This window comes from Pollicipes pollicipes, unplaced genomic scaffold (genome assembly GCF_011947565.3).
Source record: "Pollicipes pollicipes isolate AB1234 unplaced genomic scaffold, Ppol_2.1 Scaffold_2555;HRSCAF=2994_pilon_pilon_pilon, whole genome shotgun sequence".
NCBI lineage: Eukaryota > Metazoa > Arthropoda > Thecostraca > Pollicipedomorpha > Pollicipedidae > Pollicipes > Pollicipes pollicipes.
Genome location: NW_023596136.1, coordinates 17,086,458 through 17,212,180, shown reverse-complemented (window position 1 = coordinate 17,212,180; position 125,723 = coordinate 17,086,458). Strand labels below are relative to the sequence as shown.

The 125,723-nt window shown below is 54.3% G+C and overlaps 9 protein-coding genes across 24 annotated transcripts in view; 4 read left to right on the top strand and 5 right to left on the bottom strand.

The window, feature by feature from the left end:
• Positions 1–2,056, bottom strand: part of LOC119098112 (uncharacterized) — a 17,545-nt gene extending 15,489 nt beyond the window's left edge. For 2 of the 8 annotated variants that reach the window (XM_037221043.1, XM_037221059.1), the window contains exons 1-2: positions 1,917–1,991; positions 1,749–1,805 (exon numbers count right to left, since the gene is read on the bottom strand). In XM_037221043.1, the coding sequence (XP_037076938.1) occupies positions 1,749–1,805; positions 1,917–1,925 (66 nt within the window). In that variant the 5' untranslated portion in view covers positions 1,926–1,991. The other 6 variants (XM_037221051.1, XM_037221086.1, XM_037221080.1 and 3 more) reach the window with 6 other exon arrangements.
• A 2,389-nt stretch (positions 2,057–4,445) lies between these two features.
• On the bottom strand, positions 4,446–9,531 carry LOC119103851 (short coiled-coil protein B). 3 transcript variants are annotated; one of them, XM_037227540.1, is made up of 4 exons: positions 9,509–9,531; positions 7,400–7,568; positions 5,750–5,836; positions 4,446–5,325 (listed from the first exon to the last, which is right to left on the bottom strand). In XM_037227540.1, exons 2-4 carry the CDS (start codon positions 7,557–7,559, stop codon positions 5,180–5,182), a joined length of 393 nt encoding a protein of 130 aa, XP_037083435.1. In that variant the 5' UTR covers positions 7,560–7,568; positions 9,509–9,531; the 3' UTR covers positions 4,446–5,179. The 3 variants fall into 3 exon arrangements, with proteins under 3 accessions (XP_037083435.1, XP_037083419.1, XP_037083427.1); XM_037227524.1 differs by lacking the exon at positions 9,509–9,531 and adding an exon at positions 9,315–9,337; XM_037227532.1 differs by lacking the exon at positions 9,509–9,531 and adding an exon at positions 9,200–9,325.
• A 47-nt stretch (positions 9,532–9,578) lies between these two features.
• On the top strand, positions 9,579–14,454 carry LOC119103820 (maleylacetoacetate isomerase). 5 transcript variants are annotated; one of them, XM_037227490.1, is made up of 7 exons: positions 9,590–9,653; positions 10,408–10,459; positions 10,839–10,903; positions 11,483–11,560; positions 11,979–12,056; positions 12,441–12,682; positions 13,749–14,454. In XM_037227490.1, the coding sequence occupies exons 1-7, from the start codon at positions 9,648–9,650 to the stop codon at positions 13,870–13,872; spliced, it is 645 nt and encodes a 214-aa protein (XP_037083385.1). In that variant the 5' UTR covers positions 9,590–9,647; the 3' UTR covers positions 13,873–14,454. The 5 variants fall into 5 exon arrangements, with proteins under 5 accessions (XP_037083406.1, XP_037083385.1, XP_037083377.1 ...); XM_037227482.1 differs by having other exon boundaries at positions 10,408–10,534; XM_037227503.1 differs by lacking the exon at positions 9,590–9,653 and adding an exon at positions 9,665–10,021.
• A 1,073-nt stretch (positions 14,455–15,527) lies between these two features.
• LOC119105568 (multidrug resistance-associated protein 7) lies at positions 15,528–43,552 on the bottom strand. The gene is made up of 27 exons (XM_037229032.1): positions 43,320–43,552; positions 40,174–41,448; positions 37,335–37,533; positions 36,676–36,802; positions 36,197–36,290; positions 35,769–35,880; positions 33,326–33,451; positions 32,585–32,733; positions 32,183–32,302; positions 31,770–31,856; positions 31,190–31,351; positions 30,272–30,389; positions 29,978–30,071; positions 29,439–29,577; positions 26,345–26,534; positions 25,664–25,899; positions 25,014–25,289; positions 24,129–24,261; positions 23,444–23,537; positions 22,929–23,045; positions 22,045–22,217; positions 20,688–20,768; positions 20,129–20,282; positions 18,790–18,981; positions 18,291–18,416; positions 17,520–17,688; positions 15,528–16,475 (listed from the first exon to the last, which is right to left on the bottom strand). Exons 2-27 carry the CDS (start codon positions 41,098–41,100, stop codon positions 16,272–16,274), a joined length of 4,599 nt encoding a protein of 1,532 aa, XP_037084927.1. The 5' UTR covers positions 41,101–41,448; positions 43,320–43,552; the 3' UTR covers positions 15,528–16,271.
• A 627-nt stretch (positions 43,553–44,179) lies between these two features.
• SrpRalpha (signal recognition particle receptor alpha) lies at positions 44,180–54,986 on the bottom strand. 3 transcript variants are annotated; one of them, XM_037227952.1, is made up of 13 exons: positions 54,770–54,986; positions 52,894–53,091; positions 52,212–52,389; positions 51,578–51,649; positions 51,222–51,354; positions 50,695–50,842; positions 49,924–50,045; positions 48,676–48,820; positions 48,332–48,523; positions 47,792–47,963; positions 47,233–47,360; positions 46,316–46,492; positions 44,180–44,682 (listed from the first exon to the last, which is right to left on the bottom strand). In XM_037227952.1, exons 1-13 carry the CDS (start codon positions 54,884–54,886, stop codon positions 44,557–44,559), a joined length of 1,908 nt encoding a protein of 635 aa, XP_037083847.1. In that variant the 5' UTR covers positions 54,887–54,986; the 3' UTR covers positions 44,180–44,556. The 3 variants fall into 3 exon arrangements, with proteins under 3 accessions (XP_037083847.1, XP_037083854.1, XP_037083861.1); XM_037227959.1 differs by having other exon boundaries at positions 51,620–51,649; positions 54,770–54,985; XM_037227966.1 differs by lacking the exon at positions 51,578–51,649 and having other exon boundaries at positions 54,770–54,985.
• A 99-nt stretch (positions 54,987–55,085) lies between these two features.
• On the top strand, positions 55,086–62,719 carry NC2alpha (negative cofactor 2 alpha). The gene is made up of 8 exons (XM_037221593.1): positions 55,086–55,290; positions 57,061–57,170; positions 57,649–57,721; positions 59,392–59,485; positions 60,593–60,820; positions 61,862–61,942; positions 62,267–62,431; positions 62,692–62,719. Exons 2-8 carry the CDS (start codon positions 57,132–57,134, stop codon positions 62,717–62,719), a joined length of 708 nt encoding a protein of 235 aa, XP_037077488.1. The 5' UTR covers positions 55,086–55,290; positions 57,061–57,131.
• A 2,234-nt stretch (positions 62,720–64,953) lies between these two features.
• Positions 64,954–87,612, top strand: GCS2alpha (glucosidase 2 subunit alpha). Its single transcript, XM_037227912.1, has 19 exons — positions 64,954–65,157; positions 66,929–67,018; positions 68,080–68,322; positions 69,775–69,951; positions 70,204–70,313; positions 75,904–76,048; positions 76,396–76,497; positions 77,176–77,428; positions 77,980–78,119; positions 78,512–78,699; positions 79,377–79,537; positions 80,756–80,923; positions 81,435–81,564; positions 82,009–82,144; positions 82,619–82,770; positions 83,255–83,403; positions 83,572–83,795; positions 84,287–84,387; positions 84,961–87,612. The coding sequence occupies exons 1-19, from the start codon at positions 65,150–65,152 to the stop codon at positions 85,065–85,067; spliced, it is 2,784 nt and encodes a 927-aa protein (XP_037083807.1). The 5' UTR covers positions 64,954–65,149; the 3' UTR covers positions 85,068–87,612.
• A 1,391-nt stretch (positions 87,613–89,003) lies between these two features.
• dare (NADPH:adrenodoxin oxidoreductase, mitochondrial) lies at positions 89,004–99,932 on the bottom strand. The gene is made up of 9 exons (XM_037220973.1): positions 99,882–99,932; positions 99,018–99,220; positions 97,525–97,743; positions 93,574–93,786; positions 92,451–92,643; positions 91,648–91,882; positions 91,122–91,213; positions 90,222–90,389; positions 89,004–89,200 (listed from the first exon to the last, which is right to left on the bottom strand). Exons 2-9 carry the CDS (start codon positions 99,195–99,197, stop codon positions 89,070–89,072), a joined length of 1,431 nt encoding a protein of 476 aa, XP_037076868.1. The 5' UTR covers positions 99,198–99,220; positions 99,882–99,932; the 3' UTR covers positions 89,004–89,069.
• Positions 99,933–100,206: 274 nt separating this feature from the next.
• wdb (serine/threonine-protein phosphatase regulatory subunit widerborst) lies at positions 100,207–121,242 on the top strand. The gene is made up of 11 exons (XM_037220984.1): positions 100,207–100,365; positions 104,230–104,461; positions 113,722–113,918; positions 114,756–114,857; positions 115,468–115,560; positions 116,194–116,384; positions 116,932–117,145; positions 118,488–118,607; positions 119,291–119,394; positions 120,152–120,277; positions 120,637–121,242. Exons 2-11 carry the CDS (start codon positions 104,320–104,322, stop codon positions 120,728–120,730), a joined length of 1,383 nt encoding a protein of 460 aa, XP_037076879.1. The 5' UTR covers positions 100,207–100,365; positions 104,230–104,319; the 3' UTR covers positions 120,731–121,242.
• Positions 121,243–125,723: the final 4,481 nt, after the last annotated feature.

Below are 125,723 nucleotides of genomic sequence, written 5' to 3'. Positions count from 1 at the left end.
GAAAAATATGTTCAAATTGGTGCATGCTTTCATGCTGAAGTTTTCAGGTCAATCATAACCACGGTGGTCACAATTCAAGAAATATGTCATCCATGACTGGCAAAACAAGCAAACAGATAATGTGGTCAATACAACAATGGACCAACAACTGCTTGTAAACAACCCCAATCAGAGGAATGCAGCAGGGCTAGCCTCAATCTCAGTGTCATGCACCAGGATACTTGTCATTAGTTAGAATGCAAACCATGACTACCACGTGAACAGGATATTTGAGCAGCCTCAACTGTCCAAAATAGGGCATCCTTTTGACCTCTTTGTGACAGTATGCATAACATTTACATTTTAAAGGTAGACAACAATATATATCAGGACTGATATAATTGTTTATGCAACACTTTCTCACAGCTGCCCCAAAATGTTATGCATGCCTCACTACTGGCAATCAGACTTTGTGGAAAAAGTTGCTGTGTTGACAGTGAGTTAATTTCTGATGTAATGACAGATACATGTGTGCACAAGAATGACAACAGCTGAGACAAGTTGCACCAATGTCCTCAGGCAGTGGCATGGGAACATCCAAAAGATTAGCACAACTAAACATCTGTCATTCCATTCCTCTCATGTGTTTCCAAAATAAATAAAATGTGGGGGCTCATCTGCTGTACTCCAACCCCTATGGCTATGCAAATGCCCTTGGGTGATGTAAAACAACTAAAAATAGGACAACAAACCTGGAATACCACATCAAAAATGTGTATATTTCAAAGTTCTAATAGCCTCATTCCTTGTGGGATAACTAGGCAAATGGAGAGATAATGTTTTGATATTTTCCCTACATGCCTTTATTGAAATGGATGCTGGTGTGAAAATATGAATGCACCTTTTTCTCCATTCTCCTGGTTATTCCATGAGAAATACAGCTATAAGTACCATGCTATTCATATGCATAATGTTCCTTGAAAATGCATGTAACAGCACACAGAATTGCAATGGCTTCAAAATGTTGCAACTAACAAGTTTAGCATGTTTAGCAAAGGTCGCATCCACAGCCTTCAGCATATTCTTCATCTATGCACCTAGGAAGTAACAATATTAATTGCAGCCAGGCAGTCAACTCAAGAGCAGATCCAGGAGGCTAACTGGGGTGGCTTGTCAAGCAGATGGCTTGTCAAGGCCCCACAGGATGGCTTGTCAAGCAAAAATCAAACATTTCTGGATTCAGCAATCCAAGGAACCATCAATAAGGTCATTTTGGTCAGGGTGTACTTTCCTACCTCATGTTACAGAAGAGCATTGTACATCAATCGTTGTTTTTAAGGCAGAACATATCATATCAATCGTAAAACAGGTCATCTATGCTCTTACCTTGGAACTTAACTAATTATGATACCGAACATCCGACCGCCGCAAACGTACAGCAACCGCGACACCGGCGCTATTACTGCGCGCGGTCACAACATTACTGCGCATCAAGCAGCGTCAAGAACCATCAAAATGTACAGGGCCAAGGTAACAAGAACCCGTGAAATTTGATCCTCGCCGCCAACACCCTTTGGGCCTTTGGGGTCCACCCTTGCCCCAGGCTGTGGATGCAAATGAAAGCTGGAAGCTTTCAGGGGTAGATTTGACTTTCATACACAATTGCTAGTCTCAGCGCAGCACCTTGCTGAAAGAGATCAAGCCACAGCCTTTCAAAGGAATTTGAGTGGTGGGTGAAATCATATGATGCCTCTCAAATATGAACTTACATGACCTACCCAAAATTGTAATTCCTCGTCAGATTCAGGCTTCTTTTTTCTTCCGTTCTGCCGAAATGAAAAAGGGATTAGATGGAAAAGGATGCTGCAAACCGGCAACGATACTTCACATGGTCATAACTGAACTGGTACAGCTGGGGTGCACATGGAAATAGCTACCTGGACCATGAGAATGTTTCTATAACAGCACCAGCTCCTAAGTCACTCAACGCACGATTGTGTTACTGCCACCCGCTCCACTCCCCTCCCCTCCAGAGAAGGGAAGTTTCAGCCTACGGTTTAAGTCAGGTTTGAGACGGCCGCCAAAGTGTTGTCCGCATTGATCAAGGTGCATTAATAGTTGCGCTGGAGCTAAACGACTGCTAACATATTCAATTTGTTCGCCGATCACCGTTGCCTGTAACTGTGTGCGAATGCCATCGATATTGAGCATTTATTTAATGGACTTTTACGTCCTAGCCCCGGCGAATCAGCCTGATGAATGTTGAATATGCCCAAAGAAACGAGTAGAATCAGTGGACAATTTTGTCGTTAAGTTTCTTAACTGGTTTTGAAGTAGCCAACGCTGATCAATAGTTGTTGATTTATATATTCGTGTGTAATGACAGCATTACACAACGTAAGCGCAAAAGGGGAGAACCAGACACTACTAAAACCATATCTTATTGAGTCTAGGTTACGAAATTGCATGATAAACTGGTATGACATCAGAAAAGCATGCATGGACCCAACATGTGCAACCATAAAAGGAAGTTGCTTCGTTGTTATAGAATCGGCGACAAAGCAACATTCTGGCATAGGTGGATCCGCATGCCTGTAAGGCTGGTAACAAGGAGAGGTTCAGCGAGAGTAGACATTAATGTCGGCTTTCATGCAGCAATGCCTTGCAAGGGAAATATGGACCTACATCGTGCATGAATATACATCGTAGGCTCATCCATTTTTCCAGAGGGGCACAGGTCGAGACATTTGATCAGAATGTGACCAAGTTAAACTGCCGCTCCACAGTTGGTAACCGCGATCTCCTTGCCCCCCCCCCCCCCGACGTCTATCGTTCCTGGACTTGCCAGACATGGCTGAAGTGTTGGACAGTCATCCGATACATTGCGGACATTTCAGCTGGAATATCAGGTACCGTGCACTCTAAATGTGAGGTTGCCACATTCATCATAATGTAGAGGCAACAGTTTTCAGTACTGTGGCGCAGACTTGGACAGCTATTTGCCAATGCTGTCCGGGTGAATTCAAGTACCTGAAGAGTATGGCCCGAAGCGTTCATAACACGGGTGTTGTCATTGGCGCTGTAAGATTTCTGTATATTTTTTAACCTTCCGCTTTTAAAGTGTTATAAGTTTTAATCATCAACGCTCTCGTCTCGTCCAGGATCCCAACCGTACATCTTTCAGGTTTGTTGGCTGCTGTTGTTAATTTACGTGTCCAGGCAGCGGCGGCCGGCCGATTTTCAGATGCAGATGTGCGAGCAGATTTTCTGGGGGCCTCAGATGTACTCGGCCCCCTCTGACCGCGGTTAGCCCCACGTACAGCAAAATACGTAGCGTGGAAGGAAGCCCTGAAAACTAAAAATATTTGGAGCAATATGTTTGTGCACATGCACATGGCCAGTCCTGACAGGGGGGGAGGGGAGGGGAGTACAGGACTTGGAAAAAGGCCCTACCTATCACCTCGGCCTCACCCTTTAAAGAGCTGTTTACTGATGGGTGTACACAGGGGCGCAGCCAGAGCCTTGGCAGGGTGGAGGCAGGGTTGACAGAGCCCCTGAAAGTGATAGGGCCCTCCAAAAGTCCGGATATCACCCATTAGCCAATGAAGACATGTTTTTCATCAATTTTTATTTTTACCTTCTATGGCTGGGACGGAAACCAGAAGTTATCGCGAGATCAAAACTGTGTGAATTTTATAATGCAAAACAATACATCATGCGTTAAACGACTGAATGAAATATATTGGCAACTGTGCCACGCCATAAACTGGATACGTTTATTTTGGGTCGTTGATTAACATTTAAAGACATACTCAACCGCCGGTAAAACTCCGGACAGACAGACAGTCCTGGAACCCATCGGTTGCAAAATATTTTGACGCCCTGTTTGATGAACGTGATCAGCTTTGCGAGAAAATGCTTCGGTGGGTGAATACATTTGCTGACCGAATGTTTACGAATTGGCTGTTACAAAAAGTCAAAAACGGCATAAGCGACTGACCATCACGCGCCCAAAACACGGACCAACAGATAATGTTGGTATGATCGTATCATTGTAGCTGTGCCAGAAAACTTCCCAAGAGGTGACGTACCCTCGAGTGCTCTTCTGCATCTATGCAGTTTCCAGGTAATGTATTTATTGTTCATATTAACAACAGTGCATGCATTCCTACTAGTGTAGTAAGTCAAGCTGTTTCAGGGGTGCTTGGGCAATCAAACGGTAAATAGGAGTTCGGGATGACACCACATCCATTAATGATCCTTTTCATATGTGCAGTGCTGAACATCCCCGCAAACAGATCGGAACCTGCTACGTCGGGCGGAGCTGATGTGCATTAAATGACGACCGGCTTAAACCGCATGCACGATGACGAGCACATTCATGCAAGCCTACGTTTCCCGAAACTTGCACAGGGCTTTTGCTGAAGGGCTTTTCACTATAGACGCCAGAGAATAAAACACATCGCGACCCACAAAGTAGCTGTATAATCAAAGATAGCTCACACACAGTGCTAGCACAAGCAGTTGCGGAATGCTATCTCAAATCACAGACGAGTCATTAGCGTAATAAATAATCGCATGATAGCACCCACCAAAAACGGCTGACACGACACAGCATCGTCACACGCAGCCGGCTGCTTGGCATCTAAAATGTCCGGCGTCTCGTAATCACGTTCTAGTTAACCTCCCCACTGGCTTCACTGGCATGAACTGGTCGGAGCAGGAAAGACGGACCATCCGCGACCTAGCGACCGAGGCGACGTCAAAAGCCCGTCCATTGCAACAGACCTCACCCACCGGCTACCCGGGTAAACCATACATTTTTACCGGACCAGTTCACCTCAACCGCTACGCCTTCCACGCCCAGGTCCAGCCCTCAAAGTGGCATCAAATTATCGTGCATCCAGCCCCAGCAGGCTTCACCATCAAGGAAAGCAGGGGGCGTGATTCCAAACGAGAGCTGCGCGCGGCTCGACGGCGATTAGAACGACTGCACGTGCCATGCGGTTGCGTGGCCGACTAGCCGTAGAGCAGGGCGTGGGTCTGCACGAACAGATGGGTCAAATGCGAGTGGGAGGGGCGCGGCTCGCCACGGGCCACCAATGGATAGCGCGCGCTGCCCAGACTGACTGTATCGCACACTGCCCATGCCGCGAGCGACGCAAATTAAAGCAAGGTGGGTCGCGGCCACGGAACCCGTTCACTTCTTCTTGACTTTGGGCGACGACGTCGACTGGAAGACGGAGGAGGCCTGCATCAGGTTCTCGATGTACTGGCCGAGCACCTGGTTCTCGGAGCGAAGCTTCAGGTTCTCCTCCTTCACGCTGTCCACGCGCTGCGATAGGTCTGTAATACAGTCATCACGTCACTCACGATGGGATGATGGTAGTCAACAGCAGAAACGACAGTGTTCAAGTTGATCAACATTTCCCAGGGGGTCCACAGTGTGGACCATGCGTGGATTCCACACATACTGGTCGCCGGTAGAAATACACCATAACTGCAGTAAAATGGTGCACAACACAAGAAGAAATTATGTACATTTCCTACCTTTATGGGCAGGTAGGGACAGAGCAGCACTGAGACAATCGCTGTGATTTAATGACATTGAAGGAAACAATGTTCAAATAATTTGTAATGGTAAGGGTCAGATAAAATGAGAATGGTTGTAATTTTAACCAAAAAACTTTATCTAAAAAGACCGTCAAACTTGGAAATAGCTACACCAACGACAGGCCATTCTCCTGAACACCAGATCTCTACCACTCACCATCCAGGGTGTTCTGCAGCTCCAGCACCTGTGATATCAGGCGGGCCTTCTCCTCCTGCTCGTCAGGACTCAGATCCGGGTCGAAGCCTGTCGATGCGTGAGAGGCAAAGCGATAAATTGAGGTGACAATCTGCGACGAAGCAAACCGCGGCCATGACTCAGATAAAAGCGGAAACTTGTTCGGACTACCGTCTGAACAATTCTTTGTGCTGCTGGAGAATTAACTGGCCGATACGTGGTGTACAAACTAACAAAGCGGACGACTTATTCCATCCACACGTCACTTAACCGCCAAATCGAGAAAGGTAGGTACCCTGTGCAAGCCATAGAAGTGGTGCATTTTGCGACATGTAATCCAGGGTGTAATAACACATCGCAAAACAGGCCTTATAGCAAGTTGGGTACATTGAACAAGCCGAAGAGGCGGTGCATATTACGACATGTGAGCGAAAGTTTCATAACCCATCGTGGAACAGGTCTTACAGTTACACATTTTCACAACAAAATAGTCGCTTGCACCGCAAGAACTTCCATTTGGACAATCAATATCAGTCTACTGTGGCTTTGCACGCGGGCTTTACTTAAACACGGGTGTGGGGACCGCTGATCACGAACACGTAACCATACTATCACTTGGGCTGTCCAACGGGTAACGTCATTTCAGTGAATATGAGAGCTGCGGGTGATAGTGACATGAAGGCGAGGTTGCTGATGACATTAAACTAACTGCCCGAGACAAGATTTCATTAAGGGCGGGTCGCTGACATAGAGCCAATAGGAGGTATAACAGGTCCGGGCGCAGTCACCAGAAGTCGAAAAAAAATTGGACCGGGTGTAAAACCGACTGAGCTGCTGCCAACAACAGACGTTTATTTCATTGCTGGTTGCAAATCACCAAATATAGCAAAATCACCGCTAGAAAAGTGGTGCAGGGCTCAGAATACCGCATTTCCCATCGATACTGCCGATCCACAATGTGCAGCGTATAGCTTGGTATGGACGGATGTAAAAACTGTGCAAAAACTGTTCTACACAACAAAATTTCACCTTTTAGTAAATATGTTTAAAACATAGTTTGATTGCATCATATGTTTGTTTAACATTAGATGGGCTATCAAAGTGGCTGTGCAGAATTCCTCTCCTGGCAGTTCTGGCACCCTGAATCTGGCACCAACTGACGTCATAAAGATGTTCCATGACACAATCAAATGATGACACATTGAGCTTACTAAACAATGAAATGTTGTGTTCTACAGCAGTTTTATGCACTTAAAAGCGAACCAATAGTTAAAGTGAGTTAATTTTATCATCTCCGATGCTTGTGTGGCTGGTAACCGAATGCTCCTTCAGAGGGAGGGGCGGGGGGGGGGGACAAGTGACAATTTATGTGGGCAAGCTGCCCTGCAGTAGCGACATCTCCCGGCTGAAAAACGGGGTTATTTGAAGGGAGGTGCTAAAGGTGGGGGCAACACACCCTCCAGAGCATTTGTCAGCTGTCCAGATTACCAAATTAGTTGTGCTGGCAACAGATGGCATGTTACAGGTTGTGAAAACTGGCAATGTTATTTCATCATCAGCAAGGGCTGCAGCGGGACTGACTAATGCTCACAAGTGACATTACCACATGACTGTCCACACAATTATACTGACTGTGAGGGCTGGCAGTGCCATTAGCCATGGCCGATGTCAGTGACTCGCAGCTGCGTCTGTGACTGCCGCTGTCAGGGCTGGGTGGTTCCTCAGGCAGCACGGCCTGCGGGTCTGCATCCGCCAAAGGTATGCTGAGGTCGTCTGAGCCTACCACTGACATGGCTGAGCTCTGAAAGTACAATGTCTCATCACATATCTTTGAAATACTTCAAAATTTGCATCGTACCTCACATACAGCTTGACTATTTCTGTGGTATCAAACCATTTACACACTTTTTAAAGACTAATACATTTGCAACTAGTGATCACAGCTCATGCAGTTGCTACCAATAAGCACCCAACTGTTCACAAGTTATGCTGCATAACTTGGATGTCATCTAACAGCCTTCCCAAAAGGCAGGATTTTTTTAAAATCTAGTGTGAGCAAATTGCACCTCTCTCCTTGGTCAGCCAGCAAAATGCATAATTTCCAAACTGCAGAAAAGCCCTAAATGTGAATCAAAGCGAGACACTGATGACCTGACACCACATGGCTGAGATCACACAATTTGATGAGAGGGAATGTACAATGACAGGAGTGAAGAAGTATAGATCAATGTGCACAGTTGGTGATATGCAATTTGAGAGCACTTTGAAATTCATTTTGGAAGTAGGCTGAGAAAAAGGGGGGCATCAAACTTGCACAAGGATGTAGTCCACTTTATTTAACCCACATCTACTTCAAATATTCATTTTGATCACATATTTGCCATTCATGTGCTAGGTATTAAATAAAAACCAGTGAGTTATCTTAAAGAACACCTGCATCATTACATACATTGACCCAGCAACTGACATACATGATTATATCCATTGAGCCAACCAGCTTCTAGCAGTGTGATATGTGGGCTACAATACAAATTATATGTGGTGAGTACTGTGATGTACCTGTCTGAGATCATTTCAGATAGCACACACATGAACAAAAGGGCTTTTAAGAGTCCCAAGACCACAACCCAGGACAGAACTATTGGAAATGGGGCTAAAAAAATGTTTTGCAGTGGGAGTGCTGCTTTATATGCATGGCAACAAAACTTTGGCTGTGAACATGCATAAATATCTGTAACCATATAATAACATGAACCTAGAAATTGGACTGTTGCAAAGAATTTACCTCACTTTGTCATGACCACAATTTGGCTCTGCTGGTAGGATTGGAATCTCATGCAACAAAGCCTGAGTCATAGCATCAATAAAAAGGATTCAAAGTATGAAATTTACTTTTATTCCCTGGTGGCAAAGAACAGTATATTTAGCTATGTGGCCTACTTGGGAATGACAAAATTAATATGCATCAGCTTAACCAGCATCTTTTGCTGACTGAATGTGAAACTTATCAGTCATTATAAACCTGCCTAAGTGTTAGCATGGCACTACCATAATATATGATATATTCTAGCTGTAAGCCTGCAGTATGCAAATTTTTAGGGGGCATTTCCATATCTCATGTCATCTGATTAATTGTAATATTATCAATTAATCTACCTGATTTAACACAAGGTGACAAACAGTACCATACCCTTTGTCTTTAAAAAAGGTCAGTAATAAATGTACTGAACAAAACTGTCACAACCAGACCATGGCAGCACATGAAAAATAATGTAGACATTAACCAATTTAGATCTACTGAGTACCAGCAAGCTGGCTGAAATACATCTTTTATGCATTCTTTAAATTGAATAGAGCATGAGCAAATTTGTGTATAAACAGTTGAGAAAAATTGCATAGAACAGTTGGCTTTGAAGTCTACACTGGACAAACCTCGATAAGCAATGCTACGGCTTCCCAAAGGGTGGTGCTTCTGTTATCACCCTCCAGCTACGACACGCAAATTCTAATTTCAGCTCTACAAAAAGACTGTCTACGCGAACCGTACCATGCCGACGCCCAAAACGCCCGGAGAAGTGGGCGATCTTGGCTAATTTTTGTTTTAGTATTAATTGCAGACCTTTTTCAGATATGAGACGTTAAAATCGCAATCCTAAACTCAATTAACAGTTTTTTTCTTCAAATTTATAGCATGCAGGTCACCTCAAGAACAGAGAATCAAAGGTAGATAGCCGTACTTACTTTTTCCCGCTAGGTTCCAGGCATTCGTCAATTTTATCATCAATATGTGACAAATATAACGCAGGTAGTATAACTTCCGTCTGAACTGCGATGACCGTGTTTGGTGCTAACTCACCGCATTTAGCATTTATCAACAGCAATGGTGGTGGGTTTCCCGAGGCGTTGGGGTGGACGCTGGAATTAGTGGTATATGACAGTATATGGACCGACTGATGATAAAAGAGTATGATTTTCCGAAACTGTCCTTGGAGTAACGCAACACCCAGTTTCCAAGCAAATTGTCATCGGAACATAGTTTTGGGGGGCATGGAAGTGGGCGGCGGTTACTTAGAGAATATCCCCCCCCCCCCGCTTTGGATCTGCTGTCCGCCACTGCATCCGACTTCTTATTTCTTGCATTAACATCATTCGATGGCATCGAAAATTATATACTGAACGTGTTTGCCTCCCATAATCCTAAGGCATACCACGATGTGGAGCTCAGTCTGCGAAAAACTCAGCTGCTGATGCCAGGTGACACCCATGAAGCTTACCCATACCTTTGCGGAGCCAAGTGCTTGTGTGCACCAATGTTAGGTTTGGTTGAGGTTTGCAGAACTTTCAGCTTGTGTTGGTGTGTTGGTGTGTTGGTGTGGTCTTCCACTAAAATTATGGTCACAACACCATGCTTCCCTGAAACATTGGCTGTCCTTGTGCTGCAATTGGCAATGACCATGCACGAAACTTTGATTGTTCAGATTTATAGTGTATATGCTCTGAATTGGTTGTGATGTAGCTGCTACATATGACATGTTCAGTGTAATGTGCATTGTTTGTGATAGGGTATGAAAGTAGCTCTTCCAGTCTGCTGTCATATAGCTGTCATCTCTTGAACTTCAGAGTAAACCATCTTTTTTCAGATGATCCTGTACTCTTATTTCCGAAGCTCTTGCTCATGGAGAGTGAGATTGGGTATGCTTTTTTTAAAAATCAAGACAACTTTAATGACCATGCCATTAGGGTCATGCAACACACTCAGCTGCTCAGGTTATATGTTGTCTATGTCTGACCATGGAAGGAAGGGCAGGCATAGTGTGGAAGCAAACCTCTTTGTTTGGGTTTTCTAGATGCACTGTCATTAACACATGCATGCTAATCTCTACACTGAGGGATTACTTACATGAAATGGGCATTGCGATGTCACAGCATTTACTTTCTGTCTGTTACACAATAGGCCTGCTTTGTATTACATAGTATTGCATGCTTTTGGGTAGCCAGCAACTATATATTGTCACATGATTGATAGATACAAGTAGCAATAAATAGGGGAGTAACTGCTGCTATTTTTCAGTGTTGGCTCTGAAGGATATCCAGTATGAATATCAACCAGTTAATCTACTTTCTGGAGATCAGTTGGTAAGAAGGATTTTTTATGTTGGGGTTTATATGATTTGTTAGTCATGTTAAGCAGACAAATAGTTGTCTTCTGTAGATGAAGTATGGATGCATAGGAAAACAGCTGAACTATCATTCCTGTCCATTATGTGCTGTGCTCACATTATGTTTAGAGCACAGTTGCTGTACTTGCCCACATGATCTCTGGCCTGCCCCTGTTCTTAGGATGTTCATCAAATAAGCATTGTTAGGACCTCTGTGCTTAGAGGGCAAACATATTGGTTGGAGAGCAAAAAGTATGTCAGGCCAGAAGAACTACTGACTGCTTTTCCATGCATATCACGAAGTCCCCTGGATTCAATAGGCTTCATTGTGAGGTTGGAGAGAGGGGTTACATCTCTGCCAACTAGCCCATGATGGTGGCTATGGTTCATGACAACCACACCATCCCATTTGCTTTGTGCCCAGTGTGGCACATTCTGTTGGACCTGTGAGCATATTATGGTTGTAGTGATATGAGGATGACTACCTCACTTATCAGTGACCTCCAACTGTATGCAACTTTCACTGGCCACTGCAACAGTTTGTTCTTCTTAACAGGCAGATGAATATGGAAGTGTCAATCCCATGAACCAGGTGCCCTCCTTGGAAGTGGATGGCAAAGTTATGACTCAGTCAGTAAGTCAAATGAGCTGAATACTAATTTATATAAGCCCTGAATGGATAAGTTTAACATATGCATAGTCTTCTGATCTGTATTTGATGGAGGCTGACACAACACTGTCACAGTAGATGATATAAGGATGTTTTCCCTATAGGATGTTGTTCCTATCCTTCTGATAGGGACTTATCTAGAGGTATGATCATTTTCACTAGTGCGAATAAATTTGCATTCTCACACTTCTCTGCAAGGAATTGTAATTGTTCAGGATTTTCAAGTATGAAATGGTAGGTTAAGTGCCCAGAAAGGTGTTTATGAAAACTTGATTATGCAATTAACTATTCAGTACATGTGTTATTTCTCAGGTGACATCCCATTCTTGAACATGCCCATTATGTATGTTTGTCCCCCATTATTTATCCCCTGTACCTACAGATGAGTATAATGGAGTTCCTTGAGGAAACATACCCCAAGCCGAGTCTGCTGCCTGATGACCCATTCCAGCGAGCCAAGGTAGTATGCAGACTGGCAGCAAGTGCTGCAAGCAAATCTCATGGGCTGTGTTAAGGACCGAGACAGCAGACATGGGTGGACAGTGATCACTCAAAAACTGTAGAGCAGTTACCTCATGTTATATACGTGGCATATTATACGCGGTGTGGCGCTGTTCGGCAAAGCTGGTGGGAAACTGCTGTGATACACACGGTGATTTCTGACCAATGTCTTCAGCGATAATTCATTTTGGAACACTGCTTTCGTTTTCGTTTTCGTCTGGTGTTTTTTGCGTGCCACTGACAGCCGAAACCTCAGACTGGCTAGATACCGGCCTGTGGGCCACCTGCCCCGCTCCGCATGTGCCGTGTCTGGCCCACCCCGTGACCCCCTCCCCCTCTCCAGGTGCGGGAGATCTGCGAGCTGATCGGCTCGGGGATCCAGCCTGTGCAGAACCTGGCCGTGCTGAAGCGCGTGGCGGCGCTGGCCGGCGACGAGGCGCGGCGCCGCTGGGGCCGCGAGGCGATCGAGCGCGGCTTCGGCGCCCTGGAGCCGATACTGGCTGCCTCGGCCGGCACCTGCTGCGTGGGCGACACGGCCACGCTGGCCGACTGCTGCCTAGTGCCACAGGTCTTCAATGCCAGCAGGTGGGTCTCGGCCGGCGGCGCCCGTTGGCTTGCGCGCTCGCAGGGCCGGGCCGGGCCGTGCTGAGCGATAGGTGGAGGCGGCGTGCCGGAGCGTACTTTGGAAGTGCGCGTGGTCACGCACTCAATGTTGCGTGCGGACTGCCTGTTTGGTATCTCGTCACGAAGATTGGTGCAAAGTCACTATGGTCAAATGGCCGTATTCTGGTCAGTGGACGCTGCATGATAGTGGTGCAGCTGTTTCGCGCCTGTCTCAGTCATTCCTAGTGCGTAGAATATCCCGATTAGGACATGGTTTGTCCTGGCTTTAGCAATTACCGTATCTGTGTCATGCGTGACTTGCCCTGTAAGGCACTCGCTTGTCGCCAGGGCTGGCGGCCCTCCGGCGTACAGATGTACGTACGGGGCCTGAAATTTGATGGTGGTGTCGGCAGAACACCTGTGGCCGGGGAAGGGGCGTATCAGTGTCATCCTCTTCCTGTCACGTGATCTGTTTTTGTTTGCCGGGATCGCGAAGCTTGAGCATGCCTTTACATAGATTTACTGTATAAATTTGTTCTGGTATTTCCAACTTAATTTATATAATGAAGCGTTGCATTATGGGTGAGTTGCACTGTTTTATTTGCGATTGTAGAACACCTGCTGCCGTTTTGTTTTCGTTTTTATCCACAACTTTGGTGTTATCAATGGACTTGGCTTGAAATTGGTGTAGAACTCGACTTTCGGGTGCTGATATGTTTGAGTCGGGGCGTTTTTCATTCGTTCTTTTCGGGCACACGTTTGTGGCTTTTTATTTTGCTGCGAACTTAATCTTGCCGAGGAGCAACTGCGGCTGCTACACTGCTGTACATATGTGTGTAACCCTCTGAGTGCGTCACCAGCTGTTGACCATGTCCCAGTTTAGGTGGACACGCCCTAGTGCACGATTGCTTGGATTTGTTTTCCGTGTTTATCAAATAAGCCTGACCACCTGGCTGCACCGTGTTAGCAACGTTGTCACCCACAGCTGGGACATGGAGAAGAAAAACATCACGCATGCCGCAGTTGTGCCCAACGCTGTGTCGCGCAGGTTCCAGGTGGACATGTCCCAGTTTCCGACCATCAGTCGGGTGCACGGTCACCTGGAGACGCTGGAGCCGTTCCAGGCGGCCCACTTCTCCCGTCAGCCGGACTGTCCGCCTGAGCTCCGCTGAAGCGGCCTGCAGCAGGCGGCCCACTGGACCCGGCCCAGTCGTGCCCAAGTGTCGCGGGGGGGGGGGGGGAGCGGCGGCCCCGGGATCGGCAGGGTGTCGAACCCCCCCAGGACGCGCGCTGGGTACATGGGTACGGTGATTGCATTCCGTCCACAGTAAGAGTGCCAAAACTAGTGTACGCGCGGGCAGAAACGAAGCATTTCAGTACAATTTGCCAGCTGCAGTGATTTGTGCCATATCCGCCTGTTTGGAGGGGTCGACATATTTTTTTAGTGAATCCGCATTTGCCAGTTTTGTGTCGTCCTTGTGCAGGCCTTGGCGTGAATGCCAACGCGATGTTTTCCGGTCGTTGTTCGCATCAGGCATTTGTGCATGTATGTGTGGAACAGTCATTACTGTCGGGTTGAGATTCCAAACCTCCTCCAACCAAGCCTAGGGAGTGAGTAACGTGCAATAGCGGAAGAGAGCGATCAGGTATGCGGCCTACGAGCAGATTAGTTTTGGATAGGAACACAACCGAAGAGATTTGATACTTATGCAACCTGCGTACCGCGGCAATAAACTAACGTGTGGCGGCGGTCAGCTGGCGTTATGTTTTCGTGATGCTTCCCATAGCGGAACGAGACCAGACTCAAGACATGATACCGAAAACCGAAACAGCCTCGTGGCTGCGGTAGTGCCCATGGCGTTAATAGTGAACACTGGCGTGGCACGGCACGCGCAGCCCTATTACGCTCGCCACATATACTGGCCCCTAGTTGTTTTCCGCAGAAGGGTTCGGCCGCATCAAAAATTGGTTTTCAACAAGATCTGGCGTTGACAAGACGTAAAATCGGAGCATTGTCCACAGAAGTGTGCCAGTACACGACAACACTACTAAATTTGACTGCCAGCTTCACTGTTCGTTCACTGCCCCCGGCCAGCTCGCGAGCAGCTGCCGTGAACAGCTGGCAACTACCGGTGGGACAACCGAGGTCCCCTGTCATTTGACGGGACTGTCCGTGTACACGCTGTCGATTGACACGACTGTCGGTGTACATGCTGGGGATTGACGGAACTCAAGTACATGGTGCGGATTGACGGAACTGTCCGTGTACATGCTGCTGATTGACTGAACTCTCGGAGTACATGCTGTTCACTGACGGGACCGCCTAAGCGCACACTTTCGACTGATGGGCTGTCAGAGTACACGCTGTCCACTTAGTGGCCTGTTGGAGTATACACCGTCCAATGACGGGACTGGCAGGGTACACGTTGCCCACTGACGGGACCATCGAGGTCTGCACTGTCCGCCAACTCGCGGCGAGTCCGCGACCCCCGCCTGATCGGTTGAGTGACCCGAGGCGAGCGACCTAGACGAGTGACCCGATAGGAGTCGTTGCGCGTGGCCCACACGCGACTATGGTCTATCAGGGCACACGGAGGGGAAGGGGGGGGGGGGGGACGGCAATGCGGCTACAGGCGCCTTTCAAGGTCTCCCGCGTGTCTACAGCCTGTCCGCGCTATCTTGGCGTCCGCGAGTGGCGATGGCACCGCTCATGGCTGCTGCGGCTCAAGCGTCGTCGAGTGATCGAGATGTCCGGCCATGGACTTGGCGCGATGCGAGCGTGGGGTCACCGTGCGCCCACGCGGTCTACGTCCCCACAGGCGGAAGCTCACATACTAGTGTATTTCTTATAACATATTCTGCTCAGTCATGATCGCATGTCTTTACATCTGCATTGGAACACGTGACATTGCCAGCACCGTACACTTTGCATGAAGTGTCGCTTTCCACCGCATGCAAATGTGACACTAGCTTAATGTTGAGCACGTGGGAGAGGTGAAACGGTAAGATTAACTGATCAAAGCCCTCAGATTACACGTAAAGGCATCAATGCCGGGAGACCAAGATTCGCAGATATCTCAGCTAGCGCAGGGTATATATAAATGCAAGAATAAAGAAGGCAGGTAACATAAAAAAGAAATGAGGGTTACGTTCTTGCGTCATCAAACCCGTTTCGTATAAAAATACCGTGGTGCCTACCACGCCCACACGAGTGCCCTTTAAACATGCATCCATGGCCACTGCGCGATGTCGCAGCTACCACGCCGGAGTGTATTGATCTCTCATACCACATCTGGCGGCGGGCGCTTCACAATATTTCCCTGAGGAAACACGTCGCCCTCTATTTGGTAACAGAGAAAGCGCTGCGTGCCACCCCAGTGGCGTCCTTCATCAACGGTGAGTGATCTGGCAATACGTTCTGTCCGACCTCCACTGCTTGCTGAAACCTGCTGCTCTTCAACGCCACCGGACCCTGCCGGTACACATTCCCGCCAGCGTCCCCTGCTGCTGTTGCTGCTGCTCAGCTCTAACGCTTCGGCAGCTTCTCAGCCCTGATCAGCTCTGCTGCTGCTCACTCCTCCTCCTGCTGCTGCTGCTGCTGCCGAAACAGCGCGCTGAAGGCGGAGCCGGGGTCGGTCAGCAGGTCGGACGGCGTCCCCATCTCCACCAGCTCTCCGTCAGCCATCACCAGCACCTGGTCACACCACCGCACAGCCGACACCCGGTGTCCAATGCTGATCACCGTCTTCGTCCGGAAGCTGTCCTGCACCGTCGCCTGCCGGTCACGGACGCTAGTCAGTGCTGGTCAGGCCGTGCTCAGGGTGTCAGTCAGGCGGTCAGGGCGGGTTCAAGATGTGTCAGTCGGGCGTTCAGGACGAATACGAGGTCGGTCCGTCGGGCGGTCGGGACAGCTTCAGAGCCGGTTGGTCGGGCGATCAGGACGGGTTTAAGGTCGGTCGGCTAGCGATCAGGACGGGTTCAACGTCGGTCAGTCGGGCGGTCAGGACGGGTTCAAGGTCGGTCGGCTGGCGGTCAGGACGTGTTCGGGGTTGGTCAGTCGGGCGGTTAGGACCCGTTCAGGATCGGTCAGTCGGGCGGTCAGGACCGGTTCAGGATCTGCCAGTCGGGCGGTTAGGACGGGTTCACGGTCGGTCAGTCGGGCGGTCAGGACCGGTTCAGGATCGGCCAGTCGGGCGGTTAGGACGGATTTAAGGTCGGTCAGTCGGGCGGTCAGGACTGGTTCACGGTCGGTCAGTCGGTTGGCGATCAGAACGGGTTCAAGGTCGGTCGGCTGACGGACGTGCGACAGGTGCGCTATAGCGGTGAGTGCTGTCCGCGAGGAGGACGGGCCGGCCGTCATCCACTTGGGTCACCCAATCCCGTTGATGATCGCCACCAATCACGTTCACGTGTGCTTCACAACGACCACATTACACGAATGGCAAAGGAAGACGGGAGCGCCTGATAAGCGAATACGTGGGACAGGACAAAGATAATGAGACTGAGCTTTTGGGCTGCTGGCGAGGTAAAAGCTTTGTGCATACAAGCTAATACCCAAAACAAAATCAGGAAGCCATGAAAGGTTATCAAGGTTAGGTTTCAATAACGCTCCCTTCAATTTGCCAACAGCAGATCTGCTTCGCAACTTTGTTCATGCACATTTAAGAACGTCTTTGTTCCTCTGCTGACACAGGGCGCGACTTCAGTGCAGTTGCCCGGACCCTCCTGCGCCGACGTAACAGCGGCTCGCCGAAGCACCCCACCACCTCCGTCAGCTGTACACCGGCCGCGGCCCGAGAGGCGCTCGCTCGCGACGAACCTGTATCAGCCGGTCCGTGTCCGGGTCCAGGCTGGCCGTGGCCTCGTCCAGGCAGACCACCTGCGACTGACGCAGCAGGGCGCGCGCTAGACACAGCAGCTGACGCTGCCCCTGCGACAGCTGGCGGCCCTGCTCGCTCAGCTGCATGTCCAGCGAGTCGATCACGGGCCTGTGGGGCAGCACACGCCGAGCCGGTCAGACGGCGACCGGACCAGACCATGACCGGTCCGACCCGAGCTGACATCACGGGGGAATGCGGCCCGCCCCGAGCTGACATCACGGGTGAATACGGCCCGCCCCGAGCTGACATCACGGGGGAATGCGGCCCGCCCCGAGCTGACATCATGGGTGAATACGGCCCGACCCGAACTGACACCCGGCGAAGGGGCGGGCCGTGCTGAGGCGACACCTAGTCGGGGACCTCACCTCAGGCAACCCTCTGTGAGACTGAGAGGGCTGGGCTGCCCAGATGCAGCGCCCTGACACGAAGGTCACGAAGGAAAAGCACAAAGGAAAAGCAACACACCGAGGGAGGAGGCTGACATGAGGTGACACCTGTGAGGGGAATATCTGACCTGAGGTGATACCTGTGTGGGGGAGGGTCTTCCCTAAGGTGACGCCTCTGTAGGTGAGAGTCTGACCTGAGGTGGCTCCTGTGTGGGGGGTGGGTCTGACCTGAGGTGACATCTGTGTGGGGAGGGTCTGCAATTGGGCGACACCCGTGGGGGAGGGACTGGCCTGAGGTGACACCTGTGTGGGTGACGGTCTGACCTGAGGTGGCACTCTGTGAGCGCGGCCCAGAGCACCGTGTCCGAACAGAGGCCGCTGGGGTCCAGGTTCTGCCGCACGCTACCGCTGTACAGGAACGGCTGCTGCGGGATCACCGAGAGACCTTGCCTGCGGCGCCGAGCAACGTCACGTGGTCAGGTCAGAGCCGCCAGCTGACGGGCCCGACACGTCATATCGGCCCGGTTCAGCGGGCATAACACAATGGATGGCAGTAATAGCAAGGCAGCGAGCCCCAGGTGGGAGGATAACATACCTTCTTTTGAACACCCTATGTATCATGAAAATCAACTTAACAGCGATCTGCATACACAAGCACCAGAGAGGGAGGTTTCTGTCCAAATATACGGCTCCAAAGCTGAGCTCACGAGAGATCTCAAGCAACACACCAGCGGGCAGACTCTGACCAGAAATCAGCTTGGCTGGCCCAGAGAGTCTGCCACAGTCAGCTTGAGGTTGGCAGACTAACGGGTGTGACGGTTACCTGAGCCGCTGCAGGCTGACGTGTGTGATGTTCAGGTCGTCCAACAAGATGGCGCCGTCGCAGAGCGGGTGCATCCTAAACAGGGCGGCCAGCAGCGAGGACTTGCCGGAGCCGGTTCGACCCACCACGCCCAGACTTTGGCCCGGCTCGACCGTGAACGAGACGTGGCAGAGCGCCGGCCGCAGCGACCCCCTGGCGGACACGCAGACCAGCTGAGGGGGGGGGGGGGAGAAGGGGGAGAGAACGGGCCACGGACTGGATAATATAAACAGCGAGTGCGAATAATCGGCGGGCATGGAATACGTAGCGCGTTACGGGGGTACCGGGGTATGAACAAAGTCACGGATGGACCGGGGTAGGATCGAGTCATGGAGGAGCCGATGCATGGACCGAATCACAGAGGGACTGGGGTATGGGCCGAGTCACGGACGGACAGGGTATGCACCGAGTCACGTAGAGACCGGGGTATGGACCGAGTTGTGGAGGGATCTGGGTGTGGACCGAGTCATGGAGGGAGTGGCACCCGGAACACGTGTGTGTGTGGGGGGGGGGGGGGGGGCACCCGGAGCAGCACGACATGGAGGGAGAGTGGGATCCCGGTGGTTTACCTCGCGCAGCCGCGCCTTCTACAGGAGGAACATCCACAGGATCACGGAGAGAGGGTTATGACTAACTGGCGCAAAGACCGCCGCGCGCTGGATGACCGGGTCACCAGCCCATGATGCAAACAAATATAACCAAGGGGCTTGAAAGCCGGTTGTGTCACAGGGTCGTCGTTGTCGTCGTCGTCTGATTGTCGTCGTAAAATGTCGTCGTGTCGTGTCGTACTGTCGTGCCGTGTCGTAAAATGTCGTCGACACGCCTAATTACAACAAGAAACATCAGGGACGTCCAAACCTTGCTTTTCCATGCCATCAACGACAGTGACGAAGACGATGTTTTTCAAACTGAATGTGAGAAAGCAGACCAATAAGCACGTCAGCTACACACCAAACCATCCCGCAATGTGACCCCACACCACCACGGAGGTAGCCGCCCTCACACCTAGTAGCCGCCCACACACCAGGCCCGTCGCCCCACACCACCACGGAGGTAGTCGCCCTCACACCTAGAAGCCGCCCACACACCAGGCCCGTCGCCCCACACCACCACGGAGGTAGCCGCCCTCACACCTAGAGGCCGCCCATACACCACGCCCGTCGGTCACAATGTGCCCCCACACCACCACGGAGGTAGCCACCCTCACACCAGGCCCGTCGGCACATTCGTCCCCGCCACTCTCCCCAGGTTGGCGCCCGATGCTCAAGGCCGTCGCCGCCAGCGATGGTCCGGCGCTCACCTGTAGCGCAGTGTGACGTCGACGAATGTGATGCGACCGCGCTCCGGCCAGTCGGCCGGCGGCGTGTTCAGCGCCGCTGCCGCCGCTGCCACATCCTCCTCGCCCCCGGCCGTGATGTAGTGGTGCACGCGCTCCATGCTCACCATCTCCTTCTCTGATGGCCGCGGGCGAGGCGATGGGAGGGGGAGGGGGCGATGACGGATGGGACGGGCGAACGTGCGAAAGACGGTCTATAAGCGGACAAGCTTGAACCGATTCCGATCGACTGAGACCGAATCTCCCTTGTGTCCCGTCTTTTTCTAAGGGCGATCTTCTCGTTAGACGCCGGGTTTTATCGATCGTCTGATTGAAAAGCGTGACAATACGCCTGGTGATATGCTGCTCGACTGCCGATCACTCATGCCTAGCTAGCGATAGGACGCCATCCGTGGGAACTGACGCTTACACGCTCGAACAAGACGGGCGTAGTGTCATCACGGCTAAGTTATTCCAGACAGCTTCGATGTATGGGTGCGGCGTCAACAGACCGGCCTACAGTCAGCTGTTCATCGGTGCTCACCGGTCTCAGTGAAGGAGCCCACCAGTCCGCTGAGGAAGCCGGTCACACTGAGAGCGCAGGAGATGGCCAAACCCACCAGACCTGTGACGGGGACGGGACTCAGAGGGGACTGCGGAAGCCGGTCACACTGAGAGCGCAGGAGATGGCCAGACCCACCAGACCTGTGAAGGGGCTCGGAGGGGGCAGCGGAAGCCGGTCACACTGAGAGCGCAGGAGGTGGCCAGACCCACCAGACCTGTGACGGGGCTCGGAGGGGGCTGCGGGAGCCGGTCACACTGAGAGCGCAGGAGGTGGCCAGACCCACCAGACCTGTGACGGGGCTCGGAGGGGGCTGCGGGAGCCGGTCACACTGAGAGCGCAGGAGGTGGCCAGACCCACCAGACCTGTGACGGGGCTCGGAGGGGGCTGCGGGAGCCGGTCACACTGAGAGCGCAGGAGGTGGCCAGACCCACCAGACCTGTGAAGGGGCTCGGAGGGGGCTGCGGGAGCCGGTCACACTGAGAGCGCAGGAGATGGCCAGACCCACCAGACCTGTGAAGGGGCTCGGAGGGGGCTGCGGGAGCCGGTCACACTGGGAGCGCAGGAGATGGCCAGACCCACCAGACCTGTGAAGGGGCTCGGAGGGGGCTGCGGGAGCCGGTCACACTGAGAGCGCAGGAGGTGGCCAGACCCACCAGACCTGTGACGGGGCTCGGAGGGGGCTGCGGGAGCCGGTCACACTGAGAGCGCAGGAGGTGGCCAGACCCACCAGACCTGTGAAGGGGCTCGGAGGGGGCTGCGGGAGCCGGTCACACTGGGAGCGCAGGAGATGGCCAGACCCACCAGACCTGTGAAGGGGCTCGGAGGGGGCTGCGGGAGCCGGTCACACTGAGAGCGCAGGAGGTGGCCAGACCCACCAGACCTGTGACGGGGCTCGGAGGGGGGCTGAGAATTGGAGTCTGAGGAGCCTACAATTACTGCACGCAGGACCAGACTGGGACACACAGCGAATGGGATTCGGAAGCAGCGTCCAGGACAACGGTTTTTTATATTTGTTTTTAGGGAAACGCGATCTATGTCATCACGCCTCTTTTTTGGAACGCCAGTGACTGGATTGGCCATATATTTAGTCTTCACGGGCCATGGCGTAACCGGAATTCGCACACGCCCGTCCCGCGTGGAATTCCGTCGTGGCTGAGCAAGAACTTGTGTTTTGTTTCGTCCGTGATGAAAGGCAGAGGACCAGAGGAGGATACCAGCAGTACTCCGTTCATATTTCCATCAAAGCCGCAAGCCGATAATCCTCCTTACCGACACTATTCATTCCCACGCCACATGCTCAATCGTCAGTCTGCCTGACCCGGCGGACGCCTCTCACCTGCGTGCACCTGCACGCCCACGTGGTGCTTGAACACGGCCAGCAGCGCCACGCCCGTCACCATGACAACGCCAATCATCTGCAGCCGGAAATTGAGCCAGGCCACCGAGGCCTGTGTGGCGAAGCGCGCCCTCTGGTTCTGCTCCAGCCGATCCGACATCTCCAGGATCATCCTGAGCAAGAGCGGCGCTGCTTTACTGATGGGGCGGTGGTTGGCAAGCGTGATACAAGCCTGATAGCGGCCGCTGGTAATCATTCGTAAGTGGTAAGGTGGCCAGGATATGCCGGATCCCGCTTCGAACGGGGAGCCCTGGATCAGCAGCCGTTGGTGGCCAGGGCACAGGCCGCCACTGCCGTCCTCAGAGAGTACAGCCAGGCCAAAGAGCTTAACACACATGTGCGCGAGCTCAGTACACGGGAACGTGAGCCAGTGAGCACCCGTGCTGTGTGCCGCACCAATTCAAGACTCCACCGGCGGCGAAAAAAAAACTGCTCGGCCTGTCTTGATCAACTTTCAGAGGTTATGATACACGCACGCAAGTGGGTCATCCAGACAGCCCAGGTTCACAAAAAGCTCAGTTCAAATTCACCATCTTCAATGCGTCTTTTCAACATCATGAAGGCGCCTGACAAAGAACACAATGGGGTCAAAAACTGGGAATCCGACATTTCGATAGGAGTCGGATACTGTCATCTGACCACCTGACCACCCGACCACACAACCACCCCACTACTCGACCACCCAACCACTCGACCACCCGATCACCCAACCACCCGACCACCCAGCCACCTGACCACACGACCACCCGATCACCCAACTACTCGACCACCCAACCACTCCACCGTCCGAACACCGGACAACCGCGCTCTGGCAGCAGCCGCACCTGTCGCGTCCTCGCAGCGCTCGCACTGTGGCCAGGCCCGACAGCGTCTCCACAAAGTGCACGTACACGGGCGACAGCGACAGCGTGGAGAGCCGCTTCAGCTCCCGGGACGTGTACCTGACGACGACATACCAAATACGCGCTGCATTTGTACCGATCCACAAATTTTTGTCATCCACCAAGATGGTGAACGTCATCGTATGACAAGCGTGAATCTTTAAACGCAACATCTGTGAATAAGTCAGGAGTTATGGAATGCAAACGAAGTCCCACACTGCAACAACAATTAGGCGACGTGCACTCAGGAACACAATATCAGAACCGTAACTATCGTGCGTTATCCACGACAGATTCCCCATGATGAACTCCCTCTGATAATCGCTAAGCAAACTACAAAAGACAACACAGAAGTGATGCCGAAGTTACCGTGAAAAATGAGAAAAGTTCAAATGCCATATGCTTGAAACAACCAAACTTGAAATCCAAACCAGGTCCGATAATAAATGAGCACTTGCCTGTAGAAGTTTTGAATGTAATAGTACACGACACCCAACGGCAGCAAAAGCAGGCCGATCCATGGCAGACTTATCACAGTGACGACCGTAAACCCTGGAGGAAAAAGACAATCTAATCTTGAAACATCCGAAAAATGTTGAATGCGAGTTGCCAACACTAATACACTTTTGGAGAGCTACAGCAACATCCCGACCCTTCATTCACAAACGATAGCTTAGAAATGACAACCTTGTTGACATTTCTCATTCGCTTATGTCTTTCAAGATATATAAAGCTAATTAAGAAATTATAAATGCTTAGGGACATAACAAAATGCTTGCCTAAATACAAATTCACTCGAGGAGCTTTATACGCCATCATTTCAGTCAGCGGTGGAAAAATCCTGTTGTCGCCCACACTTCGGGCGACAGGAATCGTTAAGTTATGTACAATCCTTCCAACCTAAAAACGAGTTGGCACTACATTGGGCGTTTGACCGTCTAACGGTAAGGTTCAATTAACTGTCGAGAATAGGTTCCATTGACACGTCACATCCTTGACGATTCGAGCCCTGGTTACCTGCATCACGTACAACAATGACTTAAAAGATCCCAAGTCTTTGACAGAAAAGCAGAACGACGGTGCCGAAACCAACGGTCATCAGGCGGCTGCGCATGATCAAAACCATACTCCCGCTCGGCATACCGGTCAGGCCAGCCATCTGGGCCAGCAGGATGTTCAGGATGAACGGCAGCGAGCTGTCTATGGTGAACAGGTCCGACGAAAACCGGTTCACGATACGGCCCACAGGGTTGAACGCGAAGAACGACAGGTCGGCCTGCAACACACAGCAGTAACCGCCAACTCAGCCGTATCCGCCGGGCGTATGCCGAAGAAGGAGCTTAAATAATACGGGGAACGCTCACAGCAGCTAACCAAAAAAGTCTGACCCCATTCGTGATCTAGGAAAGCACGTCAAAATGCAAACAATCTGCAATCTAAGTGTTTCGCTGCATCCGGGAAAGGTAAACGTAAGCTGGTGGATCACTGACGACAAATGACCGTCGTCTGCCAGTACGCAGATGTTTGTTATCTGGGATTTCATGGCAGCTGCCAGAACTCAGTGGCCATTTTAGGTGATTGCGAACTGGAGCATCAGTCGGCATTTCTGACCATCGAGGTTTACAATGATCGAAACGACTTGTCGCCTTCCATAATGGACAAATTACAAATTAAAGTTGCATGCTGTCAAGACGCTTTGCACTGAGAACACTGAAGGTCATGTTTGGCCTAACGGTCTCCTGAAGAGACTTTCAGTATCATCTTTTCATTGCATATCGTCGTTTGTTTCACGCTTGTTAACCGATTCCTCGTGATATTCTGCAGGTCAATTATTGTAATCGTTAGTACATATTCATGATTCTTATTATTCAATATAAAAAGTCCTTACACTATTACCGCTTGGTGATCATTCGCTCACACCACTTTTAACACGAATAACGACGCTCACGATAGAGGCAGCCACAATCACAGCCACCACTCTGCATCAGCATCAGCGCCCCGCAAACACGTGACATCCCGCCAACGTACCTGGAGCACGGCCTGCAGCAGGTGGTCGTGCACGACGCGCGCGGCGCGCACGCCGCCGTACGCAAACAGGAACGACCTGAGCAGGGCCAGCGAGGCGTTGAGCGCCGCGATGCCGCCGTACACCTGGAAGAAGCGGCGCTGGTGGCCGGCCGGCGCCGCCACCGGGCCCGCCTGCAGCCGCACGCCCAGCAGCGGCACCGTCAGCGTCACGTTACCCGGCGCCGACGAGCCCGTCACGAAGTAGCCTAGCCACAGGTCGGTGGCGTTACTGCTGGCCTGCGGGAGATCCCGGAGCGTCAGAGCGGACGGGCGACGGCTGGCGGCGAAGTTGCGGACTGCGGAGCCTGTGTGCGTGTCTCGGGGGAGGGGGAGTCAGTGGGGCGGGACGCCGTTGGCGGTCCTCATGCCTACAACACTCGGCGGCAACCGAGAGAGAAACACGCGCCCGTCTAGAAGCCTTCTCACTCACACGCCTCACGTCAAATGCTCATGGGCTTGAAAGACTCACTCGCATCACAAGACAAACGCCACGCCAAGCTAAGGATTATGTCTTCAGGCTGGCAGTCGCCACCAGCGTTGCCACAAGCCCTGCCCGGGCGTCGGCCAGCGGCAGCGCGCCGGCCGGCCGCCGCCCCGTGCGCCAGCCGCACCTGCATGCAGATCACTGAGGCGAGGATGAGTGGCGCCAGACAGCGTCCGACGGCGCGGTAGTAGGCGGTGTACACGGGCCAGCGCACGGCGCCCAGCACTCGCTCCTCGGCCAGCACCGTGTCCAGCGCCTCCGACTCGGCCGGCGAGTCGGGGGGCGACGCCGAGTCGTCTGAGCCGGCCACCATCGGGTCTGTCGGCGAGTCGGGCGCCTCGGCCAGCAGCTCCGCTGGAGGGCCTGTCAATCGGGGACGGGGTTTAAGGTCCGTTACGCTGTACAGCCTGGCGACTGAGGGATCAGCACGGATCACCTTCGGACTCAGGACGCCACCGCAGGGAGACGGCGCAGCGTGGGTCTCTCCGAATGTCGATCCACCCAAACAGCTCTTCCTGCCGTACTGCCCCCGTTTCTCTCCATATGTCGATCCACCCAAACAGCTCTTCCTGCCATACTGCCCCTGTTGAGCCAGCTTGGACTCTATGGTACTATCATCTACCAATGTTATTTAAGTGCCTGTGATACAGCAAGACAATTATGCCACCGGGCTGATCCAGCCAGTGACCCACCCTGCATGCTGACCCAGCCAGTGACCCACCCTGCATGCTGACCCAGCCAGTGACCCAACCTGCATGCTGACCCAGCCAATGACCCATCCTGCATGCTGACCCAGCCAGTGACCCACCCTGCATGCTGACCCAGCCGCGCTCCATGACCACCAGCCAGTCGGCGTGGCGCAGCAGGCTGGCCTGGTGGCAGCAGAGCAGCACGCTGGCGCCGCGCAGCAGGCGGCGCACGCACGCGTTCATCACGTGCCGTGCCACGCGCGGGTCCAGCGACGAGAAGATATCGTCCAGGATGTACACGCGCAGGTCCTGGCGGATGGGCGGGGGTCGTCGCGGTCACGCAGTGGTCGCACTGGTGACCTCTCGGGGCGGGGGTCGCACTGGTGACCTCTCGGGGCGGGGGTCGCACTGGTCACCTCTCGGGGCGGGGGTCGCACTGGTCACCTCTCGGGGCAGGGGTCGCACTGGTCACTTCTCGGGGCGGGGGTCGCACTGGTCACCTCTCGGGGCAGGGGTCGCACTGGTCACCCTCTCGGGGCGGGGGTCGCACTGGTCACCTCTCGGGGCGGGGGTCGCACAGGTCACCTCTCGGGGCGGGGGTCGCACTGGTCACCTCTCGGGGCGGGGGTCGCACTGGTGACCTCTCGGGGCGGGAGTCGCACTGGTGACCTCTCGGGGCGGGGGTCGCACTGGTCACCTCTCGGGGTCGCACTGGTCACCTCTCGGGGCGGGGTCGCACTGGTCACTCTCGGGGCGGGGGTCGCACTGGTACCTCTCGGGGCGGGGGTCGCACTGGTCACCTCTCGGGGCGGGGTCGCACTGGTCACTTCTCGGGGCGGGGGTCGCACTGGTCACCTCTCGGGGCGGGGGTCGCACTGGTCACCTCTCGGGGCGGGGGTCGCACTGGTCCCTCTCGGGGCGGGGGTCGCACTGGTCACCTCTCGGGGCGGGGGTCGCACTGGTCACCTCTCGGGGCGGGGGTCGCACTGGTACCTCTCGGGGCGGGGGTCGCACTGGTGACCTCTCGGGCGGGGGTCGCACTGGTCACCTCTCGGGCGGGGGTCGCACTGGTGACCTCTCGGGGCGGGGGTCGCACTGGTGACCTCTCGGGGCGGGGTCGCACTGGTCACCTCTCGGGGCGGGGGTCGCACTGGTGACCTCTCGGGGCGGGGGTCGCACAGGTCACCTCTCGGGGCGGGGGTCGCACAGGTCACCTCTCGGGGCGGGGTCAGCTGATGCAAGTCTCGCCACGACTTGAATGGATGCGAGCGAGACTCCCTCTACAAAGCACAGGGCCTAGGCCCAGATACTGCAACGGGACATTTTCGCAGGCCAGAGGCGACTCGGCCAGTGCTCTCACTATCACCTTCGCTAAATGCCTAGACGGCTGTAAACAATATTATCGCGTGCATAAGCCAAGAGAGCAACACGCGTTTCAACGGTGGCGAACCACCACACTGGAGAGGTCAGGCTGGCACCGCATCCCCAGCCTGGTGCCGCATCCCCACCTCGGTGCCGCATCCCCAGCCTGGTGCCGCATCCCCATCTCGGTGCCGCATCCCCAGCCCGGTGCCGCATCCCCAGCCCGGTGCCGCATCCCCAGCCTGGCACCGCATCCCCACCTCGGTGCCGCATCCCCAGCCCGGTGCCGCATCCCCACCCCGGTGCCGCATCCCCAGCCTGGTGCCGCATCCCCACCTCGGTGCCGCATCCCCACCCCGGTGTTGCATCCCCAGCCCGGTGCCACATCTCCAGCCTGGTGCCGCGTCCCCACCTCGGTGCCGCATTCCCACCCCGGTGCCGCATCCCCACCTCGGTGCCGCATCCCCACCTCGGTGTCGCATCCCCAGCCCGGTGCCACATCTCCAGCCTGGCGCCACATCTCCAGCCTGGTGCCGCGTCCGCACCTCGGTGCCGCATCCCCAGCCTGGTGCCGCATCCCCAGCCTGGTGCCGCATCCCCACCTCGGTGCCGCATCCCCAGCCTGGTGCCGCACCCCCAGCTCGGTGCCGCATCCCCAGCCCGGCGCCGCGTCCCCAGTCCGGTGCCACGTCCCTGGTCCGGTACCGCGTCCCCAGCCCGGTGCCGCGTCCCCAGCCCGGTGCCGCGTCCCCAGCCCGGTGCCGCGTCCCCAGTCCGGTGCCACGTCCCCAGCCCGGTGCCGCATCCCCAGCCCGGTGCCGCGTCCCCAGCCCGGTGCCGCGTCCCCAGTCCGGTGCCACGTCCCTGGTTCGGTGCCGCGTCCCCAGTCCGGTCCCACGTCCCCAGTCCGGTGCCGCATCCCCAGCCCGGTGCCGCGTCCCCAGTCCGGTGCCGCGTCCCCAGTCCGGTGCCACGTCCCTGGTCCGGTGCCACGTCCCCAGTCCGGTGCCACGTCCCCAGTCCGGTGCCACGTCCCCAGTCCGGTGCCACGTCCCCAGTCCGGTGCCACGTCCCCAGCCCGGTGCCGCGTCCCCAGCCCGGTGCCGCGTCCCCAGTCCGGTGCCACGTCCCCAGTCCGGTGCCACGTCCCCAGTCCGGTGCCACGTTCCCAGTCCGGTGCCACATCCCCAGCCCGGTGCCGCATCCCCAGTCCGGTGCCACATCCCCAGCCCGGTGCCACATCCCCAGTCCGGTGCCACGTCCCCAGCCCGGTGCCGCGTCCCCAGTCCGGTGCCACGTCCCCAGTCCGGTGCCACGTCCCTGGTCCGGTGCCACGTCCCCAGCCCGGTGCCACGTCCCCAGTCCGGTGCCACGTCCCCAGTCCGGTGCCGCGTCCCCAGCCCGGTGCCGCGTCCCCAGCCCGGTGCCACTTCCACAGTCTGGTGCCGCGTCCCCAGTCCGGTGGCGCATCCCCAGTCCGGTGCCGCATCCCCAGCCCGGTGCCGCGTCCCCAGCCCGGTGCCGCGTCCCCAGTCCGGTGCCACGTCCCCAGCCCGGTGCCGCATCCCCAGCCCGGTGCCGCGTCCCCAGCCCGGTGCCGCGTCCCCAGTCCGGTGCCACATCCCCAGCCCGGTGCCGCATCCCCAGTCCGGTGCCACGTCCCCAGCCCGGTGCCGCATCCCCAGCCCGGTGCCGCGTCCCCAGCCCGGTGCCGCATCCCTGGTTCGGTGCCGCATCCCCAGCCCGGTGCCGCATCCCCAGCCCGGTGCCACGTCCCCAGCCCGGTGCCGCGTCCCCAGCCCGGTGCCGCGTCCCCAGCCCGGTGCCGCGTCCCCAGTCCGTCACGCTCACCTGGTACACGGCGCGCGCCAGCGCCACGCGCACGCGCTGCCCGCCGCTGAGACTGGCGCCGTTCTGCGTCACCTGGGTCAGGTCGCCCGCGGGCAGCGAGTCCAGGTCAGCGGTGAGGGCGCAGGCGGCTATCACGGACCTGGGCGATCAAACGAACAGAATATCTCGGTGACATGGCACGCGTGGCGATCTGGGGATACCTCGAGCAGAACAGGCGGGACCGAGTATAAGCAGATCAAAGAAAATAATATAAGTAGCATTATGCGGTTAAAAAGATTATATAAGCTAGGGCGCTAGCACGCAAAATCGCTTCTTGCAGATATAGCGAACAGAATGTCTGCTATCGCCCTTATTTTACTGACCTGAGTACACTGAAACGCCACCTAGCATCTTGCAACATCGCGTAGAGGGGCATACCAGATATTGGCCATCGCCGTTATGTAACAACCTCTAACGATGCCGGACGCCTTTAGAATAGACGCATCAACCGCACTCAGTTACCTGGCAATGCTTTATGTACAGGTTATCAGCGCATTTACCTGTACTTCTCCACGTTGTAGGCAGAGCCGAACAGTATGTTGTCGCGCACGGTGCCTTGCTGCAGCCACGGATCCTGGGACACCAGTCCCACCCCTGCCGGCCGTGACGTCATCGGTCAGGCCGCGCCCAACCCACGGACAACACCGAAGGGAGCAGGACGTCACAACCGAGCCGTGCTCGTCTGTCACACAGGAGGGTCACCTCAGGAGCCCCCAGTCGGCAAACGCGCCAGTGTTGGGCGGCTCGACCCAGCACGCGTTGCAGGCCCAGCCAGCGGCACCAGCGCGGCGTACCTCTGTGTCTGTCGGCGAGGTGGACGAGGCCGTCCTCCTTGATCAGCTCCCCGAGCACGGCGTACACCAGACTCGACTTGCCGCAGCCGACAGGCCCCATCAGGCCCACCACCTGACCCTGCCGATGAGGGAAGGGGTAGCCGTGAGCACCGCAGCTTTCACATCAAACACGCACATCCCAAAACCCGTTTAATGTACACGCATCCTCCACGACAATGCCCGAAAACACATGGTACGCATGTGCCTCCCTTGTACATGCTAGGAGCAGTATGCAAGTCACTGCCGGTACAATAAACGATGCACTACGCGTCCCTTCGAAATGTACTGCAGGACGCGAGGCGCTCCAGTTCCATAGCCATCGATGCCGTCGCCGCGACCATCCCAGAGCGCCGGACATCCGCGCCGATCACCCCAGAGCGCCAGACATCCGCGCCGACCGCTCCGGAGCGCCGGACATCCGCACCGACCGCTCTGGAGCGCCAGACATCCGCGCCGACCGCTCCAGAGCGCCGGACATCCACACCGACCGCTCCGGAGCGCCGGACATCCGCGCCGATCACCCCAGAGCGCCAGACATCCGCGCCGACCGCTCCGGAGCGCCGGACATCCGCACCGACCGCTCCGGAGCGCCGGACATCCGCGCCGATCACCCCAGAGCGCCAGACATCCGCGCCGACCGCTCCGGAGCGCCGGACATCCGCACCGACCGCTCCGGAGCGCCGGACATCCGCGCCGACCGTTCCGGAGCGCCGGACATCCGCACCGACCGCTCCGGAGCGCCGGACATCCGCACCGACCGCTCCGGAGCGCCGGACATCCGCGCCGACCGCCAGGTCCATACGCGGGGTCGCCGCCGGCCAGGTGCTCTCTGCGCCCGCTCGGCAGGACAGGGGTGGCCGGCGCGCGCCGCTCACCCACCCGACGGACGTTGACGCTGACGTCCCAGAGCTTGATCTGCGAGCGCTGGTTTCCGCCGTACACCAAGTCCGACATGGAGGCGTCCAGGCTGGAGGACGCGGGCGACTCGGCCTCGGACGACCCCGGCGGCGGCGGTGGTGGCGCGCCCCAGTGAAAGAAGCCCTGCCGCGCGCGCGCGGGGAGTGGTGAAGCGGCGGTGGCAGACAGGCCGACTTTGGCGGGAGCTCCAGGAGGAAAGCTCCGACAGGTCAAAAGCTGGGTGCGGTCTTGACAACCGAGCCGCAGAGGGCATCGGCTGAGTGTAATAACTCAGGGCACCAGCCCACAGGCGGCGGTCAGACTTCAGCGGATGACGCGAGAAGCACATTTGTAGAAGAGCTTCCCACCCGGCCAGCAACTGATGACATGACAATATACCTATAACAAACAGCAAACCACCTTGATGGCGGCAATTTGGAACCGCGTATGATTCACCAGAGCAGACAATTTGGAACTACGAGTGATTCACCAGCGCAATGACACATTCAGAGGCGGTCGACTGCCACGTGTGGCGCGTGACCACATGCCTGCCACAGGGTACCTGCCGGATGGAGATGTCACAGTCGGCCGCGTCCGCCGGCAACTCGTCCGGTGGACAGTAGTACTGGTCTGGGTCCAGGTCCGGCAGCTGTGGACCGACGGGGACACACGCACGACCGTCAGAGGTCAGACGCACTGTGCCTCGGACGTCACTGAGGGACAACCAGGTGCTCGGATAGCGCGCTGGCTGACTCAGGTATCGGTCCGCATCGGCCGGACAGCCGGGTAATCTGAAGCGCGCGGACCGCCCGACCAATCAGCAGACTGAGAGCCGACGAACCCGCCACCGAGTCGACTACGTGTGTGAACATGCACCCCGCCCACGATACGACAGGCACCGCTCCAACAGGGCGGGCGCCGGTATCTGGGAGGCGGGTACGGTGCCGGGCGGCGCCGGGAGCAAGCCCCACTGACCGCCAGGAGCCGCTGCACGCGTCGGATGGAAACCAGCGAGTCCACCAGCCCGTTCAGCGCCCACGGGTAGGCGTTGATCGGACTCTTCAGCATGTTCAACAGCGCGATCGTGGTGAACACCTGGCAGAAGAGCCGGAACATGTTCGCGTCAGGGGGGGGGGGGAGGAGGGTCGACACACAGTCACCAGAGACAATGCCCGCACGTTGGTGCGGAGCCATCCGACGGGTCGCGGAGTTCAATCTGTACACTGAGATCCTACGTCACGCATAATGCTACGAGCCTCGTTTCGCGGGTTGGCTGCAGATGCTACTGCGGGACACCCGTATGTCAAGGAGGCAAAACCAGCGTCCCTAGCCCAGTCACAAGGTCGTGCTTTTAAAGGGCACCCTAGCCGGACCCACCGTGGCGGCCGTCAGCTGGTTCCCCAGGAGCACGTAGGTGCCAAAGGTCAGCAGGCACATAAGCACGGGCGTGGTGGCCCAGAAGAAGACGCACCAGGCGTCTAGATATTTCTGCTTCTTCAGGTAGCGCACCTCCTCGGCACGGCGCACTGCATCAGCAGAGAGCGGTGTCAGAGTGAGCCCGCGGCGCCGTGCGACCGTCAGCGTGAGCCCGCGGCGCCGTGCGACCGTCAGCGTGAGCCCGCGGCGCCGTGCGACCGTCAGCGTGAGCCAGCGGCGCCGTGCGACCGTCAGCGTGAGCCAGCGGCGCCGTGCGACCGTCAGCGTGAGCCAGCGGCGCCGTGCGACCGTCAGCGCGAGCCAGCGGTGCCGTGCGACCGTCAGCGTGAGCCAGCGGCGATGGGCGACCGTCAGCGTGAGCCCGCGGCGCCGTGCGACCGTCAGCGCGAGCCAGCGGTGCCGGGCGACCGTCAGCATAAGCCAGCGGCGCCGTGCGACCGTCAGCGTGAGCCCGCGGCGCCGTGCGACCGTCAGCGCGAGCCAGCGGTGCCGGGCGACCGTCAGCGTGAGCCAGCGGCGATGGGCGACCGTCAGCCTAAAAAGCTTGCGGCGAGCAATATAACCCACACTGACAGCGCTGGCGGTCGCTGTATAATGACGAAAGTTTGCGGCGCATTTTGACCTTAACACCGAGCTGTGAGGGGCTGACCATTTACATGAAGCGCGGTCGCACGTCCTTACCTCCGATGACGCCGGCGAAGAAGCTCTCCCAGCCGCTGAACTTGACGGTGCGGATGCCCTGGAGGACCTCGGAGGTCAGCTTCACCCGGTCGTCCTTATGCTCCAGCATGCCGGCGCTGTACTCACCTGTAGCACACGGGCGCCGGGATACGGGCTGGCAGCGCCGGGATGCAGGCTGGCGGCGCCAAGATACAGGCTAGCGGCGCCGGGATACAGGCTGGCGGTGCCGGGATACAGGCTAGAGGTGCCGGGATACAGGCTGGCGGCGCCAGGATACAGGCTAGCGGCGCCGGGATACAGGCTAGCGATGCCGGGATACAGGACTAGCGGCGCCGGGATACAGGCTGGTAGCGTCGGGATACAGGCTAGCGGGCCGGGATACAGGCTAACGGCGCCGGGATACAGGCTAGCGGCGCCGGGATACAGGCTGGCAGCGCCGGGATACAGGCTAGCGGTGCCGGGATGCAGGCTAACGGCTAAGGGATACAGGCTGGAGGTGCCGGGATACAGGCTGGCGGCGCCGGGATACAGGCAAGCGGTGCCGGGATACAGGCTGGAGGTGCCGGGATACAGGCCAGGATACAGGCTAGCGGCGCCGGGATACAGGATAGCGACGCCGGGATACAGGCTAGCGGCGCCGGGATACAGGCTGGCAGCGCCGGGATACAGGCTAGCGGTGCCGGGATACAGGCTAACGGCGCCGGGATACAAGCTGGAGGTGCCGGGATACAGGCTGGCGGCGCCGGGATACAGGCAAGCGGTGCCGAGATACAGGCTGGAGGTACCGGGATACAGGCTGGCGACGTCGGGATACAGGCTAACGGCGCCGAGATACAGGCTGGAGGTGCCGGGATACAGGCTAGCGGCGCCAGCATACAGGCTAGCGGTGCGGGGATACAGGCTGGAGGTGCCAGAACACGGACTGGCGGTGCCGGGATACAGGTTGGCGGCGCCGGGATACAGGCTGGCAGCGCCGGGATACAGGCTGGAGGTGCCGGAACACGGACTGGTGGCGCCGGGATGCAGGTTGGCGGTGCCGGGATACAGGCTAGCGGCGCCGAGATACAGGCTGGAGGTGCCGGGATACAGGCTGGCAGTGCCGGGATACAGGCTGGCGGTGCCGGGATACAGGCTGGAGGTGCCGGGATACAGGCTGGCGGTGCCGGGATACAGGCTGGCAGCGCCGGGATACAGGCTGGAGGTGCCGGAACACGGAATGGTGGCGCCGGGATGCAGGTTGGCGGTGCCGGGACACAGGCTAGCGGCGCCGAGATACAGGCTGGAGGTGCCGAAACACGGACTGGTGGCGCCGGGATGCAGGTTGGCGGTGCCGGGATACAGGCTAGCGGCGCCGAGATACAGGCTGGAGGTGCCGAAACACGGACTGGCGGCGCCGAGCCGTCAACGTTATCTATAACCGGTTAGGACCGAAATCCATTTGCACTTTAGCCGGACAGGTACCAAGATTTATCAAGCTTTGGTCACGCAACAAGACAACACGACAAAGGTCGCAAATTTCTGCTGGTACTTCTACCGGTCGTACTGCGTAATCGGTTGTGACTGAAAACGATACATCGCTGTTCGAGACGTAGGCGCAATGGTGGCCGAGAAAAAGAACCTAGCAACAGGAATCTGTCGGCACATTTGACCTCTCCAAGTCCGACATATCAAAACACACTTCTCAGTTTCATCGGCACTTTCGCGTTTCAGCATAAAGGCAGAACAGGTCCTAGCAGAGAGTCGCGCCACATTGTAAGACTCTTCCCACCCAGTGACAATGACTGTACCCGTCGGCAGCACGGCAAGCTCCGAAGGCAGCGGACCGAGGTACACCAGTCTAACGGAACCACGCCCAGGACCGACAAAGCCAGGCCCCGGAACGACCGCGCTAGGCCCAGGACCGACCGAGCTAGGCCCAGGACCGACCGAGCTAGGCCCGGGGCCGACCGAGCTAGGCCCAGGGCCGACCGAACTAGGCCCAGGGCCGACCCAGCCAGGCCCAGGACCGACAGAGCCAGGCCCCGGCACGACCGAGCTAGGCCCAGGACCGACCGAGCTAGGCCCAGGACCGACCGAGCTAGGTCCGGGGCCGACCGAGCTAGGCCCAGGGCCGACCCAGCCAGGCCCAGGACCGACAGAACCAGGCCCCGGAACGACCGAGCCAGGCCCCGGAACGACCGAGCCAGGCCCCGGAACGACCGAGCCAGGCCCCGGAACGACCGAGCCAGGCCCGAGGCCGACCGAGCTAGGCCCAGGGCCGGCCCAGCCAGGCCCAGGGCCGACCGAGCTAGGCCCAGGGCCGACCGAGCTAGGCCAGGGGCCGACCCAGCCAGGCCCGGGGCCGACCGGGTCAGGCCCAGGACCGACTGAGCCAGGCCCAGGACAGACTGAGCCGGACTCAGGACCGACCAAGCCAGGTCATCACCGGGCCCATCACGCCTACCCGTTTTGTTGGCGATCCACTTGTTGAGGGGCACCAGCGCCACGGCGAACGCCAGGCCCGAAAGAAAGGAGACGCCAATTTGCCAGTAGAGCAGGTACAGGGTGACGCAGAACTGCAACAGGCGCGGTGTGACGTGACGTGACGCTCGGCATGATGCGCCGGCGGGCGGCTGGGCCGCAGCGCAGTGGTAGAACCCACAAGCTGACACTGTGTGGGCGTCGCCCACATCACCTTCCTCACAACTGACGGCACTGCGCAAACTATATTGGTACACAACACCGGTTCAAAACAGACGTCGGCACCTATGGCAGGCGGCCTGCTCACAATGCTCACAACCTTCCGTACAAATGGCCGGTCTCATTGCCTTCGTGGCATTGAGATACCAGCTGATCGCATGCAGGTCGAGAAGGAAACCATCCGGCTTTTACCTGAAACGGGAGGCTCCAGAACGCGTGGAAACTGCTGCAGAGGTTGACGACACGGTCCGTGTCCACGCTCATGTATGTCATCACCTCTCCCGAACTGGAAACGGGAGCGGCGCGTGAAAACGTGCCCGGCCAGAGAGCCGAAAAAACGCGGACACGACAACACATGTCCACCAGAGAACAGGCTAAAAAGCAGCACGAGACAAAGCCTCGGTGTACTTAATATTCGACATAAACTGCAAACGCGAACTACACAACAAGGCGGAAAATTCGTCGTCATTTTTGTCATTGGGGCTTTACGACGCATTCAGCTGCTGAGGCTAAGGCGTCGACCGCCCGTCATCCTGGCAAGAAGGGCAGGAAGGGAGAATGCGCCAAATTAAAGCGATGTAGATGAAAGGCAGTGTTTTCTTCTAATAAACAAAAGCAAAGCTTCCACTTCACCCACCACCAACCGGCACCCATCGACGCCAGCTACGCACCTCATCTTGGCCAGCTGGGCGAGCGGCACGTCCAGGGTCTTCCTGTAGATGGTGGCGATGAAGGCGGCGCGCACCTTGAGGCCCACCTTGGCCAACCGGTAGTCGTACTGCGTGGTGCAGAGTACCCCTGCGGCGCGGAGCACGTATCAGCCCCGCGACACGCACGCCACCAGCACCACCGCAGCCGCCGTCACCGCCACCAGCACCGGCAGAACGAGAGGTGCATACAACGCGCGTCGGCGCAGACTGCAGCGCCTTCAAGAGCACCTCACGATCCCGAGGGAAAGGAGCGCGCGTCTGAAACAATGCACGCCATGACCGGCGGTGGGGAAGGGGGGGGGGGGGCGCCGCAGACAACGCACGGCCAGCGAAGGCCGGCGGTGGGGCGAGGCGCGCCGCTGAGACACTGCACGCGATGGCCGGTGGTGGGGAAGGGGGGGGGGGGGCGCCGCAGACAACGCACGGCCAGCGAAGGCCGGCGGTGGGGCGAGGCGCGCCGCTGAGACAATGCACGCGATGGCCGGCGGCGGGACGGGACGCGCCGCTGCCCGCTGAGACAGGCGTCCGTCGCCCATCAAAGGCGGCGTTGACGCACGGGTGATGGCGGTAGCGGGGGGGGGGAGGGGGGGGGAGGGGGGGGGGAATATCGCCTCGCTCACCGATGACGTTGGCGGCGCAGATCATGGCGGCGTAGCTGTAACCCCTGGACATGGGCTGGTGCTCGTCCTCGATGAACGCAATGATGGCGTTAAGAAGCAGTGGGCCGGCGAATGTGGAGAGGTCGGCCACGAACTTCAGCACTCCCAGCAGCAGGTACTCAACGCCGAAACAACGCATGAGCACGCCCAGCAGAGACACCTGGCGGCACGAGCGGTCAGCATACAGACAGGTGCGCATGTGGAACCACCGAGTCAAGGCGAAATACGCTGAAATAGGACAGAGAGCCAGCGGATGTCGTCGGTGTCGGGTTTCAGGCCGTGTCGACTGTCAATGGTCCTACAGCGCCCATTACTATCGTATTAGGCAGTGGAGTCGCGATTCGAACAGGTCGTTGATATACTAAAAACAATCAACCTAAAACACCCACCCGCGTTTCATGTACGGCAGGACAGGCAATCAACACGTGGTGCACAGTTAGTACCCCATAGCATCATGGGCAGCTGGGGCTGTCATCAACAAATAGCAATTGACGGCGGGTGGCATAAGTGAGAGACGGCTGCCACAGCCCGATGCGAGGTTAGGCGATCTCCAACTTGCTGCTGCTCGAATGCCAGCGGTACCGCCATAGCTTCTCCAAAAAGGACCAAAAGATTGGGTACGTGTCCTTAGCAGGCACTGGTGCGACGGGTGCGCGCGCCCCCTGCGGAGCACGTTTGGCTTCTGCGTCGGCGAGACGATTATCGGAGATTCCCACGTGACTTGAAATCCAACACGATACGACCGTTTCTCCCGCCCGCTCCAATGAGGTAAGACGCGGCGAAAGAATATCTTGAACAAGCAGGCTAGAAAGACACGAGCCACAGACAGCCAAAACTGCCCAATGAGTCAGAGTATCAAATGTAAAAAGCTTGCACCCGCCATCTGTGTAAGTTATTGTTTTTTCCGTAAAAGGAAGTTCCAGGAATGTATGTTCAAATCCGACCGATAGTGCATTTCGCTTTCGCATGTTTGTCAACAATACGTCAGCTCCCGGAAGACCAAGCTTTAGAGGTTGTGGAGCCCGCGGGAAGCCAATAACGTACGCACACGAGATGGCAGCGGAAAAGGTGGAGATAGCAGCAAGGATTCAATACTGGTTTTCATCATTGTCAAATCCTGTTACATTATAAGACGGAGCGCTGGTCTGGGACTCATAACAAATACATTGTAGCAGCGCAATTGGGAATTCGTCTCAACTTTCGATATTAAAAATCACTTTTGACCTTGAGCATTTATGAGGCCTGCCCATTCGTACCACATATTTCACGGGCTGCATTTCATGCTGCGAGACTGGTTGCTTGTGGCAGGCTGGTTGTGGCAGGCTGGTTGTGGCTGGCTGGTTGTGGCAGGCTGGTTGTGGCTGGCCGGTTGCTACACCATTGTAAGCTGCTGATATCTGAGATGCTCGCCCGAGTTATGAACTCCGTTCTCTGAGAACCCTAGCAAACATCACTTCTGGATATGACCTGACCAGTCTCGTCCCAGTGTTACCAAACCCTCCGAGATGAGAAGGGGTGGGAGAGGGAGCGTTTCTTGCCTTCTTTGTTCTTTCCTGCATTCTGCATGGTAACGCTATAGTTTAACGCTAAGCTTGGCCACAGTTTGGATCTGCAGCTTCCGCCTGGTCGACTTCCTCTCCCTGCGATATTTCAAAATGTATTCAGCATGATGAGATCTTCTGTGAGATTAGTTGCTAAATTCACTTACCGCTAAGCCTATGCAGCTCCCATCCCACATACACCTCTGGCCCTTGCAGCCCCATCCCAGACACCTCTGGCCTGTGCAGTCCCATCCCACCGCCATCTCTGGCCTATGCAGCCCCATGCCACAGACATCTTTGGCATATGCAGCCCCATCCCACAGACATCTTTGGCATATGCAGCCCCATCCCACAGACATCTCTGGCCTGTGCATCCCCACCCCACATACATCTTTGGCATATGCAGCCCCATCCAAGACACCTCTGGTCTATGCAGTTCCATCCCACAGGCTCCTCTGGCAGCCCCATCCCACGGACACCTCTGGCCTCTTGGACGTCGCTGATGTCTCCCTTGTCTGGCCTCGGTTCGCTGACTCCGGCTGGCTATCCCCCATCACCCACCTGGATGTATCTTGTCACGTTCCCTGCCTATGTGTGCAAGCGTTGCAACAGTAAGGTAACACCATTGCTGTAATGCGCTGCCATGCTTCTCTCCAAGCCACGCTACATTTGCTGCACATTTTGACCAGCGTTCATCGATGACGAGCGCCTCACTGAGCTGGCTACTGCGTCTTGAGCGCCTGGCGTTCACAGTTGTCGCAGTGAGTGCAGCTGTTCACAGCTGTCAGTGACCAACCTCACCCACTCGCCACAGGGCAACAAGGACCCACAGCTTAGCTTTCCAACCGATGAGCCAAAGGTGAGCGGGGGAGGAGGGGAGGGAGCGGGTGGTGGTGCTCTGTGGGTGCCAAAGTGGTGGTGGTTATGTTACAGTGGTTGTAACATTCGACGATCGCTGTCATTTAAGGGTCACACAAGGTTTAAAGCGGCAAAGCCCCCTGCTCCCAAGAAGTGACGACCGTGCTTCTAAATCAAGCGATATGCACAGTTCTCATGGATTTTATCATCGCATGACACGCATGCTTCCTAATTCCACGTAACAAATACTGCCTGTAATGCCATATGAGGTGTAAAGCATGCAATGCTCGGCACCGTGCGCGCGACTCGGCGTGATGCGTGCGCCCCCGTTTGACCGTATGTACAGCATCTCTGCCGCACGCATCACATCGGCTGCCGAGCCCAGGTGACCCAGACCGCACCTGCGAGGTCGGCGGCGGCGCCTCCAGCAGTGTGTCGGCGTCGACGCGCGCCTGGAGCGCGGCCGCCCGCCGTCGCAGGCACGCCGTGAACTTGGCGTCCACGCGGTCGGTGCTGAGCGCGCGCGGCAGCTGGTGCAGGTCGGCGATGGTGTGCAGCTGCCGGCGGCGGCCGCGTCGCATCAGCGGCTGCGTCCACCAGAAGGTCAGCAGCGAGAAGCAGGAGGCGCCGTGCTCGGCGGCGCCCAACTGCCGCCCGGCCGGCGAGGACGGTCGCACCAGCAGCGGTTCGCGCTCAACCTCGATCGCACCGGCCGGCCCACCCGGCAGCAGCGTCAGCAGCCGCGCCAGGCCCACGGCAAGGTACGTCGCGTCGCAGCAGAGCTGCGCCAGCGGCAACGCGCCACCCACGCGTCGGTACGCCAGCACGCTGCCGGCCAGGTGGACGGCGCCCAGCGCCAGTAGCAGCGCGGCAGGCGCCAGCAGCGCCGGCGGACCGCGCGTGCCGCACAGCAGCCGGGAGCGTGCCGCGCCCGAGACCAGCGCAGCCACCATCCAGGCGGCGGCCAGCAGAAGCGGCGAGAGCGCGGCGGCCGCCCACCAGCGCTCGGTCAGCGCTGCGAACGCCGCGAGCCGCACCAGTGAGATGGCTGCCAGCAGCAGCGACAGCCAGAGCCGGGCGGTGAGGAGGCGGTGCGCCGCCGGCGGCCGCTCCACGCCATCCGGCAGCCGCAGCGCACGGTCCAGACAGAGCGCAGCCGCCACCAGGTACAGCGCGCACACGGGCACGTCGACGGCCAGCGCCTGGCAGCAGGGCGAGAGGAAGGCGCCGGCGTCGTCCAGCGGCTGGAAGGCCGGCGTGCCGCACAGACGCCGCCAGGTCGGCGAGGCGTCGTCCGCCGCCGCGTCGCCACTAAACTCAGAAGACATGCTCGCGCTGGCAGTGTATTTGTCTATTAAACACTTCTCATCCGCGGCAAGCGCCGCCAGAGAAGCCGGCCGTCGAGCAGCGAGCAGCACAGCCCGGCACCAGCGTTAGCACTCGCGCACCTCAGTCCCAGCGCTTCTGGTAGCGCAGCAGCATGCGCTGGCTGGCAACGCGCACGATGGTCGGCGTGATGAGGCTGGTACGCGACAGTTGCGCCACGAAGCGCACCTCGCGCAGCAGTGCGACACGGTAGGCACGCACACAGATGCTGAGGAGGAGGCGCTGCTGGGCCGACATGGACACCTTATTGGCGCGCCCATCAGTCCGCCGCATGGCGACAAGGCTCTGGCCTGTGAACATGGAGCTGGTGTCACCATGATGTATTTGGCTCACCAGTGGCAGGCTGACCTGGGAGGGTGAGCACACCATGTAAACACTCCCTGAATGAAGTATTACACAAAGATGTTGAAGAGACAGGGCTTCTCAGAAAGATGCTTAATATATAAAGACTAGAAAGAAAAATAGACACTAATTGTTCTTATTTGGCCTTAGAGGCATAGCAACAGCTGTGGTCCTTTTGCACATGGACACTTGGCATATGACACATGGTGCAACCAGAGCGGAGATGAGAATGAAACACATTACAAGTGCATTGCAATTACAAGTACAGGGCACACACAACAGCATTATTGCATTGTTGATACATGTGATGTTTCAACTACATGTCAACTTTGCATGCATGTTTTGCACTCCAGAGTCACAAAGTGATGACAGGTGCTTGCCTACCACATAGTCAATAGTTACCACATCTCACTTATTTTCACAGAACTTACAAATGTTCTGAAATAAAGCTTGTCCCTGTATGTTACCTCATTATGCATGTTGATTTACCATGATATTACATCAACCCACATCAAAATACAGCTCCTGACACAACAAAATATGACCAGCCTGGTTGCATAGAAGCAAGCATAGAGTTTTCCAGATGTTTTCAGCAAGTGATGGATGGCATTGCTATCTCACAAAGGATTTATTATTGTTCAGGATCTTTTCAAGTAGTCATCCTTCTAAGAAGACCAAAAATCCAAACTGTGAGCATCCTTTATGCAGCACACAGCAAACACAATCAGCCAGCATGAACATAATTGCTTCAATTCAAATAATATAATCAACAGGATGTATTTAGTACCAACTCAAGAAGAAATGAAACCATCATTATAAATGTCATAGTTTTGGGTATTAATACTCACAATGTTAGACTGATAGATAGCTTGTCATTTTCACAAAACATTATTTAATAGCATTAAGATTTTGGCAAGAAACTGGTGATCTGACCAATACATACAGACTGAATATGAACACCAGCATGAACTGCTGAAAGAAGACTACACATAATTTTCACAGAGCTTAAGATTATTATCAAACAATGCATGTTTTTATGGGGAAACCCATCATGTATGTAAATTTAACCATATCTAACTAGATCAAAATGAAGCTCCTGACACAGCAAAATGTGACCAGCCTGGTTCCATTGAAGGTAGTGTGTAGCTTTCCATATATTTTCAGCAAGGGATGGGTGGTGCTCCCATCTCACAATGAACCTATAATGAGACACCCAGGCAGGTGTTCCTGGTTTATTTACTTCCTTGGTATGGCAATTATCATTCAGCTCAAGTGCCTCTTTGTTATATGCACCCAGTTAACAACACAACAAATAGCAAAAGCACCAGCTTCAATGTAGCATAATAAATCAAACATATATCAAAATGAACAAACCACACAAGTCAAGTAAATATGCATATATATATATATATATATATATATATATATGGATATATAAATTTTAGTCCCGGTGTGCAAGAGTGCAAAGGTAAAAACTTGTGCCTGCTGTTGCAGACTTACCATGACGAAACAACGAATGATACACCATGTTGCTGCCATTGCCATATAGAATGGAGAATGGTGAAAAGATGAAACAGTAACTGATTACATAGCACAAGAGCACTCCTCCTTACCAAGGTATGCAATTTTCAATTAATGCAATATCTCGTGCTCTTTTTATCAAACTTGCCCTGGGTGCTTCCAAACATCAATGAATATGGCAGGTATCTGGGGAATCTAGCAAGTTACCTAGCCAACCTACATAGCTAAACGCATATTGCGTTGCATATGCCCGTGGGGCGTGGAGGCACGCAGAGCTGAGACCACATTAAGTACTCACCCCACTCAATAAGTAAGATAGAAGCACAGAAAATCCATTAACACACCAGAACCTCGTAGAAAATCAAACAGATGGACACGGACTGCAGCAATGCAGACGAAGCATATCGCGCAACCAAGCCCGTGCGTTTAAGCAGTTGCGGGACATTCGGAATTGCCTGGGACAGTCAACAAAAAGGAAAGACGCTACGAAATTCCCAATAGCCATGGACTACCATCTTCGCGGTTCCTCTAGCCATGCCAGCCATGCCGCCTACATGCAGCTGACTGACATCGGTATCGACCGATGATCTCGGGTTTTATCTGGTTGCAGTTGCAGCCACATCCACATTTGGGTAATGCTCGACACAAAAACTCACATTGAAAGCGCGTATTGTGGCCTTCCTAGCAATTTTTATCTCCCCACAATGCCGGACAAATATGTATCGTAAGCATTTCGTACAGAACTCCTTACAGAACAAACGACCAACGCCCTCACCCAGGGACATAATAGCATGAAAATGAATACATCAGTGCTTGAAGGACTACGTAGTCGGCATCGCCCACCGCAGTCCATTTCGCAGACAGCCGGACGAATATTGGCATCCCGATGACGCCACACCGTGTTCTTTGGCCATTCTGGGTTTACGACAGATAGCTGGAACCAAAAAACATCTGCGGCTGAGGCATTAGTTGTACAGTAAGTCCTCCACCACACATCATAGGCCTGTGCACTGAGATAAGCCATATCCCATATCCCATAAGTCAAGCCATATCCCAAATGCAGTTGCGATCATGGGGGGGGGGGGGGGGGGGTTGATCGCTGGCGTGAATGGCAGACCGCTGACGACTCGGAGCAAATTCCACTGTATGAAAAGCACATTTCCATTGTTTACTTTATTGACGATTGTCCCTTCACCGCCAAAACAGACACCTGCCGCCAAATAAAAATATGGGGCGGCCATCTCCATGCCCAAGCTAAAATCGACACAGCATAACGGTGTGCCAGACGCCGGGCGATGCTACAGGAAAAATATGCCGCAGTCCGTTTCCCAACACACGCCATGTGGGATCGCACATCCGGACCGCTCACCGCTCACCCCATCAACGGTCCCGAGTATGGCGTCGCAACCGGAAAAACAAAAATAGACAATTTCAGCACTGAAGCTCGCCTCCGCGAAGGCGGCTTCCAAGCAGAGAAGAATGTACGCGGGGAGGACGGCAGACAAGCAGCTGGCAGCGGGCCGAGTTATGGACAGCTACTTCATCAGAGCGGAGACGACGGCCCGGGCGTTCAGGTTGCGCAGGTCCGTGTACGTCTGGCCGCAGCCCACGAACACGATCGGCTGGCCCGTGACGTACGTCATCGAGATGGCCGCACCCACCTGAAACCAGCACGCTGACGTCAGAGCCTGTCAGACCACAACGGTTCTCACTTGCCTTGCTAACTGCTGTGGGCCAAAACACGTACCGTTCTCAACCGATGGCTTGGACACCGCGTAACCGAAAACGGTAGCAAACGACCAGTGCGGCCCAGCACATTTGCGTGGTAGTCGTCATTACATCAGACAGGCGCCACGTGCGTCGTGTGATGGGCGAGGCGAAAGAAGATGTGACATCAGTTGCTATTGTATAGATGTATTTATCGTGTCTGTATATGGTACGCATGCATGTATCGTATGTGTAGGCACACGTGTATGTGTGATGCCATGTAATGTGTACCATATGCTAATCTAATGAAAACAATCATGCAGATGATGTTATATGCCTACCTCGTGACGACAGACACCATCAGCAGTCGATGCGATTGATTTCAATCAATGGTTTTGCAGGTCCACACATCATGGGAGTTCACATCAACAGGAAGACGCACATCAAGCAGGCGTGGGCCCACTGATTCGCGCCACTACTGAATTCAAACAAAAGTGGCGAACTAAGGGTCCCATCAGAGTTGGCAATTTTGATTGACGAAATCGATTAGCTTGCAATCACTCACGGTCTATAAAATGATATAATTATCGCAAAAGCGAACATTTCGCCTGCCTGTTTGCCACATTCTGTTGTCATATGGCCTTGGTCACAACAAACGGGACGTGTTTTTTTAAACGCAACTGCTGTCAGTTTCGGCCAGAGCACCTTTGATTCGAGTTCAGTTAAGGGACGGTGACATTAGCTGTATTAAAAATGATTACTGGCGGAAATTCCTGGCGTCTGGCGAATCCCTTCCCGACACGGTACGCAGACGCAACGACCCAAACATTTCCAGTATGATCGTCCATCTTCCCCTCTTTTAATAAGTCGTATCTAGTCTTCCGTCGCTACAACGCCTGGTCGACGAGGAGGTGGACCTAATTCCGGCACGAGTCCCCCAGATTTGTCGTAATTCAAAAACTGTACTTGGTTGAATTGGGGACGCTGAATCGCGGTGATATAGCATTGTCGCAGGAGAGGAACATCCGATGCAGCCGGCATGTAAAAGCAATGTAATTTATAGGGCGTGACTATTTAACATTTGTGATTTCTGTTGCTGAAGCCCGCATGAGCCTGTGTCATCAGCGGCTGCTTAGTAATAGCGTCTAGGCAATGTGCGGACTGGCTGGACCGCTCAAGTTCAGTATTTGTATCGTAGTTCAAGCAAGACCCACTCGGCCCAATGTCTCCAAATACCTCGTTACGAAACATGTAGGTTTACGACGATGAGTTGAGACGGTAAGGCAATGAGCTGAGACGGTTAGTCACATTGAGGTTAGCAAACTATCCAGCGCCACACGAGCGACCCCGAGTTTTCGATGGAAGCAGACATTATTCCCCATGTCACCGCTATCACCTTTTTTCCAAACCGTTCGACAAAAAGGAACCGTATCGCACCAACACCCCTAATCCCACTTCGCACTAATAAGCCCCTGCCACGCGCACGCCGCCAAGACCCGACACGAGGGCCCGGGACCCTGTTCGCCAGGTGGACACCCCATCACAGCCCGCCTCCGCGCGCGTGCCACCGTCCGCCGCCCGTCCCACCTTGTCGTCGATGGTGTCGAACTTGGTCAGCACAATGCCGTCGATGGTGTGCGGTCGGTCGGATGCTGAGTGGTCGGCCAGCGCCTGGTTGAACTTGACCAGCTGGTCGACGGCCTCATTGCCGACCAGCGCCTCGCCCACGAACAGCACCAAGTCGGGTTCGTTGACCTTGATCAGCTGAAGCGAAGGTGAGCCGTGAGACAGTCGACTGGGCAGACCGATGGCACACCGTGCCGGGCGGTGACCGGCTGCGGGCGGCGGTTCAAGTGAAGGCGAGCCGTGAGACAGGCGACTGGACAGGTCGACGGCACGTCGTGCCAGGCGGTGACCGGCTGCGGGCGGAGGTTCAAGTGAGCAGCACACGGCCAGCACCTATGTGACATGCTCCACCGTAGGAACTGAGGGCACGGGCATCCATGGGCACCAGGAAAACTATCTGGCGTTTTCATCACAACAGAGTGGTCCAATGCGTGAGTAAGTAGTCCATGGTAGGCACAGATGGCCCTGCAAAACACACAGGAACGACACCGAATACACAGTTTTAACGTTCTTCATCCCTCAGCCCGCTCCACCTTGCAGCATACCTCCAAGCACGTTAGAGGCCAGCACATTCTACAATGTCGTGCACGCTTCTTCGTAAAGCCAACAGTGTACACTCAACCTCCCCCCCCCCCCCCCACACCCCCGTGCACCACCACAGGTACTCTGCACTCTGCGACGTTACGTGAGCGGTGTTCCCCCCCCCCCCCCCCCCCCCCCCACCCCCCCCCCCACCCCCCCCCCCCACCCCCCCCCCCCCCCCCCCCCCACCCCCACCCCCCCCCCCCCCCCCACCCCCCCCCCACCCCCCCCACACCCCTGCCCCACACCCCCCCCCCCCCCCCCCTCCACTGGCGCCGGCGGGCCCATCGCCAGACCTTGCCGAGGGCGCGCATGAGCGGCTCGTTGTCCTGCATGCGGCCGGCCGTGTCGATCAGCACCACGTCCACCCTGGTCTCGCGCGCGAACCCGATGGCGTCGTTGGCGATGCCGGCCGGGTCCTTGCCTGTCGGGGTGGACGCGTCAGTGGCGGACACGGCGCAGTGTGCACGCGGCACGGGCTGTGACGTGGCGTGGCCTGGGAGGACGCTGTCGGTAAAAACCAAGATTAAAAGCTGCAATGGTCACAATATGGTGGTTAAAATGGTCTTTTGGAACATAGAATAATCATACAGAAGAGTGTCAGGGAAAAGCGGCGGCCAGTCCCGTCCGCACGGCAGCCGTCTGCCTTAAGCCGGCACAAGACAGCGTCTGAGCAAAATGCTCTATACCAACCATCTTTTGCATTGACTACTCGCCCCATCAGTTACTGCTCTCATCCCTTCCCTAGGTCGCACTCCTCGCCCTCCCATCACCGCTGCACATCCCCCTTCCTCCTCCCACTCCTCCTCCATCCGGCGCCACACCAGCCACAAACATCCCTCCTCCATCACTGACCGTATCCCTTCTCGTACAGCTGCACCATCTGGCGGCCGGCGTGTTTCTCGGGCGGATGGAGAGCGTTCAGATGACGCGTGTGCGTGCGCAGCTGCTCCACGGCGCCGGCGCGGAACGTGTCGCAAGCCGCGATCAGCACGCTGAAGCCGTTCTCGATCAGCCAGAAGCAGATCTGCGGCGCGGAGGTACGCGCCGGTCACGACAGTCGCTCGGGGGCCCTCCGATCGCACCGACCGGGGCAGCAGGTCGGACGTGAGCGTGGTGAGAATGACGAGCACTCATGCCGTTGAGGTGTTGGCGAGAAGACGGAGGGGGGGGGGATTTCCGCCAACGACAGCCCAGTTGGCGCAGTGTCTGGGGTATCGTAATCCACCTCGCCGAACGCACAGTCTCCTGCCAGAGCCTCCGCTGGCACTGCCTCGGACCTCCTACACATATACACTACTAAGCTCCACCAGGCCCCCGCGCAGACGAGCGAATTCTGATCAACGGGCCACAGCCTTCGTTACACGCCGTAACCAGCGCTCAGCAGCGCCCCACCTTAGCCAGGTTGGTGCTCTTGCCGACGCCGTTGACGCCGCAGAAGGCCACGACGTACGGGTTGCCGGTCTGGCGCGCCGACATAACGTCGCGCAGGATGTCGATGCGTCGCTTTGGCGAGAGGATTTGCACCAGCGAGTCCACCAGCGTCTGTCGCACTGTCTTGGCCAGTCCCTCGAACGTGCCAAGTACCTGGACCGCGTGAGAGACGGCAGGTCCTGGTTAGGAGGTCCGAAGGTAGTCGCCATGGTAGGCTGCATGGTCAGCCATGTCACATCACGAGTTTGACCCCATCTGACCCCACCCAGCGGCCGCCGGCAACCCAGCCGCGGCGGCGGGCGCACCTTGCCCTGCAGTTTGTTGGCCACCGACTCGCACAGCTTGGCCGCGATGTCGGCCGCCACATTCTTGCCCACCAGGTGGTCTCGCAGCTGGTCCAGCACCGGCGTGACATTCTCGCGGGTGATCGTCTTGTTGCCCACCAGGTTCCTGCAGGAAAGAGGAGAACCTTGGGCTCCAGCGCTGTCAAGCGGGTGTTCAGGCCGTGCCAAATGGTGGGAAATCAGGTGCAAAAAGCCGGTAGGAGAGGCCAATGCCAGTGGGTTACCTGTCCTCGCGTGTGGGCATTGGTCAGTGCCAGGCGCCATCAGAGCATGACGTATGTAGGGCCCGCCAGTAATTAGGCCAAACTGGTGTTCTGAACAGGGGTAGGGACGAGCCATGCAAGTGGAGAATCAAACCCATAGAACGGCACGATCGCCACTGCCGTCAGGGGGACCCGGCTAAGCGACAGGGGCTTGGATGCCCAGACCAGCCCGAGTGCCGTCTGTGAGTGTCGTGAGTGAGATGTGAATACAACGTCGCCAAGCGAAGGTATACAACATGGATGCCTTATTGCTTGGCATGTGAAATGCTTGTTCTTGCCTTCGAACGCATCGCGTTCGTATTCAACTCAGAAACCGATAGACAGACAACACGATTCCGCATGGGGGCGCAAGCAGCAGAAACATCCCATCTCGCCAGACGCTTCAGTCGAGCTATCAGTACCGCCGGGAGACCCATCACAAGCAAAGGCCCGGAGCAGTGACGAAACGGAGGCGCGCCCGGGGGGTACTGCACAGGCCGCGCGGGGTCGGATCAGCAGGCTGCCTGCTCGTGACAGTGCGGGCCGGCAGCCAACACGCCACGGCTGTCGCAGCACGGGCACAGCTCAAATGAGCGCCCCTACAGACGCGACCATACGGCCTTGGGAGCGTCGAATGAAGGGACGACCGGCGTAGGAAACGGCGCGGCTGGCTGATGGTGATGATTTAGGCGCTCCAGCTGTTCAGGGATAGCGTAATTTTCGGTGACATGAACAATACATTACGTTTAGCCCAGCACACGAAAACGTGCATTATTCGTTATAAATCTGTCAAGAAAACTGTGGAAGCCCACACGTACATGCTGCATACATGATGCATGCAAGCTTGTTTTCGCTTATCCAAGGATTAGATACAATGCATCGTAACTATCACAGTTCCAACAGCATCAGGCTATACACAAGATGCACCAAAATAACCGTCATATTCACGAAGTGAAGAGTCACTCACTTGAAGACGGAGAACATGCCACCGGCCTTCTTCTGCTGCGACTGCGCGTCCGCAGCCGGCTCGTCGTCGTCGCTCTCGTCCGGCTCCATGTCCTGGATGTTTCCGGCCATGGCGCCCACCATCTGTAGCACGGCCACCACCTCACTTCCCCGCCTTTCATGGGCGCCAGGTGTCAACCGTCGCGTAGCCACTCCATTGGACACTGGAAGTCCACGTGGACGTGCAGGCGCCCCGAAGCCACAGCATCGACTAGGAACGGAGCCTGGGCCACCGACGTGGCAGCCCGCATATGTCGGGTGTCCCACTCGGACACGCCTCCGCAACGGCGCAAGACCCGAGCCCGGCGCGGCGGGTCGACGGAGAGGTGCATCCACCAACGGTCCCCACCAGCGCATGGGGCAAAAGGTGGCGCCCACCATAGCTTTCTTTTCAGAGCGTCTCTAGCGAACAGTGGCGCACATCCGTCGGCCGAGGCATATAGCGGCGCGTCCCAAAAGCCAAAAGGTGCAAACAGGCCGGAGCGACAAATGCCCCGGGGACGTAGGCAGCCAGGTGACGCCAAGGCCGCCGGCGCCACATCAGTCAGCATACAGGACGACGTACGCACAGCTTGGATCGAAACGTGCAAGCGAACGCGTAGAAACTTCCAAGTGATGCGACTTTAAGAGACTGCAATCCTCTCCGGGTGACAGCATAAACAAACCTGCCCACTCGTTTTCACCTGCCCACCTAACTAGTTTGGTTTCTACGCACGTCGCGAGCCGTACTCACGCTGGCGTCGGGCACGAATTCGGGCCGGCGCGGCACGTCGTCGCCGGCCGCCTCTGAGAAGTCCAGGCTGGCCGCGTCCTTGCTGCCGCCGGACAGCGCCCACGTGCGCGCGGCCTTACCTTTCTTGCCAGCCTGCGGCGACTTGGGTCTGCGTGCAAGAACCGCCGACGCGTGACTGGGATGTGGTGTGTGCGAAGGAGGCTGGGAGCGGCGGAAAAAGGTGTAACGAGCACGTCTTGAGCGGTCTAGCGCATATCGATTCAATGGAAGATGAGTGCAAAGTCGGTAACTCTTCCGGCTTCATGATTCGCTAGTGTTGAAAAAATCCTTTTGAAATCGGGATGGTCTGCCAATTGCCAGAAAACAATCCTCAAACAGGACAAAACGGGCACGACCAGTTATAAAACGATAGGCAAACGCACGGAAGTAATCACAATCCACATTTAAAGCCTGCCATCGACTGCAGGTCAGATTCCCCAACCCAAAAATTGTCCCATAACGGAGAACCCGCCTGTCCCGAGACGCACGTCTTCGCCTCCTTCTTCTTGCCGCTAGACATCCTCATCATCATCTTGCGCCGGTTGGCCATGATTTGATCCTCCTCCGACGCGCCAGGCGCGGCCTGCGGCTCCGGCACGGGCGTCGGCTCCTGCTCCGGCTCTGGAGGAGCGTCACCATCGCGTTACGAGCGTACCTGACGGCGAGGTCCGATCAAAACGCACTGCCCGCTTCGGTGAGCAGGCAACATCTGCTGTACCCTCGTAACGCACGGCGATGGCCAGGTCAATGTATGGAGAAGGTGTCAATATAGTTAAACCCCCGCTCACGCAACAGACAGCAGGAGGGCCAGCGCTCTGAAGACCAGCGGCCGCCGCCATCTCACCATGATCACGTCCGTTCCCGTCACCGGCGCCCCCAGCATTACCTGCACCTCCCTTTTTCTTCCTCTCCTTCCCTGTAATACACCAAACCACCTAAGTAACCACTCATAGCCAGCTCATCCCAACAGGCAGCAAAATTGTTAGATCCATGGTCCGCCCAGCTGGTGCCATCACCAGCAGTATTGCATGGAAGCACCGGCCACCAGCACCAGTCACCGCACTCAATCCGTCACCAACTCGAGGCCACAGCACCACCCACCAGGCACCAGCCCAGCATAAGCTTAACACCTGCAATGGCATGCTGATAGGATTGATGAAATACTGACTTCAACAGGCGACAGCCTCAGTTTGATAGAGGGGTGTTGCTGAGTCAGGATGAAGCAGGGAGGAAGGAAAGAGGGGCTGATAAACCAAAGGTGGCAAGTGGGCAGACAACCAATGATGGGTGTGTGGGAGAAATAGCAGCACTGCAACACATATGGTGTGATGCCTGCTACATTGCAATAAATGGACACACACTTGTGACATTGGCTGGGGCAGAAGTAACAGGGATGTATGCTAAGGCTATGTTGAGGATGGGGAGGCAGTGATGGTGAAGGGACATCAGAGGGCAATAGTCCTTGGCCACCACCACACCTGGCTGCTTGTTTTCCTTGTTGTTGCCTCCCTTCTTCTCAATCATTGACCCCACTGTCTTCTGTGACTTGAGCGACTGCTCAAAGGAGCGCATAGCACGTGGTGCAGCTGTCTTCTGCTGGCCCCAGGACTCAGCCACTGCCTGAAGCTGGCTGAAGCGTGAGTCAAACAGGAACTTCTGCAGATGAAAAAGGACAGGTGTCAAAACAAGGGCTTTAGTTTATTGGGAATAGCAACCACATTCCAATATGCAAATACATGATAGCAGTCAGCAAATTTTTAGGATGCACATGATTGGGTTGGGCAGTGATCAGAAGAGTGAACTAACATATACAAACTGGGTGCAAAATGAGCTCTGTCATTAGTGTGCCCTCAAGCCCATATCATAATCAGCAATGAGAACACACATGCATGGGACAGAAAAAAGTGAAAGCATTTACACATATGGCATGGTGGCAGACAGTGAAAATTGACAATCATTATCAAGCCCACTTCACTAACTGAAAGAAAGTCATGTGCTTCATTCAGAAAATATCCTCAAGAGAACTTAACATGCATAACATTGCTTGATACACATTTCAGTGCATACCAGTCCTATCAGTGGCATGCTATGATAGAAATGACATGAATTACCAATGAAGCCTGTGCAACAAATCAAGCTATTCCAGAAAACCTGGCTCACCTGAAAGTATTTCTTTTCCATGAGAACATTCTCAAACTTGTCACGAAACTCACGATGCACGTCATCCAGTAGTTTGTCAACATATGAAAGCTGTAATATCTTCTGAAAGCCAACAACAAACACTAGGTCGAACTCATTGTCCAACCTATGCTTCAGAGTCCAGCTCTGGTGGACAAATGATGACAGACCCGTCCTCTCCTGCCAGATACAAAATGTGATGGGTTAGAAGACTGGCACATGACTCTATGGTCAGTAACTTCAATTGAAGCAATTCAGAATTTCAATACCATACACAAATATGTCCACAATGAAGTTGGCCAAAGTATAACTTAATGAAATACCCTAAGACACACAGCTTAGTTCTATATCACTACCAGCCTGCAAGCTATCAAAGGTCTAGACAAATATGGCTAGGACAGAGTTGGGCCAGAAATAAAGCTCAGGTTTTTTTTAAACTTTGAGACATTGTCTCCTGGGATGGGATCACTCATGGTATCTTGGCCCCAAGGTAGCCAAAGCTGCTGTAGGGTGATCATTCCAGTGGAGCATTGTGTTTTGAGGGTTGCTTAGGTTAGCAGAAGCTGCCCCAAATTGACTGACAGCTGTCCAAAATGAGGCAGCTCTGCTGCCCCATTTGGGAACAGTCAGGACTCAAGCTACCTCAAACCATTATTTAATTTTTTCCATGCTTTGCAGACTGAGCCTGTCAGTCCTCTAGCCTGCTATCAGGTTAGTCTACCCTATTAAGGACCTGAGGATGTTATGATGATACACAGCCATATATGACTGGCAGGCCCTGAAATACTTAGCATTGACAAGCCCTGAGCACAGTCTTGCACTTCACTGACTAACTCACACCACTACAATATCAATATAGATGCAGTGCAGAGCTTATATGGTGCAGCTGTGGTGAGGTTTATTCTGGATAGTGAAATGGTTAGTCTCAATATATGTATTGTAACAGAGTGAATGCAAAGCCCAGTGTCACTAAACACCCAACCCACTCTTGTCAGGGTGGGTAGGTTTGAACCCCTTTGGTGCTTTTTGCTCCTGACCAGGATGGGCTGTGACCAGGGCAGAGCTTATTCAAAGTCAGATGAGGTCAGAAGGTAGGGCTCATGGTGCCAAGCATTACTGCACATTAAAATTTTACCACAAACTTCTCCCACTGAACTGAAATTTCACTAACAGATAGAAGGGCCAGGGCTCCAGACAGCAAAGCATAAAGGTTATGCAGAAATGTCTGGTATACAGCCACATCTCCCAAGTGCCAGTGACATCTCCAGCATAGCACCAACTGGTAACAATACCACTGCATATATATCATCAATTTAAGCATTGAGTTTGCTGAAGGGTTACCATCATTCTCAGCTCACAGAAATACATTCATAAGAAACTATGTACTTGCAAGGGTTATTCCAGGCAAGCATACCTTTCAAAAAAAATTCAAAAAAAACTTAAAAGCATGATGCAATTTGACCTGGCCAAATCCTGGTGTACTGGAGAGCAAAAGGTTCAGTGCATTAACATACTGCACATGTTCTGTGCAGTGGATACATTTTTTGCAAACTGGTCTGGGTTGGTGCAAAAGTCAAACTAGTGTGACTTTTGATCCACAGATGTATTCAATCAAAATGCTAACGCCGATTTCGTGACTAAAATATAAATCATGACATAGTGTGAACAATGACACCAATGATGACAATTGTCTAAGCAGTCATTCCGACTGGTCTACACTGTCTACAGCGTACATTGTTAGACACCATAGAATATGTAGCTTGTATTCTCCAGACATTCGATCTAACAAACATTAACATGCTATTATCTATACAAAGAACGCAAGATGATTGCTGACTAGCTCATCAACATTACCTACCTGCAAAAGCACACTCTTCACCAGAGCATTCACGGATGGCCCAAAAAGCTCAGTGGTGCCTTGAAAGCACCAGAGGACTATGCCTCCTTTCGTAAAGATGACAAAGAAATCTAGCATGTTTGAAAACTGCCCTCCCCTAACCACGTTTCAGCCCACTCTCCCCCGCTCTGCCCAATGACCAAACCAAATCAAAGAACGGCGTCACGCAGCCAGCTGTTTTCCACAACCACGTTCTTACGTGTTTTCTTTTTCATTTACGCACCTAGAGTAATCCTTTACCTTTACGCTAGCTGCCAAATACGATCGTCTCGTGCTTGTCCGCCACATTTGTAGCAGGCGTACCGTCTGTCTTTCTACTTGTAATCCGTCTGTGTACTTTGATATTGACGACATTGAGCACAGCCGATGAGTTCGCATTGATTTGTGGCTCGACTCATGAGTTCAATGCTAGATTTTCCACGAATGGAATTCACAAAGCGGCAGAAAATAAAAACTTACAGCATGAGTACGTGAATGTTGCAGTAAGGTGTTGGCGTCCAGCATGTGTTGTGATGGTACCGTGTGAAGGTAACGCAAAATATGCATAGTCGAGTGCATTTACGTACAAATTTGTGATCTTCCGGTTACTCGTGTGCCTACCTATTGTCGCTAGGTGTCAAACACATAAGGGGTATATGTGATGTCTTGCATCATTTTTATGTGTAGATGTAGGTTTTCTTCTTCCATATTTAGGATCGTGGAATGATTCAGTAAGGTGTAAGGAAAATAAGATCTAGGAAAGTGTAATAAAAATTAAAAGCTTAAGTCATACCTTAAGTCAGTTATAAGGGAAGTTAGAATATCACAGAGAGGGGAAAGGAAGACTGCTGTGTGAGCAGGGTCATAGCTGCCTACCTCAGCATGCCCAGCCAGAATTGTTGTAAAGTTGGGTGATCTTCATACAAATGACACTGGATGGATAAGTTGATTCTCACAGATTGTGTTTGATGCCATAATTGCTCACTTACCATTCAGTTTCTTCTAAATAAATGCCTTTTATAATGCCAGTATTGTGCTTGCAACCTATACATACTTATATAACATGTGTAACCAGAGCCATATGTAATATATGTTTGATGGGTCTGATCTGCTTAAGTAATCATGGCTGAAATCATGATCAAGTTGAATATTATAATAATCATGACTGTAAGTCTGAGACCCTGTGTTGTGCTGCACAATATCTAGTTGCATATTGATAGTGAGCTTCTGATTTCTGGAAAATTGGTGGTACAAGACAGTTCCTAACTTTGTGCTCAAGTGCATCAAATGTATGCAAACATCTAACAGAGTGTTTGTATTCTGGGTGATACACAAATCCCTTAAATATAGTTCAGTCAGGAAAGCCAGATGCGGGTTTTTGAGCACTTGGTGAGGTGGCTGGCTGCTTGTAATGAGCTTAGTTCTAGGTCATTTTAGTCCCCTATGATATACAAAAATTAGGTGAGCTAGGGATACCAATTTCACAGGTTAGTGAGGCCTGAATGTTAAATCAACAATCCTAAGTTTCTTGTGAACTCAGGGTTGCATAAGATTAGATTAAGGGCAGTGTTGAGGTTTCACCAGACCTCCTCACTGAAACAGGTTAAATGATGATCCCTTTCCAAAGCAAGATGCTGCCTGGGGTCATATCAGGTAAGTTACTATCTGACCTTAAATGTTCCAAGTGATCTAGAATGCTTTGAGATTGTTTCAATATTTTGGTTTGAAACTTGTAGTATGAATTATATTAAGCAGCGTCCTAAAAAGCAAATAGTTGACCCAGGTCATTTGAGGTGAGTGATCTCTCCTCACCCTCATGAAGTTACACAAATAATTCTCTTTGCTGCTCCCTTGTGATCATGGAGCACAGAGTGAGCATAACAAATTAACATAGCAATTTAGGTTTCTAGTGAAAATTTGGTTGGTTTTGATCTTGATCTGACTTTTGTATGTAAATCAAGGTCAGCGGAATTAGTTTTAACCCTCATTGCAATTGTATAATTACAAAGGAAAGCACCTCAAAGTCCTCTCATATCTACTGCTATACAACATTTCATGTTACCACACCACACCATTTGGAGGTTATTCCGGAGAAACTTTTGGGGTCAAATTGACCCAGCATCTAAGCACATATGAAGGCAGGTATCCCATGCCTTGTAGATCTAGTGAATGTAGGCCAAGTGGTTCCTTTGAAAGTGAATTAGTTTTTTGTCACAGCACCTGTTTAAATATGTTACTTTGTGGTCATTTTAACATCAGTACCTATGTTTCAGGTCTGCTCAGGTGCTCAGCTACCTGCTAAAGTGAAATAAATACAATTAGTTTATCAAAATATAGAGCAGATATGCCAAACAGAAAGAAGTTCAATGCTCGGTTTCCACCAGTGAGTATTCTCGTATAGTTAGAGGCCCTTCATGCTGTTTGTTGTTTTTTGTAGACTTTGCTCTTTTCTAAGTAGTGCTTGGGTTTCTCCATTGGTAAACAGTTGTATTCTGTCAGACATACAATATGTATGATCTCTTGCCTTCTGCTGTCATTAAGTGCATTTGTGAGAATGTTATTCACATAGATATGATGGTAGTAAGAGCCTCATTCCTCCGAAAGAAGAAGGAGAATGGATGTATAGATGTGTTGCTACTTTGGTAACTTGCCTTCATCAAAACAATAGCAGAAGTCTGCTATCATCTGTTATTGAGGCTTTCTGCACTTGTTTTCGGTAAAAGCATGCCGCGGAAATACCAACAGATCTATATCTCCATTCCCCTGGAGTTTTTTTGCCAAGGAATGCGGCTGTTACTACTGTCTCAATTATGTGACTTGTGTGTTTGTCTATCATGCCAAGTGCATTGCTTGAATTTCAGGCAAGGATCAAGAAGATCATGAGGACAGACAAAGAAGTTGGAAAAGTTGCGGCACCTGTCCCTGCAGTCATCTATATCCTTTTGCGTGTGACAGTGGCTTGTCAGTTAACATGAATCTCTAGTCGTCATCAGAATTAAAATTATATGGTCTTTATTTTTTTGACATAAGTGGGATGTCCTCACTAATGTGTAGCCCATTGTAGACTGAAAACAAATTAGGCAGTGGAAGTCTAGTTCAATCATGGAATGCTATTTTTATTTCCAAAGGAGAGTGACATTATCTGAGAATCTGTCCTGACCTATAACAACCTCAGTATTTTACCATTTAGCATACAATTCCCATTTACAGCCAGATAAATTGTGCAGCATTGTTTTTGGGGCATCCAGAAGGATTCATTTCACATCACCTTAAGCATGATCACAAGTGCAACACCTACTGGGATACACACATACCCTATCAGAAACCATAGGTACTGGGCTCAATTCCCCATTGTCCCCTCCCTTCCTGCTACAATAAGAAGCAGATGATGTGAATGTCTCTATGGCTACATGTGTCCTTAAGTCACAATGATGGCAGCAATGTTGCCATGCATGGCATGACCCACCACCATAATCACACAATGCAAATCCAACAGACAATTTGTTGTGGAAGACTGTAACATACCATGGACTATCAGCACATGGTCATCTTCTTTCAACTCATCACTCTTGGGCGGTTGCTGACTAGCCATCAAACAAGGGTTACATCAATGCAGTGTGTGGGACGTGGACAGACATGATTGTGTCAGATATTATCAATATCAAAAGTCCGGAACGTCTGACGCTCCATCGCCGGACCTGGAGGGTGGCAAACTGTGGGGATGCACACACTGGTCCAGCAGGGCTGCAGCCTGCAGCACCCAGTGCAGAATGTGGATAATTTGTTGCACAGGGCAGAATAGCAGAGTTCCATTTCCTCAGCTCCCACCATGCTGATCTCTCAGAACTGTAAAGGTCGTGATGGGGTATGATTCTGGATTTGTTTGTTGGTCCAGTGGAAAATGCTATGAATGTCCAAAACTTTTTTATTTTCCTGACATCTTTTGTGAGTTAATCTGAAAGACTGAGTTTGGTAACCCCCTTAACCTGCATTGGCATGAGATGCTGGAATAAACCAATCACTTTAAAGCAAAATAATGTGTGAGCTAAACAATGCACAACATATTGGCTATGTGCGGTTGGAATCATAGACATTTGGGTTTGTATTGCACGCAAATGCTGCCACTTTCCTGATTGGTAAAACCCTTCAAGGCAAAATTGGGCACACTAGCCATGAACATGGTATCCCAGGCTCATGAGTTACAATTTGTCCATAATATCTAATACGTTATGAAACTTCGCACTACTGCACTTCACTGTCGTCGGCGTGAATATTGCTCTGCTTTTTCGGCGTGCTTGCAATTTTTGGATGATTTTCCCGCCATCAAGTCTATTTTTTCAGATTTTCGTATTTTTTACTCCATATTGCAAGTTAGAAGTGCGTTTGTGATGTGGCATGCAGTAGTCATATGGTGCCACTGATTATATACCATTATTTTTGTCTACAGCCCAAAAGATGCAGAAGTCATGCAGACTGTGTTAATCCTCTCATGTCAAATGCTGTAGGATATATGATTTATGCATCTCGGTTGCAACACTTCTGTCATTCGGAGTGAGTGATTATGTCGTGATATCTGGAACATTTTGACCTTAACCCCCGTGCACCTCGAGCTTTGGAGCTGTTTGCTGAACAGCTGCTGCATCGAGCTGGTGACGTCACAATGTCACGTGGGTCGCGTACGCTCAGTCCTGCTCACTTGTGAGTATCGGGTCCTACGGAGTTCGACCGCGGGCTACGGGGTTCGAACAAGGCGGGCGACTGTTTACCCCAGTAAAGACACTGCATCGTGATATGGTTACTTCTGCACTGCACTGTGCATGAGTTCATGTCATTCCACTGATTCAGCTCTGTCATTGCCTTAGTAGCACGCATTTCATGGCTTTGGTAGCACTGTTTTTGAGATGTGACGTGGCAGCTAGGATACCCCAGCACAGCACTGGGATTGCATTGCATATCAATTCCTAATAAGCGGTGTGTCTACTTGCTGTCTTGTACTGAAAGGGCCACATTTGAGCTTGTTTGTCCTGTTTCACAACTGTTTGTGCCGCACCGTTCTTCAGCTCGGGGTAGTCGCATTCCGCTGCCACAAAATCATTTTGGTCACTGTTCTGGTGATGCCCTTGTGGCAATACAGGACTATTTTATTCTGCTTGCATTTTGCTAAGCATTTATGACTGTTTTACAGCGGTTGGTGCAATCTGTCAACGTTTGGCGTCATGGTGTATCAAATATGTGCGCATGTATCCCATGTCTTGGTATAATTGCTAGGCGTTTTCCAGGGATTGTTTAAGATGTACGAGTGCGGCAACCATGTGCTGCTCCCTGCACAGATGCTATCTCGCCTCGTTTTTGTCAGCATTGGCCTGTCGAGCAGGTCCGCAAAGCTGCATTCGCCTCGCGTCCATATTCTTGTCAGCCGTACCATCGGAAACGGGGAGCCCATCTGTAATCATGACATTTGGCATGCTTGTGGCGTCGCGGGGAACAAAAAGACGGAGAGGAACCTCCGCCATCAGTCTTCGGTGCCGCCATTGCCCTTCTTCAGTAAGATTTGTTGCTGTCTCGGAATGTGCATTCCCTTTGGACGGAGCGAGGCTCGATCGAACTGCGCGATAGGATGCGGTTTTTATGTCCGAGACATGTGGGATATTTTCAACCTGGTGGGGAATTACCGATGGCCACTACCGCTGAGTATATAAAGCATGGCAGCACCATGAGCACGACATGGTCCAGCTGAAGGGGCCAACAATCAGTAATCATACACGTCATCGGGTATGTGGACGTGGTGATGTCGGCTTCCGGCAGGAAACAATGCATTCTGTCGGAGCAGCGCTTCGACTTTCTGAAGGACCTGGTGGCGAACGTGCCGGACGCCGTGGAGTCGGAGGAGGGGCCCAGCGCAACAGCAGTCTCCTCGCAGCCGGCACCGGCCGCCGCCGCCCGGCCGGTGCCGGCTACCCCCGCCCGGCCGGTGCCGGCCACCCCCGCCCGGCCGGTGCCGGTGCCCGCGGCCGGACCTGCCGACACCCGCAGGTACCGGCCACACCCGGCTCCGTGTGCACGCTTGAACTGAGGACGGCGCCGTAAGCATCACCAGTGCGTGGTCTCGGGCTTGTTTCGGCTTTTTTGCGCCAGACAGTGCACTGCACCTCTTTAATGTTGTATTGTGCATTACTGTATTCTTCATGTCACCATAGCATTGTTCTGCTGCTCAATTTTGGGGTGAATTATTGGGTTAGTGGGTATAAATGCCTAGCCAGTAAAGCCTTGTCGGTGTCGTGAGGATTGTTCCGATCTTTTGACGCGTTGTAACGTCAACGTTTCGTCTCGGCACTTTCTGTAAGCTGCCCATAGAACTTCAGCCATGTATCTCACCCGTTAATATTTTGTTCGCCACGGCATTGATAAAGGGCGCCCTAACGTCCACCAAGTTTTGATGCCCTCGTTCATGCGGAGCACGTCACTCGGTTCGCTGGTCCGGTGTTAGCGCTCTCCGCCTCGGTTTCTTAACCGCTAGCATACAGCTGGTTCGGCTGCCGCGCCGCTGGCGTGTGCAGCAGCAGCCTGGCTTCAGACCAGACCCAAGCGTTACCTTTGACATGGGTCACAGGCACCGGCCGACGGGGTTTTCTGACGTACTAGATGCTACCAAGGGCTCAGTGCTACCGGCTTTCACCCGAGGCTCAAAGATTCAGAGGTGGCCATCACTCTCACCTCCTAGGCCAGCTTTTCCTTCACCATCCCGGGAGATGGAGTCCCTTGGTGCGTCACGGAGCAAGTTAGGTGACACCAAGCTTTCACAAGCGGCGTGAGGTGCAATGTGTCCTGCAATGCTTGCGATGTGAATATACCAAGGTTTTCTATATCGGTTGTTGTTCGCTTGATTCTCACACTGCCGCGTTGGTAACCATTTGCAAATTCCTGCCACATCCTCTTGGCTTCAAGTTGTTTTCGCTTTGTTTGGGCTGTCACCGAAACAAAGTCATGTTGAGAATTGGGATCAGTTATGCACTATCAGCGCATCTTGTTTTTCTCATCGCGTATTGACGTGCACCCCATTTGCACCATGTCCAGATCGGTCGGTCGACCGCCCAAGTACCTGAAGGTGGACATGCCGAGCTCAGCCTCGGCCAGTACCAATGGCCAGCCCCACAGGTAAACGGGGCCAGGGTAACAGACCGGCGTCCCGCCACGGTGGGCGTTAACACGCTGTTCTGATCCAGCGAACGCCTCACAGTATTTGTGGAGCCTTCAAAAGTTTTATGAACGACGATTTGCCACTGTGTTTTGTGTTGACGCAAAGAGGCTTGTGTCGTACATTTATTGGCTAGATTTATGACGCTAAAATTCTTCACGCAATATTTCATGACCACTATGATTTTTCTGCGGCTGATTTACCACGTCTGACATTCCCGTAGTTCTCTGCCCCTCTCCTGCTGCTGATCGTATCGTCCCGCTCTGACGCCCGTCCCGCCGCAGCGCGCCGCCGGGCCGGCCGCCCGTGCCTGACCTCATCCACACATCGATGCTGGGCCTGACGGGCGGCGCGGTGACGGCCGGCATGTTGGGCGACCGCTTCAGCTTCGCCGCTGGCGCGCCGTTCGGCCTCGCGGCCGGCCTGTACGGCGCGCCGGCGTCGGCTCCGCTGCCAGTGCCACCGCCGGCGCACCACGGCGCGGCGCGGCCGCCGCTGGCCGTGCGCTACGGGAGTCTGCCGGAGGGCGAGCGGCCGGACGGCGTGTGACCGCGCCGCCAGCGTCTCCGTCCGAGCTAGTCCGCCGCCGCTGGCCGTGCGCTACGGGAGTCTGCCGGAGGGCGAGCGGCCGGACGGCGTGTGACCGCGCCGCCAGCGTCTCCGTCCGAGCTAGTCCGCCGCCGCCGCAGCGGCGCGCCCCTCTCGCCAGCCGGCTGCCGGCGGGACGGATAGACTGACGGGCTGCCGTGCACGCCCGCCGAAATTCGCCCGCTGTTTCGATTTGTACAATATTTTTGAAACATTGTCCGTGAGGAATACACCGTTTCTTTGTATGTGGCGTTTGGACATCGTCGCGTTTGCAGATGTGGAGCCGATTGTTTTGTGGTGGGAGTCGTGGGCGTGCATCTGGTCCACGGAGTGCAGTCGCCGCGTTGTGTTTCAACGAAGAGATATGTGATTGAGAACTGGCAGTTGCATCGCAATGTTGCATGCTGAGTGTCTGGAACGAAAAATGTTTGACTGCGATCTTGCTGTTGTATCGCAGTGAGATGAACATTTTCCACGGCCCGAATACGAAAGCCTGATAATTGCCCGTGTGCAAGGAAGCCCTAAATTTTGTTAATACGATTTGCGTCGGGTGGGGGGGGGGGGGGGGGCGCACTGCGCCGACAATGTGGTCTCATTCTCAACAAGCTGGAATTGTATGCGTCTTTACGCTGTTCTGGGCGATCGCGGCGCTTTAGGATCGTCACGAATTTGTGTGCTGTGTGGCAACCAAGACGGGAAGTGCCAACGACGAGAACTCTCACTGTTCAGTTTGATGTGCGTGCGAAATGACAGAGCCGTGAGCGGCATGAATGATACTGCAGTACCGAAAGTGACAGTAACAACAGCGGTGAGACTTTTGAAAGGTCTCAAGGATCATGCGATTGCGCCGACCTGCCCATTTAGGTGTGCTTCAAACATAACCAGAGGACAAAATGCGAAGACCCGTCATATCTGCTCGTTTTTCAAGTTTGTGTCAGAAAAAAACGTAAAGTGATGCATGCGAGACCAGCTAGGCAACAGGAGGAGGTAGTCACGAGATGAGTCGGGTGGGGGGGGGGGGGGGGGGGGGGTGATGGCTGAAGTAAGAAATGACTCAACCTACTAACGAAATATGCCACCAGACAGGGTTCTTCTCAGACCTGACCTTCTTTTCCTCAACGTTAGGGGGCTGGAGCGCAAATTGGGAGGCTGGAAATCTCGCTGCCTCCTAACTGAGCAGCAAACTACACCCCTGGTAGAAGATCGTCCTAAACAGCGAACAAAGGCTAACAGAATGGCTGTGGGGACAGCGCATGGTGAATGGTGGTCGTGCATACGCTTGCTGCTTGTCTCCAACTGACCGGTACCGGAGGATATGAAGACGGGCCTTATCAGTGACTCAGGCCCGGGGAAAGTTAAATCACAGGTTGCGACACCGGCCAGTGCGGTGCCGAAAAACTCGAGCCATTTCTGAGAGAGCTACTGCAAAAAGTGGAGAGCTTCGGGATTTTCCCCCGGCATGGCAGCGCCGTAGGATAAAGCCGGGCGCCGTCACAGACCAGCATCGTCTCTCCCGACAGGCCAGGGGCCATCTGACAGATGAAAAATGATATCTCTTACATCGCAGAAGTGGGAGGGGGTGGGGATTATTTACAATGAACCCCTTTCACACACCAGCAATACTTATTCCAAAAAATATGTTTGTCAGGCAACGGGTTTGCACCACGCAGCGGTATGTTGTGCCCCTCGCATCACACAAAAGACCCAAACCTGCACTTTCTCCTCCGGTTTTTTGCCTTTCCGATTCTCCTGGTTTCAGCCCGGGTCTGGGCCTCTTTGCGCTGGGTAAGAACCCAGACCTGCACTTTCCCTCCCGGTTTTTTGTCTTTCCGATTCTCCTCATTTCAGCCCGTGTCTGGGCCTCTTCGCGCTGGGTAAGGAGAAGCTTGGACTCGACCCGGGAGGGTCGTTATTCGAGCTGAGAGACCCCCAAGCCCGCTGGTCCTTCCTCCCAACGTCCCCCCCCCCCCCCTCTCCCGTCCCGGTCTTGGCTACGCCACGCGTTTCGCAAGGTGTAGAGTAATTGGAGGACTGCCTTTCGGAAAAAAAACATGTGGAAGGCACCATGAATTGTCCTCAATTGCCTTCATTGATGACGTAGCTGAAGTATATTTGGCAGCACTATGCAGCCGGCTCTTTACGGAGTTTACTATAGCAATCTCAGCAAGCTCTCATTATTAGGTAGTGCACCTAGCGGCAACATTATCTATTGAATGCAATTGTATTATTTAGCATAAATAATGGTCGTAACAACAATTTTGGTAATCTAATTACTTTTTTGACTTTTTTAGCAATGAAAAATGTCTTTATAAAGGCTTAAATTTTATATGATGTGAAAATACCCGCATTGCTTGCTCTTTCAAGGATGCATAGCCTTCAAGTCAAGCCGCCGTGCAAGGGACACGCACGCTTGTCACCGAGAGCTGCGATAGGCCGGGAGGTTGCGCTGCGGCAGGTATATTTGACAGGGTATTTCAGTGATTGAGGCTTAAAGCAAGACAGATACAGTTGATCTGTGGGAAGATAAGAGAGTCACTTACAGGAATCCGTGAAACATCGCTCCATAGGTGCAGTGAGCCATGCTGCGGTAAGTGCGTCTTCATGTCCCGAGATTAGACGGGATATATTTGATCCAAGTGTCCTATGCAGCCCACTAAAATATGTTTGCTAGCGGGGTCATGGTTGGTGGAAAGCCTATGGAAGAAATTCTTAAGGATGATTACATACAATGTTACCGTCTGTGCTCTCCTGCTGCCGCATACCATGCCCTATTTCTCCAAATTGTTGCATAATGATATCAGCAAAACATCATTAGCTAGATGTCATGCATCCAATAACAGGGTGTCTTTGTGGCCAAACCATGTACAATGGATTATGGACCATGACTAGGATTTTAAAATGTTTTCTGCTGATTACCATGATTATACCACTGTGCAAATAAAGCCAAAAAATTGCCATGATCCCATCTAACCTAGCCTGGCTTAACCCTATCCCCACTCCTACCCATATCCCTACCTTTACCTCTACCTTGCCCATGTGTTGGCTTCCACAATGGGGCAGCTTCACCATGTACTAAATTGACTTGTTGAAAGCACAACTGACTTGCCTGCAGATCATCAGCCAGTATCTTTGTTTGGTGATGTGGTATACTGTGAATGCTGTGTCACTGGTATTAGATTGTTAGTAGTTTATCTTGAAGGGTAAGATGGTGCATTGTCCTCTGTTTGATGCCAGTAGATATGTTATGATCTAAAGGAGTCATATAGTTATCTTAAAATGATTGCTTTATTCTGAAAGGTAGTACAAGTCTCAATTGATATTGATGGCAATTCCAGGATGACCTGGTTTAAGCATAACAAGTTGTTATTCCAGAAAGGTTTGGTGAGCTAGGCAGATTATGGCTCATTTTCTTTCCTGTATTGGAAAGTAGCATCATGTATGATTGAATTTAAAGTACCTGGAAGAGCTCAATGTATTCTTGTTTATTTGGCTAAGTAACATTTTCTGATGCCCAACAATTCTTAGCTGTATCATCATGTACCATGCAGGTAGCTGTTAATACCAATTTTAGGTCAAAGATTCCAGGACAGTTGCCAATTACTTCACAAACTACCTTAAAATCAAATATTTTTAGTGAGTTTTATAGCTTGGTTCATTATTGTAGTTAAATTTATTAAGTATTGCCATCTTTGAACAATGCATTTATGTGTTGGATGTAGTCATAATTCTAACTAGAATATTAAGATGAATTGTTTTGTTCACTTGATGCAAATACATCAAAATACATTGTCCCTTGGAAACATAGGATAGTGTTGTCATCATGCATGAGGGAATAGCTTGGAGATCCACCTATATTATGCATCTTGTATCCTCAAGATCTGCCTCCCTTGAACATTTTAAAACATTCACTTCTACATGGTTATTTGGCCAATGGCTAATGTATGTAATAGGCTGCACTATATGGTGGATATTAGATGTGTTAAATAGAAGTTATCTTGAAAGCTATCAATATATGCCTTATGTATATTAGATTATACACATTGTTTTGGTAGCATCCATGCCCTCATGGTTTGTTGCTGTAAAGTTGTTTGTGTTTAAAATCCTTAAATGTCATATACTCACTATGACTTTGTATATACTGCTTCATCTTTTTCAATTTCATTAATTTTTATGTCCTGTTTCCCAAACACCTTCAAATACAGATATGATTATGGCAGCAACACTCAGCATATGTGTGTGTGTGCATGTGTGTGTGCGTGCATGCATGCGCGCGCGCACGCGTGCGTGCGTGCATGCATGCATGCATGCATGCAATGCATGTAATATTGCCAGTGGTGTATTGCTCTTCATTTTTCCAGGTGGATAGCCTATGTGGCACTGCTGGGATGTCTCTCAGGAGCTGTTGACAGGGGTAACTTCAAAACATGTGACCAGAGCAGTTTCTGCAAGTAAGTGATGATCCCTATATTTCAGATTGTAATGTAAGCTGCTTTTTTGTGTGTCTTTTTCTGTTAAACCAGATATTTTTATGTTTAACTATTACCATGCATTGAACCTGTGTAGTCCTTGTAGTAATTTTTATGCACATGGGTTTGCCTGCTATTCTGCTGTTTTTGGTCCTGTAATATATGGACTTCTCCATCCACACACTTCCTGGCACCCCTCCCCCCCCCAAGCTATCACATAAGGTGATAGCTGAGCTGACCTTCCAAAATCCTGTATGCCTCTTAGGTGTGCAAACATCACACATGCAATGACTGCTTTAGCACATGTTTGACACTTCATGCTGTGGCTGTATCAGGTGCTGTTGAGGGAAAAAGTGAAGGATCCTGGGTGGGGGACAGGCTGGAAATGCTCTGCAAATTACCTAAAAACCAACTCTTTGAATGGCAAATATATTGCTCGCTTTGAAAGCAATGGCCTCAGCCATACAAATGCATGTGTGGGCGCCGCTGTTGCTCAGCTACCCCAGCGGTCGTCGGCGCTGCTGTTGCTCAGCTACACCAGCGGCCGTCGGCGCCTCTATTACTCAGCTACACCAGCGGCCGTCGGCGCCGCTGTTGCTCAGCTACATCAGCGCCCGTCGGCGCCGCTGTTGCTCAGCTACACCAGCGGCCGTCGTCACCGCTGTTGCTCAGCTACACCAGCGCCCGTCGGCGCCGCTGCTGCTCAGCTACACCAGCGGTCGTCGGCGCCGCTGTTGCTCGGCTACATCAGCGCCCGTCGGCGCCGCTGCTGCTCAGCTACACCAGCGGTCGTCGGCGCCGCTGTTGCTCGGCTACACCAGCGCCCGTCGGCGCCACTGCTGCTCAGTTACACCAGCGGCCGTCGGCGCCGCTGTTGCTCGGCTACACCAGCGCCCATCGGCGCCGCTGCCGCTCAGTTACACCAGCGGCCGTCGGCGCCGCTGTTGCTCAGCTACACCAGCGCCCGTCGGCGCCGCTGCTGCTCAGCTGCACCACTGGTCGCCGGCTCCGCTGCCGATCACGGTCCGTCTCTCCCTGCGCAGGCGTAACCGGGCGCTGACCAGCGGCAGCTCGCCGTACCTTGTGGCGGCCGACTCGGTGCGCGTGTCGGGTGCCGAGGCGACGGCACGCCTGCAAGACGGGCACGCGCCGGCGGCCGTGCCGCTCCGGCTCCAGCTGACCGCGCTTCAGGACAGTTCGCTCCGGCTGAGGGTCGTCGAGGAGGCGCCGCTGCGGCCGCGCTACTCGCCTCAGTACGCGCTGCAGGGCGAGCCAAACACTCAGAGGTGAGGAGGGCCACTGGCATATGGGGGTTGGAGCATGGGTGGAACCACTGGAAGGTGAACGTGTCTTCTGGCATTTTGCCAACAGTATCATCATGTTTTGCACTCTTCGCAAAGCAGATGTCTTCTCGCGATTATTCATTCAAAAAACACTTTTTCCGTAGTCGGATTGTTCCCTCCAGCCTCTCCCCTCCATGCATTGCACTACATCTCCCCATGTCCGACTTTTCCGTCACACGGGTCTCGTTTACGCTAATGTAACGAGACCCGGACGCCCCCTGGTGTATTTCCTCCCCCATCGCAGTCTGGCGTACAGACGTTTGGGTTGTGTGTGTCATCGTCCCTGGCATGCCTGCTCCTCTGTCAATCTGACGGACACACATCTGGCTGGTGTCTGCCATCCTTGACATGTATTCTCCTCCCTGTCAGCCTGACGGGCGGATATTTAGCTAGTGTCTGTCATCCTCTGCCGTGGCTCCTCCCCCCCCCCCCCCCCCCTCTCAATCTGGAGGCGGACGTCTGGCTGGTGTGTGCCGTTCCCTGACATGTCTCCTCCCTCTCAGTCTGGAGGTGGACGTCAGACTGGTGTCTACCAGTCCCCTGATGTGTCTCCTCCCTCTCAGTCTGACGGACGGACGTCTGGCTGGTGTGTGCCATTCCCTGACATGTCTCCTCCCTCTCAGTCTGGAGGCGGACGTCTGGCTGGTGTGTGCCAGTCCCCTGACATGTCTCCTCCTCCCTCTCAGTCTGACGGACGAACGTCTGGCTGGTGTGTGCCGGTCCCCTGACATGTCTCCTCCCTCTCAGTCTGACGGACGGACGTCTGGCTGGTGTGTGCCGGTCCCCTGACATGTCTCCTCCCTCTCAGTCTGACGGACGGACGTCTGGCTGGTGTGTGCCGGTCCCCTGACATGTCTCCTTCCTCTCAGTCTGACGGACGGACGTCTGGCTGGTGTGTGCCGGTCCCCTGACTTGTCTCCTCCCTCTCAGTCTGACGGACGGACGTCTGGCTGGTGTGTGCCGGTCCCCTGACATGTCTCCTCCTCCCTATCAGTCTGGAGGCGGACGTCTGGCTGGTGTGTGCCAGTCCCCTGACATGCCTCCTCCCTCTCAGTCTGGAGGCGGACGTCTGGCTGGTGTGTGCCGGTCCCCTGACATGTCTCCTCCCTCTCAGTCTGACGGACGGACGTCTGGCTGGTGTGTGCCGGTCCCCTGACATGTCTCCTCCTCCCTCTCAGTCTGGAGGCGGACGTCTGGCTGGTGTGTGCCAGTCCCCTGACATGTCTCCTCCTCCCTCTCAGTCTGGAGGCGGACGTCTGGCTGGTGTGTGCCGGTCCCCTGACATGTCTCCTCCTCCCTCTCAGTCTGGAGGCGGACGTCTGGCTGGTGTGTGCCGGTCCCCTGACATGTCTCCTCCCCCTGTCAGTCTGACGCGCTCCCTCCTCTCTTCTTCAGTCTGACGGTGGTGGAGCAGCTAGATGACCGTCTACACCTCAAGTTTGGCGCTGACTCCGAGCTGGTCATGCTGTACAAGCCGTTTCAGCTGCAGGTGGCGCAGGCCGGCAAGACTGTGATCACCGTCAACTCGGACGGCCTCTTCAACTTCGAACACTACAGAACCAAGCCGGAACCGTGAGCTGCTAACCTGCCAGTCTGAGGGGCTATTTGGGGCCCGCATTTAATCAAATAGTACTGCGTGCATCGGGTATTGCATCCACTTGTGCTAATGTGAATGGTAGGTGACGAAAGATGATATTGATAGTCGCCAGTGTGCCAGCTGCACAGCCAGGCAGGTATTCAGCCCGGACAGACCACTGATGAGGCGTGCCCGGCCATACCGCTGCCCTATCCAACCTGAACTGACCTGAGCTCTCGCCGCCGCAGGAAGGAGGCGCCGGCGCCTGTAGACGTCGAGGCCGAGCCTGCCAATGATGGCGAGCACCAGGAGCAGGAGCACGAGCCGCCGGCCGACGAGCCGGCCGAGGACGAGTCCGGTGAGCGAATCCAGTCGCCGTCGGAACCAAGCGACCGCACGGGCAGGGCCGGCGCTGACAAACCGGCCCCGATCGCCGGTCCGGGTGGGCGATTAGTTTCACCTGACGTTTAACCTCATTCCATATCAGTTGCTACCTCCTAGATCCACCGCGACTTACACCACTGCGGAGCAGAATGTCCGGCGGACTTGTCATCACGCTGCCATCATTCACCAGCCGGCTCCTCGGGTCCCAGCTCCGGTAACGGGTGGACAGCGCAAGCTTTTCCTCTCAGGGCGTAGCGACCCTGCCGGTACGTGAGCTCCTGCTCCTTGTCCCGCCCGCTCCCTCCACATTATCCGCACTCCCACATCCGGCCATATCACCACTCCTCGTCCTCGTTTTATCGGGGTCGCTGTGCCTACCCCCCCCCCCCCCCCCGCCCACGCCCCTGGGTTGATCGGGTCCTGGTGGCTGAGGGGCGCGTCGTGCGGGTCAGTCACGGCGCGTCCCAACACTCCACTTTGGCCAGGATATCCGCGGGCGTGGGGGACCCGTGGAGCCCCACACGTGTCTAGCGGTATGTCGCTCGCGTTGCGGTTGGGTGCTCCTTGCGGGTCTCCGCTTGGGGCGCCTGGCCGCGCGCAGCGGCTTAAGGGGTCAAGGGGCGGCGGCGCTGAACCACAGTCAGGACGGGGAGGGGTCTCCCCGGTTACGCCTGGTTACTGCGGCAAAGACCAAATCCCACACACGACGTACGACCGTGCATGCCCGGCCTACGCGAAAGAAAAAGATTATATCAGTAAATGCCTCTAAAAACATCTCTTTTCATGAAGCTCGTGAACTTTACGATAGTCATCCAAAAACATCGTATGCGTCCGAAGTGAAAAATTTATTGCCACAAAGTAATGCCATCGAGGACATGACGGCAGTCCATTTCGTGGGACTTCTGAGGTCGTTCGGCCTGTCGGTTGTTCCCTCGTTCCGAACGCCCGACTCCCAGCCGGCACTCCAAGCTCCCTCTCCGCCGATCGAGCAGTCGGTAGACGCCGCACCACTGGCCTCCTCGGTGCGCGCCGGATCACCAGCGGGCGACGGTCGGACGACGGCTCAGCGTGGTCGGAGTCCCCGCGCGCCGCCGGCCGTGCCTTCGTCTGCGACTCAATTGGCCTCTTCACAACAGGCACTCCTTGCCAGTGCCTGTGAGCGTGTGACAGAGAGGCTGGAGCGTCAGGAAGCTGATAGTCGTGCCCGCGAGGCCAAGCGAGCGCGCTTGGCCGAACTGGAGCGCGCTAAGGCGGCAAGCCGTCTGTCCGGGGCAGGCAAAGAGCCCGTCCCCCAAAACAGCACTCCATCGCCACGGAGGTCGGTGGAGGCCCCCACTGGTCCCTCGAATCCCGGCAGAGGCCCACTGATGGGCCCTCCCCCGCCTCCACCCCGGACTGGGTACGCTGGCGTAAAGCGTGCCCCTTCTCCATCTGATGGAGGGAGCCCAAGGATTCGTCCTAGGGTGGGGCACGGCCCCCCGGAGTTAAGCCGTAGCTCTCAGTCTGAGGCGTCTGGGCTTACTACTGGCACAGCCGAGTTCTTTAAAGCCGGGACTTGTTTTAGGCTTTCACATCTTACCGCTTTTTTAATGCGTCCTTTTACAGGCGTTTTTACAGTTGAACTGTAGAGGAGCAAGGGCGAATGCCCTCGATCTCGAGGCTGTCGTCAGCAGGATCTCTCCTGCAGCCGTGGCGCTGCAAAAGACCAAGCTAGCCTCTGAACATTTCTTTTCCTTGAAAGGATATGCGATGTTTCGCAACGACGTGTTGACAGAATGCATTACTCACGGTGGCGTCCTCCTGGCAGTTCATTATAGCGTGCCAGCGAGGGGGCTAAGCTTGCGTTCCGCACTCCAGGTTGTGGCCGTGCGGCCTTATTTCAATCATCGTCACATCACTGTTTGTTCACCTTACCTTCCACCAGGCATCGCTTTTCGATTAGTGCACCTTATATGTTTGCTGTCTGAACTGCCTCCACCACTTCTTCTTCTAGACGATTTCAGTGCGCCACAAAGCCCAAATCATCCCCCCCCCTAGACGATTTCAGCGCGCATCACACCGCTTGGGGGTGTGACGTCACCAATGCTCGTGGGAGGCTGTGTGAGAATTTTATCCAAGGTGCTTCACTATGTATTTTAAACACAGGAACTCGCACACATTTTATAATGTCATCCGGTCAGACGTCAGCGCTAGACTTAAGCCTCTCCAGTCCCCAGCTCGTCCAACACCCCGAGTGGAGTGTCGGAGATGACCCAATGGGAATCGACCACTTCCCAGTGTGGATCCGGTTTAAGAGAGGTGGAGCGTTGGGTGTTAGGCCACAACACTGGAATTTTAGAAAGCGAACTGGTGCGAATTTGAGACTCGGCTTGAAGAATCGTTTGCAACTGAGCCTGAGAGGACGGCACCCTCTATTGAGGATTTTACTCACAGACTTTTGGAATGTGCCAGCAGCTGTATCCCACGCACATCTGGCGCTCCCCGACGTACTCCTGTTTCGTGGTGGACGGAGGAGTGTCGGATCGCCATCTGGGTGCGTAAACGTGCCTTTCGGGCTTTTGACGCCAGGAGCGGTGTAGAAAACCTGATAGCCTTTAAGACGGCGAGAGCTTTTGCTCGGCGCACTGTAGGGGAGGCGAAGCGTGCTTCCTGGCATGCTTACGTGAGTACGCTGAACCGGTTCACGCCAGCATCGCAGGTTTGGCCTCGAATTAAGCGCATATCGGGGCAGTTTTTATCCATGGCTCTTCCGGTACTATGTGTGAACGGACAGGCCATGACGCGCCCGTTGGAAGTTGCGAACGAGATTGACCGGGCGCTGGCCTACCGCAGCGAAGGTGGCAACACTAACCCACAGTTTGTGCGGCACCGAACGCAATGTGAGCAATCCGCAGTGGATTTTTCGACGAGTGAGCTATATTCCTATAATGATCCGTTCACCCTGGTCGAGCTGGAATGGGTGATTGCCAAGCTTCGCGGCGTGTCAGAAGGTCCGGACACTGCACAACGACATGCTCAAGGATTTGCCGCCTTGCGTGCTTCGTGTCCTTTTAGCGGTATTTAATGCGCTTTGGGCCAGTGGTGACTTTCCAGCCTCTTGGCGAGAAGCTACTGTCGTTCCTATTTTAAAACCGGGTAAAAGTGGACTAGGTCTTTTACACTATAGACCTATTTCTCTCACTTCATCGCTCTCTAAGTTAATGGAAAAAATGGTTAATGTCCGGTTAACTTGGTTTTTAGAACATCACTGCGTTTTTACAAACACCCAGTGTGGTTTTAGAAAGAATCGCAGCACAGCAGGCAATCTTTTAGTTCTTGACACTGCGATTCGTATGGGATTTAAAGCAAACCGACACATAGGCGCAGTGTTCTTTGACATAGAGGGCGCCTATGACACCACATGGCGTCAAGGCATTCTTCTGAAGCTATACAGGTATGGTGTACGCGGTAATATGGGCACCTTTCTTCAACACTTTCTAGCTGACCGTTGTTTCTGTGTCCGTGCTGGAAACGCGCTCTCTGAGAGGCATCTTCAAGTTAACGGTGTGCCCCAAGGCGGCCTTCTCAGCGTAGCTTTGTTCGCCGTTATGATCAACGACATCGGGATTGGGCTGCCACAGTCTGTAGGTCATGCACTTTTTGTTGATGACTTCACCATTTGGACTAGCGCAGCAAGAGCACCATCGGTGGAGCGCCAACTCCATTTAGCTGTTGACCGTGTTGAGAAGTGGGGTACCATGAACGCGTTCAGGTTTTCACGTAGCAAGACTGTAGCCATGCTTTTTGTCATAGCCGGCAATGCGGAGACCTGTATCCGTCTGCATGGGCAATGCATCCCAACTTAGCCTGTGGCTAGATACCTTGGGGTATACTTTGACCGCCGACCTACATATAAGGCACATCTTAAGACGCTACGTGAACGCTGTTTTAAATCTTTGGACGTATTAAAATGTGTTTCGCACACATCGTATGGCGGAGATCGGGGCACGCTTTTGCTGCTGTATCGGGCAATCATGCGCTCTAAGCTGGACTATGCATGTTTTATTTATGACAGCGCGTGTGAGTCCACCAAATGAATCATTGACACCATCCATCACAAGGCTATACGTGCCATCACAGGGGCGTTCCGTACATTTCCTACCCGAAGCCTCTTGGTAGAATCGCACAAGCCGCCGTTGTCAGCGAGGAGGAAAATGCTCGGCATGTGTTATGCACTTAAGCTGCGACACTTCCCGTGGCATCCCGCATATCACGCAGTCTTTCCTGCTGCCTGGCGAATGCCATGGCGAACAAACGGCCTGCTGTGCCGTTTGTTCGCCATGCACCTCGGGCGCATGCAGTGGCCGGTGGCCCCCGGATACAAGCCTTACCGCGAGAAAACGAAATTCCCATTCGAAAAGTGAAGCGATCAGGTCACCTGTGCACTCCTCCCTGGCATTTGATCTCACCCTTCACAGACACATCTCTGACCGAAATGAAAAAAAAATGTCTCGCTGCCAGATATAATGAGGTCCAGAGCGCTTGAGCATATAGCGTTATGTGAGGGTTGCACACGTACTTACACGGACGGCTCTAAAACTTCTGATGGTGTAGGCTGGGCGTTTGTGAGCGGTGGCGTCACCCGGTCGTTTTCATTGCCCCCAAACGCTTCGGTGTTCACATGAGAGCCCATAGCAATCATTAAGGCACCATGTTTCATTGAAGTTGGTGACGAACCCTTACATGTCACTTTGACGGACTCTCTGAGCAGCGTTCTGAGTGTGAAGTCTTTTTATCCATCGTGTCCCCTTATACAGGACATTTTGATACGTTTGACTCTACTAGATCAGGCCAGAAAGACAATCATGCTATGTTGGGTTCCCAGTCACGGAATCGCGGGCAACGAGTTGGCTGACGCGGCTGCCAGGCGAGCAGCGCTGGCTCCATGTGTTCGCTCTCTTTCTATTCCTGCCAGAGACTTACCCTGCAATAAAAACCTTCCTGCACAAGTGGCAGCGTTGTTGGGATCGGATGGATGGCAATAAGCTTAGAGAGATAAAACCTAAGCTGGGTCAGTGGTCCTCTTGTTTCCGCAAAATGCGGCGAGAAGAAGTGATCCTCTGCAGATTACGCATCGGGCACACGTACACAACCCTCGGCTATATGTTGGAGGGAGCCGATAAACCTATCTCATCGACGTGGTGCTGTCCTTGCCGTTCGCCACATCCTTATATCTTGCCCGCGCCTCGCGGAAGAACGCCAACGTTACTTTGGATGGCATGACCTGCCCCTTACCCTCTGTAATATGCTAGGAGATAACTCACCATTTCTGGAATCCCAACAGATCTTCTTGTTTCTCAAACACATCAACTTGGGGACCATTTATGCGGCTCATTAGATAGGTAAAACAAAACTCGTTATGGGCGCCAAATGACCACCGCAGTCGGCGCGCCCGTAAACTCCAATCACCAACCAACAATCAGCAGCCGGCTGCCGTGCGCGTACGGCATCAGTACGGCATCTCTCTCAGCCGCTAGTGCGAGCGGCCGTTCGCAGGTGCACCGGTGACCCCTTCCGCTCGGCAGGCATGTGGGAGGAGCACTTCAAAACGCACCGGGACAGCAAGCCGAACGGCCCGTCGTCGGTGGGCGTGGACGTGACGTTCCCGGGCTCGGCGCACGTCTACGGTATCCCCGAGCACGCCGATTCGTTCGCTCTCAAGGATACCAGGTCCGTCGGCTGATGGTGGGAGGGTGTGACGAGTGCCGATGAACAGGTGGGGAGATTAATGTGAGAACAGCTGCTTTGTTAGCACTCGTTTAATTTTGCCCATAGATGGTAAATTTTCGGGCTGCCTCGAACATGGTGTTATTCGGAAAGATACAGGAAGTTGCAAAGCTCCCGCCCCCGCTCTATTTGTGCACGTAAGTGTCGTTCCAGTGACCAAGTTTGTTCCATGTACCGTGAATCTGATTGCTGTTTTTCATCCTTGTTTGCTCGGTTTCATTATTGATGCTCTGTATTATGTCACATGTTTGCCGAAGAAGTCCGTATTGGACCAGTGCGCTTGGTTCCAGCTCGGGCGATCCGTATCGTCTGTACAATTTGGACGTATTCGAGTACGAGATCGGGAATCCAATGGCGCTGTACGGCTCTGTGCCCTTCGTCATCTCACAGAGGTGAGTGTGTGGGCGCACGGATGCTGCCACAATATTTAAGGTGGTAGGGACTTGAGGTGTAATGGTCACGTCCTGAAACGATCCGTATCGCGTCAGCTCAGCTCTGCAGCTAGCCAGTTCTGTTGGCGAACTATATTGACGTAATATTGGCGATCATCATCCCCGGTGATGGGCACCACCCGTCTCCAGCTCACCACCACGTGCAGACTGTCTCTTGCACCCAGCCTCTCCCTGCTGCTGTTTTCTCGACTCCCCGCCTCACCCCGCCTTAATCTGTCCCAGCTCGCTTCACCCTGCTCCACCCCCGCCCCAGCCCGACTCACCCTGCTCCACCCCCGCCCCAGCCCGACTCACCCTCCTCCACCCCCGCCCCAGCCCGACTCACCCTGCTCCACCCCCGCCCCAGCCCGACTCACCCTGCTCCACCTCTGCCCCAGGCCGTCTCACCCCGCTCCACCTCCGCCCCAGCCCGCCTCACTCTGCTCCACCCCCCGCCCTACCCCGCCTCACTCTGCTCCACCCCCGCCCTACCCCGCCTCACTCTGCTCCACCCCCCGCCCTACCCCGCCTCACACTCTCCCAGCCCGCCTCATCCCACTTCACCCCGCCTCAGCCCACCCCTGCCCTTCTTAGCCCGCTTTAGCATATCCCCGCCTGACCCCGCCGCCCCGCCGGCAGCGGCTCGCACGGCGCTGCTGGCGCCTTCTGGCACAACGCGGCCGAGACGTGGGTGGACGTACGCTCGGAGCCGGACGCGGGCCTCGTCTCTACCGTCACCAGCTACCTGGGCGGCGGCCAGGCCGAGACACGCAAGCACCTGCACTGGATGTCGGAGTCGGGCGTGCTCGACCTCTTCCTACTGCTGGGACCGACCAGCCGCGACGTCATGCGACAGTACAAGCAGCTTACGGGCGCCACGCAGCTCCCGCCGGTCAGTGGCCGTTGCCCACACTTGGCGTTTTTGGCGCTGGCAGTTGCCCACACTTGCCCACGCTCGGTAGTTTTGACTTTTGGGTGTTGGCTGCGCTCTGGTCCGTTAGACTGCACTATATCAGGTTTGCTAATTCCCAGTGTCATATTTTTTTCTCCCCCGATACGGCTGGCTAATGCGGAGTGGTGTCCTGTGCGGGTGACCTACCGATGGATTAATAACAATGCCCGTTGTGCGCCGGCCTCTGCGATGGAAAGGAGCGGGCTCTGATCGCTTGTTGTGTGCCTCGGGTCCGGTTAGGTGCGGCTGTACATCCTGTATCCTGACCTGGCGTGAGCCCATCAATGCCCTCCTGCAAGCTGCCTGCCGGCATCTCTTGGGCCATTGCGTGCGCACAGCGGGTGTGCACCATGCGACATGCCATCGGAGCGATACGCTGTGTCCCGGCCTTGCTTCGAGTGGCTCGCCACAATCGATGCGCCAGACCGCCACGCTGCGACAACGGCCGTCAGACGCGGCGTGCCGCGGACTGACCGTCCGGCCCGTTCCAGCTGTTCTCGCTGGGTTACCACCAGTGTCGCTGGAACTACAACGATCAGCGCGACGTGGCTAACGTTCACGACAGCCTGGACCACCACGACCTGCCGTTCGACACCATCTGGCTCGACATCGAGCACACGGACGGCAAGCGGTGAGCGCCGCCGCCCGGCGAGGAGCGCCCGGTGGGGAACTCTACCTGTCTAGGCTGTCGAACCGCCTGTCGAGCCTGTTGAGCATGTCGACTCGGTGGGGAACGCCGCCGGGAACAGCAGCTGACAGCTTTCGGCGACGTTTGGGAAGGTCCTATATCGTGTTCATGGCATGGCATGCTGTCGCCGGTCCGCGTTCTCCCGGCACGCTACTTCAGGTGTGGAGCGTTAATACACCATTTAGCGAGACATCGTTAGGCATTTCTAGGTTCTCGGAAGTTGAACCGGCACTTTGTCTTTAAGGTATGTAATAAAGAAGCTGGCACGACCGGGGGTGGCTGTTGTGTTTCACTGCCTCACTCTCGGCTCTTCACCTCGTGCCCTCGTTTGGCAGGTACTTCACCTGGGACAGCCACAAGTTCTCGCACCCTGACGACATGATCCGTAACATGTCCTCGCGCGGCCGCAAAATGATCACCATCATCGACCCGCACATCAAGAAAGACAGTAACTACTTCGTGCACGCTGACGCCACTAGCAACGGCTACTACGTCAAGGACAGGGACGGCAACGATTTTGACGGTCAGTGGCGATCGGGTGGAACCCGATCACGGTGGTAGAGTTTGTCGTGGTCGTAGCTTAGAGCTGTCCAGGTGTGAACCATAGGCGGTGGCGTATCTTTGAAAGTATCGTAATGATGCGGTGGAGGGTGTCACGCGCTGACGTAAACCGGCGTCGGCCGTGGAGTTCTTCGACAATGTTCTTCCGCCGCCTCCTCCGTCGATGGCGCATCTTGGCCGCGCGAGCGAAGCGTCCCTGTTGCAGGGGTTGCGCTGACTGCTTGCTGGGTAACAGAGCCGCGTTGGCCTGACCGATCTGCACTGTGTTGATGCTGCCTGGGTCACACCCTGTCCGCTGCCCGCCTTATGACGGGCTGTGGTGACCTTCACTTGCCCGTGGTGACCCAAGCTGGCCTGCACTGGCCAGCACTGCACTGGCCTGCACTGCACTGGCCTGCACTGCACTGGCCTGCACTGTACTGGCCTGCACTGCACTGGCCTGCACTGGCCAGCACTGCACTGGCCTGCACTGCACTGGCCTGCACTGGCTCTCTTCTGACCTCGTAGAATCCGCTTTGACGCGTGCCGGCGGTCGGTGACTGGTGGACTGTGGTGATGGAACCAGCATGGCGCTGGTCCGCGGTGACCCTTCACTAACCCAAAATGACCCTGCGGTGAGTCGTGACCTCTGGCCGGCAGGCTGGTGCTGGCCCGGCTCGTCGGGCTACCTGGATTTCTTCCAGCCAGCCGTGCAGGAGTACTGGGCGTCCCGTTTTCAGCTGGCGAACTACAAGGGCTCTACGCTTGACCTTTACACCTGGAACGACATGAACGAGCCCAGCGTCTTCAACGGACCCGAGGTGAGACGCCCACCTGCTCCATGGCGAGCCCAGCGTCTTCAACGGACCCGAGGTGAGGCGCCCACCTGCTGGCTCCATATGGAACACCGCCATGCGCCGTTCCGCTAGTGAATAGCTCAGTCAGCGGGATGCCGGGATGGCTCGCAACACTGGAACATTTTGCAGGTTTGCATGGGAATTCAACAAGTGTTAAGCTTTCATAGAATTACTTCTGTTTTCATCAAGTGACATACAATACCACGTTATGATATTCGCCTATAATTTTCCAATGATATCATCAAGACGCTTGAATCATAGCATTGGCGTGAACAAATAGCCCAGAAACGTTAATAAGTAACGTCCTGACCCTGACAATACTACTGACATCAACAACGTGTCATGCCACCCTCGCCGGTTCCGTGAACACCCGCCCCTGTCCGGCCGGGTGACGATGGCCACCCTCGCCGGTTCCGTGAACACCCGCCCCTGTCCGGCCGGGTGACGATGGCCACCCTCGCCGGTTCCGTGAACACCCGCCCCTGTCCGGCCGGGTGACGATGGCCACCCTCGCCGGTTCCGTGAACACCCGCCCCTGTCCGGCCGGGTGATGATGGCCACCCTCGCCGGTTCCGTGAACAATCGCCCCTGTCCGGCCGGGTGATGATGGCCACCCTCGCCGATCCCGTGAACACCCGCCCCTGTCCGGCCGGGTGATGATGGCCACCCTCGCCGGTTCCGTGAACACCCGCCCCTGTCCGGCCGGGTGACGATGGCCACCCTCGCCGGTTCCGTGAACACCCGCCCCTGCCCGGCCGGGTGATGATGGCCACCCTCGCCGGTTCCGTGAACACCCGCCCCTGTCCGGCCGGGTGACGATGGCCACCCTCGCCGGTTCCGTGAACACCCGCCCCTGTCCGGCCGGGTGACGATGGCCACCCTCGCCGGTTCCGTGAACACCCGCCCCTGTCCGGCCGGGTGACGATGGCCACCCTCGCCGGTTCCGTGAACACCCGCCCCTGTCCGGCCGGGTGATGATGGCCACCCTCGCCGGTTCCGTGAACACCCGCCCCTGTCCGGCCGGGTGATGATGGCCACCCTCGCCGGTTCCGTGAACACCCGCCCCTGTCCGGCCGGGTGATGATGGCCACCCTCGCCGGTTCCGTGAACACCCGCCCCTGTCCGGCCGGGTGATGATGGCCACCCTCGCCGGTTCCGTGAACACCCGCCCCTGTCCGCCAGGTGACGATGCACAAGGACGCGCGCCACCACGGCGGCTGGGAGCACCGCGATGTGCACAACGAGTACGGCATGCTGGTGCCAATGGTATCTGCGCGCGGCCAGATGGAGCGCTCGGGCGGCACACTGCGACCGTTCGTGCTGACGCGCGCCGCCTTCGCCGGCTCCCAGGTGCGTGGCCGGACGCCGAGGGAGAGACGCAGGCGGCCTGTGTAACCGGGCGGTAGCCGAGCATGTGTGCTGGTGGGTCGTATTTGCAGATGGGAGTGATATATCGGGGTGAGGTGACGTCACAGTGCCAAATACTCGGGATGGCAGTTTGAGTTCTGCAAAAAAGCTTGCAGCGTCTGGTTTTTCGGCATAATGAGTTCAAACGCCCGCTCCTTAATTACCGACTTTCTACATACCAGGAGGTACTGGTTAAACGACGTTATAGGAAAAACATTGGTTATATTCACAGTACTCAGCTGTATCATGTCTTCCTAGTACCATGTCAGGTTACATTATTTGTATGATGACTGACACACCTAAGTGTCTCATCCCACCATGAACGTCTGCAAAACACCTCCTCATCCGCTGTCTGCTGCGCTGGAAAAACCGCCAGGCAGTGGTGGTGCGATATCTGCCAAAGCCAGTCACGATGTCGGGGCGGCTGACGTAGCAATTGGCGCCATTCCGACAGCGTTTTGGCGCCAAGTGGACGGGTGACAACACTGCGCAGTGGTCACACCTGCAGTACACCATCCCGATGCTGTTGTCCAGCTCGGTGGCCGGCATCTCCTTCATCGGTGCCGACATCGGCGGATTCTTCGGTCAGTTGCGGCGCCCGGCTGGCGTTGGTCATGGCGCCTGGTGCTCGCTGCGTCCCCATCTCCTCGGGCATTGGCAGCCTGGCAGCCCCCTCTTCCCTCTGCCCTGGCAGGCAGCCTCCGGCCGTGTCAGTCGCGCCAGATGAAGCGGAACTTTAACCATGGCGCCGTGCCACACTTTACTGTTGTGACTGCAGTGTGCGCTAAGATTTTTGCGACGCGAGAACGGAAATGTGCAAGACTCCTGCCCCGGCACGCACCAAGAGCGCTGGTGTACCCAGCCTTCCTCTGGAAGGTCTTCAGCCCGGGTGACATCCTGCGACCTTCGTGCCATGACTCCAAGTGTCGTCTACAGGAGCCGCTGGCCGCTGCGTCTGTGGCTCCGGCGACCCGAAGGCGTGTGTCCCTGACCCGGAGGTGTTGTCCTGACCCCGCGTCGTTCCCCAGGCGACCCGGACACCGAGCTGCTGACGCGGTGGTACCAGGTGGCCGCCTTCCAGCCGTTCATGCGGGCGCATGCGCACATCGACACACGCCGCCGCGAGCCCTACCTCTTCGGAGAGGAGACGACCCGGATGATCCGGTGGGTGCTGAGCGACGCTCCTTCGCGGCGCGGCGGCTGTCTCGAGATCGGGACCGAGTGGCCCCAGACTTATGCCGTGATGCTGGATCGCCGCCATGGGCTCGAATCAGTCACTGGTGCGTCTTGTTCAGCAACTGAATTGGCGCCATGGCGTGATGTGCGTGAGAGGGCGTGGGTCGTGGAGCCCCGCGCTCGCTGCTGGAGCTGTCTGACTGGATGCAAGCGACCGTCCCTTGTAGCAGGGTCGTCACGCCACGCGGCTAGCCGGACAATCTGGCCCAGCGCCGTGTCCGGACTCGGGTCTAAACGAACTCTTTCTCTTCCCGGCTGCTTTCCTTTCTTCCTCTCTCCACTCTGCCCACTGTACCTCACGAGCTCTGCTCTTTTCTACTCCACCCCTCCTTCTCTACCCACTGTACCTCACGGGCATTGAGGCCCGGCCCGCTGTGACGGCCACCCTTCGCCCGTCCCCAGTGCGGCCCTGAAGCAGCGCTACCGTTTCCTGCCGCTCTGGTACACGCTCTTCTACGAGAACGAGCAGACGGGCATGCCGCCGATGCGGCCGCTCTTCATGGCCTTTCCGGATGATGTCAGCACGTACTCCATGGAAGACCAGTACATGGTCGGTGAGTGAGCGGCCGCCGTGCGCACGGGGTGCGCGCGCTGCGGTGAAGGCTGCGACCAGACCGCGAGTGGCCTCTGCACGGGTCAGCACAGCTGGCCCGCGCCTGCTGCGCTGAGTGCAGGGCAAACGGACACGCTTGCCGCCATCGCCGTTTAGCCGCCGGTTGGTCCCGTGTGAGCATTCTGTTTTGTTTTGTGGCGCCGGCTGCTCCAAATTTGATGCTGGGTTGTGCTTAACGGGCTGTTTCATACGGAAATGTGATGTTAGCTGAGACAAAACAGTTCATAGCGATCGTCACAGCATCTTCAATTCGCTGCCACTTCCTCCACATTGTATGAATTTTGACCCGCTGTCCGGAACTTCAGTGTCTTCACCCGTAACGCCCGTGCGGTGGTAAGCGGCTGCGCGTGATCTGGCGGTGCAGCGTGTCCCCTGTGCGTGCGGCGCGGTGCGTAATGCTAACGGCGGCGGCACCTGTGCCGCAGGGGAGGCGCTGCTGATCCACCCGCAGACGGCGCAGGGCGGCTCGTCCGTCTCCGTCTACTTCCCCGGCGCTGACACGGTGTGGTACGACATCGTGACCGCCGAGCGGTTCACGCACGGCCGTTCCACCGTCGCCACGCCCCTGGACAAGGTGAGGCCGGCAGCCGACTGCGCGTCGGCCTGTACGGACGGATGGCAACCGACGTATGCGAGCCGAAGCTGGGGGCTGGAGCCGTGTCGGTATCACGGCACGAGGTGCGTGACACGCGGGGTGCAAGCTCAGTATTCGATTGTGACTGGTGCGCCTCCGCCCCCGCAGCTGCCGGCGTACCAGCGCAGCGGCACTGTGGTGGCCACCAAGGAGCGGCCCCGACGCGCCAGTGCGCACATGGCGGCCGATCCGTTCACGCTGACTGTGGCGCTGGACGCGCGCCAGACGGCCACCGGCGCGCTGTACATCGACGACCACAGCTCGTTCCAGTACCGCGACGGCAAGCACATCTACCGGCGGCTGGCGTTCGAGAACAGCGCTCTCAAGTCTAGGTAGGTGGGCGAGCGCTCGCCTGCCCGCCCGCTGGTCGTGCCCCGTTCGTGGTGGTGGTGAGGCGGTTAGACTCGGTCTGGAGGCGTGTGGCCTGCTGTGCAAGCTGCTGTTTGCGGCGTGTCAGCTGGTGTGGCGTGCCACACACTCGGTGCGGCGAAATGATGGGTTCGCCTGATGTTGGAGCCAAATTCTGGCAGCTGTGCGAGGTCCGAGTTGATTTTTTTCTGTGGCTGTGGGGCCATAAAAGTATTCGTAATCTAGCCATCGTGCCGGTTGGACATTGTCATGTCATAACTGCCAGTATTAATGTCAGTCGCTCGATGATGTTGCAATCTGTTGCTTTTCCCAATTCCTTGTCATCCTAATAGTTGTTAGATTTTACAGCACGCTGTGATGCCGCGGGCTGTCTGGCCCCTGACGCCACGCGGGGAAGCTGTCTTCGCTGCCGTTCTGGTGCCGGCTGTTCACGGCCGCCTGCCTCGGTTTGCAGTCACATCTCTGGCGCGGGTCTGGATACGGCCAGCTGGGTGGAGCGGGTGGTGGTGCTCGGCCTGCGCACCGCGCCCACGGCCGTCCACGTCACCAGCCAAGGTGGGTTAGCCCGTCCCCGCCCTCGCCCCACCCCCGGCCCCGAGGCTGAGCGGGTCGCGGTGTCGGCTGGCCAGACTTGGTGGGGGGGGGGGGGGGAAGTGGGGGTGGGAAGAGGGCACCCACGCGCAGTCGGCTCTCTTAGTCAGTACCCCGGAGAGAAACGGCCGCGGTTGGAATGTAAATTGTGCCTCCACGCTGTGTTGAACATGAAAAATTTGTAATGTCAGTTGAGTAGCGATCGCAGGCTGTCGCCACTGCTCCTGATCTCGGGTGCTCGAAAGAGAGCGATTCACTGGGGCCAGTTCTCTTCTTGCAGATGCATCGGGAATTACTTCAATTTCGCTAACGAGGGGTTACGTTTCTCTGTTCGTGCTCGCCAACATTACGATATAAGTGAGGATTGATTAATGGCGAAAACACGTGGGCTAGCGCTCTCGGTGCGCGCGTTTTCGCACAAGTTCTCTAAGCTCTACTTTTGATTGTTTTTGCCTGTCACCGTGTCTGTTCCGTCAGGTACCTTTTCCTTACAAACTGTTTGGCCTACATCTCTTAGCGGTTTGCCTTGGATTCCAGGTCGGGACGAGGCACTGGACTTCAAATATGACAAAGATCTGCAGAAGCTGGTCATTAGGAAGCCGGCGGTGAACGCGGGTGCTGATTGGTCAATCGTCATTTCGTAATGGCGCTGATTGGTTCATCGTCATATCGCAACAAGGGCGATGGCTGATTGGTCGCCTCGCAGTGGCGTTGACTGGTCGACCGCTATCGCGAACGGCGCTGATAAGTTGATCGTCGTCCCGTGATGTGGCCGACTGGTGGTCCGTCATTGCGCGGCGGCCGCCGGCGGTAGACACGATCTGGGGGCCGGGGTTTGCGTGCGTGTGTCGGTGTGCGCGCGGCGGGTTGGTCGGCCGCCGGCCAGTGATACTCCTGTGGTTGTTATGTGCAGGGCTGGCGGGGTGGGGTCGGCGCGCGGTTCATTCCACGGTGGTGGCGCGCCGGATCGCAGGGACGGCGGGGCGCAGTCGGGTGACGGGCCGGGCCGGGCTGGTCGGCGTGGGCACGCTTTGGGAAACCTCGGGTCTGCCGGGGCGAGATGAAACCGACGTCAGCGGCCACACGACGACAGTTGCCTAAAAGACATGTGTTCTTGAAGCATCTGGACGGTTACCTCTGGAAATCTCGCTCAGTGGATAGGGCGGGTTTGAGCTTTCTCTGGTACGAACGATGCCCGGGGCCCGTCTGCTTCTGATTGTGTCGTCACGAAACTTGGGAACGTCGTTGGCGGTGCGGCCGTGGTTCGTGCTGTCTCCTTGCCCGGGTCGGCATCGCGTGGTCGCGTCAATGTTTTGCTCACTTTGGGAACGTCGAGCATGTGATCCGTCAGATTTCTGACCGTCGGTGGGCAGGCGCCACGTCAATTATCCTTCTGTCTGGTGTTTTGCGATTGATGCTCAGTGAAATGCCTCTGCCCCATTAACCTGCAAACTTGATTCATTGTTCCGTTGGGATGGAGCTGCACTTCTGCAGCTTGCCATCAGATATGCCAAGGCACTGTGCAAGTAAAATGGACCATTTATTTCCGCTGCTGTGCTCAGGCCTGTAAGTTTCGCGTTGTAACGTGCCGCTCATTCTGTGTTATTGGTGTTTCTTTCCCTGAAGCATGCATTTATGTGTGTGGTGTGCTACAAGGAGCCAAATGTTTGTCTTCGATGCTCTCTGCTTTGGTCTGGGCCCCATCTCCTCGCTCTGTTCATTTGTGTTGTCTGTGAAGCTTCGCCAGTGTGTGAACTGTGTGTTTGTTGTGTGTTGTCATCACATGTGTTCGGATTCGGGAAGCCCTTTTCGGCAGTGGTCCGCCGACCAGTTACCCCACTCGTAGCTTTCTGCACGAGCTGCCACGTCTCGCTCAGCGAGGGGCTCACTCCACTCCCGGGGGGGTAGGGAGGGGAAGCGGGCAGTGCAGCACACGGGCTCATCGGCTATTCGCGTCGCCCGCGATGCACTTGATTGGATACGCTGAGCGCCAGTCACCTCCCATCCCCCTCCAAGCAGAGTCCCCCTACTGTTCTGACCTCTCTCCGCATCACGCTGTCGGCTTCCTCGGACAGCGCGCGATGCCCTCGTCGCGACGGCGCGCGTGACGACACTGGTGGGGGTGGCCTCTAAGCTGTGTGGTTGTCTGACTGATACCCCACCCCATGCGGTGAGGCGGGGGTTCATGAGGCAGACTGTCTACGGCCGAGTTGCCCCCCCCCCCCCATTAGAAGGCCGCGTCAAATGCTCATTTTGTTTCCAATTTTTAAAGCACGGAACGATTTTGCGCTTGGTTCCTATGCACATTGTGGTAACGTGTCGAGGTTCGCCTCCGCGGTTCCTGCACACGCACCCCGAGACGCCGCAGAAACATGATCATATATTCTTCGGCACCAGCGGCTTTTGTACGGCGGCGCCGCCGGTGGGCATCGAAATGCCGCGGTGGTGTCAGATCAACATCAACTATTCTACATCCGCTCCGCCCTCCGCTGAATTCCTTGATGATCGATGATCGCATGATGACGTCACGGGTCACGGCCGACGCTTCGCCCGTCGGCCGTGGCCCACGTCGGCGTTCAGTGGCGCCCACGTCCGCGTTACAGTGGCGGCCCCGCCGCGTCACAGTGGCTGCCACGTCCGCGGCCGGGGTGAGGCCCTGTCGCCGGAGAGTGGCTTCACACCGGCTACGGCGGCTGCCACCCGTGGCCGCGGCCATCCCCCCCTCCCCTCCCCTCCGCCTGGAAGTCTGCGCAGCGCAGATGATCAGCCGCATCCGCTCAGCGTTGCGGAGCCGGTCGATTCCCCGCGTCAGTTGCGCCCCGACGCCAATGGCCGGCGGCCTCCTGCGGAACGGTGGGGACGGAGCAGGGCTGGATCCGTCGCAGAGAGTCAGAGGGTGGGCCAGTCCTCGCAGACCCGGGCGGATGTAGCCGAGGGGGCGAAGGGGTGGATCCGTGGGAGAGAGTCGGAGGGCGGGCCAGTCCTCGCAGCCTGGGCGGATGTGCCGTCTGCGCGGGTCAACCTCAGAGGAACCAGGTCGGACTTTTGCTCGACTTAGCCGCACAGTAGTCACAATAAGTGTTGACTGGTGGACGTGCGTGGCCTCGTTCAGCCACTATCTGAGTGATTATAGGCGATAAGTATTGATAATAAATGGGTGTGTGACGCACAGTTAGTGTTATTCACTTACGCAATATCCGACTGATAAGGGCGAGGTTGCCAGTCATCTTTTGCTCCCTGCTTGGGACAACGAAAGTCAATGTGCCGCTACCAAAAGTTCCGATCGGTTCAGCACATAAAACGGTTTCTGCCGGCCCATAAACCTGTGAACAAAACAACACCGCAACGTTCCCAAGCTGCAGTGAAGGACGGTTTAATCCGGCGGTCATCAGCCCGAACGCCTCCAGTCATATGCACTTTGGCCGCACACCCGAAAACGCTGCCGAGGCTGTCCAGTGGAGCCACGTGCTGGCCCGGCGGGTCGCCGGAACCGGGCAGGACTGGCACCAGCGACTGCAAGGTCGTGGCTATCGGGGTTTTGTACCGTCGGCAATTAGGTTCCTGGGTGCAACGATGTACGAGATCCGACGCCCGTCCCCAGTCGTGTTTAGTGGTGCGTCCTACAGCAGGGGAACACACTGCGGGATTGATGACACTGCCGGTGTCGCTTGGAGACCACATGTGACTATATGTAATGACGCCAGTTCCAGTCAACCTCAAGCATTCTTTGATGTGATTGATATTACAGCTTATGAACGCCTCAAGATGGAATCGAGGTCGAACACCTCAACGTTGAGCGTATAACCATAAGACTGTATTAAAAGTCATAACGCTCGCACAGCAACAGTGACCAAAATGTTGCGACATCGGCAGCTAAAGGTTAGCTTTCTCTCGGCGTCTATCAGCAGCCGTCACATTACTGAACGGCAGCAGTCGCCGCCCGATCCCCACCACACCACCGGAGCATTGCAGACTCACTGGGCCCCAACGACGGGTAGCGGCCACCAACTTTTGTCGAAAAACGCTCCCTCAATACGTCAGCCCAGCACGCGATACACAACATAAACGCTGCCAGGGCATCGCAGACGCCTACAGTCCTCTACCCAAAGCACCAGAGATATATCACGGGACAACACACACATACATCGCTGTAGTCGTTTGGTCTTTACGATGTCCTAAGGTGCTGACGCTACATGATGTCTCTCCCTACTCGGCGTGGCAGGATGAGTTTCCTCTGAACACAATCGACCGCCCTACTTATCGCCGAGCATATGCAACATTTGTTGAATTCGGCTCGCGAACGAGACGTTACTACGGTGGGACTGAAGCTTGCCACTTAATACTGGCAGAGGGCCGCTGATTGCAAACCAGCCTCACGCACGTCAAAGACATCACGCACAACTCAATACTGTCGAAATCAGCGCATTACGTCAAAGCCCATACCGACCCCCTCCATTTTCCACATGGCAATACGATACCGCACGGCGCCGACAGGAAAAGGCACAGCCTCAGCAGGGGGTTGCGCTGGGCGGGACATCAGTGTGGGACCGAGCGCGCCTGAACGGGACGCTCAGCCCCCCCCCCCCCCCTGTCATGGCAGCGGGGCCCGCTTCCGCCCATCGTCCGTTGCCCGCGACGCCGAGCCGTTAGCCCCAGATGATGCGGCGCATCTCATCCACGGAAACGACCTTCTCGCGGGGCTTGCCGACACGGCGGCCGCGCTCCTCCTCGGCCTGGTCCAGCCGGAGCCAGTCGGGGAAGCCGACCGGTCTCGCGCCTAGGGGAGGGGGGGAGGGAGGCGGGTCAGGGTGACCAGGCCCACGGGGAGGACGGAGTGGCCACAGCAGAGTTAAGAGAACGATACTGACAAACGGTGACAAATCTGACAACCAGGCGTCGGAGAGTATGGGGGGGACAACTACATATTAGATGGACAGATGGCCACGAACATTCAGACACACGGTGAGCAATCATTGTCTCAAAGTGGCTTGCATCAGTTCTCACACCTTCATCTGATGACCCGCAATTGATTCTCACCACTCTTCATGGTTTGCGCTAACTCTAACCCCTTTCCGGTGTGGCCTGCGGCGGCACCCGCATCCTTCTCCCAATTTGTCTGCACCACCTCTACCTTTATCCGAGATGGTCAGCATCAGCACTCTCCTTGCTCTCGCATGACATTCACCTTGTCTAACCTCTCTCATATGGCCTGTCCCAGGCCTAAATCTGTCCCAGGGTTCGCACCAACTCCCGCCGCACTATCACTCAGCTAGGCCACCTCTCGTCCATCTCCCGCATGACCTGTGACACTCCTTACCCTTTCTCCGGACGACCTGTACCGCTCCTCACTTCTCTCCCGGACGACCTGTACCGTTCCCCACTTCTCTCCCGGGCGACGTGTACCGCTCCTCACTTCTCTCCCGGGCGACCTGTACCGCTCCTCACTTCTCTCCCGTGGCGATCTGTACCGCTCCCTCACTTCTCTCCCGGGCGACCTGTACCGCTCCTCACTTCTCTCCCGGCGATCTGTACCGTCCTCACTCTCTCCCGGGCGACCTGTACCGCTCCTCACTTCTCTCCCGGGCGACCTGTACCGCTCCTCACTTCTCTCCCGGGCGACCTGTACCGCTCCTCACTTCTCTCCCGGGCGACCTGTACCGCTCCTCACTTCCCTCCCCCGGATGACCTGTACCGCTCCTCACCTCTCTCCTGGATAACCTGTGCCGCTTCTCACCTCTCTCCCGGATGATCTGCACCACTTCTCACCTCTCTCCCGAATGACCCGCACCACTTCTCACCTCTCTCCCGAATGATCTGCACTAGTTCGTCGGGATGCATGACCCGGTCGCACTGCTTGCCGGCCGCGAGGTCGTCGGCCACAAGCTTGCCGACGGCGAAGCTGGACGACATGGTGTTGAGGATAACGCCAACGGGGCCTGTGCCGATCCAGCCCGTCACGTACAAACCTGAGACAAACGGTGCTAGTGATGACGGTGATTATGATGGCGGTGACGTTTCCATGTAGTGATCAGGACAAGCTTTCAATGGACACTCTAGGAAAGTTGCACTGGAGCGACGCTTCTTGATATATGGCTCCATGTCATGCTTAACTACTGTTGTGACCAGTGAACCCCAACTGCTAACAATGGCTCGCCATCTACCGGTGAATGCATTGACGGCCGTGGCGTCGTGGCGGCCGCAAAGTCGCACATCGAGATATGGACGTGAGTCAAGTCGTGTGAGTGCAGCCGCGAGACCCGTCTACTGGCCCCCACCAACGGTCCCGCCCCCGCCCCCCCCCCCCCCCCACATTTACATCGGTAGCCTTCAGGTGGCATAACGCCGACAAAAAACAATCGTCCGTTAGCTAGCACGAAAGACCATTTTGTTTGACGTTCGAGCACCGTCCTGGATGTGCGCCTGGGATGTGTGTACTGACTACGATAGCGATTACCCATTCAGCCCCTGTGCATCTTTGTCTTATGATCAAGTTAAAGGTGTTTCAGGAGGTCAGAGACCGGCATCAAGCCAAAGGCGTTCCGGCACACTCCAGCTTTTCGCGAAAGCCGCTTGATATTCCGACGATCACCAACCCATCAATTAGTTCGGTGCACCACATCTTGAACATCTACCAACGTTCACACAGACACATACGTGCGGTACACGGTGAACACGTGCGGGCCGCCGTGCGGACGTACCGGGCGCGCCATGCACACGGCCGTCCGTGTTTGGGATGACGCCTCGGGCGGCGTCGAACGGCAGCGCCGGGTCGATCTGGCGGCCCTTGTACCTGAACACACCGGCAAGACGCATCGGCTAGGGAAAACCCAAACGGTGCGGTAAAGGGGGCTCCAGACGGCGACAGTTAACAGCCGGGTCCCTCAAGTTCCACTACATTTTGGGGATCTTCATTCCGTAACATAAACACTGAGACGTTTGGAAGGATGGAAAATCGGTGATATCTACATGTTATATACCAGACCCCTCACATGAGGACCACACCGTCCAACAGCTTTCACTGGTCTGCACAGAAAAACTGCACGCGCGACAAAACACGCAAAGGTATGTGTGGGTCTGCGCTGACGTTGACATACAAAACCCGCTTATCAGCAAAAGCCTCACCCGCGCAGTCTTTAAGCACACCCAAATGCACGCAAAACCGGCTGATAACACAACTGCACAGGCTGCTGAGACAACAATCTTCGTCCAGCGCGCTGTACCAACCCTATGCTCCGCAGCAGCATCTGGCACGGAATCAGCTCAGTCTGGTTCGTGCCGACCACGTGATCGCCATCCATCGCGTTCACGCCCACCCGCAGCTGATCGACTGCGTCCGTGCCCAGCGCCTCAAGCGGGCTCCGCAAGAACTTGAGGGTCCAAGTCCGCCGCTCGGCGGCGCGCGGACTGCGCGCGCTTTTGACCATGAGTTCTGTGAGCCGACGGCGAGGACGCGGCAGGTCTGAAATCAGGCGGCGACGGCACGCTTCACCCCACAGACCACGAACAGCGCACTATCAAATAGCGCGAGTTCCAATATGTTTCATTCTTCTGCACAACTAGGTAACTGGCCGACTTTACGGCTGGGCATTACGCGACCCAGAAAACAATGTCAGCCATATAACGTTAAGGTCTGGCAGCGTTGAGGAAAATGTCGAAACCTGAGTTTCATGCAATGTCTGACATAGTCGTGGTGTCAATAGATTACATACAAAACACTCAATAAGTTTTATTATCTTCAAAAGGAGCACAATGAGCCCTCGCAGCTACCAGTCCTCCAAAAAAGCTCCGCATGGGCAACGGTGGTGATCTTAGGGTGGCCATGCACACAGGCTCACGGAAGGCGAACGCGAATCGTCACAACCGACCTTTCAGCCGAAAACTTGGCCCTTTTGTCCATCACATGTAAACACATCGCAAGCCATATCACAACCATCCCAGTGTGTACTAACAGGACTAATGGCGGCAACCGCTATTTAGCGGCCCAGTGAGAATGCCAGAGGGTGCCCCCCCCCCCCCCCTCCCCTCACCGGGCAGCAGGGGCTCCAGCTGGTGGAAGGGGTAGCCGTCCCAGATGGCTGAGGTGCCGACCAGGTGGATCTGTTCACGCAACTCCTTGATGGTGAAAGCGGCCTGCAGCGGGCCGCGGCGGCCCACCACGGTCACGTGACGCACACGTGACTCAGCCAGGGCAGCGAGAGCCGACTCGGTGATGTCTGTACCCTGCGGCCAAGTGACACACACGTGACTCAGTCAGGGGAGCAAGAGCCGACTCGTGCCCCGTTCGATCCGTCGTCAGCACGATTGTCAGCTGGAATGCGTAACGTTATGCTTGCTGACGGAGCGTTCGATGTGGGCTGTCAGGAAAGTGTTTTTTATTTACTTTCCTTTTTCCTCCACCTTTTTAACCGTTTCAGACCACACACTAACTCTGGCTCACCGCCGGTCATGACACGCTACCTATGAAGTGACGTTTGGAAGGGAGACTGCTGCTCCTGTATTGTCATCATCTATTCCAACCGTAAGTTGAGTGATTCTTTACGTTCCGAATTCATTTCAACTTCTTCCCTTATCCCTTTAAGTGTTCACTTATAACGCTACCAATTTATTGGGAAACGCAACCACAAACCACGCCAATCACCGTCGCTCACCGTTCCGTGGCTACTCCTGGCAGTTCAATTCACTACTGATCTATCCCTCGTCGCATTTCTCCAAAATTAGACATTAGTGCCCTCAGCCAACCAAACGCACTCGCCTACGCAAGAGCTACCTAATGAAACTCCCGCTTCTTGTCAGTGATTGTTTAAAATTTGGTAGCTCCTTCTTTGCACGCTGACGGGCAGACAAAAAAAAAAAAATCTGGCATCATCGTTCGACAACGCGTGACGTTATAGAGCACGTGACCTTGCGACCACGTGACGTGACGTAGGGAAACCCTGCAGCGCTCACGCCCGGGTCAGATCGGCGCACAACGGCCAGCTGTGAGACGGCCAGCCCACGGCGAAATCGACGCGTGACGACAGCAGTGGATCGTGTCCTGGCACGCACAACCCAATGAGCGGCCCAGAAGCGGGGTGGGCTTGATCTTCTCTGCACCTACAGCCGGATACATATCGCCCAGGTCGTAACTCCTCCCCCCGCGCGGACGCTCACCGCCAGTGCGTCGACGCTGGCGGTCAGCAGCCGTAGCACGTCGAGCGCCACGTTGCCCATGCCGACGATGACGACATGCTCCGCGGCCAGGTCCACCGGCGACCGGCAGCCGGGCAGGCCGTTGTACCAGCCGACCAGGTGTCGCGCCGACGCCACGTTGGTCAGCTGCTCTCCGGGGATGCCCAGCGGCCGGTCATCGTCAGCGCCGTACGCCTGAAGCAGGGGACCGCGACTGAGGCGGCCGGCGCGGCGGACGCGCGGGAACGGCGCTCAGACATGGTACCACAGACGGTGTCCGCGACAAAGGCCTTGGACTCCTCGGCTTTCAGCGTTGTCAACTGGGAGTTCTCATTCTGACAATAATTCAGCTTCAGTATACCAGTATGTGCTGGTTGAACGACGTTATGAAAGAGGCAATGGCTTTAACAACAGATCTCAACGCTTCAAGCTGCATTCGTGGTCATGAGTAAACATGAGCCGAAAATTGGGACACTGTCAAACCTGAACACCGTCTCACTAATGACTGAGTCACGTCACTACTTCAGGCTGCGCGCGGCAGCCCCACCAGCCGTGACGCTTACGCATGCGCTAACTTGAACTCGGGTCACCGTAGCTGAAGTGCAGTGCCATGCCATCTGTGATGCTAAGTGCCACTGTGAGGTGATAGGGCCAGGTCGAGCTCGAGAACAGGGACTTTATCTGAGTTTGACGTCTAAAGGGGACCAACCAATTATCTGTGGGCTTGCTGGCGCCGTTTGAGGCGGGAGAGAGGGAAGTGGTACCAATCACTTTGCAGAGGCTAACCGTGGCTGCGGTAGGGTCGTCGCTACTAGTGCGGGATGCGGGCTCCCCTGACCCCCAGACCTTCAGATTCAGATTGATGCAGATAAGTATTCATCAAGGATCTTTCACTATAGCGGCACTTCACCTGATCCGTCAATACAAATCAAACGTTGAGGATAAACATCTGAACATCACTTTAAGGCAGCACGCAGAGCGCACGTCGTGCATATATTATTTTCAGCGGCGCCTGGATAGGATTGCACGTTTTTAATCTCCACTGTGCGATAGTACATGCGGATCAGCATTGGTACGGTTGCGAATAATGGCCCCTCTGATACACAGCTGGAGTCTGCCCGTTTCAGTTCGGACCCGACGCTGTGTTACGCGGTCTGCATTCCAGATGCCGCAGTCGTGTAGTTCGCGAGCCTCTGGACAGACGATTCGCTGGCGTACTTGATAGCCACCAGTCCTGATAGCCCGTCCAACCGTGCAGACATCAAGATTATCAAGATTCTCGGCTAACTCAGCCACCCGCTGTCAGCCTGTTCGATAACATTTGGGATACGATCGCAGCGTCTGTGACCACTGACCGATGCGTACACGCTCATGCACTGATGAGTGGTCGATAGAACAGGAGCCTACACGCTGACTGTCCGTGTGTCCGCAGGTAGCACGTGACCGGCGCGGCTGAGAGTGATCAGAATACCTGTACCTCTGGGAGGCATGGCGTCAGAATGAGACTGACAGTTCAGATGGCGGCCTAGGGAAATTCTCGGGTTTTCACCATCCTTGCATCACTTGCTACGGACCCACAGGTGATCGTGACTTGTGGCTTGAAGGGAGGCTTCTCAACACTGCTGGCGTGCCCAAGGCCAGCATTTGAGTTTTGGTAGTGCTGACTTGCATGCCACTTTGACACACTCATCGCAAGAGGGAATCGAGAGCGGTCTCCGTGAGATCGAATGAAAGTTGTCAAACCTTGGCCTTTATCCGTGCTCAGAGCTTTCGTGGTATCTGTTAGCTGAACTATGCTGACACCGTTGAGGTAGCACAGACTCAGGCCATTCGCGAACAGTATATGTAAGACGTAACTAAGGCTTCGCTGGACACCCTGATTCTTGATTTTGTCTTCCCTCGGTCAAGACGTTATGTTTGAGTCGTCAAAACTTCTCTCTCTCTCTCTCCCTCTCTCTCTCCCTCTCCCTCTCCCTCTCCCTCTCCCTCTCCCTCTCCCTCTCCCTCTCCCTCTCCTCTCCCTCTCCCTCTCCCTCTCCCTCTCCCTCTCCCTCTCCCTCTCCCTCTCCCTCTCCCTCTCCCTCCCCTCTCCCTCTCCCTCTCCTCTCCTCCTCTCCCTCTCTCTCTCTCTCTCTCTCGTCTCTCCTCTCTCTCTCTCTCTCTCTCTCTCTCTCTCTCTCTCTCTCCAGTCGGTGTTCACAGTCAGTGTTCACACCGTACAAGATTAGCTTTTCCATAAGTTTCTGGTGTGGCACGTCGAAGTATTTGAAAGGATCGAGAGGGACCGGAATTTGATGAGGTCATTGACGACGCTGAGAGCTATCTTGGTTGAACGTCAGTGTGCCGATAGTGTAGTGGTTGACGTGTCTGCGTTAACCAGTGCACGTTTGGGAAACCAGAGATACGGAATTTGATTCCCCGCGATGTCCGTCTTTCTTGCCAGGGTGAGAAGCAGGCGACGCCATATAGCCTTAGCAGCTGAGTGCGTCGTAAGGTCCCAATGACGAGGACGTTGGTTGAGTGCTGTGTTCGGTACCCGTGTTATGCTGCAGTCAGTAAGCAAAATGACGCGTATCCGCTGGACTGCTGGTTGCATTCAATTTCGACTGCCGTGTGCTTCCACTCCGCTTGAACGAGTATGTTCGTAAGGCTTGTGTTCATAATGTTGAGGAAACCGTGATCGAAACCAGGAAATAAATGTCCGCAGCATAGCGATGCTTGCGCCAGCAACTCCGATGGTAGGTGTCATCCTCACACTCGGTAACGTCGTGCACAGTGGGACAAATATCGTCTACTCCAGTTGGAGCTATTGAATTCATGCTCGGTAACGTCGTGCACAGTGGGGCAAATATCGTCTACTCCGGTTGGAGCTATTGACTTCATACTCGGGAACGTCGTGTACAGTAGGGCAATGTCGGTATGTTGTATCTTAAAAGTGTTTGTGGTGACACGCCGTAACCTGACTGGTACAGACGTGGCTGCTGGCCTTACCACCGCTGGGGTACCTGTAGCAGGACAGTGGACAGGCTGCTGGCCTTACCACCGCTGGGGTACCTGTAGCAGGACAGTGGACAAAGGGTCTGAAACTGAAACATGATACTGGGACTGTAACAGAATTCTTCAAGCGCAAAAGATCCTGGAAATTTATTAGGAAGGTAGGGTGGGGATAGGGGCGGGGGACTGACAGGTACAACTCGTGCATGGATGAGTCAGCGACGTGCAAATAAAACTGAATAAGACGATTGACTGACGTAGATATGAGCAAGAAAGGCCCTCAACTCCTGGACTTTCAGAATTATGAGTTCCAAGTTTTATGCTGAGTTATCGACCTTTCATATGCCAGAAGGTACTGGTTAAGTGAAGTTATTGAGAAAACACTGGGTGTATCGTCAGTACCTGACGTTTCAAGACGTGCTGATGAAGACGGGAGATAATATGCACTGGCTGAGGAGTCAAATACTGTTCGTCATTGTTTCAAGAGTCAAGTGTTGTAAAATAGCAAATGTTTGCTTTTAAAACGTAGTTTGCTCAGCATTCCCTGCCCTATGGGAGGTTGATAAACACAAGCATAAGGCCTCTGAACTCATAAGATTGGCAAAGGGACACAAAGTTGGGGAAAGGTAACAGCATTAAGTTGCCTTACGTCTGCTGGCCGGGCCGCGATGGCCGCAATGCCACGTGTTGGTGGAAATGACAAAGTCTCGATCATGAAAAAAGCACATGCGAATTCTATGTTACGATTAAATATAATTTAATATTCCTGCTACTGCAAAATTTAGCAAAGGGCAACGAGTCGTTTGATTTTGATGAAGGTAAGGCAAAGCTAAACATGCATGCTTGTTTAAAACCGCACCGATCACGTATGAAAGACAACATCCCCGGGGCGACTCCTACAAGGTGACGTAACGTCTGTCAGTGACGTCGGCGGCTGACCAGCACGACGGCGTCGTAGGCCCGCCGCAGCTCCGACACGGTCACGTGACGTCCGACCGTGACGTCAGCCAGGAGGCGGACGGCGGGAGAGCTGGCCGTCTGGCAGAAGGTGGTAGTTACGTTCTTGACCTCCGGGTGGTCGGGCGCCACGCCGAAGCGGACCAGACCGAACGGCACCGGCAGCTGCTCGAACAGGTCCACCCGGCAGCCGGGCGCCTTCTGCCGGAGCAGGCGGGCGTGAGGCGGACCGGCGAACGCTCCCAAATGGCAGGATGGCACGGGGCGGCGCGAGGATGAGCTTCTATGACGTCTGGGGCATTGCGAACCTTAGAGAGACTACGTACAGCGCACGATCTGTGATCCGTTATGGAACGTACACCTAATGACCGAATTCGACGCGAAACACCAGAACAAATGAATACGGTCATGAAATATGCTGTGAATCTCCGTCAATGATGATTCGAAATTCGCCAATCTACGGGAGAGAAGTGAAAATCATTTGTGTCATCTCTTACCGTGAACTCGGAAAGGACCAAGATTCCTAGATCTGCAGACAGCTGCAACCTTCACCTTCATGTTTAGTGATAATAATTTGGAGAGCATGCCTTAGTTTCCTGATAATGGCTTCTGAACGAATTCTTTCAAATGAGACAACTTGCCCCGCCCTGGGGCACATGTATCACATAGCGGGGAAATTATGTCCATGTTTTTAGAGAAGTTGCATTGCAAGCAAGCTAAATGCGTTACATGTAGACAAAATGTGCTCGTCTGTACTATTTCGTAATTCGTCGTAATCGCGCCATGGCAATATTTTGCATTTGTAATCAATCAGTTTTTGTTTTGCGACTACTGCCACCTTGGTTTTGGATTGCTCCAGTGTAATTATGGATCTACATAGCAAATTTATATGCTGACTTGTCTGGATGTCAATTAGCCATGGCGATTCAGTCAGTTAATTGTTAACAGCGTGTCAGTCAACAACCTATTGTCAGTACATTGTATAAACAATGTGACATTCCCCTTGCACAGCTGATGCAGCATGTATGATCCAACATCTTGGAAGCAAGTCTGCACTGTGCTGAAATCCTTGGTTAGCAGATGCCAAATGCTTTGCAGTATGTGCAACACATGCATTTCCCCACCATTCAGTACATCATTTGGATTAGCCTTGTCATACTATAAGCCATTAAAAACACATTTCCATGGATCACTAGTCTTCAACGATGTGCAAGAGATTCGCTAAGCTCAACCCAAGTGCAAGCAGCTGGAAGCACACTCAGTGAGCTGCTGTGTGTTAGGTGAGTGACTCAAAACTGCCAAACATCACGTATGTTTCAAATAAACCATCCTGATAACACTTGGACATAGTATAACCCACCTTACTCTGCCCTTCTTGTTTACCACTACAACAATCACCATCCACATCATGTTCTTGCAAACCTGCTCACAGCTCTTAGCTTCAGAACTTCTCCCAAGACATTCTACACACAAACCTTGATGATCTGCTGGGTGGCGTAGAAGCCAGCAGGTCCAGATCCTACCACAGCTACATATGGCTGATCAGTGGTCATGGCCAGCTGGCGCCGCCTCTCAGGCCATGGAGATGAGCGGACCATAATCCGCTGCAGCAGGTCATCACACCGTGGCCAACAACGGAAGCAGGCTGACCGCATGGTGATCTTTCACTGACTGCAAACTACCAACAGAAGAATGGGATGGGATCACAAGGGCAGTTGTGACAAGATAGCTGCAAGGACATAATACATATATGACAAAAGTAGACACATCAACAGGAGAGCAATTTAATATTGCAAGCATTTATTGGCAACCTCAAATCATAAATCATTGTAAAAGTACTCTACACACAACAAATCCTTGCACCAGCTTCCACAGTGAAAGGGTTTGATGAAATAATAGCGCCTGTGGCATGCCACATCTTCGTCTTGCAGTGCATTTATCCAGGATGCCCCCCAATGTACCTGACCTGAATTACACCCAATACAAGCCAGACTGCCCCAAGGTCTGTGCATATTGGCCATTGACTTCAGTGCATGAAGTGTTTCAAGGAATTAGAATGCTGCTAAGTTAATTTCTGACAATATCATCAAATATACTTGTGTTTTCAAGAAAAATTAAGAAAAATGTCTTGAATTGTGTTTGGTACCCATATGCACCAGATTCAGTGCATCAAAATTTTTATATCCGGCACGGAGGATGGATATTTTGCAGACTGGGCCATTGTCATGGAAAACCACTGTGCATTCCCACACTTCAGCAAAAATGCAGCTTGTCCATTTCCCATTTGCCGAACTGGAAAACGTATACCCATGGCTAATACGGCTTTCCCGATCACCAACCTCTACAATGACCATATCCACCGCGTTCACCTGTGCTGCAGCGCTATGCCGTGCAGGAAACGAAAAAAAGCGGCAGTTTGTAGCGGCTGCGCAGGTACTGCAAGACAAATTGGATTACCCAACAGCTGATAATAGTAATTCAAAGTCTTCAGAAGATGTCAGTTAAATCAGTGTTTTTTCCATAAAAATAATTCTCAATATTTTAATTAGTCGTAAAAGTGTTATTTCAATGCATTTTTAAAACTTATTTTACAAGATCAAGAGATGCGTGAATATTTTGAATTCTGCACTGTCCACAACTATGCAATTTTCGCAGATTCTCGTGGATCCTCGCATGTTTACGTTAATTTGTGTGGTGGTGGAAGGGAGGTAATGCCTCGAGAGAACCTGGTCTAAGTGCCCTGTCTGTGATATTTGATATAAAGTTGTAGTTTTGGGCGTATTTATGTATGCCAAGTACCTGCCGCTAGAGAGGAATGAAGAGGTAAGTATAATCAGCCATTTTGTGTCCCATGGGTTGTGAGGGCGCCACAGTTGTCTCCGTTTCGTGCTTGCCACCGACATGTCTCGTTGGCTCGTGTTTTTCAAGTTACCCCTGGACATTCGCAAGCGTGTCGTATAGTTAGATGGTGTCCACAGGTTGTAATTGTTGTAAATACGTCCACAAATTATTGTTTAATTTAGGAATTAGCCACTGATAGAGGGTGGAGACATCTAATTTGGGTGGTTGGCAGGAATAGTTTTTAATTGAATTTCACTTTGCACTGCCGTGGTTAGTGATGCCGCAATTTGAAATAGGGTGGCAACTGATTCCTGCTATCAGTCCATACTTCATTTTGTATAGTACATGCACAAAGTATGCTGATATTGTAGTGGTTCCCAGGTTTTCATCTAGTTTGGCTACAAGGATTTAAGTTGTAATTTACACTGCTTAGTGTATCTTACCTTTACACTGAGGTGTCATCTCAGGCTATGAGTTACCACTATCTAGACCCTGGGCCATTCATGCATCTTGACAGTGACCTGCTAATCTTCATGGAATTTGTATTGCCTGGAGCAAAGCCACATTGTCAATGGTGTCTGCTCAATGCCGATTGATTGGTTGTTTGGGGGGGGGGAGTGGGGAGGTGTGGGTACCAATATGTGATTGAAGCCTAAGAAAGCTAAAACTTCTCATTTATTTGAAGATTATTGTATAGTTCCTACTCAGGGTATGCACATTCTATGCCCTTGCTATCGGTTTGTGCTTGGCTTTAACAGGGATTTTCCTTAACAGTTGATGAAGTATTACAGTCTTCTATATTCTGCATACTATGGTAGTAGACAAGGTATGAACAACCTCAATGATGACTGGTTGTCTATCACATAAGCTGTCAAAGGAACATTACCAAGATGCTCAGTCAGTATCAATGCTTTTTACGTGCAAACTTAATGCCTAATATAATGGCTAATGCAAGTTGCACTGCTAGCTAAATAACATATGTTTATGATAGCTTTCATGTTTGCTGAGAGATTATTGCAACTTTGAGAGATGATGTACAGCAGTATTTAGAATCATAAACATTTGTAAATATAGGTTATATTTAGTCAGCATACAAATAGGCAGATAGGCATATGGTAGGTGCAGAGAGGGTTTAAAGTTTACATTTAATTAGCATAACAACAGAGGTATTAGGTGGGGTTACAGACAATCTGTTCCTCATGCCTTTCTAGCCTCTTCAAAGCTCCTCCAAACTAACCTGATTGCTTCTTTGGATGCACCAACCCCATCCAAACTCAACAAAGCTTGGCCAGATCCTCCTCAGACCTGCTCCAAATTGAAAGGCAGTATTTCAGAGAGGTTTCAGGAAGGCTGTAATGGACATTAGTTGCTCAGTGTGTTTATATCTGTATTTGCTATCATATAACAGAAGCGAGGATGGTTGTGTAAATTAGTGTAGGTAGATGGCATTTTAAGATATAATTTTTAGTATTGTGTTCATATAAATTTCAGGCATTTAGGATGTTGAGTTTATATTTTTGAACACTGTTTTCAGAAGCATTCCCAATCAGTGTGCCCTACCTGTTTTGATGAACTGCATGCAGACACCTGACATCTCCTCCAAACTTGTTTCTCTGACAGCTGAGTTGGTACACATTCAGCACTCCTGCAACTTTCAAATACTAAACTCATCTCTTTTTTTCTCACCATTATAGTAAATCAAAATTTTGCCAGGATGTTTTGCTTTTAACTTCAAATTTCATTATTAGATGGTGGTATTCAGGGCTTATGCAGCACTGTACTGTTGCTGCTTAGCATAGACTTAGATTGCAGAAGCTCCCATGTTCAAATGGTGTTGAATAAATCTTAAAAGTAATAGGAGTGTGAAACTTAACACTGAAACATATCCTCTACCTGATAGCTTAGAACATGCTATTGGATTCAGCTCTCAGTGATGCAGCTTTATTTATGGTCAGTTAATGAAACTTAGATGTTTGAGCATAGCTTGCTTTGAGACCTGTGGGTTAAAGGCAACAATTTGAAATGATATATGCATGATGATGCTGTGTTAGTGTATGCCATCTTGGAGCACTTATGGTGTATGGTAGCTGCCAGCCATATGAAATGCATTGAATAGCAGTGCTGGTGAATGTAAAGTATTGTCTTTACCAGCCATTGATTCAGTATGGATATTAACATTAATCTTATTAATGCATGTGTTCTTCAGCCATACTCCTTTGAAAAGCAACACAATAAGAACCAATAGGCATATAGAAACAAGTTCATTCTATGTTAAAGAACCATGTCTGTTATGCTGGTGTGAATAGTGCACCTAGAGCAGCCTCTATGTCTTATGGTTGCTTTCATGCAGTATGCCTTCTATGGTTATGTGCAAACCATTTAAGCAATGAGACGCAATATGTTACAAGATATAGCTACTGCCCAACATACTTAGAACCTACACTGGAAATTTCAGGCACACAATAAAATGCTACAGAATTTTACCATGCTATGCAGACTAGGTAGTAAATTAGTGGTGATGCCCATCTATTGATGCTTAGACAAGCTGTAATCCAAGAAAGTAAGATGAAGGAAGAGCAGCATTACACTGAATGAATGCATGAAAAAGGAAGGAAACCATGCAGTTTTGTTTTTCTTTTTATTTTATTTAAATCTGTATTGTGATGTTGACAGTGTATACAGGTCTAGGTCTTCTCCTGGGTATTGTGATGTTGACTAGGTGTATGCAGGTCTAGGTCTTCTCCTGGGTATTATGATGTTGACTAGGTGTATGCAGGTCTAGGTCTTCTCCTGGGTATTGTGATGTTGACTAGGTGTATGCAGGCCTAGGTCTTCTCCTGTGTATTGCCTTCCTCAAGCAGTATTCCACAGAGGTGTGCCCCAGTCAAGTGTGAGGCATACCAGTGCATGTGAAGGTTCATGGGGGCAATTTTACTGGGTTCATTAAATTGATAAACTAATGCAGACTGTCTTAAATTACAAATAGTGCATGCTTAGCAAATCTGGTATTTTCTAATCTATGCATTATTTGTTAGTATTATTTTAAGGGTTGAGAATACTCTGGGATAAATTATTCCAACTATTTCAGGTTTGCACTTTTGCCACACATTTAATTCTAGTTACTTTGAGTTCTGGTGCAAATAGTGGATTTGAAGTTGTTCAGCCTGACATGCCCAGCCATCAGCTTGTGGACTAGGATGATTCATTATCTCTCTCTTTCTCCTGCACTATGCTGACCACATCTGTAATATTCACACAACATGATTACTTAGTATCTCGCTCTGTCCCCTGCACCATGCTGATGGCAACCACAATATTTGGGAATCATGTGCTTGTGATATAGAATATATTAGACAAAGACAGGACAATATTAAGCACTGACTATGCAGAGTGAGTCCAGCTGCTGTTGACCATGCTATTAACAAGCATCCACTCTATTGAGGTTATCCTAACTCCTGTATGTGTGTGAATTATACATACTGTGTTGGCCATGCCTTCATGTGAGAACACAATTTTTCATTTTTTCCCTCTCAAAGGTCTGAGTTTAGATTTTCTTGGTGCCATGCCCACCAGCCAATGTTAGTTCAGCCAGTTTGACTTGAGTATCTTCAAGGCTGCATCATGAGATCATTTTGTGTAGTTTTCTTGTTCTGGGGATTGAACACCTCATGATAAATACTACCATGCAAAATCCTTTTTTCAAGTGTTACACTGTAAACTTTCGACATCTGTTCTAAGATGCCTGCAATATCTTCATGGATTTCCACTCACATGAATGCACCTGTTTGGAGAGACACATCAGAGAGCCCACCCACATAATTTGAGGCTGACTACTCTGTGTGCCAGGTTCTGCTAGGACTGCCTGCCTGTGCGTGAGCTCCGCACGCTGCTGTGGAATGCCAGATTGCTAGAACGCCGCGCCACTCAGCCGCCGCCATGGCTTCCACGTCAGCGTTCGTGGACAAGATCGATCCTTTCGCCAAGAAGTCGCTCAAGAAGAAGCAGCGGAAGTCGCAGGGTTCGTCTCGCTACCAGGCCCACAGCAATGTGGAGATCGTGCCGCTGCCGCTCCTCAAAGGTTAGTCAATTGTGCGACCTGCACACCACGACTGCTGCTAATATATGATTTATTACTAGTTGGAGTATTTTTAAGCTTTGCACACTGTTAGGGGTGGTTTTGCCACCTATGTTAGCATCGTGGCCGCGCGCGATGAATCCGCAAGGGATAAAAATCTGGAATAGTCACCTTCCACTGAAATGGTGCTGTAGGCCTTGAAAGAAGTGCTTGAGTGGGTGTTCTGCCTGACGTAATGTTTGACGTCTAAATGGGGCTCATTGTCCGTGGCTGACGGGTGCTACCATTGGTTTGCACACATCAGCATTTTATGCTTCAACTACTTATGGATATAAAATGTCCAGAGCTCTAGAAATTCGGCTCGTTTTTATTTTTTGTATTGGTGCTTTCCCTGACCTTTCGTGCTGTAGCCTGCTTAACATATTACTGTCCTTGAAATGCGGTGTGATTGTGCTATACTGGGCATTGGAGATCTGCAACATTACAATTTCTGGAACTCTTGCTTCAGTATCTATGTGGCAGCGCCATTTACTGGGTTGCAATGCTTTCTTATCTTGGAAGTGTCGTGATTAAGTCACTTTTATGAGTGAAGGAATTAATGTGTTGACATTTCACACTTCCGTTGTTTGGCACTACAGCAATGATGTCATGTTTGCTTGCAAGATCATGACTCGTGTCTATCTTTTAATAGGTGCAGTACCATTTCTTAACACTACAAATAAAGTCAATAACATTGAATTCTCGGAAGGTGGGCTCTCTCGATGCGGATGTTGGTGGACCGTGTGGTACCGTTCATTGAACGTGCCCGCATGTCTGATGCAACGAGTGAACTGTAAATAAACAACTTTGCTAGCGCCGAAAGATCCGTCTAACAACTTGCGCCATTTTACCACACCAGCTTATGAGGGTACTACTGTGCGATTTTTGAAACTGCGCAGGTTCCAAAAGATGGAGCGCTGCAATTTTTAAACAGGAAGTTGTATTAGTGACGTACAAATAATTCCCACCAGATGTGAGTGCACTCACAGTAGCCTTATGTTCATGACGCCTGGTAGGGCATTTTCATCGATGACGCTTAGAGTCCTGCCAGTGTGCATATTGGCTTTGGTGGTTGGAGACAAGACAGGAAGTTAATGTGGAGGGTGACATTATTATCATTATTACTTTTTTGGTGCCTTGCAGTGGCATGCATGACAGATGCGACCGCCATAGGACGAGGCATTCCGGTTATTAATATTAGGTTTGTGTTTTTGTCAGAAATTTGCGTGATTTTCTCTTGCTTAATGTATGTCTTTGCGAGCGGTACGCTGTCTGTGTGTACGCTGAGCGCCACTCACAAAGTTTTGAGCCTTCCGTGGGCCTTATGGGAGGCCTGGACGTTGTAGTGGTATTTTCGCCTCGGCATTTCCTCTCGGTGAATGCATTTCTTCGCAAACCGTTGGCTGTTAACAATGTGGTACTTGCAAAGTTTAGAGCTTGCCGTGGGCGCTATGGGAGGCCCGGTCATTAAAGCGGTACTGTCGTGGCAGTGCTCGGAGATTGAGCCGCACGACGCCCTGATCCGAGGCAGAAGTGCAAAGTGACTATATCTCTGGCCCTTGACATGTGTGCGGGCTGAAATGCTGGTTTAGTATTCACGTTTTGTCCTAAAACGAGATCCAGTTCTTTAGACACAACTGCTGCTGCATTAGACATAACTGCAACTGTGTTAGGCACAACTGCAATTTTTAAGTAGGTAATGTCTCTGGTAAATGCCTCCGTCAAATCCTGTCCTGCTCAGCTGGCGTCAGTTAATAGAAGCTCAAGTCGAAGTATCTGTCGCATACGCATATCGTCGTTTACCTTGCGAGGTGGACAGTTTGTGCAGATGCTAAGAACTGATGTGGGCCGGTCGCCTCTTTTAAGTCAGTGCATCAATTCGGTTTTTTTATTTTGGTGAGAACCTTTCCTGACGGACTTTGTCCCTTCTTAGTACCGCAGTAAATCATGTATATTGCACCCCACGTATGTATAAGGTATCTTGTGCCTCGGCATGTATATTGTTTTAGTGGTATACGGCGATCATTGCTGGCAATTTTGGAAGATCGACGTATTTGATGTTCTTTTCACTCTAGCTGGTAGTTTTCGGACGGCTTTGAAACGCTTTACAGGCATGTGCAATGAAAGAGGTTCGCTGTGCACTGAGACAATTGCGGGATTGCCCTAAGATGGCTGCCAGAGTCTCGTAATGTATCATTTCGATCCCTTTAGTCAGGAGGCACTGGGCAAGTAGTTATATTCACATCTCCACTTACTGGTCCTTTAATGTTTTTTTTCGTGCCTTTTGTCCAAAAGCGACAGTTGCCTTTTGGCGCAGTGGTCCCGTGCTTCGTCCTCCCCAGCGTCCTCCTGTCCAGGCGGCGCCGGCGTGCTCATACAGCGCCGCCTGTCAGCCAGCATATTGGCGCTGCCAGCTCAGCTGTCTGGCTGACGGCGCCCGCGGCCGCCGGGAATCGCGTCGGTGGCTGCCGTGGCTGTGACGCGACGGTCGACTGCACCGGCCGCGCCTATCGGTCGCGGATGAGGCGGCGGCTGACCGCAGCCCTGATTAGATAGGTATTGCGGCTTAATTGGCGCCCCGGAAGAAGGATTCCCGCCCGCTCTAGCTGTGAGATGTGCTGCAGTCCGGGCTGACACGTTGGTGGCGTATTTTGGCTTGTTGCGCGTGGAATTCGAAGAGATTTCACAGCTGCAGATCTTGTGAACATTGTAGTGCAGCGTTAGGTGTGGTTGGTGTGGTGTTGACCAGGTCATCATGTGTGACGCCCCAAATGTACCGCTAAGTGCTGCGTGCGGGGATCGGGAGGTTTGGTCAGGAGGGAGGCGGTTCCACTGCTAGTTAACGTCATGGTACGCCCTGGCGCGCGTCATCTAGTAGCTGTAGTCCTGGGAATCTCAATGTATCTTGCCGTCCCTTGCGCTGGTGGACTGGAAAGGGTAGTGCGCGAGATTACATGCCGGGTTAGCTGTCCTTGATGATTGACTGGAATAAGTAGTGCGTGAGATTATATGCCGGGTTAGCTGTCCCTTGACAACAATATGGTGAGCCGAGGTCATAGGAATGAAAACCGTCATTGATGATTTGTTTTCCTTGGATTCGCCGTCGGTGTGTTTGTATCACCTGCGCGACACACTGGGGAAATTATGTCTTAACAGTAGTTATCTTATGTCTGTTCTGCTGGTGGCCTGTTACAACGAAATACAAGTCAAGGGCGTAAAATTTCATCTGCGGCAATATTATGGGCTGATGATTATAGCCTCAGATCAATCTTCAAAGATCGTGGCCACAATCACGCCAGGTCCAAACGAGCCAGCGGCGTGCGGTGCCCGTTGGGGCGCGGCGGTCCGGCCGTCAGCTGGGGTCCTCCGCCGTCGGGGGTTGACCGGCACGCGCCGCCAGGGGCCGGCCGGTAGCCTGTGCGGCGTGACGGCGCGCCCGGCGCCGGCTGGCCGACAGAAGCCCGGCAAGTGGTGGTGCCGCCACCCCGAGACAGCAGTCCAGAGCCGACCGGCCACCCGGGGCCGACAGATTGGTGGGGCGACTGTGAGGATGGCCTGGGGCCGACACAGTGGCCGGGTGAGACAGGTCCAGGCCGGGCGACGGTGAAGACCTGGGGCCACGCAGTTGCCGGAGGGACACGGAGGACTTGGGGCCGACACAGCGGCCGGGTGAGACAGGAAACCAGGGTGCAGGCTGGGCGACGGGGAAGACCTGGGGCCGCACAGTGGCCGGAGCGAGACTGGGGACCTGGGGTCGGACACATCGGCCGGGCGGTGTCGGGGCCCTGTGGCCGTCAGATTGGTCGGGGCGCAACGGCGCTGCTGTAGCCAACGGAGCGACCCGAGACCAGGGGCCGACAGCACCGTCACTGTGCTGCAGTTATCGGGCTGTCGCGTCTTCCTATGTCAGGGACGGCCACGTGAGTTTTGAGGCAAACTGTAATCGTTGTATGAATGGGCTCCGAGCTATGTTGGCCAGGCCTTCCAGTCCTGATGGGCTTGTCATGTGTTGCCGTCTGTGTGGCCACGGGGGCTGAGCGTCAGGGTCCGGCCTATTCATCATGCCACTGGCAGCTGGGCACCCTGGGCGTGGGAGCCGCCAGGGCGGTGTGAAACTGGACGGTGTTTAATATGTTTTTAATGGGTTGTTCAGGATTACACTGCCGCGTATTGTTTCTCCACAAGTTGATAGACCCATTCCCGCCCTCGTCCTGTTCCTACCGACATGTGCAAGTGTTCTTTTGCCCGCAAGCGGCTTTTTCATTCCTTCTTTTTTAGACCAAGCGTGCTTACCACTGCCGCTAACGTACTGAGCAGTTCCCAAGGGTGTGCTATCCCCATGGCGGACAGTATTGATTCGGTGGTTCGTGATAAGATTAATTTCCAGAGAGGGAATCTATTTCGGCCGGAATTGCAGTTGTGCAGTCGCTGGGATGTGCGCCGATGGGCAGCGCTCAAAAGCAGGGTGTCTGGTGTGATCCAGATGGCATGGGCGAAGATCCGTGTCTAGTGCCCCGAAACACTACAAATCACAGCATTTTGTGGCTTACATTGAGGCTTTGTCTCGCGTCGTGTATTCCACAGCGCCGCGGAAGGTGACTCTGGCTGTGTATCCCCGGCTTTGGACGATATCCGTGGCTGATGCTGGCGTCTGGTAGTCAGTGTGCGGCGGACGGCTGCTCGGAGACAGCGCCTTGCGCTCTTCTCCGCCGGCGCCTGGCCCTGCGGGCGGCCGCTCGTGTCCTCATCTGACCTGCGTTCCATTCAGTATTTCGTAATCGGTTCACGTTCGATTCGGAATCAATACTGGACGGCTCTGTTCTGGTGCACATTAACATGTAGCGTTTTGAGAATCAATCTATGGTTTTTGACATTCCTGTTCACCAGGCCTGTTCCTTATCATTACGCAGCGTCTGAGTCGATTATCATTAACTCATGCCGCATTGATGTTTATGCCTTTTTTATTTATTCCTTTTGTTCCTATTCCATTTTATTTCTGTACGATGCGTTTGCAGTCAATGTTTCATAAGTTGGACCGAAAATTTTTAGTAACTGTTGTTCAAAAAAGTGTTCAAGAAGATTATAAGTGTGTGCCTTTGGATTGGCACAAACTATGCCAATTAATACGCAGGGTTCCCAATTTTGGCACAATACCTACCGGCTTAAATTTTGAAGTTCACGTATGGGTGAGGCAGGCGTGCATTGCTTGGGTCATGATTCACTGAATCATACCTAAGATAAGTGTACTATCCCTGTCTTGAATAAATCAACACTCAAACTCTACCCGATTAATTACCTCAGATTTTGTTTCTTTCAAGGAATGATCATTGGTGAGCAATCCTATTTCAGCCCATAACAACAACAAAATAATATTTTTGACCATTCTGACTCCCTCACCATAATCCAGTCATCTGGCAAATAGCGAGTAGCTCCGCACCTGGACAAGTGACGCCGGCATCGCCCCTCCCCCTCCCCCCTCTTCAGGCCTTGGATTTCGACGACGGTGGCTCACCATGATGTAACCAAAAATAATTATCCCCTGAGAGTCACATTTGTACTGAACTGCTCTAATCAGTTGATGTTGAAGGCATCGGTCATCAAGTTCAAAATGTCTTCTGCCTTGACTGAAGCAGGACTAAACCAACAAGGCTGAAGGTGCCACAGCATCATATATCTCACCGCTGCTTTAAGGCCTTGCTCACCGAAGCCCAAACGTGTGAAACGGGGTACGAGGAGCTGAAGATAACGGGAACGAAGAATCTAACAATTGTTACGATGACATACAAAGCCATAAACATAAAAGCTCTACCACATAATTCTTATTTATGAAATGGTTTGAATTTATAAATATAACACAATTACATGACATTTCGCTTGCTATTTGCACAAGCAAGAAATTAAGAGAAAAAATGTTTTTTTAACGTTTTTGACAGGCCATAGATGACAGTGTGAACGAAACATGGCACCTAGGAAACTCGTCTTACGACTTCTGCGTGACTAGGAATGGGGATGCGTAGGTTTAACATCTTCAAAGTGAGAACGCCATTTTTTTATCTTTCACTTGTTAGATCAGATGCGTACGATTTTATCAGTATTCCCAGATTTCTCGAAATCCTTATGAAAAGCTCAGAATCTCAAACTGAGGTAGCCTCTCCTGCGGGAAAAACTTCATTGGACTCCCTGCTCACCAGCACGGAAACGCATTTAATGTGCCTTGCTTCTCCACGTGTACATTTTGTAACGTTTGCAACGTACCAGCTTGTTAAAATGTTTGCATAATGAATGTTATAAAGGCTTGAAACATTGTTTAGACAAAATGATATGCGACCATGAAGCTATTTTTATCCGCGAATTCAACGAAACCTTGTACCATGGCTTTGATTTCTTCCCTATGGCCTTTGCGACAGTGCCTCTTTTCGAGGCACGCGTTGGCTCTGGGAATGGGAGTATCACAAAGTGACACACTGGTTCAAGCTTCAACGAATGGGCTTCTGGGTAGCAGGTCCTTGCCGCCCGCTGGGTCAATCACGAACCTTCTTAGCACCAATAGAGGTGCCGCGACGGTTGTCATGATGATCGCGGTGGTGACCTCATGGAAGAAGCGTAGTGCTGTTACAAAGCGTGGGCAGCGTAATGTGGACTAAAAAATAATACAATTAGACGTGATTGGTCCTGGTGTGTCACTAGAGCGTGTTTTGAAATCTGCCCCATGAGTGGGACACACCCTTTACATGATTTTTTCCAGACATGGATAAGCAGTACTTTTTTTCGCCGTAGAATTTTCAACCCTTCCAGGCATTATTGGATGTGACCTTGGTTATTGGTTGTGGCCATGGGGTGATGGGAGGAGGCTGCAATGCATGCGAGGCTGGCTTGGTCGGTAAAGGTAGCGGTGCTCAGGTGAGATCTCGGGTGGGCCTCAGCGTACCGTCTCGGCGCGGCAGACTGTGTGTCTGGTGTGCCGACCCTGGCAGTCGGACGCCTCAGGCGGGCCTCAGCGTACCGTCTCGGCGCGGCAGACTGTGTGTCTGGTGTGCCGACCCTGGCAGTCGGACGCCTCAGGTGGGCCTCAGCGTACCGTCTCGGCGCGGCAGACTGTGTGTCTGGTGTGCTGACCCTGGCAGTCGGACGCCTCAGGTGGGCCTCAGCGTACCGTCTCGGCGCGGCAGACTGTGTGTCTGGTGTGCCGACCCTGGCAGTCGGACGCCTCAGGTGGGCCTCAGCGTACCGTCTCGGCGCGGCAGACTGTGTGTCTGGTATGGCGGCCCTGGCAGTCGGACGCCTCAGGTGGGCCTCAGCGTACCGTCTCGGCGCGGCAGACTGTGTGTCTGGTATGGCGGCCCTGGCAGTCGGACGCCTCAGGTGGGCCTCAGCGTACCGTCTCGGCGCGGCAGACTGTGTGTCTGGTATGGCGGCCCTGGCAGTCGGACGCCTCAGGTGGGCCTCAGCGTACCGTCTCGGCGCGGCAGACTGTGTGTCTGGTATGGCGGCCCTGGCAGTCGGACGCCTCAGGCGGGCCTCAGCGTACCGTCTCGGCGCGGCAGACTGTGTGTCTGGTGTGCCGGCCTTGGCAGCCGGACGCTTCAGGTGGGCCTCAGCGTACCGTCTCGGCGCGACAGACTGTGTGTCTGGTATGGCGGCCCTGACAGTCAGAGGCCTATCATGAACACTGAATCGGCTCAATGGAACAGGTTATCTCCGCCCCGCAGATTTAAACTTTTGTTCACGGTTTTGAAACAAAACTCACAGGGATTCATTTTACCTTCTCGCTGACTTATCGATTCAGATCGATATTTTTTTTCGGACAGCCAACGATTCAAGTCACGAAACAATAAGATAATGATAAGAATTAAATCCTGTACGCTTCATCCAAAAATGACGCGATTTACAAATCCTCGACAGATCCATCGTGATTGACCGGAGGCTCTCATGAATGCGCGTTTGGAAATCAGACTGTCTGAAGCTTAGTGTGTGTTGCGCAGTTGGACACAGGCATTGCCATCGCCATCATCATTGTCCGGCACAAGCATTGTCCTGCCTCTAACCCCGTTGGCAAATGCATGCCGAGTGGACCTCAAGTTTTCATCAGTTTGGTAGTGCGTAAGTGATGGCTCGCGCTGTGACAGAGCCTGAAGTGGAGGGTGAGGGCGGCACCAGGCGTGGTTCGCGGCCTCGGACGGGCGCCGCTGCTCTCAGCGATCCGCGGCTGACTGGGGACTTGCAGTGGTCCGGCACTATTTGTCTGCCCACTGTCTCGGACGTGTGTGCGATGATGGACCCCTGGATATGCGCGAGTTTGGCCGCGCGGAAGTAAGCACGCAGGCTGGGCATAGCTCTACAGTCGTGAGGGGTTCTGGGAAGTCGTGCCGCGAGATGTGCTTCTTCAGTCTGAGGCCTGCGCTGGACTCGCACGGCAACTTCTGGGTCGTCATGCTACACACACACTCATCGTGTTCTCTCCAACCGTTGCCGACCGCCCCAGAAGAACTGCTTATTTTCGCAAAACGAGCTGGAGCGCTCCAGGGTCAGATCCGCCATCGTTGTGCCTGCGTCATTTGCTCTTGTCGGCGTCATGTTCTTGCCTTGCGAACGTCGTGTGGCACTGTTGTACCACCTTGTCAGGGCACTCCAAATGAAACGCGTAGTTTGTTTGCAGTTGCGGTATTTCTGGCAGCGATATTGCGGATCGTCAGTCAATTGTTATTTTTATTCGTGACTATGGCAGACCCAGACGTACTGCGGGCATTGGGCGATTGGATGCGTCAGACATCACATGCGTGGCGTTCGCTGTTCGAAAAGTCGCGAACTTCTGCTGGTCAGTTCATAACTATCATGGGAAGCGCGTTTTCGGCTTGTCCCCAGGTTAATTTTCGGTATCCGGAGTGTAGCCATCTGTTCACCTTCGCATTCCGCGTACTGTAGCTAAAAACATCTGTGTGTGGGAGCGCCGGAGACGAAGGCTAACAGGAGATCAATGCCTCCACGGTCAGCGCACATTCCTGGGCCCCCTCTCTTGAACAAGCGGTGTATTTACGGCACGCAATGTAAAGACGTTATACGTGTGTGTAGGCCATCTGCCTATAGAACCCACCGCCTTGGGCTGTGGCGCTGCCTCGTGACGTGTTTTGTTGCGTTTCATTCAACACCGGAGAAGAACGCCAGGGGGCCAGTCCCGTCCGCCTGGGGGTCACGCAGCTAACTAGCGCTTACGTTTTTACCGGCAGATGTGCCGCCGGCCGAGCAGGAGGACCTGTTCATCCGCAAGCTGCGCCAGTGCTGCATCTCTTTCGACTTCATGGATCCGGTGGCCGATCTGAAGGGCAAAGAGATGAAGCGCGCCACCCTTAACGAGCTGGTGGACCACATCACTTCGGGCCGCGGCGTGCTCACCGAGGCCGTCTACCCGGAGATAATCCGCTGCGTACGTCCGTCCGCCCGGCGTCCGGTGTCCGGCTCGCCGCCGGTCCGCGCTCCGTGTCCGGCCCGCCGCCGCGCTCCTTGTCCGGTCTGTCGCCGGTCCCGTGTCCGGCCCGCCGGTGGTCCGCGTTCCGTGTCCGGCCTGCCGTCGGTCCTCGCTCCGTGTCCGGTCCTCCGCCCCGTGTCCGGCCTGTCGCCGGTCCCGCGTCTGGCCCGCCTTCGGTCCGCGCCCTGTGTCCGACCTGCCGCCGGTCCGCACTTCGTGTCCGGTCCTCCGCCCCATGTCTGGCCGGGCTTCGGTCCGCGCCCCGTGTCCGACCTGCCGCCGGTCCGCACTTCGTGTCCGGTCCTCCGTCCCATGTCTGGCCCGGTATCGGTCCGCGTCCTGTCTCCGGTCCGCCGTCGGTTCATGCTCCGTGTTCGATCCGTCGTCGGCTCATGCTCCGTGTTCGATCCGCCGTCGGTTCATGCTCCGTGTTCGATCCGCCGTCGGTTCATGCTCCGTGTCCGGCCACCCGCCAGTCTGCGCCCCGTGTCCGGGCTGATGGGACGAAGTGTGGCCTGTCAGTCGGCTGTATAAAAGCGCGCGTGACTGGCCGTGCTCCGTTAGCAAGTCGTGTGTTGCGAGTTTACTGTTGGCGTGTTGTCCCCGTCGCTAGCCGTGACCGGTGGGCTGATCCACACGGGACCTCGTGGCACGCGTCATCGAAGCCGCTCTCCGCCGCCGGCCGTGCGCCGCGCCGTCGCTTGCGGTCTGTGCCGCGGCGTGTGGCCTGCTCTGCGGGCTGCCCCGTCCTGTCCGCCCTGTCGCCGCCGCTGACGGCTGCGCGCCGCCCTGCAGATCGGCTGTAACCTGTTTCGGACGCTGCCGCCAAGCGAGAACCAGGAGTTCGACCCGGAGGAGGACGACCCCACGTTGGAGGCGTCCTGGCCGCATCTGCAGGTCAGTGCGTCACGCTGTGCCTGAGCGAGCTCCGGACGAAGCGTCGTCGCCGTGCGTCTGTCGCTGCTGCCGCCATGCGGTCTGCACATGTTGAGTAACGGGCACACCAGATATGTACCAGTGTCTGTCACAGCAGACCGTACTGCCCCTGCTCGGTACACGCTCTTGATGAGATGCCCAGTGTCCTCATCCCAGTGTGCCGAGTGTCCTCATCTCAGCCTCCCGAGCAAGGTCTTACGGCCAGAGCTGCCTAGTCGGGCGGTCTCCAAATGATGAGCAAGCAGTATGTAGTCCAGACCAAAGTTCAGTGACAACGAGCCGTTTCTGTGTGCTTGCACGTTGCCATTTGTTCTCAGCATGAACCCGTAATGAATTGAGATCGGAGAAGAGGGCTTTCAACGGTTTCAATCATACTACCTCATGAAACACAACCGATTTTATCGGGACGTTTGTCGACTCCTCAGAATTCCGAAACCCATGGGTCTTCTTTGCGTCTTACTCTGATCAAGAACCAAAGCCCAGTGGTGCTTCCCGCGACTGACACTGCATCCCTTGCCTGTCCGGGAGGTGCCTAGCCGCATTGTGTAACACCGAGTGTGTCTGCTTTCAGCTTGTCTACGAGTTCTTCTTGCGCTTTCTGGAGTCGCCGGATTTCCAGCCTAACATAGGAAAGAAAGTCATAGACCAGAAGTTTGTTTTGCAAGTGAGTTTGTCAGGTGCAGCTGTGTCGCCGTGACCCCTGGCCAGCTGCGGGCTGGCTTTAGACAATGGCCCGCATTCTTTCGCACTTTGGTTCCAATTACAGGGATTTTGTGGTTGCAGAACCAAGGTGACTTAAAACGTATACACACGCATGCACGCGCGCACAGTATATATGTATGTATGTATGTATGTATGTACGTATGCAGGTATGTGTGTATGCATGTATGTATGTATGTATGTATGTATGCATGTATGTTTGTATGTTTGTATGTATGCATGTATGTACGTATGTATGTATGTATGTATGTATGTATGTATGTACGTATGTATGTATGTATGTATGCATGTCGCGTCATTGGGCAACAGTGGGACATTACGCAACGAAATGAAAATCCCTTTTGTCCCTGCAGGGCGTTTGTTGCCGCGTATTCAATCGTATTGAAGTGGCGTCGTCTCCAGCCAAGTCGGACTGATCGCTGGAAGACGTGGTTGTTATCATGTCAACTGCCCTTGCGCCCATGACGTTTTAGGCCATTTATCGCTGGAGCATGGCCGCGTATTGGGCGCGGCTTTGGCTTCTCCAGCGGCACCGGTCGCCCGGCGTCTGACCGTGGGCGGCGCGCGCGCCCGGCAGTTGTTACAGCTGTTCGACAGCGAGGACCCGCGCGAGCGCGACTTCCTCAAGACGGTGCTGCACCGAATCTACGGCAAGTTCCTCGGCTGGCGGGCCTTCATCCGAAAACAGATCAACAACTTCTTCCTGCGCTTCATCTATGAGACGGAGCATTTTAACGGCGTGGGCGAGCTGCTGGAGATCCTGGGCAGGTGGGTCGGCGGGTATCACCCAGGTGGGGTGAGCTAGATGGACAACGGGTCTGGCACGGACCACCAGGATGACGTCCCGTGGCGTGCGATGACTGTTGGGCTCTGCTTTCACCGGGATGGATGCAGTTATGCGCCTTAGTGGGTGGTCTCGATTGATTTGGGAGATGGTTAAGCTTCGGTGGCGCCGGTTTCTTTTTGTCTTTTTTTTTAGTTGTGAGGAGTGGGTTGAAGGCTGATTATGTCTTCCATCTGTTTTCCACGTAGCTTTTAGTTCGTCGCACGGGTTCGTTGCAGTCGATGAGCAGCAGCAACATTTGGGTGCAGTATTAGTGTCTTCATGTTCACCGTCGTTTCCTTGCCATAAACTGATGAGATGATGGGAGCGCGGTATGGTCCCGGCTGGTCGTCGACCGACACCGGTCCGCGGCGGCGAAGGCCCGGTTACCCACCGCCACGGCCGACACCGGTCCGCGGCGGCGAAGGCCCGGCTACCCACCGCCACGCCGCTCCGAGTTCCCTGACCATCGTCATGCGCCGCTGCCGCCAGCATCATTAACGGCTTCGCGCTGCCGCTGAAGCACGAGCACAAGCAGTTTCTGAACAAGGTGCTGATCCCGCTGCACAAGGTGCGTTGCCTCTCGCAGTACCACGCCCAGCTAGCCTACTGTGTGGTTCAGTTCCTCGAGAAGGACCCCACGCTCACCGAGAAGGTCATCCTCGGTCTGCTCAAGTACTGGCCCAAGACCTGCAGTCAAAAAGAGGTGAGTCGCGGCCGCGGCGCCGCGCGCTGACGTAGCGAGACGCGTGGAGTGGCCGCCCGCGGTCGCCGCACCGCCACCACCGAGGGCTCCTGGGGATGCTGCTGGCGGCTGTGGAGAGTGAGGAGAGGCGGGCAGAGCGCAGACGGTGGACGTGCCGTCGATGAGCGGGGGTGCTGCGTGGCAGAGACGGGGATATTCTCGAAATGGTTGTTACGTCTTCTTTCCGGCTAAGGGTGGCGTCAAGTAACGGTCAGTTTATGGCGCCGACGCCTCATGCCCATCATTCACCGTAACGTGACTTAAAAGGCCTGATGACGTTAGCGATGAGAGCGTGTTTGCGGACAGATTCTGAGGTGGTTGGATGTGTTCCGCGGATATGAGCTGTGGCGCTCATCGTTGTGAGTTCTTTTAGTGAAAAGAGCGGACCATGTTGTATCAGGAGGTGCTGGTTAAGCGAGCGTGGGAGTGTTATTGTGATATGATCGGAAAATACTGGAGCAGGCAGAGCACCGCCTGGCAATGTTTTTGATTACTGATTACTGCTTTGAACCTTTAAGTGTTCTCATGAAATGTCCCAATAATCGTGTGATATTTTCGTTCAACCAGGACCTCGTGGCATAATGGGGGTCTGGTATTGTCAACATAAAAACTTGCCGAAAATCTGGAGCCTGTATCAGAACGTTATTCATGGCTTTCGTGCAACTGGTGGATTCAGCAATCCGTTCATTTTGGTGTATTTCAGCTGATAACATTTCTTTTCAGTTGACGTTGCTTACTATGACATGGGCTATTTCCGCCAGGCCTGATCAGCCCTGGAGCCAGTGCTTAGGCTGGTCCATGCTGATCCGGCAGGCTGGCCGCGCCCTGAGGCTGCGGGGCTATTTCCGCCACGCCTGATCAGCCCTGGAGCCAGTGCTTAGGCTGGTCCATGCTGATCCGGCAGGCTGGCCGCGCCCTGAGGCTGCGGGGATATTTCCGCCACGCCTGATCAGCCCTGGAGCCAGTGCTTAGGCTGGTCCATGCTGATCCGGCAGGCTGGCCGCGCCCTGAGGCTGCCTGGCTTTCCGCCTGGCGATGGCATTCAGTCAGCCGTTTGATTTGGCCGGTCTGTTTGTGTTATCTGTTGAAGTGGCTCTAATGGCCTCAATGGACCCTACCTCACCGAATGGACCCTACCTCAAAGCTAGCGCACCACGCTGATCACCTGTGACTGCGTCACTGTAGCGGTGTTCTCGTCCGCCACCCGACCGCCAGCGTGTGCGTGTGTATGTGTGTGTGTGTAACTGGAGCCGAGCCGGCGCGGCGCACGTGCCCTGCTGACCGTGGCGGCGCCGGGCGGCAGGTGATGTTTCTCGGCGAGATCGAGGAGATACTGGACGTGATCGAGCCGAACCAGTTTGTTCGGATCCAGGAGCCTCTGTTCCGCCAGATCGCAAAGTGCGTCTCCAGTCCACACTTTCAGGTGAGTGTGGCGGCGGCGCCCGCCGTCTGTGGCGCTGCTCTGGGCAGGGTGCCGCAGTTATAAGCCCGATGGAGCGGAACACGCACGTGCCAGAACGGGACGCTTCCGAATTATCCATTTCCAGCTGGTGATCGGAATAGTGAGCCGTCCCTGTTTGCGACGCTTTAACGTGGAAACCCATTGGCACGTACAGCTAGTGTCTCAAGACTGGTGTATTCTAACTGTGCATTGTCTAAATAATGCATGTATGTGAACGGATTTAAGTCATTTCAAGATGTTCGGAGTGCTGGCGTAAGATACATTTGTGGCGAAAGTGATAAGAACCACGTTTGCACACAAAAATAAGCCGGCCTTCAATATGCCACAAATGTGTTTTAAAGGAAGATGTTATAGCAACATTTGGCAATTATTTCTTGGTATCATAATGTAACCGTCATATCAGGTGCTTCCTGAGATGATGGTCATTTATGCTCGGGACATACTCACCATGCCAAATGGCCAGGATCTTACCTCGTGTCTTCTTTCATGAAGCCGTGTTTCCACCTCCGTGACTTGTCTCCGTTCTGCTCTCACTTGTACCTCGGCCGGGGCGTGGGAAGAGCTCCGCTCCGCAGCGTCCTGTCTGCAGTCACGGGACGTCCGGGGGTGGAGCCCGTGGTGCTAACGCCCGTTCCCGCCGACAGGTGGCAGAGCGAGCGCTCTATTTTTGGAACAATGAGTACATCATGTCGCTGATCGAGGACAACAGTAGTGTCACGCTGCCCATCATGTTCCCGGCTTTGTACAGGTAAGGGTGCGAGCCGGAACTCCCAGCACGCTCTCGGTCACGGCAGTGGTGGGGTATTCGGGGCTTATGAGAATGCCAGCAGCCGTAAAGTCGGGATCCAGTTGAAGCTTACAGCGGTTTCGAAGGGAGCAGGAGCGATACCGAACAGTTTCAGATGTGTTGTTCCACTGTGAGTTGTTCAGTCGCGCCCAGCCGTTCTGCCGCTGACCCCGTCACCGCTGCGCAGCCGCTGGCCCGCCGGGCTGCACGTTGCGGTGTGGGGAGCGCGGGTGCTGCCGCTGACCCCGTCACCGCTGCGCGGCCGCTGGTCTGCCGGGCTGCATGTTGCGGTGTGGGGAGCGCAGGTGCTGCCGCTGACCCCGTCACCGCTGCGCAGCCGCTGGCCCGCCGGGCTGCATGTTGCGGTGTGGGGAGCGCAGGTGCTGCCGCTGTCGGCGCGGGGCGCCTCTCTGGTACCGAGGCTGAGGCCACGGCCTGTGGACCGTCCAGCCGCCGGTCTGAAGACGACGACGAATCGTTCATGCATTGTGGTCAGCTTTCCAAGTATTCGATTTCCTCTCCGCCGCCAGCTATTTGCGACTTTGAAGTCACATAGATGGGCGCGAAATGATCATGATAGTTAACGCACTATAAAACACTTATAACTGACAACAGTCCTTTGGAGCTCATTGTAAGCGGGGCGATATTGTTGGCACCGGTCTAGTGCTAGCGATGCGGCACGCTGGCCTGTGGGTGATGGCGTGCCCTCGACCTTCAGGATTAGCAAGGAGCACTGGAACCAGACTATCGTGGCGCTGGTCTACAATGTGCTCAAGACGTTCATGGAGATGAACGGCAAGCTGTTCGACGAGCTCACCGCCTCCTACAAGTCGGAACGGCAAAAGTACGTGCTTCCAATGAGAAAGATCTCCAGCGATGTGTTCTCCGGGCGTCAGGCACGGATGAATGTCTTGGATGGATGACTGATGAGCCATGGCTGGGATGGACGGCGTAGGGGGATGTTGGGTGCTAGGATACTGGACAGAGCAGGATAGGTGCAGCGGACTGTGACTGTTCTAATGGAGTCTCCTGAATTGCCGTGTGAAACTGCACGCATATTATGTTAGGGATGGCCACGACGTCGAGCTCGTGGCCGTGTCTGTGCGTTGTTTGTCCTGGCCCACCTGGCGCCGTTGCCCCGTTCTTCGGGTCGCCCCCTACTCATCACCGGTCCTAGTCTGACTTCCGCCCGCTCCGCTGCAGAGAGAAGAAGCGGGAGAAGGAGCGGGAGGAGCTGTGGAAGCGGTTAGATTCGTTGGAACTGCAGTCCAAGAAGGAGGCTACCGACGCCAAGTAAACAGCCGCGCGCTCTCTCTCCCTCTCTCTCCCCTCTCAACGGACAGAGCTGGCGGCCGGCGGGCGGGCGCCCGCCCCCCACGTGCGCGAGTGCGTGCGTATGCGCGCGGCTGTGCGAAAGTGCGTGCGCCTCAGGCGCGGACCGTGGGACGCTAGTCAGTGCGTGTGCGTGCGCGCGTGGCTCGCCGTGCTGAACCGGAACGGGCGGCGCGTCCCGTCGGAACACTCATGTGATTCATATTACGGGACGGAGCGTCGATTGAATAACAGTGGCTGTTTTCCGTTCGTAATAGTTCAATCCCTTGCGCGTTGGCACACTGTCCGATCCTCTTCAACACATGGGCCCACCCGGCGGAGGTAGTGATAGCTAATGCTCTTGGCCTTGTTTTGTTGTTGCCAAATAAGTGTATGCACGCTGAGTACCGCCCTGACGGCCGCTTCTCTGACTGACGGCCGCTCTGCCGCTCCCGGGCTGCCGGCCGCCGGCGCCGCTCCGGCCGGGTCGTGCCTTCGCTCTGGCGCGCGCGCCGGCGGCGGCCCGTCTTTCTGCGCGCGCGCGCTGTCCGGACCGGCGCCGCCCGCCGCCCCCGGGCCGTCCGGCCGGCGCCGTGTGTTGTGTCCACTGTTGCCGTGTGATGGTCCCTGCACGCGCGGCTGCGGCGCCCCCCGGCCGGCCCGTCCCTCATCCCGGGCCCGGCCGGCGCCGGCGCGCCCCGTCCCGCCCTCTCATCTGTGTGCCATCGGCACGCGCGCGCGCGCGCGCCTCGAGCGCCGCTCTCAGGACCGGACAGTTGCGCCAGTGTGTCTCCTCTCCCCGTGCTGCTCCTGTCCTCTCCTGCTGTCCTCCGTCTCCGCCTCCGCAGGCGCCTGCCCACAAACCGGTCAGCGGCTTCACCCCCGGTTTTGTTACCCGTCGGCTGGCGCGCTGTACAACTGGAGGTCACCGTTTGGCGTGGGACGCGGGCGGGCTGCCAGCCTATCCCGGGGAACCGCGAACCACTTTTACAGTCTTTTGCTGGACCCTGAATAATTGTACATACTCGTGAGCATATATTGGAACATGTGGCTTTATGTACTACATTGCAGACGCGGTTCGTTGGGGTTTGGCGTCCCGGTGATAATCGGTCTGAGTTTGGCGTCCTCCTTCGTAGAGTTCCATGCGATCAGTTGTGTAACGTTTTGTGATGTGTAATTTTTGTCCTATCAGCCACTTCTAACTCGGTAGAACGTCTCTGTGAATAAACTGTATATATATATACATACATAGATATGGCGCTGTTGCCTTGGTGGTGAGATCGCCGAGTACATCGCCGGGTGCACGACACCAACACCGATCACGACAGGAGCGGTACACGGCCGTGGTCTCGTGCCGGCACACCTGGCGCTGAGATTCCCAGAGCTCTTCGCGTGACCAGCATGAAGAGCTGTTGCCTCATGTGGTCGGTGCACCGCTCCTTGATGGGGAGCAAAGTATGCTTCCGCGTGTTCGCACTCATCAGGAGGCGGCGCTGACACTACACCTGGTTTAAAAGACATTCTCCACAACTGAATACATTTAAGGAAGCTCCAGATGTGATGAAATAAGCTCACTTGTAACTTTTGCTTAACTTTAAGTTGAAAAGGCCGCTCAAGATAACACAATTTCTGCCTCTAGTAAATATGACGCTCCTCGGTTCGTCATCGTTTGGTTACCTCATCGTACCTAGCACAACAGTAAGACCCAGTTGACCGCCGTTTTGTCTGGAAGTCGTGCTCGCGAACGCTAGATATACGCGACTCGATGGTTCTATTTTTATTGACTTTGATCACCGCATGGCGGACGGTATGGCAGGTTTCGAACGATGGCGCTGTGGATGCCCGGATGGCCTTACAATCTCCCCGAAATAGTCTGTTTATCTTGGCGGGCGTGTAGCTCAGAAACTAGACGGGTTTAGGCCTTTCGAAGGGCAAAGTTGCGAACTGCACCGAATGATCTTTAAGATGGCCATTTTAGTCGGAAGCTTCACACAAATGTGGAACACTCCCTATTTTAGTCGGAAGCTTCACACAAATGTGGAGCTCTTTCTTTAATATAGCCTGTCTGACCATCCAGGCCCGGTGCGTCGCGTTGGGGCATGGTGCGCGTTAGTCCAGGCGCGGCGTTTGAAGTTCACGTCCTGCTCCATTGCGCAGGTGCACTGGGTTCGCGGCGCCATAGTCATGCGATATATGAGATGGGGACTAGGCGACAGTAGGGATGTTAATTAGGGAAATATAGCGGTGGGGACTGGGGAACTATAGTGATGGAAGCTGGGGAACTAGACAACTATAGGGATGGTAACTGGAGAACTATAGCGATGGGAACTTGGTGAACTACAACGATTGAAACTAGGGAACTAGGAAACTAGCGATGAGAACCAGGGAACCATAGCTATGGGAGCTAGGGAACTATAGCGATGGGAATTAAGGAAATATAGCAATCGGAACTAGGAATCATGGCGATGGAAACTAGGGAAATAAAGCGATGGGAAAAAGGGGAGCATAAGCGATGGAAACAAGGGAACTGACGCGGTGTTGGTGGTTTGGCGTTTAAGCACGCGTCAGTATTGGGGGGCCATTTTGCACCCGCTCGGAGACGATCATGTGTCCGTAATGGGACGCTATAAATGGGTGTCAGCTAGTGTTGAGCAGTTTCACCTGTACCTTTACACGGATGAAAATAACACCTAAGTCCATGTGTGCTAAAAAAACGATTATATCACCGATTTCACAGCATGGGTTTCGACCAATCAGCCGGTGGAGAAGCGCTGGTAGAAATACCGTCGCCTATCCGCTCCATAGCGCAGGCACGAGACGAGGACATATTCCATAGGCGATAGGTCCCCGCACCTGTCACACTGTGGCACATCCTGGTGCGTCAAGCGAAACGAGTGCGTCGCATGCGTATGGCCCAACCTAAGCCTGAAAAGCACCACTTCCTGGGAGCTGCTTTTCCGGGCGAGCTGACTCCCAATTACGAAGTACTTGGAAATCATCTCACCTTCCGGCCTGACTTTCCTGAAAGCGTGGTGATACTGGTCAAACATGTTCTCCCATGTATCGCCGACGCACTGGGATATGTCACACTTCAGATCTCTAGCGGGTACATGGCGGTTTCCCCTCACATGCAGCAGCTTTCGTTTCTGCGTCCACTTTCTCCGTTACCAATATGCCTACCTGCCTGGGGATCCACAGAAATGTGATAGGGCTGGCGGTGTTGCCCAGCCGTCCCGGCTCCTCCCAGATTGATCGCGCCATAGAGGAGTGGGCGCGCGTCATCGACGTTGGCTCTAATGATAAAAGTGCACTTCGTGAGTCGGTCAACATGACTACATCCCCTTCTGGGCGACAAGTAACGTGCTGAAGAGTTGCTGAGATAAGAAGCTGTTCAGTGGAAAAACTGATGTGACACGGGAGGCAGAGGTTGCGATCACCGCAAACAAATGTGCGATCATTGCCTGTCAAGTCATTGTAACCGTCAGACAAATATTGTAATGGTTTTCGTATTGTGGAGTCCGCTCCAACTAATGACTGAGCAACTCTCGCGGGATAGTGCCACTTTTATGATGCTGGCAAAGCTCCAACTCATAATTTGGGGTCGGGCGTCGCCAAGAAGCTGGGTTCCAAAGAGTGTGCCGAGCATTACCATCTAGCATAATATCCGCCTCATCCAGCCAGTCCCGGGCGCGCAGAAACATCGTCCGCGCTCACGTAGGCCGCCTCCTCAAGAAAGAGCGGATCAATGTGTGGGAGAAAATGGAATCGAGGGCTGAGTGATCCGGAATTTGTGAAACCTTTGTTGAGTAATTCGAAGCAAATCGTCTTCTAAGATGCAGGGGCGGTTCATCGGCCTCCAACAGTAAGTTCCTTGTTCGGATCGTACGAAAAGCTCTAGTGGCTTTATGAACACATGCAGGGGAGAATTCAGGATTTCGCCAATTGGGAGCGGGAACGCAACATTGTGAGGCCCACTTAAGTTTAGCCCCCCCCCCCAAAAAAAAAATTGCTTTTCGACCAGGCGCGCAGTCAGAGCTTTGGCAAGGGTGAGGCACAGGGTTGACGAAGGTCACCTGCTAAAAAGGCCCCCAAATGAGCTGAATATGGCCCAATTGTTAATGAAAGCATGCTTTTCTTTGATATTTTGCATTTGACCCATAACTGGAATAGAACCCAGAAACTACCGCGAGATCAAATCTCTCCTGTATTTTATTGTCATTCGACTGAATAAATCATGCGTTAAAGGACTGCATGAAATTAACCACCGCCGAATAATGCAGATCAAAAAGGGTCAACATTTTGTAATACAGCCCAGTTCCCACCAATTTTTTCGATCCTGAAAACGAGAACCATCGCCAGGAATACCGGTCCGGAATGCCTCTGGCGATGAGAATTGGGGGAGGGGGGGGGGGGCTTGTTATGTTCTCGCGTCGTTGGCCAGCGCGCCGCGCCAGCCGTTAGCGCGAAATATCGCATTGTACCAAATGACCACGGTTGAGATCGATGCATACTTGCTCCGCCTGCCACATGGTACGGGTGTGCGGACCCGGAGGCGTTCGTTTAGCATTCATCGCAGAGCAACCCCGGCACCGCGCTCAAGGAATGGAAAGGTTAGCTCACTGCACTTGTTCATTACACACGTTACTTGTGCAGACATTACTCGAATTGATCCGGTTACTTTTTACGCCAAACACTGACGCTCGCCTTGGAATTTGCTATAATCAACAGATAATTACGAACGCACACTTATGTGAACCCATACACAGAGTGCAGATATTTAGACACGTGAAGGTCCCCTCCCCCCCCCCCCCCCCCCCTCCTCCCCTGTAAAGGTCGCTGAGTCCCACCCTTTTTAGCCCGTCCTCAAGAACCTGGTCCAGGGAGGCCACGGTGCGGAGCGTCTCGGGAGACGGTCCATCACGTCCCACATCGTGTTCGCTTTGAGATGGGGCGTTCGCTTTCTCGCGCATGCGCAGAAT

Coding starts and splice junctions, on each gene's coding strand:
- dare (XM_037220973.1), bottom strand. CDS start 99,197: ATGCGGTCAGCCTGCTTCCGTTGTTGGCCACGGTGTGATGACCTGCTG. Junction 93,787..97,524: donor CCTACGACGCCGTCGTGCTG/GTCAGCCGCCGA, acceptor CCCCTGCTTCAG/GCGTACGGCGCTGACGATGA. Junction 90,390..91,121: donor CCGTGTGCATGGCGCGCCCG/GTACGTCCGCAC, acceptor CGTTTGTCTCAG/GTTTGTACGTGACGGGCTGG.
- wdb (XM_037220984.1), top strand. CDS start 104,320: ATGGCTTCCACGTCAGCGTTCGTGGACAAGATCGATCCTTTCGCCAAG. Junction 117,146..118,487: donor AGACCTGCAGTCAAAAAGAG/GTGAGTCGCGGC, acceptor GCCGGGCGGCAG/GTGATGTTTCTCGGCGAGAT. Junction 120,278..120,636: donor TACAAGTCGGAACGGCAAAA/GTACGTGCTTCC, acceptor GCTCCGCTGCAG/AGAGAAGAAGCGGGAGAAGG.
- SrpRalpha (XM_037227952.1), bottom strand. CDS start 54,886: ATGCTAGATTTCTTTGTCATCTTTACGAAAGGAGGCATAGTCCTCTGG. Junction 53,092..54,769: donor TGAAGAGTGTGCTTTTGCAG/GTAGGTAATGTT, acceptor TGTATCTGGCAG/GAGAGGACGGGTCTGTCATC. Junction 51,650..52,211: donor CAAGGAAAACAAGCAGCCAG/GTGTGGTGGTGG, acceptor GGTGTATTACAG/GGAAGGAGAGGAAGAAAAAG.
- LOC119105568 (XM_037229032.1), bottom strand. CDS start 41,100: ATGTCTTCTGAGTTTAGTGGCGACGCGGCGGCGGACGACGCCTCGCCG. Junction 36,803..37,334: donor CTGCGCCGCCAACGTCATCG/GTGAGCGAGGCG, acceptor TCCGCGCCGCAG/GGGTACTCTGCACCACGCAG. Junction 22,218..22,928: donor GCGCTGCGAGGACGCGACAG/GTGCGGCTGCTG, acceptor GCTCTTGCTCAG/GATGATCCTGGAGATGTCGG.
- NC2alpha (XM_037221593.1), top strand. CDS start 57,132: ATGCCAAACAGAAAGAAGTTCAATGCTCGGTTTCCACCA. Junction 57,171..57,648: donor TCAATGCTCGGTTTCCACCA/GTGAGTATTCTC, acceptor CTTGAATTTCAG/GCAAGGATCAAGAAGATCAT. Junction 57,722..59,391: donor ACCTGTCCCTGCAGTCATCT/ATATCCTTTTGC, acceptor ACCCCCGTGCAC/CTCGAGCTTTGGAGCTGTTT.
- LOC119103820 (XM_037227482.1), top strand. Junction 10,535..10,838: donor CAACACACTCAGCTGCTCAG/GTTATATGTTGT, acceptor GCTATTTTTCAG/TGTTGGCTCTGAAGGATATC. Junction 12,057..12,440: donor ACCCATTCCAGCGAGCCAAG/GTAGTATGCAGA, acceptor CCCCCTCTCCAG/GTGCGGGAGATCTGCGAGCT.
- LOC119103851 (XM_037227524.1), bottom strand. Junction 5,837..7,399: donor TGGCACTGCCAGCCCTCACA/GTCAGTATAATT, acceptor ACGCATCGACAG/GCTTCGACCCGGATCTGAGT. Junction 5,326..5,749: donor GCTGCAGAACACCCTGGATG/GTGAGTGGTAGA, acceptor ACTGTATTACAG/ACCTATCGCAGCGCGTGGAC.
- GCS2alpha (XM_037227912.1), top strand. Junction 78,700..79,376: donor GGACGGCAACGATTTTGACG/GTCAGTGGCGAT, acceptor TCTGGCCGGCAG/GCTGGTGCTGGCCCGGCTCG. Junction 83,404..83,571: donor TCGCCACGCCCCTGGACAAG/GTGAGGCCGGCA, acceptor CCGCCCCCGCAG/CTGCCGGCGTACCAGCGCAG.